Raw genomic sequence first — 144179 nt, 5'->3', positions numbered from 1 at the left:
TTCTACACGTGCCTGTCCAATTTTCCCAGCACCATTTATTGAAGAGACTCTTCTTTATCCATTGGATATTCTTTTCTGCTTTGTCAAAGATTAGTTGACCTTGGTGTGAGGGTCTATTTCTGGCTTCTCTATTCTGTTCCATTGATCCATGTGTCTGTTTTTGTGTCAGTATCATACTGTCTTGCTGTCTTGATCACAGCTTTATAATATAGCTTTAAGTCAGGCATTGTGATGCTACAGTTTTGGTTTTCTTTTCTAACATTCTTCTGGCTATTCAGAGCCTTCTCTGGTTCCATTCAGATTTTAGGATTATTTGCTTTGGGTCTGTGGAAAGCGTCCATGGTATTTTGATGGGGATTGCATTGAATGCGTAGGTTGCTCTGGTAGCATAGACATTTTAACAAAATTTGTTCTTCCAATCCATGGGCATAGAATGTTTTCCATCTCTTTGTGTCTTCCCAATTTCTTTCATAAGTGTTCTGTAGTTTTTAGAGTACAGATACTTTACCCATTTGATTAGGTTTATTCCTAGGTATCTTATGGTTTTTGGTGCAATTGTAAATGGGATCGATTCTTTACTTTCTCTTTCTTCACTCACATTGTGAGTGTATGGAAATGCAACTGATTTCTGTGCATTGATTTTATATCCTCCCACATTGCTGAATTGCTCTTTGAGTTCTAGCAATCTTGGGGTGGAGTTTTTTGGCTTTTCCACATAAATTATCATGTCATCTGTGAAGGGAGAGTTTGACTTCTTTGTTAATTTTGATGATTTTTATTTCTTTTTTGGGGTTGACTGTTAAGTTTATAATGTTGTTGGCTAGCTGGATCTATGACTGACATGAGCTTGAGGCCCTTGAGGCCCTTGAGCTTGAGGAAAACATAGGTTTTCCTATGTTGCATTTACTTTTTCAGGAAAGGTAAGGCTGACATGGCCATAGTCAGAGTAATTCTTGCACTCTTCACTCAGTGAATGACTTCACGGAGCAGTTAAAGCTGTTCAGTAGCTGGTTGTTTAAATGCATTGGTCTTTGTGGACAAGTAAATTCTGTACAATCAACATTCCAGAATGCATAAATTAATGACACTCCAATTTACACATTCTCTCTCTAATCTGTGCTTTGTGGTAGCTTATCTGATTACAATTGGGTCATGATTATAAGAACTTCATTCCACTTGCCCTCTAACATTCAGTATATCTACTGAGAATTCCAATATTATATAAATTCTACATATTTGTGTGTGAACTATTTTCACCCCCGGAGGGTTTTAATCTATTCTTTTCACTTGTATTAAAATTTCATAATGCTTTTTCTAGACAGGGTTCTTTTAATCAACTATATTAGGGATTGAGGGGGCCTTAACTCTTGAAATCCAAGTCATTTAATAGGAGGATATATCATTGAAAAAATACTTTTAGTATTTTTCTCACTTCCATATGTTTTCCAAATCATTTCTTCAGAAATTTTTTTTTGCATTGACTCAAACAAAAGCTCAAATTTTATTACCTTTTCCACTTTCCATACTCCCATCTTTCTGTGAAATTTTTTGTTTTTAATTTTAATTCCTATTATAGTTAACATATTAACTATATATATTAACATATAGTGTTATATTAGTTACAGGTATGCAACATAGTGATTCAACAGTTCTATAAAATACTCAGTGCTCATTGTGATAAGTGTACTCTCAATCCTCATTTGTTTCATATATACATATTTACATATACTCTGCCACCATCCTTTCTGATAACCATCAGTTTCTAATCTTTAGTTGAGAGTCTGTTTTTTAGTTTGTGTCTTCCTGTGGTATTTGTTTTTCTCTGACTGGCGCATTTGGTTTACCATTATACAATGTAGTCCCATTCATGTCTTTGCAGGAGGCAAGATTTCATTCTTTTTAATGATTGAGTAATATTCCATTGATTATATATACTACATCTTCTTTACCCATGAATAGACACTTTGGAAGCTTCTATACTTTGGCTTTTGGAAACAATGCTGTAATAACCATAGAGGTGCATGTATCCTCTTGAACTGGTGTTTTTGTCTCTATTGGGTAAATACTAAGTAGTATGATTACTGGATTGTATGGTTGTTCTACTTTTAACTTATTGAGAAATTTCAAAGCTATTTTTCATATTGACTGTTCCAGTGTGCTTTCCCACCAACAGTGCAAGAGGATTCATTTTCCTCCACATCCTCAGCAACACTCTTGTTCCTTGTGTTTTTAATTTTAGCCTTTCACAGGCATGAGATGATGTCTCATTGAGGTTTTGATATGCATTTCCCTGAAGATAAGTGGTGTTAAGTATCTTTTTTGTGTCTGTTGGATATCTGGATATCTTCTTTGGAGAAATGGCTGTTTAGGTCTTCTTCCCATTTTGTAATTAGATTATTTATTATTTATTTTTGTGGTTCTACTTTCATTAGTTCCTTATATATTTTAAATACTAGCTCTTTATTACATATGTTATGTGCAAATATCTTCTCCCATTCAGCAGGTTTTCTTTTAGTTTTGTTGAGAATTTTCTTTGCTGTGCATAAGATTTTTATTTTGAGGTGGTACCAATAGTTTCTCTTTTTCTTTTTTTTTTTTTTATGTTCTACTTCATGGTCTTTGGTATCCTATTTTAAATGTTCAAAAAGTAAGTTTTATTCCTCCAAAGCTCTAACAACTTGTTCTAATTTAATATCTCTTATTATGTTTTTGTCTCTCTGAGCAGGTTAATCAGAGTTCCCTCTTGAAAAAAAAGGCTTTTTGTCCTTGCACACGGTGTTTCTTTTTTAAAAATTATATTCATTTGTTTTGATTTCTATCTTCTATTTTGGAAGATTTCTTCAAAATCTGGTGACCCTTGAATTTTTGCTATTGGGAATCTCTCTGAACCAGAGCATATCTTAACTGGTAAGCATTGTAAAACTATGATCTCAACCACTCATTTATTTGAGAACCCCCAAAAGTCAGTATTCTGGTTATTCTCCTTGGAAAGATCTGACTGATAGACATAACAGGTTACTCCACCTTAAGCTTGTAGTGTTTCTTCTAGTATGATTTAACTTCTTTTTAAGCATTACCAATTGCTACCTTAATATTTTACATTTTTTAGCCTTAATAAGTCAACTACCTTTATGCTTTTGCTGTCCTGCTTCTAAAACTTTATTGCTGTTGTCTTCTTTTCCAAACTCCTAATCCTTGTGTATTTATGCATTAAGCATAGGAGTTCTCTCAGAGAGTTTTTAAACATATGTATAGAAGCATGTGGGGCTAGAGCTTTTCTCAATTCAGTGAAACTACACTATGTATACAGCATGCTTCATGTAACATCTTTCGTGAAGATATGTTTTTGTAAAGATATGTGTAGATGCATATGGGACTAGCCATTTGCTTAATTCATTGACACTACACTGTGAAAAAGAACAAAAAATAAATTCTATTTTCCCCTTACTTTTAAAGGAATATTTTCTTGAGTTTAGAATTCAATATTAATAGTTTTATTTTCTCAGGATTCCCAACTGAAACCTCCTCTTTATATGTTGATTATTTAGAAGTACATTTAACTTATATATGAATAGATATTTCTCTAAAATACTGAAATTTGTGTGCTATTAATTTCCAGTCTTATATAATTATTACAAGAGGACACCTTATTAGGGTTTCAGTTATTGTATATATATTTGGTTATTTTATGGACTAGGATGTGGTCTATTTAATAAATGTTTATGTGGTTTTGAAAAACATATTTTTCTAATGTCATAATTTATTGGGTGAAATATTCTGTTAGTTTTCTTTTTACTTTATTTTCAGTGCAATAGTATTCATTGTTTTGCACCACACCCAGTGCTCCATGCAATCCGTGCCCTCTCCAATACCCACCACTTGGTTTCCCCAACCTCCCAAACCCCCCTTCAAAACCCTCAGATTGTTTTTCATAGTCCATAGTCTCTCATGGTTCACTTCCACTTCCAGTTTCCCTCAGCTCTCTTCTCCTCTCTATCTCCCCTTGTCCTCCATGCTATTTGTTATGCTCCACAAATGAGTGAAACCATATGATACTTGACTCTCTGCTTGACTTATTCACTCAGCATAATCTCTTCCAGTCCTGTCCATGTTGCTACAAAAGTTGGGTATTCATCCTTTCTGATGGAGGCATAATACTCCATAGTGTATATGGACCACATCTTCCTTTCCCATTCGTCTGTTGAAGGGCATCTTGGTTCTTTCCACAGTTTGGCAACCGTGGCCATTGCTTCTATAAACATTGGGATACAGATGGCCCTTCTTCTCACTACATCTGTATCTTTGGGGTAAATACCCAGTAGTGCAATGGCAGGGTCATAGGGAAGCTCTATTTTTAATTTCTTGAGGAATCTCCACCCTGTTCTCCAAAGTGGCTGCACCAACTTGCATTCCCACCAACAGTGTAAGAGGGTTCCCCTTTCTCCACATCTCCTCCAACACATGTTGTTTCCTGTCTTGCTAATTTTGGCCATTCTAACTGGTATAAGGTGGTATCTCAATGTGGTTTTAATTTGAATCTCCCTGATGGCTAGTGATGATGAACATTTTCGCATGTGTCTGATAGCCATTTGTATGTCTTCATTGGAGAAGTGTCTGTTCATATCTTCTGCCCATTTTTTGATATGATTGTCTGTTTTGTGTGTGTTGAGTTTGAGGAGTTCTTTATAGATCCTGGATATCAACCTTTTGTCTGTATTGTCATTTGCAAATATCTTCTCCCATTCCATGGGTTGCCTCTTTGTTTTTTTGACTGTTTCCTTTGCTGTGCAGAAGATTTTGATTTTGATGAAGTCCCAAAGTTCATTTTGGCTTTTGTTTCCTTTGCCTTTGGAGACATATCTTGAAAGAAGTTGCTGTGGCTGATATCGAAGAGATTACTGCCTATATTCTCCTCTACAGTTCTGATGGATTTCTGTCCTACGTTGAGGTCTTTTATCCATTTTGAGTTTATCTTTGTGTAAGGTGTAAGAGAATGGTCAAGTTTCATTCTTCTACATATAGCTGTCCAGTTTTCCCAGCACCATTTATTGAAGTGCACTTCTGTTAGTTTTCTACCCTGCTTAATGCCAGCTTTGCCCTTTTAATTTCTATTTTTCATTTGGAATTGTTTTTTTACTTTTTGAGTCTGGAAGACAAGGTCAGTGACAATTTTCAGAGGCTACTGTCCAATTTTCAATTTGGAAACTAGGCCTATGTCTAAAATAAAATCATAATTAAAATTCCATATGTTGAGCTAATCCAATACTTATTCTTATCTTCATGCTTATTAATATTGACTGAGTATGAGACAGTGATCAAATTTATTTCAACAGCTTTATTCAGTGTAGTAAATAGGCTTGACAAATTGTGACCTACTCATAAAGAAAGAAATATTTTAAAATGGAAGGACATGGAACAAATAATTAAAAAAAACTCTTAAAACTCTTAAAAACTCTTAACTATATTTTGGGGGGACAAAAAGAGAGTAAGAAATAGTGAAATTAGAAGAGAAACAGAAAACATAAACACATAACTATCACTTCATCAGGCCACTCAACAGTGAAACAAGCAGTCATTCCTACAATTCTTCCTTCTCTGAATTTTCCTTTAAGTTTTCCAAAAATACTCAATTTATACTACTAGTTTGAAAAAGAATCTCCTATTTCTATAGCTTAACAAATAAACTTGATTCTCTATTTTCGTCTCCAGGAAACATATTTAGCTGAGTCCCTCTTTTACCTATTGTGCATGTGATAGGCATTTCAGTATTCCCCACACCCTCTCTGTTCCACTTTTGGAGATACAGGAAAATCTTAAGACTCTGCTCACTTGAAATTTTATATGGCCATCTGCCTTGCTGCAACTCAGGAGACATGAGGGAAGAAGTATGTGTAATTTCTGGGAGTAAACATATCTAGTTTTGTGCGATTGGGCCTACAGCCCTATCTTCTGTCATGGGATTGTATATGGAAACATCTTAAGAAAAAAGCATCTTAGAATATTAAGCCTACAAGCACAGTTCACTGCCCCAGAGAGTTATATGTTCCCACACTGGACTCTGAATGTGAATGAAATAAACCCATGTTGTTTGTTGAGGCACTGACAATCTGTTGTTGTTACCTTGATATTCTCTTAGCTTTAGTGATTATAAGGATTAGAAGAGTCTCTTCTGAATAGCATTAATTCTTGCCACACACTCTAAGACACATGTGTTTTTTTTTTTTTTTCTATATTTTGCCATTAGTGCCACTTCCAGACCTCCTACTTAACTAATTCTTGGTAATAAAATTTGACAACTGGGGCACCTGGGTGGCTCAGTGGGTTAAGCCACTGCCTTCAGCTCAGGTCATGATGTCAGAGTCCTGGAATCGAGCCCCACATCGGGCTCTCTGCTCAGCAGGGAGCCTGCTTCCTCCTCTCTCTCTGCCTGCCTCTTTGCCTGCTTGTGATCTCTCTGTCAAATAAATAAATAAAAATCTTTAAAAAAAATTTGACAACTATCCCAAAATTCTGCCATAAATCAAAGGAGAGTTATGTGTTACAGTGTCTTGTAGGTACATGTTATAAATGGTATTTCTAACAACACAACAGTCCAGAACATTTCAGAAAAAAGGAAAGAAACTTCCAGATCAAGATATAGTATTGAATTGCTAGAACCATCTTTAAAATATCACAGTTCCATTAGGAAAAATTCACTTGGATTAAGCAGAGTTGTGGCTGTTTAATTTTATAACAAGAAAACACAGAAAGCAGATGAAGCACATAGTTTTTTAATACTTATATTATTTTAAATTGTTCTTTAATTTATGGACATAAAAAGGTAGATTTGGCAAATATGTATCTTATTTGTAATAAAATGGAGGCTAAGTTAAGTTTGGATTTAATTTAGAGATATATGTGATCATGATATGAGTACATCTTTACTGTTTGAATAACACAGAGGCACTTCACTGTCATGGCATCATCTTCTAAAATTTTAAATAAAGGAAGAATATAGCATAGAATATGCAGGTAGCATTTCTTCTTTATACTCAAATTTTTATTATCATACTCAAATTAAAAAGGAAAGACTATACATGCATTAGGATCTAGGGAAACTGGAAAAATTTCCCTTTTTTCCAGGTTTACATGAAAAAAAACCCCCACAATACATGGTTCTTTTTTTATTTTTATTTTTAAACAGCTTTATTTTTTGAGAAAGAGAGAGAGAGAATAAGCAGGGGTGGAGGGAGAGAATCTTCAAGGAGACTCCCTGCTGAGGATGGACCCTGAAGTAGGGCTTAATCTCAGGATCCATGAGATCATGACTTGAGTCAAAACCAAGAGTGAGATATTTAACTGACTGAACCACCCAGGCTCCCCTACACAGTTCCTTTAAAAAACAAATAATTAAAACAAAAGTAACAGATAATATATAATTTGTTGGTTTTCTGAATCAAAACAGTCAAGTTCATGGTGCTTAAGTTGCTTAATAAATATTAACATATTTTCTTGAAAAGTCAACTCTGCAACAGTATTCCTCAATTGGAAAATATATACCTACAACCTATCAGGTGCCAAAAACTGCCATTGCATTTATACAGATATATTGCCTTAACAAAATGACATGTAAAATCATAGAAATAAAAGTTAAGTAATAAATTACTGCCTTTGAAACAAAACTCCACTTTTAAAATGATGATTCAAAGTTTCTCTCTTATGGACAATGTGTGAATGTCATGATTTTCAACTTCCTTTCTGGTTCAAAGATCAATTTCTACTTTTTTCTTATGGTGATCCTCTTCTCAGCAGTTGTAACAGTGCATCCTTTACATCTTTGTTCCTTAGGGAATAGATGAGAGGGTTTAACAGTGGTGTGACCACAGTGTAGAAGAAAGTAAAGAATTTGCTGTACTTTGAAGCAAAGTGGTTCTTAGGGTATGTATACGCTGGTGCCACTGTTCCATAAAACATGAAGACCACAATGATGTGGGAGGAGCAGGTGGCAATGGTTTTCTGCCTTCCATCCTTGGATTGGATTTTACCTAAAGCTTGAGCTATGTAACCATAAGAAGTCAGGATCAATCCCAGTGGCACGATGGTGAAAAGAACAGCAGATATTGTCATCTGCCACTCACTGGCAAATGTGTCTCCACACGTCAAGTGTATGAGTGCTGGAACCTCACACAGAAAGTCATCTAGGTGGTGGTGGGTGCAGAAGGGAAGCTGAAGTGTGACAGGAATTTGAGCCAGACAGCCAGGCTATGAGCACCAGCTTCCAACAGAACTGATGATGCATGATGATTGTATAGTGCAGGGGCTGGCAGATAGCAATATAGCGGTCAAAGGCCATCACCAACAACATGACACATTCTGTGGCACCAAGACAGAGCAACATACAGAGTTGGATGACACAACTTGTGTAGGTGATGATCTTTCCTGGCCCCCACAAGTTAGACAACATATGGGGTACAGTAGTTGTAAAGCAGAGATCCAAGAAGGAAAGATTGCTAAGAAAGAAATACATGGGGGTGTATAGATGAGGGTCCACACAAGAAAGCAAGATAATGGTTGAGTTGGAGAGGATGATCATGGTGTACAAGATGATCACAATCCAGAAAAGAACCATTTCTAGATGAGGCCATTCAGAGAAACTAAGAAGAATGAAGCCCATTGGGAAACTCCTGTTGGTCATCATTGGCGCTTTTGGCATTGGAATTTGAATATAATTTTAACAAAATTTCATTAGTTGATTTTTGAAAGCCATTCTGTCATTCTTTTAGAGAAAACAAGCATTATTAGTTTTCCAGGGGATCCTAGGACAGGAGACATATGTGTGTTTTCTCTTATGCTAGACAAGCAACATACAACTTCTCTTCTATAAGGCTGTTCTTTGTACACAAAAGAGGTGTTAATAAGATATTACCCTGGAGATTTATCTCTAGATCTGAAATCACAACATTCTCCATAGACACTCTGACACAATGGCTTTAGATTTTGTGCATGTTTCTTCTAGATTGTCTTTTCAGCTATACATGTAGTAGCTCTCTAAAATATTTGGGATGACGTGTTGAAAACAAAGTTTTATTTTTCAAATAGGTAGTGCCCCTGTGTATTGTGAAGTTCTTTGTATTGTTCAGTGATATTTAGAAAAACACAGGAGATGAAGATTATCCCAGAAACAAGATCTTTCTGTTATCAGTGTAGAATCTAAACAATGAGACCTTAACCTTTATTCTCTGAGTGTCTGAAGAACCACCTTACCATAAGAGAGATACCAGTTTTTAAGGGAAGAAAATTTATGTTGAATGCATGGTATTAACTAATGTTTTATCTTAAGCAATTCAAATTTCTTTAGGTAAATAAGTTAAAAATCTTCAGTCAATATTGTGATCTAAGAAATGGCTATAATAATTCTCACATCAGTAGATTAGGGTACAAATTATAGAAATGACAGTATATTACTGCCTTCTACTTTAAAGCACAAAATGCTAAACATGATTAAAGTAGTGAAAAGAAAGCATTACATATGCTATATAATTTTTGCCTCACAAGTCATTATTGTTCTATTCAGTCATCAATCAGACTAAATACATTTCAATCAGAAACAATTGAAATGTATTGTAAAATGAATTGTAAAAGAGAAATAAATTATATTAACAAAATTATGAAATGTATGATTATTTTAAATATTTACATCATGTGCAGAAGGCAAAGAGAGTACAGAGGTGTTATCTATGAAATACTAAGGTAGGATATTGATTTTGGGGACACTGTCTTGGATATTAATTTTCTGTCTCCCATAGTTCAGAGGATACAAAAATGTGAGATGCACAGAATATCAAAAAATGCTATCAAATGAAGGAAACTTATTAGTTATTAGATTGTGAAAATTAAATTTTGCAAGTAGCTAAACAATGCAGAAATATGGAGAACATTACAGGGTCCTGCTTTTATTCAGAAGCAACCTCATAGGTATATATTCAGTGCCATGCAGGCACTGTGCTATGATATGGAATATAATTTGAACAATAGAAATTGAATCTATGTTTATATAGATTATATAGAATATAGCTTTTATATAGATTTTTATATAGATTTATGTAGATTTATATATATAATATAGATATATATAATATGGATAATATCATATAGTATAGATATATATATAATATGGATAATATCATATAATATAAATTTATATATAGATTTATATATATTTTATATAGATATATATATAGATATATAGATTATCTGTAGATCTATATAAATCTATCTATATATAGTTTATATAGATTATATAGAATATATAGGCTCCAAAGCCTGTGGGCAAGAGAGATAGCAGTGAAGACATAAGCAAATAAATCAGGAGGATTTAATTATTTCAATGATAAATTCTAAAAAAATAATAGTGTGTTGCAATTGAGGATAACAACGGAGGATGTAAGAAGCAGAGGAGGATTATTTTACATGAGGGAAAAAGTAAAGCAAAAAGTCTGATGCCTGAGGAATATGCAAGTTCCAAGAAGTTCAGCTGTCTCTCTCTCTCTCTCTCTATATATATATACACACACACACACACAGACACACACACACACACACAGAGCTGTCTATATGGGATGTGGCTAGATATGTCAGCTAAATTCAGCTTTTCTATTCTATCATCATGAATTGAACTGATATAATATTTTTTTTCAGTGTAGGAGGACATTCTGATTTAACCACACAATGTCCATTCTGTTCTATTAGTGTTTTTTCTATAGTTTTCTTAGTGTTAAGAATTATTTTCATGGACTTACCTTCACCTGGCTCAGAATGCAATACTATATAAAACTCTGACATTTGGAGAAGAACATTCACATTGTTCATCTGACTTTTCTTTTGAAACTACATCATGGGTTCAGTTTTTCATTATGAAAAAAACAAATTCAAGTCAATGATATTATGTGCTTTTCTGTTATATTTAATTTGAATTATTTAAAAATATCATTTTCATTTCACAATTTATTATGAACACTACAGATAATTTAACACATATGGAACAAAAGAAGAATAGAGGCATATCCAATCCCAACATTGAATATGATATTTACAGGGCACCTGGGTGGCTCAGGGGGTTGAACCTCTGCCTTCAGCTAGGTCATGATCTCAGGGACCTGGGATTGAGCCCCACATCAGTCTCTCTGCTCAGCGGGGATCCAGCTTGCCCACCCCCCTCCGCCTGCCTCTCTGCCTACTTGTGATCTCTGTCTGTCAAATAAATAAATAAAATCTTTAAAAAATACATTTATGAATATGATATTTACTATGAAAGTTTCATCTATTCTTTACAATATATATTTCAATAAATAATGCACTCAGATAGATATATAAAATATATCAGATATATAATAAAATTATGCTATGTATAGTTTTATATTTCCCTAAATCTTAGTTGTATACATATTCTCATTTTTTAATAGTTAAAAATATAATTCTTATGAACATTATTTAAATATCCCTATTATTTTACCATACTAAAATAATTCCCATAGTAATTTTATGTTATTTTAAATACAATATTCCTTGAAAAAATTTTTTTTAATTTTATTTTTTATAAACATATATTTTTTCCCAGGGGTACAGGTCTGTGAATCACCAGGTTTACACACTTCACAGCACTCACCATAGGACATACCCTCCCCAGTGTCCATAATAACCCCACCCCCCCAACCCCCCTCCCCCCAGCAACCCTCAGTTTGTTTTGTGAGATTAAGAGTCACTTATGGTTTATCTCCCTCCCAATCCCATCTTGCTTCATTTACTCTTCTCCTACCACATTAACACCCCATGTTGCATCTCCTCTCCCTCATATCAGGGAGATCATATGATAGTTGTCTTTCTCTGATTGACTTATTTCGCTAAGCATGATACCCTCTAGTTCCATCCACGTCGTCGCAAATGGCAAGATTTCATTTCTTTTGATGGCTGCATAGTATTCCATTGCGTATACATACCACATCTTCTTTATCCATTCGTCTGTTGATGGACATCTAGGTTCTTTCCATAGTTTGGCTATTGTAGACATTGCTGCTATAAACATTCGGGTGCATGTGCCCCTTCTGATCACTACGTTTGTATCTTTAGGGTAAATACCCAGCAGTGCAATTGCTGGGTCATAGGGTAGTTCTATTTTCAACATTTTGAGGAACCTCCATGCTGTTTTCCAGAGTGGTTGCACCAGCTTGCATTCCCACCAACAGTGTAGGAGGGTTCCCCTTTCTCCGCATCCTCGCCATCATCTGTCATTTCCTGACTTGTTAATTTTAGCCATTCTGACTGGTGTGTGATGATATCTCATTGTGGTTTTGATTTGTATTTCCCTGATGCTGAGTGATATGGAGCACTTTTTCATGTGTCTGTTGGCCATCTGGATGTCTTCTTGGCAGAAATGCCTGTTCATGTCTTCTGCCCATTTCTTGATTGGATTATTTGTTCTTTGGGTGTTGAGTTTGCTAAGTTCTTTATAGATTTTGGACACTAGCCCTTTATCTGATATGTCATTTGCAAATATCTTCTCCCATTCTGTCACTTGTCTTTTGGTTTTGTTAACTGTTTCCTTTGCTGTGCAAAAGCTTTTGATCTTGATAAAATCCCAATAGTTCATTTTTGCCCTTGCTTCCCTTGCCTTTGGCGAAGGTCCTAGGAAGATGTTGCTGCGGCTGAGGTTGAAGAGGTTGCTGCCTGTGTTCTCCTCAAGGATTTTGATGGATTCCTTTCTCACATTGAGGTCCTTCATCCATTTTGAGTCTATTTTTGTGTGTGGTGTAAGGAAATGATCCAATTTCATTTTTCTGCATGTGGCTATCCAATTTTCCCAACACCATTTATTGAAGAGGCTGTCTTTTTTCCATTGGACATTCTTTCCTGCTTTGTCGAAGATTAGTTGACCATAGAGTTGAGGGTCTATTTCTGGGCTCTCTATTCTGTTCCATTGATCTATGTGTCTGTTTTTGTGCCAGTACCATGCTGTCCTGGTGATGACAGCTTTGTAGTAGAGCTTGAAGTCCGGAATTGTGATGCCACCAACCTTGGCTTTCTTTTTCAATATTCCTTTGGCTATTTGCGGTCTTTTCTGGTTCCATATAAATTTTAGGATTATTTGTTCCATTTCTTTGAGAAAAAATGGATGGTACTTTGATAGGAATTGCATTAAATGTGTAGATTGCTTTAGGAAGCATAGACATTTTTACAATATTTATTCTTCCAATCCAGGAGCATGGAACATTTTCCCATTTCTTTGTGTCTTCCTCAATTTTTTTCATGAGTACTTTATAGTTTTCTGTGTATAGATACTTAGTCTCTTTGGTTAGGTTTATTCCTAGGTATCTTATAGTTTTGGGTACAATTGTAAATGGGATTGACTCCTTAATTTCTCTTTCTTCTGTCTTGTTGTTGGTGTAGAGAAATGCAACTGACTTCTGTGCATTGATTTTATATCCTGACACTTTACTGAATTCCTGTACCAGTTCTAGCAGTTTTGGAGTGGAGTCTTTTGGGTTTTCCACATATAGTATCATATCATCTGCGAAGAGTGATAGTTTGACTTCTTCTTTGCCGATTTGGATGCTTTTAATTTCTTTTTGTTGTCTGATTGCTGAGGCTAGGACTTCTAGTACTATGTTGAATAGCAGTGGTGATAACAGACATCCCTGCCATGTTCCTGACCTTAGAGGAAATGCTTTCAGTTTTTCTCCATTGAGAATGATATTTGCGATGTGTTTTTCATAGATGGCGTTGATAATATTGAGGTATGTGCCCTCTATCCCTACACTTTGAGGAGTTTAGATCAGGAAGGGATGCTGTACTTTGTCAAATGCTTTTTCAGCATCTATGGAGAGTATCATATGGTTCTTGTTCTTTCTTTTATTAATGTGTTGTATCACATTGATTGATTTGTGGATGTTGAACCAAACTTGCAGCCCTGGAATAAATCCCACTTGGTCGTGGTGAATAATCCTTTTAATGTACTGTTGAATCCTACTGGCTAGTATTTTGGTGAGAATTTTAGCATCTGTGTTCATCAAGGATATTGGTCTGTAGTTCTCTTTTTTGATGGGATCCTTGTCTGGTTTGGGGATCAAGGTGATGCTGGCCTCATAAAATGAGTTGGGAAGTTTTCTTTCCATTTCTATTTTTTGGAACAATTTCAGGAGAATAGGAATTAGTTCTTCCTTAAATGTTTGGCAGAATTCCCCCGGGAAGCCATCTGGCCCTGGGCTTTTTTTTGTTTGGAGATTTTTGATGACTGTTTCAATCTCCTTACTGGTTACGGGTCTGTTCAGGCTTTCTATTTCTTCCTGGTTCAGTTGTGGTAGTTTATATGTCTCTAGGAATGCATCCATTTCTTCCAGATTGTCAAATTTGTTGGCGTAGAGTTGCTCATAATATGTTCTTATAATTGTCTGTATTTCTTTGGTGTTAGTTGTGATCTCTCCGCTTTCATTCATGATTTTATTTATTTGGGTCCTTTCTCTTTTATTTTTGATAAATCTGGCCAGGGGTTTATCAATCTTATTAATTCTTTCAAAGAACCAGCTCCTAGTTTCGTTGATTTGTTCTATTGTTTTTTTTTTGGTTTCTATTTCATTGATTTCTGCTCTGATCTTTATGGTTTCTCTTCTCCTGCTAGGTTTAGAGTTTCTTTCTTGTTCTTTCTGCAGGTCCTTTAGGTGGAGGGTTAGGTTGTGTACCTGAGACTTTTCTTGTTTCTTTAGGAAGGCTTGTACCGCTATATATTTTCCTCTCAGGACTGCCTTTGTTGTGTCCCACAGATTTTGAACTGTTGTGTTTTCATTATCATTTGTTTCCATGAATTTTTTCAATTCTTCTTTAATTTCCTGGTTGACCCATTCATTCTTTAGAAGGATGCTGTTTAGTCTCCATGTATTTGGGTTCTTTCCAAATTTCCTCTTGTGATTGAGTTCTAGCTTCAGAGCATTGTGGTCTGAAAATATGCAGGGAATGATCCCAATCTTTTGAAACCGGTTGAGACCTGATTTAGGACCGAGGATGTGATCTATTCTGGAGAATGTTCCATGTGCACTAGAGAAGAATGTGTATTCTGTTGCTTTGGGATGAAATGTTCTGAATATATCTGATGTCCATCTGGTCCAGTGTGTCATTTAAGGCCTTTATTTCCTTGTTGATCTTTTGCTTGGATGATCTGTCCATTTCAGTGAGGGGAGTGTTAAAGTCCCCTACTATTATTGTATTACTGTTGATGTGTTTCTTTGATTTTATGACTAATTGGTTTATAGAGTTGGCTGCTCCCACGTTAGGGGTATAGATATTTAAAATTGTTAGATCTTCTTGTTGGACAGATCCTTTGAGTATGATATAGTGTCCTTCCTCATCTCTTATTATAGTCTTTGGCTTAAAATCTACTTGATCTGATATAAGGATTGCCACTCCTTCTTTCTTCTGTTGTCCATTAGCATGGTAAATTCTTTTCCACCCCCTCACTTTAAATCTGGAGGTGTCTTCGGGTTTAAAATGAGTTTCTTGTAGGCAACATATACATGGGTTTTGTTTTTTTATCCATTCTGATACCCTGTGTCTTTTGATTGGGGCATTTAGCCCATTAACATTCAGGGTAACTATTGAGAGATATGAATTTAGTGCCATTGTATTGCCTGTAAGGTGACTGTTATTGTATATTGTTTCTGTTCCTTTCTGATCTACTACTTTTAGGTGCTATCTTTGCTTAGAGGACCCCTTTCAATATTTCCTGTAGAACTGTTTTGGTGTTTGCAAACTCTTTCAGTTTTTGTTTGTCCTGGAAGCTTTTAATCTCTCCTTCTATTTTCAATGATAGCCTAGCTGGATGTAGTATTCTTGGCTGCAGGTTTTTCTCGTTTAGTGCTCTGAATATATCATGCCAGTTCTTTCTGGCCTGCCAGGTCTCTGTGGATAAGTCTGCTGCCAATCTAATATTTTTACCATTGTATGTTACAGACTTCTTTTCCCGGGCTGATTTCAGGATTTTCTCTTTGTAGCTAAGACTTGTAAATTTTACTATTAGGTGACGGGGTGTGGACCTATTCTTATTGATTTTGAGGGGGGTTCTCTGAACCTGGATTTTGATGCTTGTTCCCTTTTCCATATTGGGGAAATTCTCTCCAATAATTCTCTCCAATATACTTTCTTCTCCCCTCTCTCTTTCTTCTTCTTCTGGAATCCCAATTATTCTAATGTTGTTTCGTCTTATGGTGTCACTTATCTCTCGAATTCTCCCCTCATGGTCCAGTAGCTGTTTGTCCCTCTTTTGCTCAGCTTCTTTATTCTCTGTCATTTGGTCTTCTATATCGCTAATTCTTTCTTCTGCCTCATTTATCCTAGCAGTGAGAGCCTCCATTTTTGATTGCACCTCATTAATAACTTTTTTGATTTCAACTTGATTAGATTTTAGTTCTTTTATTTCTCCAGAAAGGGCTTTTGTATCTCCCAAGAGGGTTTCTCTAATATATTCCATGCCTTTTTGGAGCCCGGCTAGAACCTTGAGAATCATCATTCTGAACTCTAGATCTGACATATTACCAATGTCTGTATTGATTAGGTCCCTAGCCTTTGGTACTGCCTCTTGTTCTTTTTTTTGTGGTGAATTTTTCCACCTTGTCATTTTGTCCAGATTAGAGTATATGAAGGAACAAGTAAAATACTAAAGGGGTGGCAACAACCCCAGGAAAATATGCTTTAGCCAAATCAGACGAGATCCCAAATCGTGAGGCGGGGGAAGGGGATATAAAGAGGATCAGAAAGAAAAAAAAAAAAAAGAAAAAAAGAAAAAAGGAAAAAGAAACAAATAAAAAAAGAAAACCAATAATGAAAAAATATAAAAAGAAAAAAATATATATATATTAGATAAACTAGTTAAAAAACGTTAAAAAAGAAAAGGGTAAAAATTAAAAAAATTTAGAAGAAGAGAAAAAAAATGAAAAAGAAAAAAATTTAAATTAACTGCAAGGCTAAAGAATCATGGGGAGAAAGCCATGAGTTCTGTGCTTTGCTTTCTCCTCCTTTGGAATTCTGCTACTCTCCTTGGTATTGAAACTGCACTCCTTGGTAGGTGAACTTGGTCCTGGCTGGGTTTCTTGTTGATCTTCTGGGGGAGGGGCCTGTTGTAGTGATTGTCAAGTGTCTTTGCCCCTGGCGGAGTTGCACCGCCCTTACCAGGGGCCGGGCTGAGTAATCTGTTCAGGTTTGCTTTCGGGAGCTTTTGTTCCCTGAGCGCTTTCTGTAGAGTCCAGAGGACGGGAATGAGGATGGTGGCCTCCCAGTCTCTGGCCTGGAGGAGCCGAGAGCCCGGGGCCCCACTCCTCAGTGTGCCCTCAGAGAACAGCGCCCAATTATTCCCGTCTGCCTGGCCTCCGGCCACGCTTCGAGCTGACCAAACCTGCGACCAGTTCAAGGTAAACCCGAGCTTAGAGCTTACTCCTTGGCTCTGTCTCTGTAGCCGGCTTCCCCTTTCTAATACCTGTAAGCTCTGCAACACTCAGACACCCCCGATCCTTCTGTGACCCTGCGGGACCTGAGGCCACGCTGACCCCGCATGGGCTTCACCCTGGTTTAGCCTCTGGAGTGATGTCCCTCAGCAGAACAGACTTTTAAAAGTCCTGATTTTGTGCTCCGTTGCTCCGCCGCTTGCCGGGAGCCGGCCCCTCCCCCCGCGGTCTATCTTCCCATCGCTTTGGATTCACTTCTCCGCCAGTCCTACCTTTCAGAAAGTGGTTGATTTTCTGTTTCTAGAATTGCTATTCTTCTTCTCTTCGATCTCCCGTTGGATTTGTAGGTGTTTGCAATCTTTAGATAAGCTATCTAGCTGATCTCCCGCTACCTGAAGTAGTCTCAGCCTGCTACTTCTCCGCCATCTTGACTCCTCCCCTTCCTTGAAATTTTTACTAACCTAAAACAATGCTAAGAAAAATATCTATGTAAAACAATCCCCAGGTTCTATATGATGAATTAGTTTTATTAAGAAAATACTATTTATTTCAGAATTATATATTGTAGCTACCTATGAAAGAGCTACCCTTACATGTCAGTCAGCATTTCTGGTCTTATAACTTTCATCACAACATCATCCATTTTTCTGGTCTATAATTCAGCAAGAAAATAATGTGGGGATCTAATCTCAATTTAATTTGCATTTGTATTACTATTTATTTCTTTCTGTAATTGTTTCTTTGTAAAAATGTTCCATTTTTCAAACTTGGAATGTTTATATTTTTTCTGCTAAATATATAAGAGATTTATATATTATTGATCTTTAGCTTTTGGTATGTCATATAACCAGATAAATTCCCTAATTAAAAAATATTTTAGTATGGTTTATGACTTTTTTTCTTCTAAAGTTCTTTTTTTTTCTTTTTGAAATTCTAATTTACTTTATGTGGCACTTTTTTCATTGTCTTTGTTCATATAAACCTTTATGTACACATTTGTCTATCTATTTTAGTTTTTCATTTTTTATATTTAACCTTCAATCAGTTTCATTTTGTAAATATAAAAACAGCAAAAATATTACTAATATGTTGTTAAATTTTCAGAGAATGTTACAGAAATATTATCTCCTCACTGAATCACAAAGATGATTTTGCTACCTATACTTTCTATAAACTTTGATGGTAGCAGAGTAATTGAGGATTCAGTGTTGAGTAAGAAGCACACATTTCATTTTCATGATTTTGGCCCAAAGTTACCCAAATGTTGATCAGAACACATATATTTCTCTCTTGTTCTCACTTCTTTCTATATTTCCTCTGTCTCTCCTGTTTTTATCAGATTGTAGCATTAAACATTTTCACTGTTGTCCCTAGTAGATTTAATTAATAAGTATGTTTATTTTAGATCTAAATAGGTTGTAGCTTCCTTCAGACTATCCCTGTTTCATATTAACACAAAAATTCTGAAGATGTGAAATCATTTAACTCTAAGGTTTGTTGTAACAATATTTAACAAATTAACCCAATACCTAACTTTTTATACCTTTTAATATAAGGGTTTTAAAAATACACTGCTGTGATATGAAAATGAGTTAGTTTGCAGTAAAATCTCTGCAACAAAACAGTCAAAAACCAGAATTAAATTTGTATTATGTAATTTTATCATAACTTTTATAATGAATTGACAACACAGGATCTTTGAGGCTATATAGAACACACTAAGAATTTGTGCAGTTTCAAATATAGCTTATTCAACTAAGTTACAGTGATGTAAGTTTCCTTTTTCTTTATTTTCTAACCATTCCACCTAAAAATGTAAGTAGTTTACCTGTGTAGGAAAACAGGTAAGAGGTTGAATGGGAAAAATATAAGCCTGTCCAGGAGCCATCTACTTAACTTCCATTCCCTGAGTTTATCTCAGACTTCCCCACTCCAAGTAACTCTCCAGTTAAGTATATAACATCGTGGAGTTATTAGGAGATGTCGAGAAAAGGTGTGACCAATTTTATTTCAATTGAAGGATAGAGTAAAAGGAATATAGATGGAATGGGGTTTCTTGGAGGTCCCATTCTTATAGATAATTAGCTTCTAGTCCAAAATGTTGCAAAAACCTAAAGAATGATGACAAAAATACTTCTTTACTTCCAACGAATGAACTGATCTGTCACTTTAACTGTTTTCAGTCACTTGTTGATTATATATATTGAAATTTTTTTAAAAATTTTTAAATTTATTTTTTTATTTTCAGCATAACAGTATTCCTTGTTTTTGCACCACACCCAGTGCTCCATGCTATACGTGCCCTCTCTCATACCCACCACCTGGTTCCCCCAATCTCCCACCCCCACCCCTTCAAAACCCTCAGATTGTTTTTCAGAGTCCATAGTCTCCCATGGTTCAACTCCCCTTCCAATTTCCCTCAACTCCCTTCTCTCTAAATCCCCTTGTCCTCCATGTTATTTGTAATGCTCCACAAATCAGTGAAACCATATGATAATTGACTCTCTCTGCTTGACTTATTTCACTCAGCATAATCTCTTCCAGTCCTGTCCATGTTGCTACAAAAGTTGGGTATTCATCCTTTCTGATGGAGGCATCATACTCCAGATATGGACCACATCTTCCTTATCCATTCATCTGTTGAAGGGCATCTTGGTGCTTTCCACAGTTTGGCAACTGTGGCCATTGCTGCTAGAAACATTGGGGTCCAGATGGCCCTTCTTTTCACTACATCTGTCTCTTTGGGGTAAATACCCAGTAGTGCAATTGCAGGGTCCTAGGGAAGCTCTATTTTTAATTTCTTGAGGAATCTCCACACTGTTCTCCAAAGTGGCTGCACCAACTTGCATTCCCACCAACAGTGTAAGAGGGTTCCCCTTTCTCCACATCTCCTCCAACACATGTTGTTTCCTGTCTTGCTAATTTTGGCCATTCTAACTGGTGTAAGGTGGTATCTCAATGTGGTTTTCATTTGAATCTCCCTGATGGCTAGTGATGGTGAACATTTTTTCATGTGTCTAATAGCCATTTGTATGTCTCATTGGAGAAGTATCTGTTCATATCATCTGCCCATTTTTTGATATGATTACCTGTTTTGTGTGTGTTGAGTTTGAGGAGTTCTTTATAGATCCTGGATATCAACCTTTTGTCTGTATTGTCATTTGCAAATATCTTCTCCCATTCCGGGGGTTGCCTCTTTGTTTTGTTGAATGTTTCCTTTGCTGTGCAGAAGCTTTTGATTTTGATGAAGTCCCAAAAGTTTATTTTGGCTTTTGTTTCCTTTGCCTTTGGAGACATATCTTGAAAGAAGTTGCTGTGGTTGATATCGAAGAGGTTAGTGCCCATGTTCTCCTCTATGATTCTGATGGATTCCTGTCTCATGTTGAGGTTCTTTTATCCATTTTGATTTTATCTTCGTGTATGATGTAAGAGAATGGTCGAGTTTCATTCTTCTGCATATAGCTGTCCAGTTTTCCCAGCACCATTTATTGAAGAGACTGTCTTTTTTCCACTGTATATTTTTTCCTGTTTTGTCGAAGATTATTTGCCCACAGAGTTGAGGGTCCATATCTGGGCTCTCTACTCTGTTCCACTGGTCTGTGTGTCTGTTTTTATGCCAGTGCCATGCTGTCTTGGTGATCACAGCTTTGTAGTAAAGCTTGAAATCAGGTAATGTGATGCCTCCAGTTTTATTTTTGTTTTTCAACATTTCCTTAGCGATTTCGGGTCTCTTCTGATTCCGTACAAATTTTTGGATTATTTGCTCCAGCTCTTTGAGAAATACCTGTGGAATTTTGATTGGAATGGCATTAAAAGTATAGATTGCTGTATAGACATTTTAACAATGTTTATTCTTCCGATCCAAGAGCATGGAATGGTGTTCCATTTTTTTTTGTCTTCTTCAATTTCTTTCATGCATGTTCTGTAGTTCCTCGAGTACAGATCCTTTACCACTTTGGTTAGGTTTATTCCCAGCTATCTTATGGTTCTTGGTGCTATAGTAAATGGAATCGATTCTCTAATTTCCGTATCTGTATTTTCATTGTTAGTGTATAAGAAAGCCACTGATTTCTGTACATTGACTTTGTATCCTGCCATGTTACTGAATTGCTGTATGAGTTCTAGTAGTTTGGGGGTGGAGTCTTTTGGGTTTTCCATATAAAGAATCATGTCATCTGCGAAGAGAGAGAGTTTGACTTCTTCCTTGCCAATTTGGATACCTTTTATTTCTCTTTGTTGTCTGACTGCTGTTGCTAGGACTTCTCATACTATGTTGAACAAGAGTGGTGAGACTGGGCATCTTTGTCTTGTTCCTGATCTCAACGGGAAGGCTGCAAGATTTTTTCCCATTGAGGATGATATTTGTTGTGAGTCTTTCATAGGTAGATTTTATGAAGTTCAGGAATGTTCCCTCTATCCCTATACTTTGAAGTGTTTTAATCAGGAACGGATGCTGGATTTTGTCAAATGCTTTTTCTGCATCAATTGAGAGGACCATGTGGTTCTTCTCTCTTTTCTTATTAATTTGTTCTATCACATTGATTGATTTGCGAATGTTGAACCATCCTTGTAGCCCAGGAATGAATCCCACCTGGTCATGGTGGATCATCTTTTTAATGTGCTGTTGGATCCTGTTTGCTAGGATCTTGTTGAGAATCTTAGCATCCATATTCATCAGTGATATTGGTCTGAAATTCTCCTTTTTGGTAGTATCTGTGCCTGGTTTGGGGATCAGGGTAATGCTGGCTTCATAAAAAGTGTCTGGAAGTTTTCCTTCTGCTTCAATTTTTTGAAACTGCTTCAGGAGAATAGGTGTTATTTCTTCTTTGAAAGTTTGGTAGAATTCCCCAGGGAATCCGTCAGGTCCTGTCCTCCTGTTTTTTTGGGAGGTTTTTGATCACTGTTTCAATCTCGTTACTAGATATCAGTCTATTTAGGTTGTCAATTTCTTCCTGGTTCAATTTTGGGAGTTTATAGTTTTCCAGGAATGCATCCATTTCATCTAGGTTGCTTAGCTTATTGGCATATAACTGTTGATAATAACTTCTGATGAATGTTTCTACTTCCTTGGTGTTAGTTGTGATCTCTTCCTTTTCATTCATAATTTTATGAATTTGGTCTTTCTCTCTTTTCTTTTGGATTAGTGTGGCCAATGGTTTATCGATCTTATTGATTCTTTCAAAAAACCAGCTTCTAGTTTCATTGATACGTTCTACTGTATCTCTGGTTTCTATCTCATTGATCTCTGCTCTAATCTTGATTATTTCCCTTCTTTTGTGTGGAGTTAGTTTGATTTGTTATGGATTCTCCAGTTCTTTAAGGTGTAGAGACAGCTGCTGTGTTCTGGATTTTTCAGTGATTTTGAGGGAGGCTTGGATGGCTATGTATTTCCCCCTTAGGACCGCCTTTGCTGTATCCCATAGGTTTTGGACCGAAGTGTCTTCATTTTCTTTGGTTTCCATGAATTGTTTCAGTTCTTCTTTGATCTCCTGGTTGATCCAAGCATTCTTAAGCAAGGTGGTCTTTAGCTTCCAGGTGTTTGAGTTCCTTCGGAACTTTTCCTTGTGATTGAGCTCCAGTTTCAAAGCATTGTGATCTGAGAATATGCAGGGAATAATCTCAGTCTTTTGGTATCAGTTGAGTCCTGATTTGTGACCCAGTATGTGGTCTATTCTTGAGGAGGTTCCATGTGCACTTGAGCAGAATGAGTATTCTGTTGTCTTAGGGTGGAATGTTCTGTATATATCTATGAGGTCCATCTGGTCCAGTGTGTCATTCAATGCTCTTGTTTCTTTATTGATTTTCTGCTTCGATGATCTGTCCATTTCTGAGAGAGGTGTGTTAACATCTCCTACTATTAATGTATTCATATCAATATGACTCTTTATCTTGATTAACAGTTTTCTTATGTAAATTGCTGCTCCTATATTGGGGGCATAGATCTTTACAATTGTTAGATCATCTCGGTGGATAGTCCCTTTTAGAATTATGTGGTGTCCTCTGTATCTCTGAGTACAGCCTTTAGTTTAAAATCTAATTTGTCTGACATGAGAATCACTACCCCGGCCTTCTTTTGAGGCCCACTGGCATGAAAGATGCTTCTCCATCCCTTCACTTTCAGTCTGGGCGTATCTTTGGGTTAAAAATGGGTCTCTTGTAGACAACATATGGATGGGTCCTGTCGTTTTATCCAATCTGCAATCCTGTGTCGTTTTATGGGCGCATAGGCCATTCACATTGAGAGTGATTATTGATAGATACGTTTTTATTGACATCGTGTTACCTTTTAAGTCTTTCTTTCTGTAGATTGCCTCTATATTTCTGTTCAATGCTATTCTTAGGATTTTTCCTCTTTTATAGAACCCCCTTTAATATTTCCTGCAGTGTTGGCTTGGTGGTTGCATAGTCTTTTAAGCCTTGCCGGTCTTGGAAACTCTTTATCTCTCCATCCATTTTGAATGTCAGTTTGCTGGATAAAGTATTCTTGGCTGCATGTTCTTCTCATTGAGTGCCCTGAATATATCTTGCCAGCCCTTTCTGGCTTGCCAGGTCTCTGTGGACAGGTCTGACGTTATTCTGATGGGCTCTCCTCTGTAAGTAAGGAGCCTCTTTGTCCTAGCAGCTTTCATGAGATTATACCTACAATTATGATTCCTCAATTTGACTATCAGGTGCCTTGATGTTTTTCTGTAATCTATAATCTTGGGTGGAGACCGTTCGGCCCCTAGTACATGAACGCTGGTTCCATTCGCGAGATTGGGAAAATTTTCTTGAAGAATTTGTTCCACTATATCTTCTAGACTTCTTTCTTTCTCCTCCCCTTCAGGGATTCCAATGATTCTGAGGTTGGAATGTCTCATGGCATCATTTATTTCCCTGATTCTGTTTTAGTGGCTTCTGAGCTGTTTGTCCCAGGCTTCCTCTTGATCCTTTCTCTCTATCTGTTTGTCCTCCAGATCACTAATTCTATCTTCTGTCTCAGTTTCCCTAGCTTTGAGAGAATTTAGATTAGATTGGAACTCATTGAGAGCTTTGTGAACCTTGGCCCTGGTAGCTTTTAGCTCTGCCCTAACATTGTGAACATCCTGTATGGTCGCTTTCAGCTCGGCCCTAATCAATTCCATTTGGTCATCCATGGCTTTCTCCAACCTAGCTATTGCCTGGATAATTGTTAGCCTGAATTCTCTTTCCGACATATTGTCTATGTTGATAGCCATTAGCTCTGTTGCAGAAGGTCCATCCTCTGTAATTTTCTTCTGTTGTGCATTCCTCCTCCTAGTCATTTTGGTGAGAGATGACTGAACAGATGTAGCTGGTTGTATCGACCGTGGTGCAGTCTAGGTGTACCCTGGAATGCTTCTGAGCAATCAGGATCCCCCACCCAAATGAGAGAAAAAAGAAAAGAAAAAGAAAAAAAAAAGAGAGAGAGAGAGATAGGAAAGAAAGGGAAGATGAAAGAGAAGGTTCAGCTCAAATGGGCCCCAAGGTAAGATTTATGAGGTATACAAACAAAAACAGACAAACAAAAAGACTGATAAAATATATAACAAGAGAAAAAAAGTATATATATGCAAATAAAGGAAGAACCTTGTCGAAAAGAACCCCAAGTGTAAGATTTATATACTCTCAGGACAAACACAAAAACACAGAAACACTGGTGGAAGAAAAAGATGGGAGACTGGTTATAAATTCTCAGTGTGGGCGAGGAAGGTTGTTTTGATTCTTCCTGGATGTATCTTGATATCTTTGTTAAAGGACTCAACTTTCCTAGGCTAAAGGGGGATTAAAAATTGGTTTACCTATAGGGGTAGCATTGATTGGGGAAAGGGGATTACCTTAAATTTTAACTCTATATGAATATTAGAAAATAAAAATAAAAAAGGGATCAACTAGACTAAACTAATCTAAAATTTAAGAAATTTCAAAAAATAGAAAAACAAAAGAAATACACAGGTGTATGTATCAAAAAGTTCAGGTTAGAATGTTATGGAATTTGATGTACTGGACAGCTCGCTGTGATGGTAAATAGGTTAAAAAATATGTATATAAAAAAATGAGCCAGAATAGTGGGAACAAATTAAAAAATAAAAGTTGTCCTATGAAGTAGTTTTGGTGGTTCTCTTGTAGTCTTTTTTTTTTTTTTTTTTCCTTTCCTGGTTGGTTTTCTGTGGGAGGGGCCTGCCACGAGGGTTTTCAGTCAATGATGTTCCCTGAGTTAAGTCCTCCAGTCCCCCTCAAGGGGGTGGGCTCTGAGGAAACCGGTTTTTTCAGGCTTTTGTTATCTGGAGGTTGTTATGTTTGTTCACCTTTTTTTCTTTTTTCTTTTTTTCCTCTCGCCTTTACCGCTTTTGATAGTTTTTCTGGTTTCGAGGAAAGCAAACTGCACCCTGACCTCCCTCTCAGAGAGAAGCCTCAGTCTGTTCTTCTGTGGGTGTTGCAGAGCCCATATAAATCCCCCCTTGGCTGCTGGCAGAACAGGTTCTGAGTCACGGTCCCTGGGGACAGAGGATCTTGGGCTTGTACCCAAAACCAAAGCAGTGGCAGCTGTTTGGGCAGCTCCAGACCACCAGAGAGGTTCAAAGCAGCGATCACACACTGAGATTTTCCCGGGGCCCTGGCTGGGAGTGCCTGGTCTTTCTGGATCTAAGAGCGCCTGGCTTGCGTGCACCTCTTTCAGGGGAGGCTGTTCTTGCGCGCATCTCAGGCTCTGAGACCGGGGCTCAGGTCCGAGAGCACCAGGCTGGGCCTTCGCGCACCTCTCTCAGGGGAGAGTTTGGGGCGTGTGTCTTAGGCTCTGAAACAATGGCGCATGTCTAAGAGCTCTGGATGGGCCTTTGTACCTCTCTCACGGGTGCATGAGGGGCGTGCGCATCTCAGGCTCTGTAGCAGGGCTAGTGTGTTCTGCTGTTCGGCGTGACTCCCATCCCCTCAGGTGGTCCAGAACCCATGTAATCTTGGGTGCGCTGGCGGCTCAGGAACAAAGACCTGTTTTCTCCACTGCACTCTCTGGCTCAGCGCCAGGGGAGGCTGTCCTGGGACCGGGGACTTAAGCCCCTGTCCCTAGCCTCCCTGATTCCCACAATCTCCCCCCCCAGCGATCCTTTGCTCTTTTGGAGTGCTTTCAACCAGTCTCCAAGGTAATGCTGGTCCCCAGACGGAGGGCACTCTCACTCATGTTAGGGGTATTACTTTCCAACTGGTCACCTCTGGTGGCTCCCTCCCCCTTTTGTTTATCTTCTGATATCAGTCCGCTGTTCCCACTCTGCTTTACCTGCCCACTGGCGTCTTCTGCCCCTGTAGAGATCCAGCAGAGTATAATTCTAATCTCAGGCTGATTTCATGGATGATCGGAGTTCTTTGGTTGGTAATCAGTTCACTTTAGGGTACAGGTCGAAAAGGCGCCTCCTCCTACTTCCCCGCCATCTTGTCCCTCCTGGATTTTTCAAATTTTTTGAGGGAGGTTTGGATGGCTATGTATTTTTCCCTTAGACTGCCTTTGCTGTATTCCATAGGTTTTGGACCAAAGTGTCTTCCTTCTCCTTGGTTTTCATGAATTGTTTAAGTTCTTCTTTGATGTCCTGGTTGATCCAAGCATTCTTAAGCAAGGTGGTCTTTAGCTTCCAGGTGTTTGAATTTATTTCATACTTTTCCTTGTAGTTGAGCTCCAGTTTCAAAGCATTTTGATCTGAGAATATGCTGGGAATCATCTCAGTCTTTTGGTATCAGTTGAGTCCTGATTTGTGACCCAGTATGTGGTCTATCCTGGAGAAGGTTCCATGTGCACTGAAGAATAAAGAGTATTCTGTTGTTTTAGGGTGGAATGTTCTGTATATATCTGTGAGGTCCATCTGGTCTAATATGTCATTCAATGCTCTTGTTTCTTTATTCATTTTCTGCTGGATGATCTGTCTATTACTGAGAGTGGCGCATTAAGATCTCCTACTATTAATGTATTCATATCAATATGACTCTTTATCTTAACAGTTTTCTTATGTAATTGGCTGCTCCCATATTGGGGTATAAATATGTACAATTGTTAGATCTTCTTTGTGGTTAGACCCTTTAAGCATTATGTAGTGTCTTTCTGTATCTCTGCCTACAGCTTTCAGTATAATATGTAATTTATCTAATATGAGAATCGCTACCCCAGCCTAGTTTTGAGGCCCTTTCACATGAAAGATGCTTCTCCATCCCTTCACTTTCAGTCTGGATGTATCCTGAGGTTCAAAATGGGTCTCTTGTAGCCAGCATATGGATGGGTCCTGTAGTTTTATCAAATCTGCAACCCTGTGTCGTTTTATTCCATTCACATTGAGAGTGCTTATTGAAAGATACATTTTTATTGATATCGTGTTACCTGTGAAGTTTTGGTTTCTATAGATTGTCTCCATATATTTCTCTTTAATGGTATTCTTAGGATTTTTTTTTTCTTTTATATAACCTCCCTTAATATTTCCTGCAGTGTCAGCTTGGTGGTCCCATACTCTTAAACCTTGCCGGTCTTGTAAACTCTATCTCTCCATCCATTTTGATTGCCATTCTTGATGGATAAAATATTCTTGGCTGCATGTTCTTCTCATTTAGTGCCCTGAATATGTCTTGCTAGCTGTTTCTGGCTTGCCAGGTTTCTGTGGACAGGACTGTTGTTATTCTGATGGTCTTTCCTCTGTACATAAGGGATATCTCCCCTCTAGGTGCTTTCAAGAGCTCCTGTCTACTATTATGATTCATCATTTTCACAATCATCTGTCTTGAGGTCTTTCTAGATTCTATGATCTTGGAGGCAGCGTTTTCTGCCTCTAGCATAAGAACGCTGGTTCCAATCACAGATTGGGAAAATTTCATGGAGAATTTCTTCAACTATATCCTCTAGTCTTCTTTCTCTCTCCTACCCCTCAGGAATTCTAATAATTCTCATTTGGAACATATCATGGCATCACTTATTTCCCTAATTCTGTTTTCATAGCTTCTAAGTTGCTTTTTCCAGGCTTCCTCCTGATCCTTTTTCTCTATCACGTTGTCATTCAGATCACTAATTCTATTCTGCCTCAGTTCCCCTTGCTTTTAGAGAATGTAGATTAGCTTGTAACTCATTGAGATCATGGTGAACATCATCCCTGGTGGCGTTCACATCTGCTGTAATCAATTCCATTTTGTCATCAATGGCTTTCTCCAATCTAGCTATTGCCTGGATAATTGTTAGCCTGAATTCCATTTCTGACATACTGTGTATGTCCATATCCAACAGCTCTGATGGAGAGGTCCCAGTCTCTGAATTTTTCTTCTGTTGGGCATTCCTCCTCCTAATCATTTTGGTGAGAGATGTCTGAACGGATGTGTAACTGATGTGTCAACTGTGATGCAGGCACAGTGCACCCTGGAATGCTTTTGAGCAATCAGGAGGCCCCACCAAAAAGAAAGAAAAAAGATAAAAAGGGAGAGAGACGGGGGAAAAAAAAGAAAGATAGAACAAAAGAGAAGGCCCAGCCCAAACGGGCCCCAAAGGTAAGTTTTATGAAATATACAAACAAAAACAGAGAAACTAAAAGGCCGACAAAAGTAGTTGAGAAGGGAAAAAATAAAAATAAAAAATAAATAAAAGAATCCCATCAAAATGAACCCGATGTATAAGATTTATATACTACCAGAATAAAAACGTATACACAGAAACACTGACAGAAGAAAATTATGGAAGGGTGGTTATAAGTTCTCAGTGTTTGTGAGCAAGGTTATTTTGATTCTTCCTGGATGTATCTTGATATCATTGTTAATGGACTCAACTTTCCTGAGATCAAGGGGGATTAAGACTGGTTTACCTATAGGGGTAGCATTGATTGGGAAAAGGGCATCATCTAGAAGCTTATCTCTATATGAATATTAAAAAAACAATTAAATTAAATTTAAAAAATTAAAAAATAGAAAAGCAAAAGGAAAACAGAGGTATACGTATCAAGAAAGGTCAGGTTAAAAGGTTATTATGGAATTTCATGTACTAAGCATCTCATTGTGATGGTAAATAGGTTAAAAATTATTAAAATAATGAAAAGAACCAGAATGGTGGGAATGAATTAAAAACAAAAGTTGTATCTATGAAGTAGTGGTGGTTTTCCTCTTGTCTTTTGTTTTTTTGGCTGGCTTTCTGGGGGAGGGGCCTGCCACGTGGTTTTTCAGGGATTCTTGCTAGAGTTGAGTCCTGGGCTCTGAGGAAACCGGTTTTTAAGGATTTTAGTCTCTGGATGTTTTTTGTTTTGTTGTTTGTTTATTTTTTCTCTCCGTGGCAGCTTTTTTCTGTTCTTAGGAGGTTTAGAGGAAAGCAAACTGCACCCAGACTTCTTTCTCAGAGAGAAGCCTCAGTCTTTTCCCCTCTGGGTGATCCAGAGCACATAAGTTCCCCCTCTGCTGCTGGCAGAGCACGTCCCCAGTCAAGGTCTCTGGGGTCACAGGAACTCTCGCTTGTACACAAAACCATGAGAAATATTAGCCTTGGCTGTCTGGGCAGCTCCAGTCCACCAGAGAGGTCCCAAGCAGAGAAAGCGCACTGAGATTTTCATGCTGGCCATGGCTGAGAGTGCTCAGACTCTCTGGGTCCTAGAGAGGACCAGCTAGCTGGCACCTGCATGGACCTCTCTCAGGGTAGACTGTGGGTCATGACTCAGACCCTGCTCACACAGCATGCATGCAGAGTGCAAAAAGCTGTCATTCTGCCAGCTGGAATTATGGAAGGGTGGTTATAAGAGACTTCCTCACCCTCATGGGCACTGCCATCCAGAGGATCTCAGGCAGGCCGGCAGCTCAGGGACCAAGACCTGGCTTCTCACTGCACTCTCTGGCTCCTTGCTGGTCGTGGCTGTCCTGGGTCCATGGGCTTATGTCCCTGTCCCTAACCGCTCAATTCCACCAATTTCCCCTTAAGATCTTTTGCTCATTTTGAGTACTTTCAATCAGACATCAAGTTAATGCTGGTCCCCAATCACAGGGCACTCTCGTGTTGGGGTGTTACTTTCCAATGGGTCACTTCTGGTGGCTCCCTCCCCTTTTGTTTATATTCTGATATCAGTCCAATGTTCCCACTCCTCTTTACCTGTCCACTGCCATCTTCTGCCCTGGTAGAGTTTGAGAAGTGTATAATTCTAATCTCAAGCTGATTTCATGGGTGATCGGAGTTCTTTGGTAGGTAATCAGCTCACTTTAGGGTACAGGTTGAAACAAGGCCTCCTCCTACTTCTCTGCCATCTTGTCTCCTAAGTAGAATTTTTTTTATTAATATATAATGTATTATTAGCCCCAGGGGTACAGGTCTGTGAATTGCCAGGTTTACACACTTCACAGCACTCACCATAGCACATACCCTCCCCAATGTCCATAACCCCACCACCCTCTCCCTATCCCCTTCCCTGGCAACCCTCAGTTTGTTTTGTGAGAGTAAGAGTCTCTTATGTTATGTCTCCCTCCAGATCCCATCTTGTTTCTTTTATTCTTTTCCTACCCCCTAACCCCCTCATGTTGCATCTCCACTTTCTCATATCAGGGAGATCATATGATAGTTGTCTTTCTTTGATTGACTTATTTCGCTAAGCATAATACCCTCTAGTTCTATCCACATCATTGCAAATGGCAAGATTTCATTTATTTTGATGGTTGCATAGTATTCCATTATATATATATATATATATATATATATATATATATATATATCTCACATCTTTTTTTAAAAGATTTTATTTATTTGACAGAGAGAGATCACAAGTGGGTGGAGACGCAAGCAGAGAGAGAGAGAGAGAGGAGGAAGCAGGCTCCCTGCAGAGCAGAGAGCCCGTTGTGGGACTCGATCCCAGGACCCTGAGATCATGACCTGAGCTGAAGGCAGAGGCTTAACCACTGAGCCACCCAGGCGCCCCCACCACATCTTCTTTATCCATTCATCTGTTGATGGACATTGCTGCTATAAACATTCGGGTGCATGTGCCCCTTCGGATCACTACATTTGTGTCTTTAGGGTAAATACCCAGTAGTGCAATTGCTGGGTCATAGGGTAGGTCTATTTTCAACTTTTTGAGGAACCTCCGTGCTGTTTTCCGGAGTGGTTGCACCAGCTTGCATTCCCACCAACTTTGACATGTGGGTTGTGTTTTCTCTTGCCATGCTTTTCTGGATATAAAGAAGTAATGCCTCTATAAACAAGAGGTTATTTATACAACTTCTTCTCATCTTGAGTATTATAAATGAAAGATTGTGTCCCTTAACATGTCCCACTCTGTTCCCACTAGGTTACTCCCATTAGTGTGTGTGTTTCTCATATTTGAAAATTCTAGAAGGCAAATTCATCTAGTCTTTTATGCTTTTTCTTTCTCATAAATTTAATATTCATTATTTCTGTTGCTATCAAGGTATTTAAAGGGTATACATTTCACAAGGTATCTTTATAGAGGTCTTAATTAATTTGTTTAGAAAGTTTTTCTGATTTTTTTTTCATATGTGTGCAGCGTTTTTGTCTTTAAACTTGTCTTTGGGGGGCACCTGGGTGGCTCAGTGGGTTAAAGCCTCTGCCTTCAGCTCGGCTCGTGATCCCAGAGTCCTGGGATCAAGCCCCAGATTGGGCTCTCTTCTCAGCAGGGAGCCTGCTTCCTTCTCTGACTGCCTCTCTGCCTACTTGTGATCTCTGTCTGTCAAATAAATAAATAAAATCTTTAAAAAAATAAAAAAAATAAACGTCTTTGGATGTAGAGACAGGTCTAAATTTTCTCTTCAGCTCTTGTAGACTGACAACGTGATTTTGATACAAAGAAGAATTTTAAATGATCCTGTTTTCCTTTTTGTCATTGTAAATTTAAATCATATGAAAGCCCACACAGATTCTGTATGAATTATGCTTTTTATTTTCATTGATATTTTTATGCTTCTTTTTGCCTTGTTGTGTCATAATAAAAAAAGAAAGTAAAAGACTGTAGATTAAATCAATTTTCCTATAGCTGCACAATTCTGTTCAAGTACTTGATTTGGCAAGTTAACAAATTTCACTCTCTTTGGACAGAAAGACAGAAAGAATGACACACTTTTCTTTCACTTTCACTCAATTTCTAAATCCTTTATGAGAAGGGGAATAAATAATATGTGAACTGATCAACTTAATAAAAACTTACTCATTTCACTTTTTTAATAATAAAGTCATAATTTACATTACAAATGTAATCAGTGTATCACAATTCTGAAGTAGGTTTATGTTTTTCATAATACAAATAAGCCAACAGAGTGAAATCTGTCCATTCTCTAGTTTAAACTAATGGGGAAAGTTACATATTATATATAATTTCTGAGTTTACTTTATATATATGTACATATATGAATATTATACATATATGCACACATATACATAATATGTATGTTATAGATCATGTCATATATATGCATATAATATGTTATAAACTTGGAAATATACATATATACACATGATATACAACATATATATTATGTGTGTATGTATGTACACACATTGTTTGAAAATACAGAAATAAAGTATATTTCATGTTTCATGGGAACATATATTATGATAATTTTTTTAAAGGTGAGGTGAATGATAATTCAAGAAAACTAGGGAGTGCCGGTAACATTTCAGTTGGGCTTTTATGTATAAGCAGAAGTTTACAAGATACACATAGACTCCAGAGTGAAACAATCTGTGCATGAAAATTGATTTGATACCATGGTTGAAGAAGAGCAAAGTAGATAGAACATAAGATCTTGGATTCATTCAAAAGATGTTTGGAAAGAATGAAAAACCACGGTGACTTGAGTATGTCAGCTTCTTACAGAATTCTGTGTCTGTTACTATTCCTTATGGCATTTTTAAAAAACAACCCAGTACTTAAGAACAAATAATCTGTGAGCTAAGAATAGCCCACTAGTGTTATACCTACAGTCATATATTTTCTGAAACAAGAACATTTCTCATTAGCAATGTTCTCAAGGCCCCTCTCACATCTTTGTTTCTCAAGGTATAGATAATGGGGTTTAAGAGTGGGGTGAGTATGGTGTAGAAAAGAGAGACAAATTTTCCCTGTTTTTTTGAGCTACTTTTGGCTGGATGAAGGTACATAAAGATGATGGTTCCATAGAAAATAATGACCACAATCAGGTGGGAAGAACAAGTCCCAAGGGCCTTCCAGCACCCTTTTGCTGATTTTATCCTCAGCACGGCTTTTGTTATAAAGCCATAGGAGACTAAGATGAGTGACACAGGTACAATTAGAAAAATTACACTAGCCACAAAGAGTTCTATTTCATTGAAAGTTGTGCTCACACAGGCCAGCTTAATGAGCACAGGAACCTCACAGAAAATGTGGTCCAGTTTGCGATGACCACAAAGGGGCAGTTGAACAGTAAGGGAGCATTGAATTAAGGAGGTGATGAGTCCACTGAGCCATGCTACACTGGCCAGGGATGCACAGAGCTGAGGATGCATTATAGTTGTGTACTGCAGAGGCCGGCAGACAGCAGCATATCGGTCATAAGCCATGACTGCTAGGAAAATACACTCAGAGGAGCCCAACCCCGTGGCCACATAGAGCTGGGCCACACATCCACCATAGCTCATGTTTTTTTCTTTCTTATTCATGGTAACCAGCAACTGTGGGGCAACACTGGTGGTAAAGCAAATGTCCACACAAGAGAGATTGCTGAGGAAAAAGTACATTGGGGTGTGGAGTTTGGGGGCTAAACAAGATACCAAAATGATGGCAGTGTTCCCCAGAATGTTCAAGACGTAGAAAAGCAAAATTATGACAAAAAGGATCCTTTCTAGTTGGGGCTCATCTGAAAACCCCAGAAGAAGAAATCCCTTTTCAGAACTGTTGTTGTTTTCCTCCTTTGTCCTGTAGAGTTCAATTTATAAAAGGATTAATATTCTAGGGAAAAACGATGATAAGGTGAACAATGGTAAACTGTGGTGTTTATCTAACATCCTTTTATAACATTCATATTGTAAAGACTGATAGTAATTTTCTCAATGTGTGTTATTTGATGGAAAATGCCTCCTCCTTCTGTTTCCTTGAGCACATATCCCTCTTTCAAATGGCTACAGCACTAATGAAAACACCATCACAATACTTTCTCTTGGAAACAGGCTTCATGCAATGAACAGCAAGCTGGAAAAAGCAGATGAATGAATTAATGATATAGAAGACAAAATGGAAAATAATGAAGCTGAACAAAAGAGTGACAGAGGAATTCTGCAACATGAGAATAGACTTAAGGAATTCAGTGACTCCCTAAAACATAGTAATACTCATATTATAGGAGTCCCAGAAGAAGAAGAAGAGAGAAAAAGGGCAGAGAATTTAAGTAAAGAAATGAGATGAAAACTTCCTTAATCTGGGGAAGGAAACAGACATCCAGATCCAAGAGGCATAGAGAATTCCCATCAAAATCAACAAAACCAGGCCAACACCAAGACATATTGCAATTAAATTTGCAAAATATTCTGCTAAAGAAAAAAAAATCTTATAAGCAACAAGAAAAAAGAAGTCCTAACTTACAAGGGAAGCTGGAGATTTCTCAACAGAAGTTTAGGAAGCCACAAGACAGTGGCATCAGATACTCAAAGTGCAGAATGGGAAAAATCTGCATCCAAGAGTATTCTATACAGCAAGGATATCATTCAGATAGAAGGAGAGATAGAGTTACCAAAACAATTGAGCCCTACATCAGGCTCCCTTCTCAGTGGATAGTCTGCTTCTTCTCCCCCTACTTGTGTTCTCTCTCATTCTCACTCACTCACTGTGTCAAATAAAAATTAAAATAAACAAATAAATAAATAATAAATAAGTGCGTTACCCAAACAAAAAACAAATGATGAGTATTAATTTTTGAAATATTTCAATGCTGTTTATAGTCACCTAGTATTTATTATTTTTGCTTATAATTTATTTTGAACACATTATGTTTTAGTACATAATATTTGAAAAATAAGATATATAAATTTTTTTTTAAATTTTATTTTTTATAAACATATAATATATTTTTATCCCCAGGGGTACAGGTCTGTGAATCGCCAGGTTTACACACTTCACAGCACTCACCATAGCACATACCCTCCCCAATGTCCATGACCCCAACCCCCCCTCTCCCAATCCCCCTCCCCCCAGCAACCCTCAGTTTGTTTTGTGAGATTAAGAGTCACTTATGGTTTGTCTCCCTCCCAATCCCATCTTGTTTCATTTACTCTTCTCCTACCCCCTTAACCCCCCATGTTGCATCTCCTCTCCCTCATATCAGGGAGATCATATGATAGTTGTCTTTCTCCGATTGACTTATTTTGCTAAGCATGATACCCTCTAGTTCCATCCACGTCGTCGCAAATGGCAAGATTTCATTTCTTTTGATGGCTGCATAGTATTCCATTGTGTATATATACCACATCTTCTTTATCCATTCGTCTGTTGATGGACATCTAGGTTCTTTCCATAGTTTGGCTATTGTAGACATTGCTGCTATTTAAAAAATTTATATATCTATAAACCCGAATGTTTATAGATATATAAATTTTTAAAATAACATTAATTTATACTATCTTGATCCAAATATCATTGTTAACTGCCAAGTACACTAGAAGAAACAACTTGTTTTAGCAATTGTTTTGTTAAATGTAATTGAAGTTGATTAGTATTTATTACCATAAATGATAACATTGTAAAAAAATACAATTACTTATACTTTATTTACTTTAAAGTTTTATTTATTTACTTTAAAGTTTTCCCCAATAGGACTAGTTGACAAAATGTATGACATTAAGCTTGCCAATCTTATGTATGTACTATAATCAATGTTTCTTCCTGACATGACTGAAAGCTATTCATGTCAACTTACCATGAACAAATTATATTTTATTATTTTTAGCTTCTAATGTAATTTTTGAAAATATTGCTTTAATATTTATTTTTAAGGAAGTTGTTTGTTATTTGCATTTATTATTTTTTCTATGTATTTGTATATTTTGTTAATTTTTAAGTGATATGTTTGAATATTAAAATTATTTATGCAGGAAAATAATTCACCTCCTGTTTTCTTTTTATGCAAATATTTTATTTTAAGATGTAATCAAATATCTTGATCAATATTCAGACTACTATCAAAGTTATATTGCCAAATATTATTCCATATCTATAATTGTGTGCATGCATAAAATTACATCATAATCCAAGTGAAAATCAATGAGAAAATTTAGTTAAAATGAAGACTTACACATTTAGCCAAAGCTGGTCAATGGACATTAGGGGCTTAACATTTGATGCATGGCATCATTAAGATCAAAGCTATAGACTTTCATGAAAAGAGGAGAAAATGGAACTCAAAATGAAACCTACTCTAAATCTGGTGCTCTCAATAACAAATAGCATGGAAGATGAGGGGAGATGGAGAGGAGAAGGGAGTTGAGGGAAATTGGAGGGGGAGGTGAACCATGAGAGACTATGGACTCTGAAAAACAATCTGAGGGTTTTGAAGGGGCGGGGGTTGGGAGTTTGGGGGAACCAGGTGGTGGGTATTGGAGAGGGCATGGATTGCATGGAGCACTGGGTGTGGTGCAAAAACAATGAATACTGTTATGCTGAAAAAAAATTAAAAAAAATAAATTAAAAAAAGAGTTTATTTGAAAAAAAGAAGAAATGTTTATTTGTATATATCTTTGTTAATCAAGATGAAATGATAAAATGTTAAACCTATATAGGTCCTCTTACTCAAATTATGCTTGATTCCTTGTGATTTGTAATACTACTGAAATTATATATATGTTCTATTTATCTATTCATAAATATATAACTTATAAAGTATATGTTATAAACTTATTATATATACTTTACACATAAAGTATATATAATAAGTATATATATGCTTATAAGTATATATAAGTATAAAATATGTATACTTTATATTTATGAATATATGTACAATGTGTCATACATATAAATTATATTTTATATATTTATGAATATATAAATATAACACATGTAATTTAAACATTATATATGTATTATATATTATATATTTTGAATACAAATATATATAAAATATATAATAAAGAGACGTTTGTGTATAACATATAAAGTTCATAGGATACTGTCTTATTACAGCAATATAGAAATTTATCTGAGTTCAGAACTGTGTAACATAATTTTCCTTCTTAAGGTAAGGCACAAATAGTAAAAAATCCCCCTGTGTTTGAGTAGCTATCAAAAAAAAAGTTTTTATTTGAGATAGAATAATTTAGAGGAAAAAGGGAAAAAAATCTTTGATCTTACAGGCATTTTGTTCATGGCTTATCATATTAGCTATTAGTTTTGCTAATAAAATGAGGGATATCCATACTAACTAATCATATACTCAGAAAATGTTTTCTTTTAATTATATACATATACACATATGTGTGGGTGTATACGTATGTATTTTTTCAATGTTTCCTTGTCATATGCACTACCTCTCTCTCCCAGTCACCATCATTTTCTACTATTTGGAACTCTGCAGAAGTACCCTAATGAAAATCTTTTGTACCCTTTTTAAAAAAGTATTACTCTATGCTGGCTGACTGAACATAATAAAGAAAAGTATTTCTTTTTAAATTATTTTTTAAAGACTTTATTTATTTATTTGACAGAGAGAGAGATCACAAGTAGGCAGGGAGGCAGGCAGAGAGAGAGAGGAAGGGAAGCAGGCTCCCCGCGGAGCAGAGAGCCCGATGTGGGGCTCGATCCCAGGACGCTGGGATCATGACCTGAGCTGAAGGCAGAGGCTTTAACCCGCTGAGCCACCCAGGTGCCCCTCTTTTTAAATTCTTATTTCATTTATTTTATTTATTGATTTGCAGAAAGACAGAGAACACACAAGCAGTGTGAACATCAGGCAAAGGGAGAGGGAGAAGCAGCTTTCCTGCTAAAAAGAGAGTGTGATACAGGGCTCAATCCTAGGACCCTGAGATCATGACCTGAGTTGAAGGCAGATGCGTAACTTATTGAGACACCAAGGTGTCCCCAAATCTCAATCAGCAGCTTCTTCACAGAGGCAAACAGTAAAACTTTTCTAATATAAGTAAGGAAGTTATGGGTGCTAGCACACAACTTTAATTAATTTTATAATCTTATTCTATTTTAATTTTTAAATATATACCAAACATTCAGGACAAGGAGTAACAAAAGAAAGTACAAATGACATCTTCATTATAATCAGGAGACAAAGAAAACCAACCAAATGCAAATGTCATGTAATAGAGAAAAAAAGGTACTGTGATTCATAAAAATTTGTGCTGAAAACCAAAAATGGGAACAGAAGGTCCTGAAAAGAAGAAGAGCAACATTCAAGGTCACTGATAGAAGCAGCACTCCAAAAATATCAGAAAATATTTTTCCTTATAAGAAGAGTTTTTTTTTCCATTAATGTGAATACCTGTGCAGAAGTCTGATAGGCAAAATGCAAAGAGAAATCAGAAGATACATCAAAAGAAAGGCTTGGAGAGAGCCTGGGAAGGAGATGGTGGAGCTAAGAGGAAGGATTGTCAAAACTGAGTAGATCACCATACCAGTCATGGCCAGGGATAATAAAGTAATAAGAAGTGAGACATGACTTTTATTCAACATAATACTGGCAGTCTTAGGCACAGCAATCAAACAAGAAAAAAATTAAAGGTATCCACATTAGTAAGGAAAAAGTTAAACTGTCACTATTTGCAGATGATATGATATTATATATAGAAAAATCCAAAAAAAAAAAAAAAGCTACTGGAAATGACAAATGAATTCAGTGAATTTGCAGGAAACAAAATTAATACCCAGAAAATGATAGTGGTTCTACACACCAATATCAAAGTAGCAGAAAGAGAAATTAAGAAAAGAACTCAATTTATAACAGCACCAAAAATAATAGAATACCTAAAACAAATAACCAAGACAGTGAAAGACCTGTACTCTGAAAACTATAAAGCACTGGTAAAAGAAATCAAATATGACATAAGTAAATGGAAAGAAATTCCATGCTCATAGACTGGAAGAATTAATATTGTTAAAATGTCCATATTGCCTAAAGGACATTATAAGTTCACAGCAATCCCTATCAAAATACCAACATTTTTCAGAAACTAGAACAAATAAAACTAAACTTTGTATGGAAACAAAAAGACCACGAATAGTCAAAACAATCTTTTTTTAAAAATATTTTATTCATTCGACAGAGAGAGAGATCACAAGTAGGCAGAGAGGCAGGCAGAGAGAGAGGGGGGGAAGCAGGATCCCCGCTGAGCAGAGAGCCCAATGTGGGGCTCAATCCCAGGACCTTGAGATCATGACCTGAGCCGAAGGCAGCAGCTTAATTCACTGAGCCACCCAGGCACCCATAGTCAAAACAATCTTGAGGAAGAAAAACAAAGCTGGAGATATCTTAAGTTCACAAGTCAGTTTATACTACAAAAGTATAGTAATCAATACAGTATGGTGCTGCATAAAGAATGGACACATACATCAATGGCACAGAATAAAGAGCCCAGAGGTAAACCTGCAATTATATAGTTAGTTATTCTATGACCAAAGGAGACAAGAATATACAATCAGAAAAAGACTCTTCAATAAACGGTCTGGGAAAACTGGAAAGCTATATGCAAAATAATGAAACTGGACCACTTTCTACTACCATACAAAAATAACCTCAAAATAGATTAAATATGTGAGATCTGAATAGATTAAATGTGAGACCTAAAATCATAAAAATCCTAGAAGAAGAAATAGGCAGTAATTTCCTTGAAATTGGTCACAACATTTTTCTAGATAAGTCTCCTGAGGCAAGGTAAGCAGAAGCAAAAATGAACTAGTGAGACTACATCAAAATGAAAAGCTTTTTTTAAATTAAATTTTATTTTTTTCCCAGTGTTCCAAGATTCATTGTTTATGCACCACACCCAGTGCTCCATGGAATATGTGTCCACCATAATACCCACCACAGGTTCACCCAGCTCCCATAATGAAAAGCTTTTGCACAGCAACGGAAACTAACAAAACAAAACAAAAAAGCAACCTATTGAATAGAAGATATTTGCAAATGGTATATCTCATAGGGAATTAATATCCAAATTATGTAAAGAACTTATACAACTCAACACCACAAAACAATCTGATTAAAAAATGGGCAGAGAACCTGAATAGATATTTTTCTGAAGAAGACATACAGATGACCAATAGACATATACAAAGATGCTCCACATTATTAATCATCCCGAAATGAAAATCAAAACCACAGTTAGCTATCACCTCAAACCAGTCAAAATGGCTAGTGTTAAACAGAGAACAAACAACAAGTGTTGTTTGTTGTAAAAGGAATCCTTGTACACCACTGATAGTAATGCAAATGGGTGTAGCCAGTATGGAAAACAGTGTGCTTAACGCAACATTATTTCAAATAGCCAAGATACAGAAGCAAACTAAGTGTCCATCAATAGAGACATGGGTACGGATGATATGGCACACACACACACACAGACACACACACACACGGGAATACTATGCAGCCATAAAAAGAAGAAATCATGTCATTTGCATCAGCACAAATAAACCTGGAGGGCATTATGGTAAATGAAATAACTCAAACTGAGAAAGACTAATACCATACAATTTCACTCATATGTGGGTGTACTCTAAAATAAATTAATAAACAATAAATTATTAAACAAACAAACAAAAAACTCAGAATCAGACCTTAATACAGAGAAGAAAGAAACATAGTTACCAGAAGGCAAGGACATAAGGAATTGGCAAAGTGAGTGAAGAAGAATGGGAGATAAACGGTCTTCCAGTTGTGAAATGAGTAAGACATGGATAAAAGGGACAGCATAAGGAATATAGTCAATGATATTGTAATAACATTGTAAAATGACAGTAGTTATATTTGTGGTCAGTATGGTATAATGTATAAATCTGTGGAATCACTATATTTTACACATGAAACCAATGTAATTTAGTGTGTAAACTACACTTAAATTTAAGAACAAGAAATTAGAAAGACATAAGACATCGAGAAAATTATGGGAGTGAATATGACAAAGCAGTAGAACTTGAGAAATGTGATTCCCCCATGACAGCAACTTCATGGAATCTAACTGGTAATAATGGTAAAAACAAATTAAATCTTTAAATAATAACATATGAAAATGCATTTTCTTACCAAAAATACTATAGAGAAAAGGAAACAACAACAAAAAATAATTAGCAAACTTTTTAGGAGAGCAAATAGATTGATCTGAAATTTGTTGTCACAAGCCAGATTTAAATCCTAATACAATACCGAAACTTTATTTACAATTAGAAAAACATTTCTTAATAAAGTAGTTTTGACAGTGAGAAAACATCATGAGGCTGAAATACAAGAGTCAGAGATTTGATGACTTGTCAAGAAGAGGTCATTGCCAGAGAACAGAGAAATGTAAAATGGGAATTAGCTTGAGTCAGGAAAGAATTTGAAAAAAATAATGAAGATTAAACTGAATGGTTGCTTCATGGTTAATATTTGGCAGTAAAAAAAAATCTAGGGTTAATAAATCAAGTAGTGAAAGATGAAGCATATTTAAAGATAGAGAGTAACAAACACTAGGAAATATGAGCTAGGATTGGATAATAAAAAAAGAGAAAAGATATTTGAAAGGTATTTTATCTTGTTTATATTAGGGAACCAGTACACATCGCATAAAGAGAAATAAAACAAAGGGCATGTTACTCTTTATAAAGTATAATTTATACCTTATGAATGTGTTGTTAAAAGAAAACTGAACGAATATATAAAATTGGTTATATAGACATAGACCCCATAGTAAAAAAAAGTCTTTAAAATAAAGCAATAAAATGATATAGATTAGTAAAAAATGCAAGATAATACAATATAAATTTATTAGATATATCAATAAGTATCATTGGGTTTAACATACTTAGTAAAGGGAAAATATTACTATTCTCTCTCTCTGGCAGTCTCTTTCACCAGATAAATTGTGGCCTCTTTTTTTTTTTTTTTCAATTCATTTAGGTCTCTTCTCCATTATTTGATTATTAGAGAAGTCTTATTTTATAAGTTAATGTTAAATTGTCATATGCTCCTTACCCTGTTTTATTTTTATTCACGTTAATCATTTCTCATATTTTTATCATGACTTTATTATCTCTTCTCCATAATAGGATGTAAATATAAGAATTGTGACATTTTACCTATTTTTATCACTTGTATTTCCCCAATTTTTGACACAATGCCCACACCAGTGTAGAAGTTCAAAAATAATTTTTTAAAGGGATATACAAAATCATTTAGAAGTGACATCAGCAAGGTGATGGAATAGTTGACATCAGAGTTTAGTCTCCCTTACAGAAATATGAATTAGCAACTATCCACAGACAACAACACATCCATAAAAAACTCAAAACCCAGGAGTGAGACTGAAACAGCCCCCTAAAGCATGCAAACCAAAACCATCTACACTAGATAGAAGAGTAGAAGTTTAACTTTGTGCCATTCCTCCCCAGTAAACACTACTGTTTGGCCTATGATTTCTATAGTCAAGAAAAGAGATTTCAAGGCAGACATTAAACTTCCTTGGAATTCTGGAGCATTTGTCAGCAGCCCCATTTCTTTCTCATGTCATGGAGAATGCTGAGGAAATTGGAAGGGTTAGATCACCTAGGATCTCCCTTGCACAAAAAAAAAAAAAAAAAAGTGTAAAAAAGCCTCACAAGCTGGTGCATATGCATTTGTGATAAAACCATCTCCTTGCCGGCAACCTTACCTGACCAAAAAACCCAGCCAGCAGCTACAACCATTGTATATGGGATATATACAATCCCATATATGGCCAATGAGCACAATCAGCAGTTCTGTCTGACTAAGGTCCTTAATCAGTGGTCCTGTCCATTTGTGGCTCCAAGCCTTGTGACCCTCTTTGACTACAGAGGAGAGAGGACAACACTATTTATTCCAGTCTGTAGTACCACCCAAATGTGGGACATAGCCTGAAACCTCATTTTACCTGGGACCACCAATCACAGCCAGTGGACCTACCTGATCATTTAGTCCATCTGTAGCTATGTTCAAATGTAGACTTTCTGAAAACATAGCCCAGCCAGTGACATCACCTATTAAGGGAGTAAAACCTGGGATATTGCCTGACCAGGGATGATTACAGAGTCCAGGCTGTGGCTCAGTATGATCACAGAATTTAGCCAGTCACACTGCTTCTTCACAGAGCTCAGCCTGAGATCCCAAGAACTTACAGAATGTAGCCAGTGGCATTGCCTGGGCAAGAATCACAGCATACATCCCTGTGTGTCCAGGGAGCCCAGTCAGTGGTCCCGCCTGAGTGTAAAGCCCAGCCAACTACTATGCTGTACTATAGAGTCTAACTGGAAAGCCCACCTGACTAGCCAGTGATCTCTCCCATTCAGAGGGCCTAGCCATAAACCCTGGTAGTGGAAGTGCCAGATCACAGAGCCCAGCCAGCTGATCTGCTGAACCATAATTTAGATAGAGATCTTAGCTAATCTCAAGGTTCACTGTCTTCACCAAACCAGAGACTTCAGTAGAATGCCCCTCTTCCCCATGTATACTAGAAGTTAGCCTGACTGGAACACCAGTTTGAGATGACTGGTAAAGATCATTTTCTGTCAAAATGAACATGTGAATCATGTAACAAATGGCCACTTTCTCAAATGTGCAGACACCAACATAAAGATGCAAGGATCTTGAAGACAATGGGGAACACGACACTACTAATGGAAACCAACACAGCTTCAATAACACATCCTAAAGAAAGATCTATGAACTGATTGACAAAGAATTCATAATAATTCTTTTAAATAAGTTCAGTACATTAAAGAAAACCCAGATAAAGGACTAAATTAAATTAGGAAAATAGTAATAAATGAACAAAATGAGATGTTTAACAAAGAAAAAGAGACCATAAACAAAAACAAAAAGAAATATATAACTAGGGAAGAGACAAGATGGCGGGGAAGTAGGAGGAGGCGCCTTTCAACCTGTACCCTAAAGTGAGCTGATTACCTACTAAAGAATTCCCATCACCCATGAAAACAGCCTGAGACCACAATTATACACGTCTGGATCTCTACAGGGGCAGAAGACGCCAGTGGGCAGGTAAAGCGGAGTGGGAACTTCGGACAGATATCAGAAGTGGGGGAGGGAGCCACCAGAGGCAACCAGTTGGAAAGTAATACCCCAATCTGAGGGCGCACTGCGTCTGGGGACAAGCATTAACTTGGAGTCTGGTTGAAAGCACTCAAAGAGAGCAAAGGATTGCGGGGGGGGGGGAATTGCGGGAATCAGGGCGGCTAGGGACAGGGGCTTAAGTCCCCACACCCAGGACAGCCTCCCCTGGCGCTGAGCCAGAGAGAGTGTGGCGGAGAAACCAGGTCTTGGTCCTGAGCCTCCCAGCGTGCCCCAGATCGCATGGGGTCTGGCTTCTGTGAGGGGCTGGGAGCCTCGCCAGAAGGCAGAGTCTCCAGAGCCAGAAGGCAGAGGCTCCAGAGCCAGAGGGCAGGTGATACAGAGCCTGAGACATGACATCCCCGCCCCGTCCCGCGCTCTTGGACCCGCGCCATTCCACCAGAGCCTGAGATGCACACGCACCCCACATAATCCCCTGAGAGAGGTGCGCACAAGCCGAGCGCTCTTAGACCCAGAAAGACCAGGCACTCCCAGCCCGGGCCAGCAGGAAAATCTCAGCATGCGATCACTGCTTGGAACTTCTGTGGCAGTCTGGAGCTGCCCAGACAGGCGCCACTGCTGTGGTTTTGGGTACAAACAGAAAATCCTGCATCCCCAGGGACCGCGACTCGGAACCTGCTCTGCCAGCAGCCAAGGGGGAATTTATTTGGGCTCTGCAGCCAGACTGAGGCTTCTCTCTCAGAGGGAGGTCAGAGTGCAGTTCGCTCTCCTCTAAACCAACAGAAATCATCAAAAGCAGTCAAGGCAAGGAAAAAAAAAAGTGAACAAACGTAAAAACCTCCAAAGAACAAAAGCCTGAAAAAACCAGTTTCCTCAGAGCCCACCCCCTTGAGGGGGGCAGGAGGACTTAACTCAGGGAACATCATTGACTGAAAACCCACGTGGCAGGCCCCTCCCCCAGAAAACCAACCAGGAAAGAAAAAAAAAATAAAAGACAAGAAAACAACCACCACTACTTCATAGGCCAACTTTTATTTTTAACTCATTCCCACTATTCTGGCTCATTTTTTTTTATATAGATAATTTTTTAACCTATTTACCATCACAGTGAGATGTCCAGTACATCAAACTCCATAATAACCTTCTAACCTGAACTTTTTGATTCATACACCTGTGTTTTTCTTTTGCATTTCTATTTATTTATTTATTTTTTTAATTTTAGTTTAGTTTAGTCTAGTTTATTCCTTTTTTATTTTTATTTTCTAATACTCATATAGAGTTAAACTTCAAGGTAATCCCCTTTCCCCAATCAATGCTACCCCTATAGGTAAACCAATTTTTAACCCCCCTTTATCTTAGGAAAGTTGAGTCCTTTAACAGAGATATCAAGATACATCCAGGAAGAATCAAAACAACCTTCCTCGCCCACACTGAGAATTTATAACCACTCTCCCATCTTTTTCTTCCACCAGTGTTTCTGTGTTTTTGTGTTTGTCCAGAGAGTATATAAATCTTACACTTGGGGTTCTTTTTGATGAGGTTCTTCCTTTATTTGCTTATAAATAAATAAATATAAATATATATATATATATTTTTTTTTTTCCCTCTCTTGTCATATACTTTTATCAGTCTTTTTGTTTGTCTGTTTTTGTTTGTATACTTCCTAAATCTTACCTTGGGGCCCATTTGGGCTGAACCTTCTCTTTTATCTTCCCTTTTTTTCCTGTCTTTCTCTCTCTCTCTCTTTTTTTCTTTTTCTTTTCTCTTTTCTCTCGTTTGGGTGGGGGATCCTGATTGCTCAGAAGCGTTCCAGGGTGCACCTTGACTGCACCACGGTTGATACATCCAGCTACATCCATTCAGTCAACTCTCACCAAAATGACTAGGAGGAGGAATGCCCAACAGAAGAAAAATACAGAGGATGGGACTTCTGCAACAGAGCTAATGGCTATCAACATAGACAATATGTCGGAAAGAGAATTCTGGCTAACAATTATCCAAGGAATAGCTAGGTTGGAGAAAGCCATAGATGACCAAACGGAATTGATTAGGGCCGAACTGAAAGCGACCAGGGAAAATGTTCACAATGTTAGGGCTGAGCTGAAAGCTCTCAATGAGTTCCAATCTAATCTAAATTCTCTCAAAGCTAGGGTAACTGAAACAGAAGATAGAATTAGTGATCTGGAGGACAAACAGATAGAGAGAAAGGATCAAGAGGAAGCCTGGAACAAACAGCTTAGAAACCACGAAAACTGAATCAGGGAAATAAATGATGCCATGAAACATTCCAACGTCAGAATCATTGGAATCCCTGAAGGGGAGGAGAAATAAAGAAGTCTAGAAGATATAGTGGAACAAGTTCTTCATGAAAATTTTCCCAATCTCATGAATGGAACCAGCGTTCATGTACTAGAGGCCAAACGGTCTCCACCCAAGATTATAGATTACAGAAAAACATCAAGGTAACTGATAGTCAAATTGAGGAATCATAATTGTAGGTATAATCTCTTGAAAGCTGCTAGGACAAAGAGGAGCCTTACTTACAGAGAAAAGCCCATCAGAATAAAGTCAGACCTGTCAACAGAAACCTGGCAAGCCAGAAAGGGCTGGCAAGATATATTCAGGGCACTCAATGAGAAGAACATGCAGCCAAGAATACTTTATCCAGCAAACTGACATTCAAAATGGATGGAGAGATAAAGAGTTTCCAAGACCGGCAAGGCTTAAAAGACAATGCAGCCACCAAGCCAACACTGCAGGAAATATTAAGGGGGGGATCTATAAAAGAGGAAAAATCCTAAGAATAGCATTGAACAGAAATATAGAGACAATCTACAGGAAGAAAGACTTCAAAGGTAACACGATGTCAATAAAAACGTATCTATCAATAATCACTCTCAATGTGAATTGCCTATGCACCCATAAAACGGCACAGGGTTGCAGATTGGATAAAATGACAGGACCCATCCATATGTTGTCTACAAGAGACCCATTTTGAACCTAAAGATACACCCAGACTGAAAGTGAAGGGATGGAGAAGCATCTTTCATGCCAATGGGCCTCAAAAGAAGGCTGGGGTAGCGATTCTCATATCAGATAAATTAGATTTTAAACTAAAGACTGTAGTCAGAGGTACAGAAGGACACTACATCATTCTTAAAGGGACTATCCACCAAGATGATCTAACAATTGTAAATATCTATGCCCCCAATATGGGAGCAGCCAATTACATAAGAAAACTGTTAATCAAGATAAAGAGTCATATTGATATGAATATATTAATAGTAGGAGATCTTAACATGCCTCTCTCAGTAATAGGCAGATCATCGAAGCAGAAAATCAATAAAGAAACAAGAGCATTGAATGACACATTGAACCAGATGGACCTCATAGATATATACAGAACATTCCACCCTAAAACAATAGAATACTCATTCTTCTCAAGTGCACGTTGAACCTTCTCAAGAATAGACCACATACTGGGTCACAAATTTAGGACTCAACCGATACCAAAAGGCTGAGATTATTCCCTGCACATTCTCAGATCACAATGCTTTGAAACTGGAGCTCAATCACAAGGAAAAGTTTGGAAGGAACTCAGACACCTGGAAGCTAAAGACCACCTTGCTTAAGAATGCTTGGATCAACCAGGAGAGCAAAGAAGAACTGAAACAATTCATGGAAACCAATGAGAATGAAGACACTTTGGTCCAAAACCTATGGGATACAGCAAAGGCAGTCCTAAGGGGAAAATACATAGCCATCCAAGCCTCCCTCAAAAATATTGAAAAATCCAGAATACACCAGCTGTCTCTACACCTTAAAGAACTGGAGAATCAACAACAAATCAAACCAACTCCACACATAAGAAGGGAAATAATCAAGATTAGAGCTGAGATCAATGAGGTAGAAACCAGAGATACTGTAGAATGTATCAATGAAAGTAGCAGCTGGTTTTTTGAAAGAATTAATAAGATCGATAAACTATTGGCCACACTAATCCAAAAGAAGAGAGAGAAAGTCCAAATTCATAAAATTATGAATGAAAAGGGAGAGATCACAACTAACACCAAGGAAGTAGAAACAATCATGAGAAGTTATTATCAACAGTTATATTCTAATAAGCTAAGCAACCTAGATGAAATGGATGCATTCCTGGAAAACTATAAACTCCCAGAATTGAACCAGGTATAAATTGACAACCTGAAAAGAACAATATCTAGTAACGAGATTGAAGCAGTGATCAAAAACCTCCCAAAAAACAAGAGCCCAGGACCTGATGGATTCCCTGGGGAATTCTACCAAACTTTCAAATAAGAAATAACACCTATTCTCCTGTAGCTGTTTCAAAAATTTAAGCAGAAGGGAAACTTCCAGACTCTTTTATGAAGCCAGCATTACCCTGAACCCCAAAACAGGCAAAGACCCTACCAAAAAGGAGAACTTCAGACCAATATTCCTGATGAATATGGATGCTAAGATTCTCAACAAGATCCTAGCAAACAGGATCCAACAACACATTAAAAAGATTATCCACCATGACGAGGTGGGATTCATCCGTGGGCAACAAGGATGGTTCAACATTCGCAAATCAATCATGTGATAGAACAAATTAATAGGAGAAGAGAGAAGAACCACATGGTCTTCTCAATTGATGCAGAAAAAGCATTTGACAAAATCCAGCATCAGTTCCTGATTAAAATGCTTCAAAGTATAGGGATAGAGGGAACATTCCTGAACTTCATCAAATCTATCTATGAGAGACCCTTAGCAAATATCATCCTCAAAGGGAAAAAGCTCACAGCCTTCCCATTGAGATCAGGAACACGACAAGGATGCCCACTCTCACCACTCTTCTTCAACTTAGTATTAGAATTCCTAGCAACAGCAATCAGACAACAAAGAGAAATAAAAGGTATCCAAATTGGCAATGAAGAAGTCAAACTCTCTCTCTTCACAGATGACATGATTCTTTATATGGAAAACCTAAAAGACTCCACCCCCAAACTACTAGAACTCATACAGCAATTCAGCAACATGGCAGGATACAAAGTCAACGCACAGAAATCAGTGGCTTTCTTATACACTAACAATGAAAATACAGAAAGGGAAATTAGAGAATTGATTTCATTTACTATAGCACCAAGAAACATAAGATACCTGAGAATAAACTTTACCAAAGAGGTAAAGGAACTGTACTTGAGGAACTACAGAACACTCATGAAAGAAATTGAAGAAGACACAAAAAGATGGAAGACCATGCCATGCTCATGGATTGGAAGAATAAACATTGTTCAAATGTCTATACTGCCTAGAGCAATCTATACTTTTAATGTCATTCCGATCAAAATTCCACCGGTATTTTTTAAAGAGCTGCAGCAAATAATCCTAAAATTTTAATGGAATCAGAAGAGACCCCGAATCACTAAGGAAATGTTGAAAAAAAAAATTGGGGGCGTCACGTTACCTGATTTCAAGCTTTACTACAAAGCTGTGATCACCAAGACAGCATGGTACTGGCATAAAAATGGAAACATAGACCTGTGGAACAGAGTAGAGGGCCCAGATATCGACCTTCAACTCTATGGTCAAATAACCCTCGATAAAACAGGAAGAAATATCGAGTGGAAAAAAGACAGTCTCTTCAATAAATGGTGCTGGGAAAACTGGACAGCTATATGTAGAAGAATGAAACTCGACCATTCTCTTACACCGTACACAAAGAGAAACTCAAAATTGATAAAAGACCTCAACATGGGACAGGAATCCATCAGAATCCTAGAGGAGAACATAGGCAGTAACCTCTTCGATTTCAGCGACAGCAACTTCTTTCAAGATATGTCTCCAAAAAAAAAAAAAAGGAAACAAAAGCGAAAATGAACTTTTCGGACTTCATCAAGATCAAAAGCTTCTGCACAGCAAAGGAAACAGTCAACAAAACAAAGAGGCAACCCCCGGAATGGGAGAAGATATTTGCAAATGACAGTACAGATAAAAGGTTGATACCCAGGATCTATAAAGAACTCCTCAAACTCAACACACACAAAACAGATAATCATATCATAAAATGGGCAGAAGACAGGAACAGAAACTTCTCCAATGATGACATACAAATGGCTATCAGACACCTGAGAAAATGTTCATCATCACTAGCCATCAGGGAGATTCAAATGAAAACCACATTGAGATACCACCTTACACCACTTAGAATGGCCAAAATTAGCAAGACAGGAAACAACATGTGTTGGAGAGGATGTGGAGAAAGGGGAACTCTCTTTCACTGTTGGTGGGAATGCAAGTTGGTGCAGCCACTTTGGAAAACAGTGTGGAGATTCCTCAAGAAATTGAAAATAGAGCTTCCCTAGGACCCTGCCATTGCACTACTGGGTATTTACCCCAAAGATACAGATGTAGTGAGAAGAAGGGCCATCTGTATCCCAATGTTTATAGCAGCAATGGACATGGTCTCCAAACTGTGTATAGAACCAACATGCCCTTCAACAGACGAATGGATAAGGAAGATGTGGTCCATATACACTATGGAGTATTATGCCTCCATCAGAAAGGATGAATACCCAACTTTTGTGGCAACATGGATGGGACTGGAAGAGATTATGCTGAGTGAAATAAGTCAAGCAGAGAGAGTCAATTATCATATGGTTTCACTTATTTGTGGAGCATAGCAAATAACATGGAGGACAAGGGGAGATGGAGAGGAGAAGGGAGTTGAGGGAAATTGGAATGAGAGGTGAACCATGAGAGATTATGGACTCTGAAAGACAATCTGAGGGTTTTGAACAGTGGGGGTTGTGAGGTTGGGGACCCAGGTGGTGGGTATTAGAGAGGGCATGGATTGCATGGAGCACTGGGTGTTGTGCAAAAATAATGAATACTGTTACGCTGAAAAGAAATAAAAAATTTAAAAAAATATTGGCAAAGTTGATAATCATTTAGAAAAGCAGAATAAAAAAGACAGAAGACAATCATATTAAGATAGTACTGGAAATGCTAGCTAGAGGAACCAGGCAAGAAAAAGGAATAAAAGGAATGGAAAGAGGAAAGGAAGAAGTAAAATTGTCTCTGTTTGCAGATGGCATGGCCTTATATATTAAAAAATCCTAAAAACTCCAGGAGAAACAAAACAACGAACAAACAACCAATGAAATCATTGGAACTAAAAAATGAATATAGTAAAGTTTCAAAATACAAATCAATATACGAAAACATTTTTCTATAAAACTAATAATGAAAAATCACAAAAAGAAATTTTAAAATCCCATTTATAATTGCATTGAAAAGAATACAATCTCTAGGAATATACTTAAATAGGAGGTGAAATGTTTGTACACAAGAAAACCTGAGAAATTGGTTAAAGAAATGAAAGATGACAGAAATAGATGGAACTGTATTCCATGTTCCTTTTGCTTATTTGTTTTATTTCTTATTTGCAAATATGAGTGAAATCACATGGTATCTGTCTGTCTCTGACTGATTTATTGCACTTAAAACACAAAGAGGCAAACCAAGAAACAGACTCTTAACTCTGGAGAACAAATTGATGGTTAACAGAGGGAAGGTGCATTGGGGGATTTAAATTGGTGATGGAAATTAAAGAGTGCTCTTGTGATGAGCACCAAGTTTTGTAAGGAAGTGTTGAATAACTATATTGCATACCTGAAACAGATATTACACTCTATGTTAACTAACTCAAATTTAAGTAAAAATTTAAAAAAGAAGATATTCCATTCTTATGAATTGGATGAATTAATACTGCTAGTATATCCACACTCCACAAAACAATCAACATATCCAAGGCAATCTGTGTTAAGATTCCAATGGTATTGTTTGACAATAAGAACTAAATTTTAAGATTTGTATGCAGCCTTGTTAATTTTTTGTCATTCTAACTAGTGTAAGGTGGCATCTCAAAGTGGTTTTGATTTGAATTTCCCTGATGGCTAATGATCATGAATAGCTTTTTTAAAAATTCATTTTCACTGTACCAGAATTCATTGTTTATGCACCACACCCAGTGCTCCATGCAACACGTGCCTTCCATAATACCCACCATCAGGCTCACTCAACTTCCTACCCCTCCCGCACCTTCAAAACTCTCAAATTGTGTGAAATCTTTTTCATGTGTCTATTAGCCATTAGTATGTCTTCTTTTGAGAAGTGTCTGCTCATGTCTTCTGCATATTTTTTGACTTATTTGTTTTTTAGGTGTTAAGTTTGAGAAGTTCTTTATAGATCTTGGATATTAATTCTTTGACTGTAGTTTCATTTGCAAATATCTTTTCCTATTCCATTCTGTGGGTTGCCTCTTAGTTTTGTTGGCTGTTTCCTTTGCTGTGCAGAAGATTTTTATCTTGATGAAGTCCCCAAAGTTCATTTTTGCTTTTGTTTCCTTTGTTGTGGCTGATGTTGGAGAGGTTACTTCCTATGTTCTCCTCTAATATTTTGATGGATTCCTGTCACACATTGAGGTCTTTCACCAGTTAGAAAGGCAAAAATAAACAAGGCAATAAACAACAAATGTTGAAGAGGATGTGGAGAAAGGGGAGCCCTTTTACACTATTGGTGTGAATGCAAATTAGTGCAGCCACTTTAGAAAACAGTGTGGAGATTCCTCAAAAAAAAAAAAAATTAAAAATAGAGCTCTCCTATGACCCAGCAATTGTGCTATTGGGTATTTACTCCAAAGATATAGATGAAGTGACAAAAAGGACCATATGTACCCCTATGTTCTTAACAGTAATGTCCAAAATAGCCAAACTATGGAAAGAGCTGAGATGCCCTTCAGCAAATGAATGGATAAAGATGTGGTCTGTATATACAAAGGAATATTACTCAGCTATCAGAAAGGATGAATAGACAAATCATGAGATACTGTGGGCTCTGAGAAACAAACAGGGTTTAGGAGGGGAGAGGGGTGGGGGTTGGGTGAGCCTGGTGGTGGGTATTATGGAGGGCACATACAGCATGGAGCAATGGATATGGTGCATAAACAAAGAATTTTGGAACACTGAAAAAATAAAATTAAATTAAAAAAAAGAATGAATTCCCAACTTTTATGTCAACATGTATGGGACTGGAGGAGATTATGCTGAGTGAAATAAGTCAAGCAGAGAAAGACAATTATCATATGGTTTCACTTACTTGTGGAACATAAGGAATAGCATGGAGGACATTAGGAGAAGGAAGGGAAAAAGGAAGGGGCGAATCAAGGGGAGATGAAAGAGAAGAGATGGTGGACTCTGAGAAACAAACTGAGGGATTTAGAGGGAAGGATAGTGGGGTATGTGTTGACCCAGTGATGGGTATGAAGGAGGGCACGGATTGTATGGAGCACTGGGTGTTATATATAAACAACAAATCTTGGAACACTACATCAGAAACTAATAATGTACTGTATGGTGACTAAAATAACATAAGTAAATAAATAAACAAATAAATAAATATAAAACGAAGAAGAGATTTGTATGCAGCCACAGTGTCACTGGAAAGGCAAAAATCTTGACATAGAACAAAGCTAGAAGCATTCTGTCTTTTAATCAATCTATATTACAAATATATAATTTGTTTAAAATAGTATCATCCTGGAATAAAAACAGATGCATAAATAAGTTGGACATAGTTAAGAGCCCAGAAATAAACCCATGTATATGTCTCAAGTAATGTTTGACACAAAACTCAAGGATACACAATTTGGAAAGAAGAGTCTTTTATGAGTGGTGTTAGGAAAACGACATCCACATGCAAAAAAAATGAAATTGAAAGTTTATCTCAGAGTTCCAGTTCAAGATGGAAATGTAGGAAGACTCTGAACTCATTTCTGCCAGAGAATACAACAAATTACACCTATCAATGGAAAAATTTCTTCTGAAGAAGAACTGAGGGCTGACTGAACAGCTATTGAAAAGTAGAAGATAGAACAGTAAGAGAATAGGAGGAGATATGGACACATGATAACAAAGGAAAATTCCACTTCCAAAGCCAGAACAGCAGTGTGGAGGGATAGTAAAGAGAGACCAAGAACAGATCTTGTCCTTAGGCACAGAAAATACCCATGTATTAATAAACAACTACTCTATAAAACAGACAGTAGTAGAACACTGTCAAGTGGTGGAAAAGCTGCAAGATAGCTCTCCAGTTCAGAGGGACTAAAGACAACACTATATATATATATATATATATATATATATATATATATATATATATATATATATATATTTAAATTTAATTTTATCTTTTCAGTGTTCCAAGATTCCTTGTTTATGCATCACACCCATTGTTCCATGCAATATGTGCCCTCCTTAACACCTCCCACCAGGCTTACCTAACCCCCTACTCTCACCCCCTACAAAATCCTCAGTTTGTTTCCCAGAGTCCACATCTCTCATAGTTCATCTCTCCCTCCAATTTCCCCCAATTCACTTTTCCTTTCCTTCTCCTAATGTCCTCCATGTTATTCCTTATGTTCCACAAGTTAGTGAAGCCATATGATAACAGGCTCTTTTTGCTTGACTTATTTCACTCATCATAATCTCCTCCAGTCCCGTCCATGTTAATACTAAAGTTGGATATTCATCCTTGCTGAAGGAGGCATAATATTCCATTGCACAGAATTTACTTGTTTTCTTATACACTAACAATGAAAAAATAGAAAGGGAAATTAGAGAATAAATTCCATTTACTATAGCACCAAGAACCATAAGATACTCATGAAAGAAATTGAAGAAGACACAAAAAGATGGAAGAGCATTCGATGCTCTTGGATCGGAAGAATAAACATTGTTAAAATGTCTGTACTTCCTAGAGCAATCTATACTTTCAATGTCATTCCGATCAAAATTCCACTGGCATTTTTCAAAGTGCTGGAACAAAGAATCATAAAATTTGTATGGAACCAGAAAAGACCCAGAGTTGCTAAAGAAATGTTGAAAAAGAAAAACAAAGCTGGAGGCCTCATGTTGCCTGATTTCAAACTTTATTACAAGGCTTTGATCACCAAGACAGCATGGTACTGGCACAAAAACAGACACATAGACAAGTGAAACAGAGTAGAGAGCCCAGATATGGACCCACAACTCTATGATCAAACAATCTTCAACAAAGCAGGAAAAATTATCCAGTGGAAATCAGACAGTTTCTTCAATATGTGGTGCTGGGAAAATTGGACAGTTTTGTATAGAAGAATGAAACTCGACCATTCTCTTACACCATACATAAAGATGAACTCGAAATGGATAAAAGACCTCAACCTGAGGCAAGAATCTATCAAAATCCTAGATAAGAACATAGGCAGTAACCTCTTCAACATCAGCCACAGAAACTTCTTTCAAGACATATTTCCAAAGGCAAAGGAAACAAAAGTGAAAATGAATTTTAGGGACTTCATGAAATAAAAAGCTTTTGCACAGCAAAGGAAACAGAGGGACCAAAGAGGGAACCCACAAAATGGGAGAAGATATTCACAAATGACACTACAGACAAGGGGCTGATATCCAAGATCTATAAAGAACGTCTCAAACTAAACAGCCAAATAATAGATAATCACATTTAAAAAATGGGCAGAAGATATAAACAGACACTTCTCCAAACATGAAAAAATGTTCATCATCATTAGCCATCAGGGAGATTCAAATCAAAACCAAATTGAGATACCACCTTACCCCAGTTAGAATAGCCAAAATTTACAAGACAAGAAACAAGTGTTGGAGAGGATGTGGAGAAAGAGGAACACTCTTACACAATTTACATTCTTTTTTTTTTTAATTTAATTTAATTTATTTCAGTGTTCCAAAATTCATTGTTTTTGCATCACACCTAGTGCTCCATGAAATGCATGCCCTCCTTGATAGCCATCAGCAGCAGCGCCCAACCCCCCACCTCCTCCCCTCCAAAACCCTCAGATTGTTTCTCAGAGTCTACAGTCTCTCATGGTTCATCTCCCCCTCCGATTTCCCCCAACTCACTTCTCCTCTCCATCTCCCAATGTCCTCTGTGTTATTCCTTATGCTCCACAAGTAAGTGAAACCATATGATAATCTACTCTCTCTGATTGACTTATTTCACTCAGCATAATCTCTTCCAGTCCTGTCCATGTTGATACAAAAGTTGGGTATTCATTCTTTCTGATAGAGGCATAATACTACATTGTATATATGGACCATAACTACTTTATCCATTCGTCCTTTGAAGGGAATCTTGGTTCTTTCCACAGTTTGGTGACCCTGGCCACTGCTGCTATGAACATTGGGGTATAGATGACTCTTCTTTTCACTACATCTGTATCTTTGGGGTAAATATCCAGTAATGCAATTGCTGGGTGATAGGGTAACTCTATTTTTAATTTCTTAAGGAATCTCCACACTGTTTTCCAAAGTGGCTGCAGCAACTTGCATTCCCACCAACAGTGTAAGGGAGGGTCCCCTTTCTCCACATGCTCTCCAACACTTGTTCTTTCCTGTCTTGTTAATTTTGGCCATTCTAACTGGTATAAGGTCATATCTCAATGTGGTTTTGATTTGAATCTCCCTGATGGTTAATGGTGATGAACATTTCTTCATGTTTACATTTTTATCTCACCTTAAAAGCCTAGACTACAGCACAGTCCAGAAACCGTAATGGGCAGCTCAGCTAATCTCAGTTTGTTTGTGACTTTAGGAAGTCCCTTGTCCACAAGCCCACACGAGTCGTAGATATACTGGGGCACAGGATAATAAAAAAGAACAGAACAAAACAAAACAAAACAAAGAAAAAAAAATGGTTTAAAAGAGCTGAGTAGGGACTCCTGGGTAAGTCAGTCAGGTAAGCATCTGCCTTCATCTCAGGTCATGATCCCCGGATCCTGGGATTGAGTCTGGCATGGGGTTTCTTGCTCAGCTGGGATCCTGCTTCTTCCTTTGCCTGTAGCTCCTATTGCTTGTGCATGCTCTCTCTCTCTCTCTCAAATAAATAAGTAAAATTAAAAAAATAAAAAAGATTGAGGAACTGTGAGAACACTCTCTCCTCCTTCACCTTAAAATCCGAGACTGGAGCAAAGTCCAGATCATGGTAGACTTGCAAGCCTACATTAACCACTGTACAGTACTGGGGCACAGAAAACAAGCTACAATTTTGCATTTTTAATTACTTTTATGTTTTATTTTAGTTACTTTTTAAAATTTATGTTTTATTGTTTTGCTTTGTTTTTTTTTCTTTTTGTTTTGTTCTTTTTTTGAGTTCTCTTTTTTCTTCTCTTTATTCTTTTACTATTTAAATTTTTTATTATTTTCCTTTATTTTATCACTTTAAAAAATTTACAATTTTTCTTTTTTATCTCTGTGAAAAGCCATGGTTTAAGAGAATAAGCAACATATATAGCCACAGGTCCAGCCAGCCAGAAAAATTCACCAAGCACACATAGTCTGCATAAGGGACAACATACACAAGACCACACCTTCAACTTCAGAAGTGGCTGTTTCTCCTAATCTATAGGAAAAACAAAACAAAACAAGGCAAAGCAAAGCAAATCACAGAAAGTCAAGTAAAATGGGAGACACAGAAACATGTTCCAAAATAAAGAATAGGAGGAAAAAAACTCAGAAAAATAATTAAATGAAATGGAGATAAGCAATATGCCTGGTGAAAACTTTAAAGTAATAATCATAAAATTACTCATAAGGCTGGAGAAAATAATGGAATAATTCAGTAAGAAATTTAATAAAGAGATAGAAGATATTAAAAAGAATCAGAACTGAATAATGAAATAAGTTAAAAAATACACTAGCAGGAAACAACAGGTTAAAGGATGCAGAACACATCAGTAACTTGAATGACAGGGTAGGGGAAAGCACACAAGCTGAACAGGTAAAAGAGAAAATAATTTAACAAAATGAGGATAGATTAAGAAATTATTTGGACAGCATCAAGTGAACTAACATTCATATTATAGGGGTCCCAGAAGAAGAGGAAGAGGTATGGAAAACTTATTTGAAGAAATAATAACCAAAAACTTCCCTAACATAAGAAGGAAAATAGACTTCCAAGTCTAAGAATCACAGAGAGTTTTAAACACAAAAAACCCAAGGAGGTTCCCACCATGGCATATAATAATTAAAACATCAAATGTTAGAGTATCTTAAAGCAGCAAGAAGGAAACAAAAGTGCCTGCAAGGGGAAACCTCCAAGACTATCAGCTGATTTTTCAAAAGAAACTTTGCAAATTGCTGAAAAGAAAAATGCCTACAACCAAGTATACTGTACCCAGCAATGTTTATTATTATTATTATTATTATTATTATTATTATCATATCAGTTAACCACTGACTGGTACATCATTAATTTTTGGTGTAGCTCAATCAGTTATGTGTCTGACTCTTGATTTCAGCTCACGTCATGGTCTCAGAGTGGTGAAATGGAGCCCTGTGTTGGGCTTCACATGCAGTGGGGAGTCTGCTGGAGATTCTCTTTCCCCCTACTCTTCCCCTACTTGTTGTCTCTCTTTTTCTCCCTCTCTCAAATAAATAAATAAGTCTTTAAAAATATAGAAAATAAAAGAAAATTGTAGGCCAATATTGTTGATAAAAACAGGTTCAAAATTTTCAAACAAGTTATTAGCAAGCCTATTACAACAATAAAGAGAAGATACATTAGAAGAATCATATACCATGATTAGGTGGGATTTATTCAGAAATAAGAGATGGTTGAACTGCATATAAATCAATGTGATAAATAACATCAACAGGATAAAGGGTAAAAATCAGATGATCATGTCAATAGTTGCAGAAAAAGCACTTGACAAATTTCAACAATGATTTATGATAAAAATCTCAAGGAAATGAGTTCAGAGGAAATATGTCTCAACATAATAAAGGTTACCTGTGTCAAGACTACAGCTAGCATTATATATAGAAGTTAAAAATGAGAACTTTCCTCTAAAATCAGGAAGAGGACAACAATGCTCTCCCTCATGATATTTATTTAAGATTAGAATTCCAAACCAAAGGAACTAGCCAAGAAGAAGTAAAAATTGTCTAAATTTATAAGGAAGAAGGAAAGCAGTCACTATTAAATTTATAAGGAAGAAGGAAAGCAGTCACTATTAGCATACAGAATAAGATTATATATAAAAAATCCTAAAGACTGCACTAAATATCTTATAGAACTAATAAATAAATTCATAAAGTTGCAGGATATAAAATCAATACCAAAATAAGCTCACAGAAAGAGAAATTAAGAAAAATTTCATTTGTAATTGCATCAAAAGGAAAAAAATACCAAGGAACATGTTTAAACAAGCAGTTGAAACACCTGTACACTGAAAAGTATAAGACATTTATGAAAGAAATAGAAGACACAAATAAATAGAAACATATACCATGTTCATGGGCTGGAAGAATTAATGTTGTTAAAATCTTCATACTGCCTAAAACAAATAATTCAGTCCTTACTAAAATTCTATGGCAAATTACATAGAACCAAAAAAAATCCTAAAATTTGTATGGAATAACAAAAAACCCTGAATAGTCAAAGAAATCTTGAGAAAGAAGAGTGAAACTGAAGTCATCATGCTCGCAGACCTCAAACTATTTAACAATTACAATAATCAAATGATTATAGTATTGGCATAAAAACAGAAATATCCTAGTGCACCAGCAACCATCAGTTTGTTTCCTGAGATTAAGAGTCTCTTATGGTTTGCCTCTGTCTCTGGTTTCTCCTTGTTACATTTTTTCTTCTCTTCCCCTATGATCATTTGCCTTGTTTCTCAAATTCCACATATCATTGAGATCATATGATAATTGTCTTTCTCTGATGGACCTCAATTTTGCTTAGCATAATAAACTCTACTTCAATCCATGTAATGAAAATGGCAAGATTTAATTTTTTAAAAATTTTTAATTCTTTTCAGGGTAACAGTATTCATTGTTTTTGCACAGCACCCAGTGTGCCATGCAATCCATGCCCTCTCTAATACCCACCACCTGGTTCCCCCAACCTCCCACCCCCCGCCCCTTCAAAATGCTCAGATTGGTTTTCAGAGTCCATAGTCTCTCATGGTTCACCTCCCATTCCAATTTCCCTCAACTCCCTTCTCCTCTCCATCTCCCCTTGTCCTCCATGCTATTTGTTATGCTCCACAAATCAGTGAAACCATACGATAATTGACTGTCTCTGCTTGACTTATTTCACTCAGCAGAATCTCTTCCAGTCCTGTCCATGTTGCTACAAAAGTTGGGTATTCATCCTTTCTGATGGAGGCATAATACTCCATAGTGTATATGGACCACATCTTCCTTATCCATTCGTCCGTTGAAGGGCATCTTGGTTCTTTCCACAGTTTGGTGACCATGGCCATTGCTGCTATGAACATTGGGGTACAATTGGCCCTTCTTTTCACTACATCTGTATCTTTGGGGTAAATACACAGAAGTGCAATTGCAGGTTCATAGGGAAGCTCTATTTTTAATTTCTTCAGGAATCTCCACACTGTTTTCCAAAGTGGCTGCACCAACTTGCATTCCCACCAACAGTGAAAGAGGGTTCCCCTTTCTCCACATCCTCTCCAACACATGTTGTTTCCTGTCTTGCTAATTTTGGCCATTCTAAGTGGTGTAAGGTGGTATCTCAATGTGGTTTTAATTTGAATCTCCCTGATGGCTAGTGATGATGAACCTTTTTTCATGTGTCTGATAGCCATTTGTATGTCTTCATTGGAGAAGTGTCTGTTCATATCTTCTGCCCATTTTTTTGATATGATTGTCTGTTTTGTGTGTGTTGAGTTTGAGGAGATCTTTATAGATCCTAGATATCAACCTTTTGTTTGTACTGTCATTTGCAAATATCTTCTCCCATTCCGGGGGTTGCCTCTTTGTTTTGTTGACTGTTTCCTTTGCTGTGCAGAAGCTTTTGATCTTGATGAAGTCCCAAAATTTCATTTTCGCTTTTATTTCCTTTGCCTTTGGAGACATATCCTGAAAGAAGTTGCTGTCGCTGATATCGAAGAGATTACTGCCTATGTTCTCATATAGGATTCTAATGGATTCCTGTTTCACGTTGAGGTCTTTTATCCATTTTGTGTTTATCTTTGAGTACGGTGTAAGAGAATGGTCGAGATTCATTCTTCTACATATAGCTGTCCAGTTTTCACAGCACCATTTAGGGAAGAGACTGTCTTTTTTCCACTGGATATTTTTTCCTCTTTTGTCAAAGATTATTTGACCATAGAGTTGAGGGTCCATATCTGGGCTCTCAACTCTGTTCCTTTTGTCTATGTGTCCGTTTTTATGCCAGTACAATGCTGTCTTGGTGGTCACAGCTTTGTAGTAAAGTTGAAATCAGGTAACGTGATGACCCAGTTTGATTTTTGTTTTTCAACATTTCCTTAACAATTCGGGGTGTCTTCTGATTCCATACAAATTTTAGGATTATTTGCTGCAGCTCTTTGAAAAATACCACGGTATTTTGATCAGAATGGGATTAAAAGTATAGATTGCTCTAGGCAGTATAGACATTTGAACAATGTTTATTCTTCCAATCCATGAGCATGGCATGGTCTTCCATCTTTTTGTGTCTTCTTCAATTTCTTTCATGAATGTTCTGTAGTTCCTCGAGTACAATTCCTTTACCTCTTTGGTTAGGTTTATTCCCAGGTATCTTGTGGTTCGTGGTGCTATAGTAAATGGAATCGATTCTCTAATTTCCCTTTCTGTATTTTAATTGTTAGTGTATAAGAAAGCCACTGATTTCTGTACATTGACTTTCTATCCTGCCACGTTGCTGAAATGCTGTATGAGTTCTAGTAATTTGGGGGTGGAGTCTTTTGGGTTTTCCATATAAAGAATCATGTCATCTGCGAAGAGAGAGAGTTTGACTTCTTCATTGCCAATTTGGATACCTTTTATTTCTCTTTGTTGTCTGATTGCTGTTGCTAGGACTTCTAATACTATGTTGAACAAGAGTGGTGAGAGTGGACATCCTTGTCGTGTTCCTGATCTCAACGGGAAGGCTGCAAGCTTTTTCCCATTGAGGATGATATTTGCTAAGGGTCTTTCATAGATTGATTTGATGAAGTTCAGGACAATATTCCCTCTATCCCTATATTTTGAAGCGTTTTAATCAGGAACGGATGCTGGATTTTGTCAAATGCTTTTTCTGCATCAATTGAGAGGACCATGTGGTTCTTTTCTCTTCTCTTATTGATTTGTTCTATCGAATTGATTGATTTGCGAATGTTGAACTATCCTTGTAGCCAGGGATGAATCTCACCTGGTCATGGTGGATCATCTTTTTAATGTGCTGTTGGATCCTGTTTGCTAGGATCTTGTTGAGAATCTTAGTATCCATATTCATCAGTGATCTTGGTCTGAAATTGTCCTTTTTGTTAGGGTCCTTGCCTGGTTTGGGGATTAGGGTAATGCTTGCTTCATAAAAAGAGTCTGAAAGTTTTCCTTCTGCTTCAATTTTTTGAAACAGTTTCAGGAGAATAGGTGTTATTTCTTTTTTGAAAGTTTGGTAGAATTCCCCAGGGAATCCATCAGGTCCTGGGCTATTGTTTTTTGGGAGGTTTTTGACCAGTGCTTCAATTTTGTTACTAGATATCGGTATATTCAGGTTGTCGATTTCTTGCTGGTTCAATTTTGGGAGTTTATAGTTTTCCAGGAATACATCCATTTCATCTAGGTTGCTTAGCTTATTGGCATATAACTGTTGATCATAACTTCTGATGATTATTTCTACTTCCTTGGTGTTAGTTTTGATCTCTCCCTTTTCATTCATAATTTTATGAATTTGGGCTTTCTCTCTTTTCTTTTGTATTGGTGTGGCCAGTGATTTATTGATCTTATTGTTTCTTTCAAAAAACCAGCTTCTAGTTTCATTGATACATTCTTCTGTATCTCTGGTATCTACCTCATTGATCTTTGGTCTAATCATAATGATATCCCTTCTTATGTGTGGAGTTTGTTTGATTTATGGTTGATTCTCGATTTCTTTAAATTGTACAGACAGCTGCTGTGCTCTGTATTTTTCCATTTTTTTGAGGGAGGCTTGGATGGCTATGTATTTCCCCCTTAGGACCGCCTTTGCTGTATCCCATAGGTTTTGGACTGAAGTGTCTTCATTCTCTTTGGTTTCCATGAATTGTTTCAGTTCTTCTTTGATCCCTGGTTGATCCAGGCATTCTTAAGCAAGGTGGTCTTTAGCTTCCAGGTGTTTGAGTTCCTTCGGAACTTTTCCTTGTGATTTAGCTCCAGTTTCAAAGCAATGTGATCTGAGAATATGCAGGAAATAATGTCAGTCTTTTGTTATCGGTTGAGTCCTGATTTGTGACCATGTACTGGGTGTATTCTGGATACAGGTTCCACGTGCGCTTGAGAAGAATGAGTGTTCTGTTGTTTTAGGGTGGAATGTTCTGTATATATCTATGAGGTCCATCTGGTCCAATGTGTCATTCAATGCTCTTGTTTCTTTATTGATTTTCTGCTTCGATGATCTGTCTATTCCTGAGAGAGGTGTGTTAAGATTTCCTAATATTAACGTATTCATATCAATATGACTCTTTATCTTGATTAACAGTTTGCTTATGTAATTGGCTGCTCCCATATTGGGGGCATAGATATTTACAATTGTTAAATCATCCTGGTGGGTAGCCCCTTTAAGAATGATGTAGTGTCCTTCTATATCTCTGGCTATAGTCTTTAGCTTAAAATCTAAGTTGTCTGATAGGAGAATCGATACCCCGACCTTCTTTTGAGGCCCATTGGCATGAAAGATGATTCTCCATCTCTTCACTTTCAGTCTGGGTGTATCTTTAGGTTCAAAATGGGTCTCTTGCAGACAACATATGGATGGGTCCTGTCGTTTTATCCAATCTGCAACCCTGTGCCGTTTTATGGGCACATATAGGCCATTCACATTGAGAGTGATTATTGATAGATACGTTTTCATTTACTTTGTGTTACCTTTGAAGTCTTTTTTTCTGTAGATTGTCTCTATATTTTTGTTCAATGCTATTCTTAAGATTTTTCCTCTTTTATAGTACCCCCCTTAATATTTCCTACAGTGTCAGCCTGGTGGTTGCATTGTCTTTTAAGACTTGCCTGTCTTGGAAATTCTCTATCTCTCCATCTATTTTGAATGTCAGTCTTGCTGGATAAAGTATTCTTGGCTGCATGTTCTTCTCATTTAATGCCCTGAATATATCTTGCCAGCCCTTTCTGGCTTGCCAGGTCTCTGTGGACAGGTCTGACGTTATTCTGATGGGCTTTCCTCTGTAAGTAAGGATCTTCCTTGTCCTAGTGGCTTTCAAGAGATTATATCTACAATTATAATTCCTCAGTTTGACTATCCAGTGCCTTGATGTTTTTCTGGAATCTATAATCTTGGGTGGAGACCTTTCAGCCCCTAGTACATGAACGCTGGTTCCATTCACGAGATTGGGACAATTTTCGTGAAGAACTTGTTCCACTATATCTTCTAGACTGCTTTCTTTCTCCTCCCATTCAGGGATTCCAATAATTCTGACATTGGAACGTTTCATGGCATCATTTACTTCCCTGATTCTGTTTTCATGGCTTCTAAAGCTTTTTGTTCCAGGCTTCCTCCTGATCATTTCTCTCTATTTGTTTGTCCTCCAGATCACTAATTCTATCTTCTGTCTCAGTTACCCTAGCTTTGAGAGAATTTAGTTTAGATTGGAACTCATTGAGAGCTTTGTGAACCTCTTCCCTGGTAGCTTTCAGCTCAGCCCTAACATTGTGAACATGTTCCCTGGTCTCTTTCCGTTCAGCCCTAATCAATTCCGTTTGCTCATCTATGGCTTTCTCCAACCTAGCTATTGCCTGGATAATTGTTAGCCTGAATTCTCTTTCCGACATATTGTCTATGTTGATAGCCGTTAGCTCTGTTGTAGAAGGCTCATCCTCTGTAATTTTCTTCTGTTGGGCATTCCTCCTCCTAGTCATTTTGGTGAGAGATGGCTGAATGGATATAGCTGGTTGTATCGACCGTGGTGCAGTCAAGGTGCACCCTGGAACATTTCTGGGCAATCAGGATTCCCCCACCCAAACGAGAGAAAAAAGAAAAGAAAAAGAAAAAAAGAGAGAGAGAGAGAAAGACAGGAAAAAAAGGGAAGATGAAAGAGAAGGTTCAGTCCAAATGGGCCCCAAGGTAAGATTAGGACGTATACAAACAAAAACAGACAAACAAAAAGACTGATAAAAGTATATGACAAGAGAGGAAAAAATTATATATATATATATGCAAATAAAGGAAGAACCTCGTCAAAAAGAACCCCAAGTACAAGAATTATATATTATCAGGAGAAACAGAAAAATACAGAAACACTGGCAGAAGAAAAAGATGGGCGAGTGGTAATAAATTCTCAGTGTGGGCGAGGAAGGTTGTTTTGATCCTTCCTGGATGTATCTTGATATTTTTCTTAAAGGACTCATCTTTCCTAAGATAAAGGGGGGTTAAAAATTGGTTTACCTATAGGGTAGCATTGACTGGGGAAAAGGGATTACTTTGAAGTTTAACTCTATATGAATATTAGAAAGTAAAAATAGAAAAGGAATAAACTAGAGTAAACTAAACTAAAATTTAAAAGAAAATTAAAAAAATAGAAATGCAAAAGAAAAACACAGGTGTATGCATCAAAAAGTTCAGGTTAGAAGGTTATTATGGAGTTTGATGTTCTGGACATCTCACTGTGATGGTAAATAGGTTAAAAAATTACATATATATATATTTATATATATATAATATATATATTGTTTGACTGGATAGTCAAACATTTATATATATATATGTATATATACATATATATATATATAAATATATATATAAAATGAACCAGAATAGTGAGAACGAGTTAAAAATAAGTTGTCCTATGAAGTAGTGGTGGTTGTTCTCTTGTCTTTTTTTTTTTTTTTTCTTTCCTGTTGGTTTTCTGGGGGAGGGGCCTGCCACGTGGGTCTTCAGTCAATGATGTTCCCTGAGTCAAGTCCTCCCGCCCCCCTCAAGGGGGTGGGCTCTGAGGAAACTGTTTTTTTCAGGCTTTTGTTCTCTGGAGGTTTTTATGTTTGTTCACTTTTTATTTCCTTGCCTTGACCGCTTTTGATGATTTTTGTAGGTTTAGAAGAAAGCAAACTGCACCCTGACCTCCCTCTGAGAGAGAAGCCTCAGTCTGGCTGTAGAGCCCAAATAAATTCCCCCTTGGCTGCTGGCAGAGCAGGTTCTGAGTCGCGGTCCCTGGGGATGCAGGATCTTCTGTTCGTACACAAAACCTTGGCAGTGGTGGCTGTCTGGGCAGCTCCAGACTTCCAGAGAGGTTCCAAGCAGCATTCCCACGCTGAGATTTTCCCACTGGCCTGGGCTGGGAGTGCCTGGTCTTTCTGGGTCTAAGAGCACGGGGCTTGTGCACACCTCTCTCAGGAGAGTGCGTGGGGTGCGGGCGCGCATCGCTTCTCAGGCTCTGGTGGAATTGCACGGGTCTAAGAGTACGGGTTGGGGGGGCGCGTCTCAGACTTTGTAGCACCTGTCCTCTGGCTCTGGAGCCTCTGCCTTCTGGCGAGGCTCCCAGCCCCTCACAGGAGCCGGACCCCACACCCTCTCAGGCCCGCTGACGGCTCAGGACCATGACCTGGTTTCTCCGCTGCACTCTCTGTGGCTCAGCTCCAGGGGTTGCTGTCCTGGGTCCTGGGACTTAAGCCCCTGTCTCTAGCCACCCCATTTCCCGCAATTCCCCCGCCCCCCCGCGATCCTTTGCTTTCTTTGAGTGCTTTCTACCAGACTCCAAGTTAATGCTGGTCCCCAGACGCAGGGCGCTCTCGGATTGGGGTATTACTTTCCAATAGGTCACCTCTTGGTGGCTCCCTCCCCCTTTTGTTTATCTTCCGATATCAGTCCAATGTTCCCACTCCGCTTTACCTGCCCACTGGCATCCTCTGCTCCTGTAGAGATCCAGACATGTATAATTCTGATCTCAGCCTGATTTCGTGGGTGATGGGAGTTTTTTGGAAGGTAATCAGCTCACTTTAGGGTACAGGTTGAAAGGGCGCCTCCTCCTACTTCCCTGCCATCTTGTCCAACAATTTTTTTTTAATGTTAACTTTATATCCTGTGAATTTCCTGGATTCATGTATCGGTTCTACTAAGTTTTTGGTGGAGTGTTTTGGGTTTTCTACATAGAGTATCATGTCTTCTCTCATAAGCTAAAGTTTGACTTCTTCCATACCAATTTGGATGCCTTTGTTGTTACTGCTGTTGTTGTTATCTGATTGCTGAGATGAGGACTTCCAGTATTACATTGAATAACATGGTGAGAGTGGAAATCCCTGTCATGGTCCTGACCTTAAGGGAAAAGTTTGAGTTTTTCCCCACTGAGGATGATATGAACTGTGGATTATCATATATGACATTCACAATATTGTGGTATTTTTCTTGTATCCCTATTTTCTTAAAGGTTTTTATTCAAGAATGGCTGCTGTATTTTGTCAAAAGCTTTTACTGCATCTGTTGAGAGTTTCATATGGTTCTTTTCCTTTCTTTTACTCATGTAGTGTATCATGTTGATTTGCAGGTATTGAACCACTACAGCAGTCCAGGAATAAACCCCACTTGATCATCGTGAATAATTATTTTAATGTGCTGTTGAATTCCATTTGCTAGCATTTTAAATTGAGATTTTTTACATCTATGTTCATCAGTGACATTGGTTTGTAATTCTCCTTTTTGTCTGGTTTGCGGAAAAAAGGTGATGTTGGCCTCATGGAATGAGTTTGGAAGTTTTCCTTCAATTTCTATTTTTTGGGAATGGTTTCAGAAGAAGAATGTTTGGTGGAATCCCCCTGGGAATTCATTCTACCCTGAATTCTAGTTTGTTGAGAGATTTTTGATTACTGATTCAATTTATTTGCTGATTATGGAACTGTTCAAATATTCTCTTTCATCCTGTTTCAGTTTTGGTAGTTTATATGTTTCGAGGAATCTATCATTTCTCTCAGATTTTCCAAATGTTGGCATATAGTTACTTATAATAGTTTTGTTTTTAATGATTGTATGCATTTCTGTGTTTTTGGTTTTGATATCTCCTCTTTCACTCAGGATTTTAATCATGTCTGGTAGGGGACTATCAATGTCATTAATTCTTTCAAAGCACCAGATCCTAGGTCCATTGATTTTTATTTTTCATTTCTGTATCATTAATTTCTGCTCTAATATTTATTATTTCCCTTCTTCTTGTGGCTTTAGGTTTGATTTGCTCTTCTTTTCCCAACTCCTTAAAATGTAAGGTTACGTTGTACATTTAAGACTTTTCTTGATTTTGAGGAAAGCCTGTATTGCTATCTACTTCCCTCTTATGGCTGCCTTTGCTGAATCCCAAAGGTTTTGGATTGTCGCGTTTTTGTTGTCATTTGTTTCCATGTTTTTTTTTTTTTTCCTTCTTTCTTTCTTAGGTAAGGTGTTCTTTAATCTCCATTGTATTTGTGGTCCTTCCAACTTTTTTTTCTGTGATTGACTTCAAGTTTCATAGCATTGTGGTGTGAAAATATGCTTGGTATGATCTCAATCTTTTTGTTCTTTTTGAGGCCTGATTTGTGACATAAAACATGTCTATTCAGGAGTATATACAATGTGCACTCAAAAAACTGTGTATTTTACTGCTTTAGGATGAAATCCTCTGAATAAATCTATTCATTTTATCTGGTGCAATGTGTCATTCAAAGTCATTGTTTCCTTGTTGATTTTCTGCTTAAATGGTCTGTTAATTGCTGTAAGTGGGTGTTAAAGTCCTCTATTTTTATTGCATTATTATCAATTAGTTGTTTTATGTTTGTTATTAATTGTTTTATATATATTTGGGTGCTCCCAAGTTTGGGACATAAATATTTACAATTATTAGATCTTCTTGATGGATAGACCCCTTAATTGTGATATGGTGCCCCTTTTCATCTCCTATTATTTGATTTAAAATATAGTTTGTTTGATATAACTATGGCTACTTCAGCTTTCTTTTGATGTCCATTAACACAGTAATCTCTTCTCCACCCCCTCACTCTTAATAGGGAGGTGTTTTGGGGTGTAAAATGAGTCTCTGTAGCCTCTATCAATGTGTATTGTATTTTTTAAATCCTTTCTGATACCCTTTGTCTTATTTATTAAAGCATTGGTCCATGTATATTCAGAGTATTTAGTCATAGATATGAATATAGTGCCATTGCTTTAAGTGTAAAGTTACTGTTCCTATAGATTTTCTCTCTTCTTTCCTCATCTTTGTTGTTTTTGGTCTGTCTTTCTTGTTCAAAGGATCCCCTTTAGCATGTCTTGTGGAGCTGCTTTAGTGTTCATGAACTCCTTTAGTTTTTGCTTGTCTTGGAAACTCTTTATCTCTACTTCTATTCTCAATGACAGCCTTGCTAAATAATATATTCTTGGCTGCATATTTCCGCCATTTAGCACATTGACTTTATCATGTCACTTTCTTCTGGCCTGTCAAGTTTCTGTGGACAGTTATCCTGCTAAACTTATTGTGTACTCTTGTAGGTTAAGGCCCATTGTCGCTATCTGCTTTCAGAATTCTCTATCTTTGTATTTTGCAAGTGTCACTAGGTTCTATCATGGTGTTGAGCTGTTTTTGTTGATTTTGAAGGGAAATCTCTGTGCCTCTTGAACTTGAATGCCTGTTCATTTCCCAGATTAGGAAAGTTCTGTTATTATATGTTTAAATAGAACTTCTGCTCCTTTTCTTCTGCCTTTCCTCTTCTGGGGTTCCTATGATATAGATATTGTTGATCTTTATTAAATGGATGTGTTCCCTAAGTATACCTTTGTGATCTATTTTTATTCTCTTTTCAGCTTTACTGTTTTCCATAATTTTATATTCTACATTACTTATTCATTCCTCTGCTCATTCCAGCCTCATTGTGATTATATCAGGTAGGTCTAAGATATCCAATATAGCATTAATTTCAGCCTAATTTTTAGGTATCTTATTTCTGCAATAAGGGTTTTATTCTGGTGTCTTCCATGCTTCTTCAAGCCTGTCTGGTGTTCTTATGATTGTTGTTCTAAATTCTTTCCTTTTGAAGAATTTTTATTTATTTTTAAATTTCTTTTCAGTGTTACAAATTCATTGTTTATGCACCACACACAGTGCTCCATGCAATACATGCCGTCCATAATACCCACCACCAGCCTCACCCAAACTCTCACCCCCGCCCCTCCTAAACCCTTAGATTGTTTTTCAGAGTCTATAGTCTCTCATGGTTCATCTCCCCCTCCAATTTCCCCCAATTACATTCTCCTCTCCATCTCCCAATGTCCTTCCCATTATTTCTTATGCTCCTCCAATAAGCCAAATCATATGATAATTGACTCTCTCTGTTTAACTTATTTCACTCAGCATAATCCTTCCACTCTGGTCCATGTTGATACAAAAGTTGGACATTCATTCTTTCTGATGAAGGCATAATACTCCATAGTATATGAGGACCACATCTTCCTTATCCATTTGTCCATTGAAGGGCATCTTGGTTCTTTCCACAGTTCGGTGACTGTGGCCATTGCTGCTATGAACATTGGGGTACAGATGGCCCTTCTTTTCACTACAGCTGTATTTTTATGGTAAATACCCAGTAGTGCAATTGCAGGGTCATAGGGAAGCTCTATTTTTAATTTCTTAAGGAATCTCCACACTGCTTTCCAAAGTAGCTGTACGAACTTGCATTCCCACCAACAGTGTAATAGGGTTCCCCTTTCTCCATATCTTCTCCAACACAGGTTGTTTACTGTCTTGTTAATTTTGGCCATTCTAACTGATGTAAGGAGGTATCCAATGTAGTTTTGAATTGAATCTCCCTAATGGCTAGTGATGATGAACATTTTTTCATGTGTCTCTTTTCCATTTGTATGTCTTCATGGGAGAAATGCCTGTTCATGTCTTCTGCCCATTTTATGACATGATTACCTGTTTTGTGTGTGTTGAGTTTGAGGAGTTCCTTACAGATCCTGGATATCAGCCCTTTGTGTTTATTGTCATTTGTGAGTAAGTTCTCCCATTCCATGGGTTGCCTCTTTGTTTTGTTGACTGTTTCCTTTCCTGTGCAGAAGTTGTTGATCTTGATGAAGTCCCCAAAATTCATTTTCATCTTTGTTTCCTTTGCCTTTGGAGACATATCTTGAAAGAAGTGCTGTGGCCGATGTTGAAAGGTTACTGCCTATGTTCTCTAGGATTCTGATGGATTCTTGTCTCACGTTGAGATCTTTTATCCATTTCAAGTTTATCATTTTGTATGGTGTAAGAGAATAGTCGAGTTTCATTCCTTTACACATAGCTGTGCAATTGTCCCAGAACATTTTATTGAAAAGACTGTCTTTTTTCCATTGGATATTTTTTCCTACTTTGTCAAAATTTTTTGAACATAGAGTTGTGGGTCCATATCTGGGCTCTCTACTCTGTTCCATGGGTCTATGTGTCTGTTTTTATGCCAGTATCATGCTGTCTTGGTAATCACAGCTTTGCAGTAAAGCTTGAAATCAGGCAAACTGATGCCCCTAGTTTTGTGTTTCTATTTCAACATTTCCTTAGAAATTCGGGGTCTGTTCTGGTTCTATACAAATTTTAGGATTTTTTGCTCCAGATCTATGAAAAATACCAGTGGAATTTTGATTAGAAAGGCATTGAAAGTATAGATTGCTCTAGGCAGTATAGACATTTGAACAATGTTTATTCTTCCAATCCAAGAGCATGGAATGGTCTTCCATCATTTTGGGTCTTCTTCAATTTCTTTCATGAGTCCTCTGTAGTTCATCCAGTACACATCCTTTACCTCTTTGGTTAGGTTTATTCCCAGGTAGCTTATGGTTCTTGGTGCTATAGTAAATGGAATTGATTCTCTAATTTCCCTTTCTGTATTTTCATTGTTAGTGTATAAGAAAGCCACTGATTTCTGTACGTTGACTTTGTATCCTGTCACGTTACTGAATTGCTGTATGAGTTCTAGTAGTTTGGGGGTGGAGTCTTTTAGGTTTTCCATATAAAGTATCATGTCATCTGTGAAGAGAGAGAGTTTGACTTCTTCATTGCCAGTTTGGATACCTTTCATTTCTCTTCATTGTCTGATTCCTGTTGCTAGGACTGCTAATGCTGCGTTGAACAAGAGTGGTGAGAGTGGGCATCCTTGTGTTCCTGATCTCAACAGGAAGGCTGTGAGCTTTTTCCCATTGAGGGTGATATTTGCTGTGGGTCTTTCATAGATAGATTTTATGAAGTTCAGGAATGTTCACTCTATCCCTATATTTGAAGCATTTTAATCAGGAATGGATGCTGGATTTTGTCAAATGCTTTTTCTGCATCAGTTGAGAGGACCATGTGGTTCTTCTCTCTTTTCTTATTAATTTGTTCTATCACATTGATTTATTTGTGAATGTTGAACCACCCTTGCAACCCAGGGTTGAGTCCCACCTGGTCATGGTGGATAATCTTTTAATATGCTGTTGGATCCTGTTTGCTAGGATCTTGTTGAGAATCTTAGCATCCATATTCATCAGGGATATTGGTTTGAAATTCTCCCTTTTGGTAGGGTTTTTGCCTGGGTTGGGGATAAGGGTAATGCTGGCTTCATAGAAAGAGTCTGGAAGTTTTCCTTCTGCTTCAATTTTTTGAAACAGTTTCAGGAGAATAGGTGTTATTTCTTCTTTGAAAGTTTGGTAGAATTCCCCAGGGAATCCATCAGGTCCTGGGCTCTTGTTTTTTGGGAGGTTTTTGATCACTGATTCAATCTTGTTACTAGATACCAGTCTATTCAGGTTGTCAATGTCTTCCTGGTTCAATTTTGGGAGTTTATAGTTTTCCAGGAAAGCATCCATTTCATCTAGGTTGCTTAGCTTATTGGCATATAACTGTTGATAATAATTTCTGATGATTCTTTCTGCTTCCTTGGTATTAGTTGTGATCTCTCACTTTTTATTCATAATATTATTAATTTTTGCCTTTACACTCTTCTTTTGGATTAGTTTGGCCAGTAGTTTTTTGATCTTATTGTTTTTTTCAAAAATCCAGCTTCTAGTTTCATTGATGCATTCTACTGTATCTCTAGTTTCTAACTCATTAACCTCTGCTCTAAGCTTGATTAGTTTCCTTCTTGTGTGTGGAGTTGGCTTAATTTGTTGTTGATTCTCAAGTTCTTTAAGATGTAGAGACAGCTGGTGTATTCTGGATTTTTCATTTTTTTTTTGAGGGAGGCTTGGATGGCTGTTTCCCCCCTAGGACTGCCTTGGCAGTATCCAAAAGCTTTTGGACCAAAGTGTCTTCATTCTCATTGGCATCCATGAATTCTTGTAGTTCTTTGTTGATTCTCTGGTTGATCCAAGCATTCTTAAGCAAGGTGGTCTTTAGCTTCCAGGTGTTTGAATTCCTTCCAAGCTTTTCCTTGTGGTTGAGCACCCGTTTCAAAGCATTGTGATCTGAGAATATGCGGGAATAATCTCAATCTTTTGCTATCAGTTGAGTCCTGATTTGTGAGCCCATATGTGTTCTATAATTGAGAAGGTTCCATGTACATTGAAGAAGAATGAGTATTCTGTTGTTTTAGAGTGGAATATTCTGTATGTATCTATGAGGTCCATCTGGTCCTATGCATTATTCTTGTTTCTTTATTGATTTTTTGCTTCAATGATCTATTATTGAGAGTGGCATGTTAAGATCTCCTACTATTAATGTACTCATATCAATATGACTCTTTATCATTATTCACAGTTTTCTATGTAATTGGCTGCTCCCATATTGGGGTTATAGATATTTACAATTGTTAGATCTTCTTGGTGGATAGTCCCTTTAAGAATGATGTAGTGTCCTTCTGTATCTTTGACTACAGTCTTTAGTTTAAAATCTAATTTATCTGATATGAGAATTGCTACCCTGGCCTTCATTCGAGGCCCATTGGCATGACAGATGGTTCTCCATCCCTTCACTTTTATTCTGGATCTATCCTTAGGTTCAAAATGTGTCTCTCTCTCTCTCTTTTTTTTTAAATAAATTTTATATTTTTTTAAACATATAATATATTTTTATCCCCAGGGGTACAGGTCTGTGAATCGCCAGGTTCACACATTTTACAGCACTCACCATAGCACATACCCTCCTCAATGTCCATGACCCCACCCCCTTTCTCCCAACCCCCCTTCCCCCAGCAACCCTCAGTTTGTTTTGTGAGATTAAGAGTCACTTATGGTTTGTCTCCCTCCCAATCCCAACTTGTTTCATTTACTCTTCTCCTACCCCCTTAACCCCCCATGTTGCATCTCCTCTCCCTCATATCAGGGAGATCATATGATAATTGTCTTTCTCCGATTGACTTACTTCGCTAAGCATGATACCCTCTAGTTCCATCCACGTCATCGCAAATGGCAAGATTTCATTTCTTTTGATGGCTGCATAGTATTCCATTGTGTATATATACCACCTCTTCTTTATCCATTCGTCTGTTGATGGACATCTAGGTTCTTTCCATAGTTTGGCTATTGTAGACATTGCTGCTATAAACATTCGGGTGCACGTGCCCCTTCGGATCACTACTTTTGTATCTTTAGGGTAAATACCCAGCAGTGCAATTGCTGGTCATAGGGTAGTTCTATTTTCAACATTTTGAGGAACCTCCATGCTGTTTTCCAGAGTGGTTGCACCAGCTTGCATTCCCACCAACAGTGTAGGAGGGTTCCCCTTTCTCCGCATCCTCGCCATCATCTGTCATTTCCTGACTTGTTAATTTTAGCCATTCTGACTGGTGTGAGATGATATCTCATTGTGGTTTTGATTTGTATTTCCCTGATGCCGAGTGATATGGGGCACTTTTTCATGTGTCTGTTGGCCATCTGGATGTCTTCTTTGCAGAAATGTCTATTCATGTCCTCTGCCCATTTCTTGATTGGATTATTTATTCTTTGGATGTTGAGTTTGCTAAGTTCTTTATAGATTTTGGACACTAGCCCTTTATCTGATATGTCATTTGCAAATATTCTCCCATTCTGTCAGTTGTCTTTTGGTTTTGTTTACTGTTATCTTTGCTGTGCAAAAGCTTTTGATCTTGATAAAATCCCAATAGTTCATTTTTGCCCTTGCTTCCCTTGCTTTTGGCAATGTTCCTAGGAAGATGTTGCTGCGGCTGAGGTCGAAGAGGTTGCTGCCTGTGTTCTCCTCAAGGATTTTGATGGATTCCTTTCTCACATTCATCCATTTTGAGTCTATTTTCGTGTGTGGAGTAAGGAAATGATCCAATTTCATTTTTCTGCATGTGGCTGTCCAATTTTTCCAACACCATTTATTAAAGAGCCTGTCTTTTTTCCATTGGACATTCTTTCCTGCTTTGTCGAAGATTAGTTGACCATAGAGTTGAGGGTCTATTTCTGGGCTCTCTATTCTGTTCCATTGATCTATGTGTCTGTTTTTGTGCCAGTACCATGCTGTCTTGATGATGACAGCTTTGTAATAGAGCTTGAAGTCCGGGATTGTGATGCCACCAACTTTGGCTTTCTTTTTCAATATTCCTTTGGCTATTCGAGGTCTTTTCTGGTTCCATATAAATTTTAGGATTATTTGTTCCATTTCTTTGGAAAAAATGGATGGTACTTTGATAGGAATTACATTAAATGTGTAGATTGCTTTAGGTAGCATAGACATTTTCACAATATTTATTCTTCCAATCCAGGAGCATGGAACATTTTTCCATTTCTTTGTGTCTTCCTCAATTTCTTTCATGAGTACTTTATAGTTTTCTGAGTATAGATTCTTAACCTCTTTGGTTAGGTTTATTCCTAGGTATCTTATAGTTTTGGGTGCAATTGTAAATGGGATTGATTCCTTAATTTCTCTTTCTTCTGTCTTGTTGTTGGTGTAGAGAAATGCAACTGATTTTTGTGCATTGATTTTATACCCTGACACTTTACTGAATTCCTGTACCAGTTCAAGCAGTTTTGGAGTGGTCTTTTGGGTTTTCCACATATAGTATCATATCATCTGCGAAGAGTGATAGTTTGACTTCTTCTTTGCCGATTTGGATGCCTTTAATTTCCTTTTGTTGACTGATTGCTGAGGCTAGGACTTCTAGTACTATGTTGAATAGCAATGGTGATAAGGGACATCCCTGCCGTGTTCCTGACCTTAGCAGAAAAGCTTTCAGTTTTTCTCCATTGAGAATGATATTAGCGGTGGGTTTTTCATAGATGGCTTTGACGATATTGAGGTATGTGCCCTCTATCCCTACACTTTGAAGAGTTTTGATCAGGAAGGGATGCTGTACTTTGTCAAATGCTTTTTCAGCATCTATTGAGAGTATCATATGGTTCCTGTTCTTTCTTTTATTAATGTGTTGTATCACATTGATTGATTTGCGGATGTTGAACCAGCCTTGCAGCCCTGGAATAAATCCCACTTGGTCGTGGTGAATAATCGTTTTAATGTACTGTTGAATCCTATTGGCTAGTATTTTGGTGAGAATTTTAGCATCTGTGTTCATCAAAGATATTGGTCTGTAGTTCTCTTTTTTGATGGGATCCTTGTCCGGTTTTGGGATCAAGGTGATGCTGGCCTCATAAAAAGAGTTTGGAAGTTTTCCTTCCATTTCTATTTTTTGGAACAATTTCAGGAGAATAAGAGTTAGTTCTTCTTTAAATGTTTGGTAGAATTCCCCCGGGAAGCAGTCTGGCCCTGGTCTTTTGTTTGTTGGAGATTTTGGATGACTGTTTCAATCTCCTTACTGGTTATGGGTCTGTTCAGGCTTTCTATTTCTTTCTGATTCAGTTGTGGTAGTTTATATGTCTCTAGGAATGCATCCATTTCTTCCAGATTGTCAAATTTGTTGGCGTAGAGTTCCTCATAGTATGTTCTTATAATTGTCTGTATTTCTTTGGTGTTCGTTGTGATCTCTCCTCTTTCATTCACGATTTTATTTATTTGGGTCTTTTCTCTTTTCTTTTTGATAAGTCTGGCCAGGGGTTTGTCAATCTTATTAATTCTTTCAAAGAACCAGCTCCTAGTTTCATTGATTTGTTCTATTGTTTTTTTTTGGTTTCTATTTCATTGATTTCTGCTCTGATCTTTATGATTTCTCTTCTGCTGGGTTTAGGGTTTCTTTCTTGTTCTTTCTCCAGCTCCTTTACGTGTAGGGTTAGGTTGTGTACCTGAGACCTTTCTCGTTTCTTTAGGAAGCCTTGTACCACTATATATTTTCCTCTCAGGACTGCCTTTGTTGTGTCCCACAGATTTTGAACCATTGTGTTTTCATTATCATTTGTTTCCATGAATTTTTTCAATTCTTCTTTAATTTCCTGGATGACCCATTCATTCTTTAGAAGGATGCTGTTTAGTCTCCATGTATTTGGGTTCTTTCCAAATTTCCTCTTGTGATTGAGTTCTAGCTTCAGAGCATTGTGGTATGAAAATATGCAAGGAATGATCCCGATCTTTTTATACAGGTTGAGACCTGATATAGGACCGAGGATGTGATCTATTCTGGAGAATGTTCCATGTGCACTAGAGAAGAATGTGTATTCTGTTGCTTTGGGATGAAATGTTCTGAATATATCTGTGATTTCCATCTGTTCCAATGTGTCATTTAAGGCCTTTATTTCCTTGTTGATCTTTTGCCTGGATGAACTGTCCATTTCAGCGAGGGGAGTGTTATAGTTCCCTACTATTATTGTAGTATTGTTGATGTGTTTCTTTGATTTTGTGATTAATTGGTTTATATAGTTGGCTGCTCCCATGTTAGGGGCATAGATATTTAAAATTGTTAGATCTTCTTGTTGGACAGATCCTTTGAGTATGATATAGTGTCCTTCCTCATCTCTTATTATAGTCTTTGGCTTAAAATCTAATTGATCTGATATAAGGATTGCTACTCCTTCTTTCTTCTGATGTCCATTAGCATGGTAAATTCTTTTCCACCCCCTCAGTTTAAATCTGGAGGTGTCTTCGGGTTTAAAATGGGTTTCTTGTAGGCAACATATAGATGGGTTTTGTTTTTTTTATCCATTCTGATACCCTGTGTCTTTTGATTGGGGCATTTAGCCCATTAACATTCAGGGTAACTATTGAGAGATATGAATTTAGTGCCATTGTATTGCCTGTAAGGTGACTGTTATTGTATATTGTCTCTGTTCCTTTCTGATCTACTACTTTTAGGGTCTCTCTTTGCTTAGAGGACCCCTTTCAATATTTCCTGTAGAGCTGGTTTGGTGTTTGCAAATTCTATCAGTTTTTGTTTGTCCTGGAAGATTTAATCTCTCCTTCTATTTTCAATGAAAGCCTAGCTGGATGTAGTATTCTTGGCTGCAGGTTTTTCTCGTTTAGTGCTCTGAATATATCATGCCAGCTCTTTCTGGCTTGCCAGGTCTCTGTGGATAAGTCTGCTGCCAATAATGTTTTTACCATTGTATGTTACAGACTTCTTTTCTCGGGCTGCTTTCAGGATTTTCTCTTCGTCACTAAGACTTGTAAATTTTACTATTAGGTGGCGGGGTGTGGACCTATTCTTATTGATTTTGAGGGGGGTTCTCTGAACCTCCTGGATTTTGATGCTTGTTCCCTTTTCCATATTGGGGAAATTCTCTCCAATAATTCTCTCCAATATACCTTCTGCTCCCCTCTCTCTTTCTTCTTCTTCTGGAATCCCAATTAATCTAATGTTGTTTCATCTTATGGTGTCACTTATCTCTCGAATTCTCCCCTCGTTGTCCAGTAGCTGTTTGTCCCTCTTTTGCTCAGCTTCTTTATTCTCTGTCATTTGGTCTTCTATATCGCTAATTCTCTCTTTTGCCTCATTTATCCTAGCAGTGAGAGCCTCCATTTTTGATTGCACCTCATTAATAGCTTTTTTGATTTCAACTTGATTAGATTTTAGTTCTTTTATTTCTCCAGAAAGGACTTTTATATCTCCCGAGAGGGCTTCTCTAATATCTTCCATGCCTTTTTCGAGCCCAGCTAGAATCTTGAGAATCGTCATTCTGATCTCTAGATATGACATATAACCAATGTCTGTATAGATTAGGTCCCTAGCCTTTGGTACTGCCTCTTGTTCTTTTTTTTGTGGTGAATTTTTCACCATGTCATTTTGTCCAGATAAGAGTATATGAAGGAGCAAGTCAAATACTAAAAGGGTGGCAACAACCTCAGGAAAATATGCTTTAACCAAATCAGAAGAGTTCCCAAATCATGAGGTGGGAGAAAGGGATAAAAAGAGGTTCAGAAAGAAAAAAAAAATTAAACAATTAAAAGAAGAAAACGAATAAAGAAAAAATATAAAAAGTAAAAATATATACATATATTAGATAAACTAGTTAAAGAACGTTAAAAAAGAAAGGGTAAAAGTTTAAAAAAATTTAGCAGAAGAAGAGAAAAAAAAATTGAAAAAGATAAAAAATTAAATTAACTGCAATTCTAAAGAATCATGGGGAGAAAGCCATGAGTTCCGTGCTTTGCTTTCTCCTCTTCTGGAATTCCGCTGCTCTCCTTGGTATTGAAACTGCACTCCTTGGTAGGTGAACTTGGTCCTGGCTGGATTTCTTGTTGATCTGGGGGAGGGGCCTGTTGTAGTGATTCTCAAGTGTCTTTGCCCCAGGTGGAGTTGCACCACCCTTACCAGGGGGCCGGGCTGATTAATCTGCTGGGTTTGCTTTCGGGAGCTTTTGTTCCCTGAGTGCTTTCCGTAGAGTTCTGGAGGATGGGAATGAAGATGGCAGCCTCTCAGTCTCCGGCCTGGAGAAGCAGAGAGCCCGGGGCCCCACTCCTCAGTGCGCCCTCAGAGAACAGCACCCAATTACTCCCGTCACCCTGGCTTCTGGCTGCGCTCCGAGCTCACCAAGCCTGCGACCGGTTCAAGGTAACCAGAGTTTAGAGCTCACTCCTCGGCTCTGTCTCTGTAGCCGGCTTCCCTGTTCTAATACCTGTAAGCTCTGCGACACTCAGACACCCCCGATCCTTCTGTAACCCTGCAGGACCTGAGGCCACGCTGACCCCGCGTGGGCTTCACCCTGGTTAAGCCTCTGGAGTGATATCCCTCAGCGGAACAGACTTTTAAGAGTCCTGATTTTGTGCTCCGTTGCTCTGCCACTTGCCGGGAGCCGGCCCCTCCCCCCTCGCGGTCTATCTTCCCGTCGCTTTGGATTGACTTTTCCGCCAGTCCTACCTTTCAGAAAGTGGTTGATTTTCTGTTTCCAGAATTGCTGTTCTTCTTATCTTTGATCTCTCATTGGATTTGTAGGTGTTTGCAATCTTTAGATAAGCTATCTAGCTGATCTCCCGATACCTGAAGTAGTCTCAGCCTGCTACTTCTCTGCCATCTTGATTCCTCCCCCAAAATGTGTCTCTTGTAGGCAACATATGGATGGGTCCTTGTTGTTTTATCCAATCTGCAACCCTGTGTCATTTTATGGGCACATTTAGGCCATTCACTTTGAGAATGATTATTGAGAGATACGTTTTTATTGACCTCATTTTACTTGTGAAGTCTTTGTTTCTATAAATTATCTCCATATATTTCTGTTCAGTGATCTTCTTGGTTTTTTTTTCCTCTTTTATAAAACTCCCCTTAATATTTCTTGTCGTGCCGTCTAGGTGGTCACATACTCTTAAACCTTGACAGTCTTGGGAGTTCTTTATCTGTACATCCATTTTGGATGTCAGTCTTGCTGGATAAAGTATTCTTGGCTGCATGTTCTTCTCATTTAGTGCCCTTAATACATCTTGTCAGCCTTTTCTGGCCTGCCAGGTTTTTGTGGACAGGTCTGACATTATTCTGATGGGTTTCCTCTGAATGTAAGGAATCTATTCCCCCTAACTTCTTTCAGGAGATCTTGTCTAAAATTAAGATTCAGCATTTTTACAATGAGATGTCTTGAGTTCATTCTAGATTCTATGATGTTGGGAGCAGACCTTCCTGCCTCTAGGACAGGAACTCTGGTTCCATTATCCAGATTTAGAAAATTTTCATGGAGAATTTGTTCAACTATATCCTCTAGTCTCCTTCTTTCTCCTTCCCTCAGGGACCCCAATAATTCTGAGGTTGGAACATTTCATGGCATCATTTATTCCCCTAATTCTGTTTTCATGACTTCTAAGCTGTTTGTTCCAGGCCTCCGCCTGATCCTTTTTCTCTATCAATTTGTCCTCTAGATCACTAATTCTATTTCCTTCCTCAGCAACCCTAGCTGTTAGAGAACTTCGATTAGATTGGGACTCATTGTTAGCATTTTTAACTTCTTCCATGGTGGCTTTCACTTCTGCCCTAATCAATTCCATTTTGTCATTAAAGGCTTTCTCCAAACCAGCCATTGCCTGGATAATTGTTAGCCTGAATTCCCCTTCTGACATATTGTTTATGTCCGTATCCAATAGCTCTGATGGAGACGGCAGAGCCTCTGAATTTTTCCTCTGTTGGGCATTCTTTCTCCTAGGAATTTTGGTGAAATATGGCTGAGGGGATGTGTAGCTGAATGTATCAATCATGGTGGAGGCAAGGTGCACTCTGGAACACTTTTGAACAATCGGGAGTCCCCACCCAAAAGGAAGAAATAAGCAAAAAGAGAGAGAGAGAGACAAAAAAATAATGAAAAAAATAACCAAGAAGACCCTGCCCGAATGGGCCCCAAAGGTACGATTTATAAAGTATACAAGCAAAAACAGACAGACGAAAAGACCAAAAAAAGTATATGACTATAAAAGAAAAAAAAAAAAAGAAAAAGAAAGAAAACAGCCAAAATGAATACAAAAACAAATACACAGAAACACTGACAGAAGAAAAAGATGGGAAGGTGGTTATAAATTTTCAGTGTGAGCAAGGAAGATTATTTTGATTCTTCCTGGATGTATCTTGGTATCTTTTTAAAGGGCTCAACTTTCCTGAGATAAAGGGGGATTAAAACTGGCTTATATATAGGGGTACCATTGATTTGGGAAAGGGGATTATCATGAAGCTTATCTCTATATGAATATTAAAAAAATAGAAAACCAAAGTAAAACACAGGTATATGTATCAAAAAAGTTATAGTTAAAAAGTTATTATGGAATTTGTTTTACTGAATATGTCATGGTGATGGTAAATAAGTTAAAAAATTATTAAAAAGTTGAAAAGAGGAGACAAGATGGCAGGGAAGTAGGAGGAGGCACTGTTACAACCTGTACCCTAAAGTGAGTTGATTACCTACTAAAAAACTCCGATCACCCATGAAATCAGCCTGAGATCAGAATTATACACATCTGGATCTCTAAGGAGGCAGAAGATGCCAGTGGGCAGGTAAAGTGGAGTGGGAACATCGGACTGTTATTGGAAGATAAACAAAAGTGGGAGAATGCCACCAGAGGCGACCCACTGGAAAGTAATACCCCAATTCGAGAGTGTCCTGCATCTGGGGACCAGCATTAACTTGGAGTCTGGTTGAAAGCACTCGAAAAGAGCAAAGGATCCTGGGGGAAATTGTGGGAATCGGGGTGGCTAAGGACAGGGTCTTAAGTGCCCGGACCCAGGACAGCCAACCCTGGTGCTGAGCCAGAGAGAGTGCAGTGGCAGAGAAACCAGGTCTTGGTCCCTGAGCTGCCAGTGCGCCTGAGAATGCATGGGGTCTGTCTCCTGTGAGGGGCTGGGACCCTCGCCAGCCAGCAGAGCCCAAGACACATGTGCCCCACACCCTCCCCTGAGAGAGATGCGCAAAGGTGCCAGCCCAGTGCTCTTAGACCCGATCCATACTATCAGAGCCTGAGACACGCACACCCCACACCCTCCTCTGAGAGAGGTGCTCGAAGGTGCCAGCTCGGTGCTCTCGGACCCGGAAAGATCAGGCACTACCAGCCCAGGCCAGCGAGAAAATCTCAGTGTGCGATCACTGCTTGGAACCTCTCTGGCAGTCTGGAGCTGCCCAGACATCCGCCACTGTCATGGTTTTGGATACAAGCAGGAGTTCCTGTGTCCCCAGGGACCGCGACTTGGAACCTGCTCTGCAAGTGGTCGAGGGGGACCTTAATGTGCTCTGGAGACCCAGAAGGGAACAGACTGAAGCTTCTCTCTGAGAGGGAGGTCTGGGTGCAGTTTGCTTTCCTCTAAATCTCCAAAAGCCATCAAAAGCTGTCAAGGTGAGAGAAAAGAAACAAACATAAAAACCTCCAGAGAACAAAAGCCTGAAAAACCGGTTTCCTCAGAGCCCACCCCCTTGAGGGGGGCGGGAGGACTTAACTCAGGGAACATTGTCTAAAAACCCATGCAGCAGGCCCTTCCCCCAGAAAACGAACCAGAAAAAAAAAAAAGGAAAATAAAAAGACGACAAGAGAACAACTACCACTAGTTCATAGATACAACTTTTGTTTTGATTCATTCCCACTATTCTGGATATATATACATATACATATATATATATATATATATATATACGGATATATATATATATATATATATATAATGTTTTAACCTACTTACCATCACACTGAGATGTCCAGTATATCACATTCCATAATAACCTTTTAACCTGAACTTTTTGATACATATAACCGTGTTTTTCTTTTGCTTTTCTATTTTTTAATTTTATAAAAAAATTTAGTTTAATTTAGTTTAGTTTAATTTTCTTATTTTCATTTTTTAATATTCATATAGAGTTAAACTTCAAGGTAATCCCCTTTCCCCAACCAATGTTACCCCTATAGGTAAACCAATTTTTAATCCCCCTTTATCTTAGGAAAGTTGAGTCCTTTAACAAAGATATCAAAATACATCCAGGAAGAATCAAAACAAACTTCCTCGCCCACACTGAGAATTTATAACCACTCTCCCATCTTTTTCTTCCACCAGTGTTTCTGTGTATTTGTGTTTGTACTGAGAGTATAACAATATTATACTTGGGGTTCTTTTTGATGAGGTTCTTCTTTTTTCTTTCTTTTTTTTTTTTGCGTATATATATATTTTTTTTCCCCTTTTCATATACTTTTTTTTATTATTTTTTTATTTTCACCATAACAGTATTCCTTGTTTTTGCACCACACCCAGTGCTCCATGGAATCCGTGCCCTCTCCAATACCCACCACCTGGTTCCCCCAACCTCCCACCCCCCGCCCCTTCAAAATCTTCAGATTGGTTTTCAGAGTCCATAGTCTCTCATGGTTCACCTCCTCTTCCAATTTCCCTCAACTCCCTTCTCTCTAACTCCCCTTGCCCTCCATGCTATTTGTTATGCTCCACAAATATGTGAAACCATATGATAATTGACTGCCTCCTCTTGACTTATTTCACTCAGCACATGTCTTAGGGGCACGTGTGTCTTAGGCTCTGTAGCAGGGCTCAGAGATCTGCCATCTGGTGTGGCTCCCAGGCCCTCACAGTATCCAGACCCCATACAATCTTGGGCGCGCTGGCGGCTCAGGGACCAAGACCTGGTTTCTCTGCCATACTCTCTCTGGCTCAGGGCCAGGGATGACTGTTTCGGGTCTGGGGACTTAAGCCCCTGTCCCTAGCCACCCCGATTCCCACAATTTCCCCCTGGGATCCTTTGCTCTTTTGGAATGCTTTCAACCAGTCTCCAAGTTAATGCTGCTCCCCAGATGCAGGACACTCTCCTATTAGGGGTATTACTTCCAATTGGTTGCCTCTGGTGGCTCCCTCCCCCTTTTATCTTCTGATAACAGTCCGACGTTCCCACTCCACTTTACCCGCCCACTGGTGTCTTCTGTCCCTGTAGAGATCCAGACGTGTGCAATTCTGATCTCAGGCATATTTCATGGGTGATCGGAGTTCTTTGGTAGGTAATCAGCTCACTTTAGAGTACAGGTTGAAAAGGCACCTCCTCTTACTTTCTCTCCATCTTGTGTCCTCTTGTCATATACTTTTATCAGTCTTTTTGTTTGTCTGTTTTTGTTTGTATACTTCATAAATCTTACCTTGGGGCCCATTTGGTCTGAGCCTTCTCTTTTACCTTCCCCTTTTTTCCTGTCTCTCTCTCTCTTTCTCTCTCTCTTTTTTCTTTTTCTTTTCTTTTTTCTCTCATTTGGGTGGGGAATCTTGATTGCTCAGAAGAATTCCAGGGTGCACCTTGACTGCTCCACGGTCGATACATCCAGCTATATCCATTCAGTCATCTCTCACCAAAATGACTATGAGGAGGAATGCCCAACAGCAGAAAAATACAGAGGATGGGCCTTTTGCAACAGAGCTAATGACTATCAACATAGACAATATGTCAGAAAGAGAATTCAGACTAACAATTATCCAGGCAATAGCTAGGTTGGAGAAAGCCATGGATGACCAAATGGAATTGATTAAGGCAGAACTGAAAGCGACCAGAGATGATGTTCACAAAGTCAGGGCAGAGTTGAAAGCCACAAGAGATGAGGTTCACAATGCTCTCAATGAATTCCAATCTAATCTAAATTCTCTCAAAGCTAGGGTAACTGAGACAGAAGATAGAATTAGTGATCTGGAGGACAAACAGATAGAGAGAAAGGATCAGGAGGAAGCCTGGAACAAACAGCTTAGAAGCCACGAAAACAGAATCAGGGAACTAAATGATGCCGTGAAACATTCCAACGTCAGAATTATTGGAATTCCTGAAGGGGAGGAGAAAGAAGTCTAGAAGATATAGTGGAACAAGTTCTTCTGGAAAATTTTCCCAATCTCTTGAATGGAAACAGTGTTCATGTACTATAGGAAGAACGGTTTCCCCCCAAGATTATAGATTCTTGAAAGTCCTCGAGACACCTAATAGTAAGAATGAAGAATTATAATTGTAGGCAGACCCTCTTGAAAGCTGCTAGGACAAAGAGGCTCCTTACTTACAGAGGAAAGCCCATCAGAATAACGTCAGACCTGTCCACAGAGACCTGGCAAGCCAGAAAGGGCTGGCAAGATATATTCAGGGCACTAAATGAGAAGAACATGGAGCCAAGAATACGTTATCCAGTAAGGCTGACATTCAAAATGGATGGAGTTATAAAGAGTTTCAAAGACTGGAAAGGCTTAAAAGAATATGCAACCACCAAGCCAACACTGCAGGAAATATTAAAGGGGGTTCTATAAAAGAGAAAAAAGCCTAAGAGTAGCATTGAACAGAAATATAGAGACAATCTACAGAAAAAAAAGTCTTCAAAGTTAACATGATGTCAATAAAAACGTATCTATCAATAATCACTCTCAACGCGAATGGCCTAAATGCACCCATAAAACAAAATGGGGTTGCAGATTGGATAAAATGACAGGACCCATCCATATGTTGTCTACAAGAGACCCACTTTGAACCTAAAGATACACCCAGACTGAAAGTGAAGGGATGGAGAAGCATCTTTCATGCCAATGGGCCTCAAAAGAAGGCCGGGGTAGCGATTCTCATATCAGATAAATTAGATTTTAAACTAAATACTGTAGTCAGAGATACAGAAGGACACTACATCATTCTTAAAGGGATTATCCACCAAGTAGATCTAACAATTACAAATATCTACGGCCCAATATGGGAGCAGCCAATTACATAAGAAAACTATTAATGAAGATAAAGAGTCATATTGATATGAATACATTAATAGTTGGAGATCTTAACGTGCCTCTCTCAGTAATAGACAGATCAATGAAGCAGAAAATCAATAAAGAAACAAGAGCATTGAATAACACATTGGACCAGATAGACCTCATAGATATATACAGAACATTCCACCCTAAAACAACAGGATACTCATTCTTAAGTGCACATGGAACCTTCTCCAGAATAGACTAAATACTGGGTCACAAATCAGGACTCAACTGATACCAAAAGACTGGGATTATTCCCTGCATATTCTCAGATCACAATGCTTTGAAACTGGAACTCAATCACAAGGAAAAGTTTGCAAGGAACTCAAACACCTGGAAGCTAAAAACCACCTTGCTTACGAAAGTTTAGATCAACCAGGGGATCAAAGTAGAACTAACAAATTCATGTAAACCAATGAGAATGAGGAAACTTTGGTCCGAAAGCTATGGGATACAGCAAAGGCAGTCCTAAGGAGAAATACACAGCCATCCAAGCCTCCATCAAAATAATTGAATAATCCAGAACACACCAGCTGTCTCTACACCTTAAAGAACTGGAGAATCAACAACAAATCAAACCAACTCCACACAGAAGAAGGGAAATAATCAAGATTAGAGCAGAGATCAAGGAGGTAGAAACAAGACATACAGTAGAACGTATCAATGAAACTAGAAGCTGGTATTTTTAAAGAATCAATAAGATCAATAAACCATTGGCCACACTAATCCAAAAGAAAAGAGAGAAAGCTCAAATTAATAAAACTATGAATGAAAGGGGAGAGGTCACAACTAACACCAAGGAAGAAGAAACAATCTTCAGAAGTTATGATCAACAGTTATATGCCAATAAGCTAAGCAACCTAGATGAAATGGATGTATTCCTGGAAAACAATAAACTTCCAAAATTGAACCAGCAAGAATTTGACAACCTGAATAGACCGATATCTAGTAACAAAATTGAAGCAGTGATCAAAAACCTCCCAAAAAACAAGAGCCCAGGACCTGATGGATTCCCTGGGGAATTCTACCAAACTTTCAAAGAAGAAATAACACCTATTCTCCTGAAGCTGTTTCAAAAAATTGAAGCAGAAGGAAAATTTCCAGACTCTTTCTGTGAAGCCAGCATTACCTTAATCCCCAAACCAGGGAAAGACCCTACCAAAAAGGAGAATTTCAGACCAAGATCACTGATGAATATGGATGCTAAGATTCTCAACAAGATCCTAGCAAACAGGATCCAACAGCACATTAAAAAGATGATCCACCATGACCAGGTGGGATTCATTCCTGGGCTACAAGGATGGTTCAACATTCACAAATCAATCAACGTGATAGAACAAATCAATAAGAGAAGAGAGAAGAACCACATGGTCCTCTCAATTGATGCAGAAAAAGCATTTGACAAAATCCAGCATCCATTCCTGATTAAAACGCTTCAAAGTATAGGGATAGAGGGAACAATCCTGAACTTCATCAAATCCATCTATGAAAGACCCTTAGCAAATATCATCCTCAATGGGAAGAAGCTTGCAGCCTTCCTGTTGAGATCAGAAACACGACAAGGATGCCCACTCTCACCACTCTTGTTCAACATAGTATTAGAATTCCTAGCAACAGCAATCAGACAACAAAGAGAAATAAAAGGTATCCAAATTGGCAATGAAGAAGTCAAACTCTCTCTCTTCACAGATGACATGATTCTTTATATGGAAAACCCAAAAGACCCCACCCCCGAACTAGTAGAACTCATACAACAATTCAGCAACGTGGCAGGAGACGAAGTCAATGTACAGGAATGAGTGGCTTTCTAATACACTAACAATGAAAATACAGAAAGGGAAATGTGATAATTGATTCCATCTACTATAGCACCAAGAACCATAAGATACCTGGCAATCAACCTAACCAAAGAGGTAAAGGATCTGTACTTGAGGAACTACAGAACACTCATGAAAGTAATTGAAGAAGACACAAAAAGATGGAAGACCATGCCATGCTCTTGGATTGGAAGAATAAACATTGTTCAAATGTCTATACTGCCTAGAGCAATCTAAACTTTTAATGCCATTCCGATCAAAATTCCACCGGTATGTTTCAAAGAGCTGGAGCAAATAATCCAAAAATTTGTATGGAATCAGAAGAGACCCCAAATCGCTCAGGAAATGTTGAAAAACAAATATAAAACTGGCAGCATCACGTTACCTGATTTCAAGCTTTACTACAAAGCTGTTATCACCAAAAGAGCTTGGTACTGACATACAAACAGACACATAGACCAGTGGAACAGAGTACAGAGCCCAGATATGGACCCTCAACTCTATAGTCAAATAATCTTTGGCAAAACAGGAAAAAATATACAGTGGAAAAAAGACAGTCTCTTCAATAAATGGTGCTGGGAAAATTGGACAGCTATATGTAGAAGAATGAAACTCGAACATTCTCTTACACCGTTCACAAAGATAAACTCGAAATGGGTAAAAGACCTCAACGCGAGACAGGAATCCATCAGAATCCTAGAAGAGAACATAGTCAGTAACCTCTTCGATATCAGCGACAGCAACTTCTTTCAAGATATATCTCCAAAGGCATAGGAAACAAAAGCGAAAATGAACTTTTGGGACATCATCAAGATCCAAAGCTCCTGCATAGCAAAGGAATCAGTCAAGAAAACAAAGGCAACCCACGGAATGGGAGAAGATATTTGCAAATGACAGTACAGACAAAATCTTGATACCCAGGATCTATAAAGATCTTCTCAAACTCAATACACAAAACTGATAATCATATCAAAAAATGGGCAGAATATATGAAGAGACACTTCTCCAATGAAGACATACAAATGGCTACCAGACACATGAAAAAAATCTTCATCATCACTAGCCATCAGGTTGTTTCAAAAGAAAACCACATTGAGATACCAGCTTACACCAGTTAGAAGGACCAAAATTAGCAAGACAGGAAACAACGTGTGTTGGCGAGGATGTGGAGAAAGGGGAACCCTCTTACATTGTTGGAGGGAATGCAAGTTGTTGCAGCCACTTTGGAGAACAGTGTGGAGTTTCCTCAAGAAATTAAAAATAGAGCTTCCCTATGACCCTGCAATTGCACTACTGGGTATTTACCCGTAACATACAGATGTTGTGAAAAGAAGGGCCATCTGTACCCCAATGTTTATAGCAGTAATGGCCATGGTCGCCAAACTGTGGAAAGAACCAAGATGCCCTTCAACGGACGAATGGATAAAGGAAGATGTGGTCCATATACACTATGGAGTATTATGCCTCCTTCAGAAAGGATGAATACCCAGCTTTAGTAGCTACATGGATGGGAGTAGAAGAGATTATGCTGAGTGAAATAAGTCAATCTGAGAGAGTCAAAGAATCATATGGTTTCACTTCTTTGTGGAGCATAACAAATAACATGGAGGACATAGGGAGATGGAGAGGAGAATGGAGTTGAGAGAAATTGATGGGGAGGTGAAACATCAGAGACTATGGATACTTAAAAAATACCTCAGGGTTTTGAAGGGGCGGTGGGTGGGAGGTTAGCGGAACCAGGTGGTTGGAATTGGGGAGGGCATGTATTGCATGGAGCACTGGGTGTGGTGCAAAAAACAATGAATACCTTTATGCTGAAAAGAAATTAAAACAAAAATTTTAGGGTTTGTAGCTTGACTCACCCTGATAGTCTTCGTCTTTTTAGAATGTATTACACTTAAGAAATATAAAATAAGTTATTTTAAAAAAGTTGAAAAGAACGAGAATAGTTAGAACGAATTAAAAATAAGAGTTGTATCTATGTAGTAGTGGTGATTGTCCTCCTGTTTATTTGTTTTAGCTGGCTTTCTGGGGGAGGGTCTTGCCATGTGGTTCTTCAGGCAGTCTTGCTAGAGTTGAGTCTTCTTGCCTCCTATCAAGGGGCTGTGCTCTGAGGAAACTGGCTTTTCAGGCTTTTTTTCTCTAGGGGTTTTTGTTTTGTTTTGTTTTGTTTTTCTTTTTTCTCCTCTCGGTGGCTTTTGGCAGTTCTTCCGAGGTTTAGAGGAAAGCAAACTGCACCCAGACCTCCTTCTTGGGTTTCACCTCTGCGTGCTCCAGAGCAAGTAAACTCCCCCTCTGCTGCTGACAGAGCATGTCCCCAGTCACAGTCTCAGGGGTCGCTAGAGCTCCCCCTTATACCCAAAACCATGAGAAGTACTAGTCCAGGGAAGGTTTCCAGTGGCTGCCACTGCCACAGGTGTCTGGGAACGTCCAGACCACGGGAGAGGTCACAACTAGAGAGAGCACACTGAGATTTTCATGCTGGCCCGGGCTGAGAGTGTTCAGACTGTCCTGGTCCTAGAGAGCACCGGTAGCACCTGTAAGGACCTCTTTCAGGGGAGGGTGTGGAGTGAGACTCAGACTCTGGTCGTGCAGCACATGTGCACAGTTTAAAAGGCTGTGGTTCTAGAGAGCACTGGGTGGCATCCACACCAGACTCTTTAATGAACACAGGCAGCTCAGGGACCAATGCCTCACTTTTTTGCCGCACTCTCTCTGGCTTAGCACCAGCGATGGCCATGTTAGGTCCATGGGCTTAAGCCCCTGTCCCTAACAGTCCAATTCCACCAATTTCTCCTTAAGATCTTTTGCTCTTTTTTGAGTGCTTTCAGGCAGACTCCAAGTTAATGCTGGTCCCCAATCACAGGGCACTCTCATATTAGGGTATTAGTTTCCAATGGGTCACTTCTGGTGGCTCCCTCCCCCTTTCTTTATCTTCTGATATTATTCCAATGTTTCCACTCTGCTTTACCTGTTCACTGGCATCTTCTGCCCCCGTAGAGATCCAGAAGTGTATAATTCTAATATCAGGCTGATTTCATGGGTGATCAGAGTTCTTTGGTAGATAACCATCTCACTTCAGGGATCAGATTGAAATGGTGCCTCCTACTTCTCTGCCATCTTGTCTCCTAGTCCATTTTTTGGTTTTCTATTCTATTCCATTATCTATGTATCTGTTTTTGTGCCAGTACCATACTGTCTTGATGACTACAGTTTTGACATGTAGCTTGAAGTTCAGAATTGTGATGCCTGTAGATTTTTTTCTTTTTCAAGATTGGTTGGTTATTAAGGGACTTTTGTCTCCATACAAATTTTAGGATTATTTTTTGTACCTCTGTGAGAAAGGCTGCTGGTATTTTGATAGGGATTGCACTAAATGTGTAGTTTGCTTTGGCTATTACAGGCATTTTCAAAATATTTGTTCTTCCAATGCATGAGCACAGAATGTCTATTTCTTTGATTTATCCTCAAATTTCTACATCAGCACTTTATAGTTTTAAAAGTAGAGGTCTTGCAGCACTTTGGTCATTCTTATTCCTAGGCACTAGGCATCTTATTGTTATTGGTGCAATTATAAGTGGAATTGACTCCTTAATTTTGCTTTTTGATGCTTCATTGTTGGTGTCTAGAAATGCAATAGATTTCTGTGTATTTATTTTGTGTCCTATAAGTTTGATGAATTTGTTAATGCCTACCATTTTTTTTTTTTTTTTGGTGGAGTCTATTGGGTTTTCTCTATATGAAGTGCAATGTCATTGCAACAGTGAAAGGTTTTTATATTCCTTGCAAATTTGGATGCCTTTTATTTACTTTTGTTGTCTGATTGTTGAGGCTGGGACTTCCAGTACTATGTTAAATAACAATGGGGAGAGAGGACATTGTTGTGTTATTCTTGACTGTAGAGGAATAGCTTTCATGTGTTCCCCATTGTGGATGATATTAGCTTTGCATTTTCGGCATATGGCCTTCATTATGTTGAGGTAGGTTCCCTCTTTCCCTGTTTTGTTGAGTGTTTTTATTATGAAGGGATGTGGTGCTTTGTCAATTTTTTTTCTTCATCTTGAATTGATTAGATTATTTGCTTTTTTGGTGTTGAGTTTTATAATATATTTATTTATTTTGGATGTTAATTCTTATCAGATCTATCATTTGCAGCTGCATCTGATAAGGGTTAGTATCAAAAGCAAATAAATATATTATAAAACTCAGCACCCAAAAACAAATAATCCAATTTTAAAATGGATTTTAGTGAAGACATGAACAGACACTTCCCAAGGAAGACATCCACATGTACTACAGACATATGAAAACATGCTCTACTTCACTCACTATCAGGGAAATACAAATCAAAGCTATACAGAGATATCACCTCAGCCTTGTTAGAATGGCTAAAATCAGCAACAGGGGGAACATTCTTGCAAAGTTGGTGGGAATGCAAACTGGTGCAGCCATTGTGGAAAATAGAATGCAGGTTCTGCAGAAATTTTAAAAATAGAACTATCATACAATACAGGAATTACATTAATAAGTATTAACCCAAAGAGAATAAAAATACAAATTCAAAAGGATACATACATCCCAATGTTTATAACAACATTATCAGCAATAACCAAATTATTGAAAGACCCAAATGTTCATTGACTGTTGAATGGATAAAGAGGAGGTGGTATATATAGAAACAAAATATTGTTCAGACATAAAAATAATGAAATTTTGCCATTTTTAAAGACAGGAATGGAGCTACAGTGTATGATGTTAAATGAAATAGGTCAGTCAGAGAAAGAGAAATACCGTATGATCTTACTATGTGGAATTTTAGAAACAAAACAAATGAGCAGAGTGACAAAAGAAGAGAGAGAGGCAAACCAAGAAAATGACCCTTAGCTGTAGAAAACAAACTGATGGTTAAGAGGGAATGGGTGGGAGGATGAGTTAAATAGGTAATGGGGATTAAGGAGAGCACTTGTTATGAGGGCCAGGTGTCATATGGAAGAGCTGAATCACTATTTTATACACCTGAAATTAATATTATACTTAATGTTAACTTACTGAAATTTAAATAAAAACTTAAAAAAAAAAACCAAAGTAGGGTTGAAATAAAGACTTTAGAAAAGTAGAAGTAGCAGTTTAAAGGGAAAAAAAAAAAAGTCAAAGGAGTCAGTATGAATCATCTGCAGGCTGAAATCCTGGAGGACACAGAAGGCTCCATTGCATATGTGTGGGCCTTACAAAAGTCATTGTTTGGAGAAAGGATTTTATGGGCAATGATGGAATGAGAAAATGATCAACATAGTTCCATAACATGTATATAGAGAAAGGTTTAGAAGAATTGTTTTGTATTATTAAAATATAACTTATGTACAGTGTTATACTAATTTTAGGTGTATAATATATTGATTCAAGTTTCTTTTTGACGGTTTGCTCTTCTATATTTTTTATATTAACACATCAACATTTAAATTATAAAACATTTACCCTAAACTGCAACACTAAACAAACTCTGATTACAATGGAGTAACAGAGAAAGTGTGCAATCAGCGATCTAATGAAGAGTGATTGAGACAAAGATATAAAGGAAATCCCTTCAATTTATTTCCAACTACAGTAAAGAATACTGGTACTGTCCTTGACACATAAATTAGTCTATGAGTTGCAGATGCAACTGTTTTATCTTTCAGATAACAAAAAGATAAAAGATACACATCAATACCTCACAGAGTATTTTTGAAAATTAAATGAGGATAGATACACATTTTTCAAAGAAAACTTTTTATAACGTTAAAAAGCCTGAGGCCACATATAAACTGACATCTATTTCAAATAAGATTTTATTGGCAATGGTGAAATTTGAGATTACTGTTAATATTGGTTAAGATTTCTAGTTAATAATTAGAAAATATTTTAGGAAGACATTAGGGGAGAACCAGAACAGTGCAACATAGATACCTATTATCTTTTTGTTGTTGGTGGTAGGGCCCTTAATTACATTCTTCTTCAAAGTCCCAGAAGGAATTAATCAACAGCAAACCTCATCAACTCCCATAATGAGCATAGTAAAACCAAGATGATGTCATTGTCCTGTTTATCTTTATACTGTTAACCATGGCCACACTCCATTACTCAGATGGATAAGAGCTCCAGCATCATCTGATGCTGAGTTCAATCATATAGAAAAAACTGCAGGAGCAAAAAGGTAATTATTGTTTTTGACTTGTTCTCCTTCTGAAACATGCTATTAATTCTTGGCCATATTTCCTCAGTTTTTCCCTATCATCTATTTTTATGAGAAAAAGCAAATGTGATTTTTAAAAATTCAAGTATCATTAACATACAGCATTATATTAGTTTCAGTTGTATATTATAATGATTCAACAATTCTATACATTTCTTAGTGCCCATAAAGATAAGCATACTCTTAATTGTCTTTTTTGATTAAATCTTTCTTGTAGCAGTAATATTAAGAAATGGCTTTTTGATTTAAATTTATGTATGGACAAAGATATGCATGCCTCCCACATTATTTAATGATATGCTTGTTTTACTGAGGTTGGAATTTTATAGAAGAAATGAGACTGATTTTACTTTGAGTGGGCATTACTTCTGATTGTTAGAAAACTGAAACTTCTCAATTACTGACACATTAAATGTTAAATTTTAAAAGTCCTTACTAACAAAAAAAGAAATATTGGCTTTTCTCTCCAGGAAGAAATTAGGAATGATTATGATATTTCAGGAATAAATTCAGTCAATTATATTTATGTTTCTTAGATGAAACTGACAGTGAGTGATAATACCTACATTATAGACTGTGGAGGGAAGATAGTATTCTAGGGAGCTACAGCAGCATTATAGGCTCTGGGTTCTATCACCTGATTTGATATTGAGACACAAACCCTCCTTCAGGTGAATATGTGATGCTAAGCAGTTACCCTGATATATTTTTTTAAGGTTTTGTTTATTTGAGAGAGAGAGAGCATGTGAGCGTGTGCATAAGTGGAGGGAGGGGCAGAAGGAGAGGGAGAGGCAGATTCCTGTCTGAGCAGAGAATCTGATATGGGACTTGATCCCAGGACCCTGGGACCATGGGACCACTTAACAAACTGAGCCACCCAGGCATCCTCCCCCACTTTTTAAATAATTTCCTCTTTTAGTTTTATGTGAAAATATTTACCCTGGGAGTTTGAATTATTTAATTTATAAAAGGAGAAAATAAGATGGTTAAGTACTTCATTGACTCTTGGAGAAGTTAAAATATAGAATGATATAGAACAAGAAAACAATTTCTGGGATGTTAGTTTTAAGTAAAAATTTGATATTCTACCAACATTATTTAAAACAAAATGAGATAACACAACACAACAAGGGGGAAATTTTCAACAAGTTTGAAAATTTTTATTTTTTTATGTCCAATACGTGTCCAAACACACAACCCTATGATTAAGAGTAACATGCTCTACTACTGAGCCATCTAAGTGTTCTTACCACCACTATTAATCCCCCAATTTAAATATGTACTGCTTTGTTTATATTAAACACAAACAACTGGATAGAGAAAATAAGAAAGAACAGGGTGGCTAGTTACCTTGCATGGTATAGACAGCATTCCATTGTCTGTCTGGTGTGCCAGGGAGGCTGTTCAGTGTGGCTTGATCACAGTGACTTGCATTTACCAAAGAGCAACAGAGATTTGTTTCATTTGACCCCAAACATTGACTGAGACAATAGGTATATTTTGCTTTTATTGGGCTGTTTTAAAATTTTCCCCAGAGGTCAGCTTTTATCTCTTGGTGGGGCTGGAAAATGATAATAAGAGTGTATTTTTTGATACAATGTGTACCAGATTTTTTGGATATTTATATTAAGGTGTCAAATTAATTTTCAATGTTGTCTATTGTTTTAGTACCCTGGAACTTAGGACTGTTAATAAGTTGAATATTGTAATGAATCTTTGTAATCATTACATAATTATGCAATGTTTTGAAAGTCTGAATTTATTCCTGAAATATCATAATCATTCCTAAATTCTTCCTAGAGAGAAAAGCTAATATTTCTTTTTTTGTTGGTAAGGACTTTTAAAATTTAACATTTAATGCGTCAGTAATTGAGAAGTTGCAAAAGTTTGATCTCTAGAAGAGAAAATGTAAAACAAGTTATTAGTGATTCTTTTTTAGAAAGGGCAGAAATACTTTACTTCTATTGTTCTCTCTTATTTATTTTGAGCTATTTTAAAATTCTACTTATATCTCAAATCACACACACACACTTTTTGCCTGAATAGATGGATCGTGACCTCCTTCAGTGTAATCAATTGAATATTTCTTTTGTCTTCATCATTTAACACAGATGTAGATTTCAGTAGCCAGAGTTTTGGGGGAATTGTTTTGTAGTCAAACTCAGCATTGCTCAGTTTTGCTCACTGCATCTCAGTTTCCTTCAAAAATTGGTTATTATAGACAATAAAGTAGATTCTGTTTGTAAAAACAACTAAAGTCTTGTAAATGGCAATGTTCTTATAATTGCTAATTCTTCTTCTTGAGATTTAGAACAAATGGTAGGAGATTTAAATAGATGGAGTTGGAGAAGAATGCACTAGATAGAACTAAGGTAGGATTTTCCATAAAGATCTGCTTAACCAGAGTAAAAATAATAAATATATCTCATACATTTATTTATATTTATAAATGCATATATATATATATGTATAAAGTCTGGGACTACAGAAATTATCAAATTTCAATTCTTATGTGTATGAATAGATACTAAAACTGGCAAACTGAAGTAATTCATCTTATATCATAAAACACAAATGCCATCTCTTACAAGGGTTTTGCATAATAATCACCATAGATATTAACTCTCTGAAAATATATGTGTTTATTCATCTGTTACTGGTAATGTTCTAGGCACTTTCATTATTTTATAACAATTAATTCTGAACATACCTAAGATCTAACATTATTATCTTGTTTTTAATATAAAATGAACAGAGGGATTGTGGGCAGAGGATAATCTGGATATGCAGTCACAGTCCAACCTCGAAGTTTGGGCTCCTAAATTGATGTCCTTAGGATATCTAAGGTGTTGGTCATTGGTGAGGACCCTGCTCTGCAGCTGGGGATGCATGGATCACTCTGCACAACCACAGAGCTTCACAGTCTGGCCTGATTGTACAGACAATGGGGGTACACATTTCAGTATAAATATTCCCCAAGTTATGTTTCAGCTACTTTCTAAATCTTCCTTGTATGGAATGTTTATCAATATATAGATCTATAGACATGGATATATATATATATATATGGATCCAGTTGAATCTTTAAACTGGAAAGGTTGATTCAGTTTTGACCTCCATATAAAAGTTTATAAATAGATTTTATTGTCTTCTTTTCAATGATTCATTTTTTTGTGTGTTTTTATATGGCAGTGATTCTGAAAATTTCCATACTCATTGATAAACAACACTGTCTATCATCAGGAAATCTCATGACCTTGAACTGTGGCAACCTTACTGTAATGTACCAATATTTAAAAGATTTTTTAAAGTTTAATGTACTTGACACATAATCTTACAGTAATTTCAGGTATGCAACATAGATATTCAACAAATTACATGTTCGCTATGCCTACCATAAGTGTAGCTTCCATCTGTCACTATACAACATTATTACAATATCATTGGCTATATTCCTTAAGCTGTATCTTTTATTCCTGTGACTTATTCTGTTACTGGAAGGCTGTATCTCCTATTCCCTGTAACTCTTTCTGCCCATCACCCCATAGCTCCCCCTCTGGAAACCATCAGTCTGTTCTCTATATTTCTACGTCTCATACTGGTTTGTTTGTTTATTTATTCATTTGTGTTTTTAGATTCCACCTATGAGTGAAATTAAGTAATATTTGTCTTTCTCAGTCTGACTTATTTCACTTTCCACAATACCCTGTTGCGTCTGTTGTAAAAAAGGGCAGAATCTCATTCACTATTATAGTGGCAAATATGCACACACACACACACACACACACACACACAAACACACACATATAAACACATCATTTCTTTATCCATTTGTGTACTCAAGGAAACAGGTTATTTCCATATCTTAGCTATTGTAAATAATGCTACAGTAAACATATGGGTGAATATAAAAATAAACAATGGGATATTACTCAGCCATAAAATGTTTTGAAATCTTGCCATTTACAATGACATGGATGGAGCAAGAGAGTATTATGCTAAGCAAAATAAGTGAGATTAAGAGAAATACCATATAATTTCGCTCATATGTGGAATTTAAGAAACAAAACAAATGAACAAAGGGGAAAAAAATAGAGAGAGAGGCAAACCAAGAAACAGATTCTTAAATATAGAGAACAAACTGATGGTTACCAGAATGGGGGTAGGTGTGGGGATGGGTTAAATAGGTGGTGGGGATTACAAGTACATTTGTGATGAGCACCAGGTATGGTATGAAAATGTTGAATCACTATATTCTACACCCAAAACTAATATTACAGTGTATGTTAACTAACTGGAATTAAAAAAAAATAATAAAGGTCATATGAAGACTTGAAAAAAAAATAAACATAAGGGTGTAGATAGTGGTTTTGCTTTCTTTGAAGAAATACATATCTACTGGTGGAATTATTAAGGTACTGATATTTTTGATGAAAAGTGTCAATTCTTAGATTTCTAGTAAATTTGTTCAATTACAAGTAATTTATAATCCTAAAATGTACAAGTCCTTGGAATTTCCCTTTATTGGCACACTGGGTTGCCATATGTAAACATACAAACACACATACACATACACACACACACAAGCTCACCAAACATTTATTTCAGGTGCTAATATCTGAGGAGTGATCTAATAACTCCATAGTTCTCCTTGATGGACCAGGTAGAATCCAATGGAGAACACCACTTGGGTAACCAACCATACTGGATGATCAGATTTTGACCTAGTGGGATTCTTCAGTCGATTCAAGTACCCAGCTCTTCTTTGTTTGGTCATTTTTATAGTTTTCCTGATGGCCTTGTCTGGAAAACCATCCTGATCTTTTTGATACACTGTGATACTCACCTTCATAACCCCATGTACTTTTTTATTGCCCAGTTATTCTCATTGATGTGATGTACATTTCTGTTACTCTGCCCAAGATGCTCATGGACCAGGGCATGGGTGTGAAACAGATCTCAGTCCCTGAATGTGGGATGCAGATGTTTCTCTATCTGACACTAGGAGGTTCAGAATTTTTCCTTCTAGCTGCCATGGCCTATGACTGCTATGTGGCCATCTGCCATCCACTCCATTATCCTATCCTCATGAACCATAGGGTGTGTATACTCTTGGTTTCTTCTTCCTGGTTTATAGGATCTGTGGATGGATTTGTGTTGACACCCATCACCATGACCTTCCTCTTCCGTACATCCTGGGAAATCCATCATTTCTTCTGTGAGGTCCCTGCTGTAATGAAGCTTTCCTGCTCAGACACTTCCCTCTATGAGACCCTCATGTACCTGTGCTGTGTTTTCATGCTCCTCATCCCTCTGACAATCATTTCAAGCTCCTATTCTTTCATCCTCTTCACCATCCACAGGATGAACTCAGCAGAGGGATGGAAGAAGGCCTTTACCACTTGTTCTTCCCACATGATGGTGGTCATCCTCTTCTATGGTGCTTCCATGTATACCTACATGCTTCCCACCTCCTATCACACCCCTGAGAAGGACGTGATTGTATCTGTCTTTTATACCATACTCACTCTTGTTCTAAATCCTTTAATTTATAGTCTTAGGAATAAGGATGGAACAAGGGCTCTAAAAAATGTTGAATGTGGATCAATCTTTTAGGGAATTATAAAGTAGGAACTATTTGTAATATTTTTTTTCTTCACTCTACAAATTAAAACTTTAGGATCCTATGCTGATGTTTTTCCTTAGACTCTCACACCACGATGTGTCTTCACCACTTTTTTTTCTTTTTGGGGGAATTGTTAACCTGTACTGGAAAGCTCTTCATTTTATACTTAAGCATTCAAAACAATTGTATAATTGTATTGCATCCATGTTACATTTTTTCTGACTTTCCACTGTAATTCTGTGGAAGAATATTCATATTCTTAAGAAATACATAATAAAATATTTAGAAACAAAATCATAAGGTGTGCAATTGATGAGAAAGAGTTGGAGAGAGTGGTGATAAAGGAAATGGGGTATAAAGATTTAGGAGAATCTAGGCAAAAGATATTTGAGTGTTAATTGTGCTATTATTATTGTTACTATTTTTCTAGAAATTTGAATTACTTAAGAATAAAAGATAAAGTATCATAATTTTGTCTATTTTAAAATTTATCCTTGCTGCATGGTGTCAGTGTAAGTGACAAATCTTGGAAATCATGCACATATTAACATGGATGATCATTACTGTAACAATTCAGTTGTTGGCCTTTGTTTAATTAGGGCAGTTTTGTTCTTTAGGTTTTAAACTGGAAGACACCTAGAGGCTGTTACCTCTCTGAAATATTAGGACATTGTGGTAGAAAGTACTGTGGAAAAGTTACTGACCCCCAAGAAGGAGGGCTTAGGGAAGCTTTCCAGCATAGTGATATCAGAGCTGAGATTTGAAGTATGTCACTTATTGTACAAAGAAACAGAGAAAGACCATCAAACATCCAATCCTTCATTTGTTCAAAAAACATGTCTTACACTATATTATAATAAAAAATAACCAATAGCTAACTGAATTTAACATGTAAACAATTGTCTAATGTCCCTAAGGAATTTGATCTTTATGTGTAGTTTGTGCAAATAGTTGTAATAAAATACACGAATTGTTTTGAGGTTCATGTGGGAAGGGTACAGCTTATTTTAAAAGAAGATTTCATTTATTTACTTGACAGAGATATAGAGGTAGCCAGAGTTGGGGGAATGGCAGAGGAAAAAGGAGAAATAGGTTTCCCACTGAGCAGGGAGCCCAATGCAGGTCTCTATCCCAGGACCTGGGGATAATGACCTGAGCCAAAGGCAGATGCTTAACCAACTGAGCCACACAGATGCCCCAAGGGTACATTGTAAGAGCACATCAATCCTACCTATGGGATGTGAGTTCAAACAGAGAGGCTGAAAGAAGACCCTAGAACTCAGTGTTGAATGGTGACTAGATGCTAACTTCATATGAGTAGAGGAGGCTGGGACCAAGGCTCTTGCTCAAGAACAAGGACATGATGCCACAGATAAGGAACACTATGAACCAAAATTCAGGTTTCAGGTTCTCTCCTGAACAAACAGGAGAGAAATGTTCCAATGGCACCTCCTCCCTGGTTCACTCTATAACCTCATTTCTTGCCCCTTTTTAATGCAGATATTTACAAATAATAATAAAATTACCAGACTTGGATTTTAGAAAAGTTAAATAAGTGGGAATCAATTGGAGATGAATAACATTGGAGGTATGGAGAACAGGTGAGTGAGGAAGAAGAGCTGAATAATGTTGATCTGAGGGGAATGGATCATTCCAAGTGGAACTAGGGGATTTTAGGGTTTAAGTAGGCCTTGTTGAATTTTTCTATAAAACCACAAACTCAGTTGCATGTTTACCAGTTAGCTGTGACAACTTGTGAATATTCAGAAGGTTTCAAAAGGAGACATTTACTCCCCCATTTTATTCTTGACATACTCAATTCCTTCATGAGTATAAGTAAGGTTCTTACAGTTTTTTAGTAAACAGTGCTCGAAAATTTGTTTAGAATTTTTTGTTTCAGTAAAAAGGAATGAATAAAATATGTACACTATTTAACTTTAAAGATAATTGAGAAGTGTATATATCACCCTTCAATTTCTTGGACCATAATGACACACAATTTGATGGTTTCATTTAAAGCACTGTAGATATGGGAAACAAAATGGGACAAAACAAAATAAAGCACTCTATAAAATGAATTTTTTACTGTATTTCAAGCAAAAAATAGATAAAACTATATTAGAATGATGTATTTTTTTAAATAAAATATTTAAAGGATGTGTGGGTGGCTCAGTCAGTTAAGCATCTGCCTTAGTCTCAGGTCATGATCCCAGGGTATTGGGATCAAGCCCCACATCAGGATCCCTACTTAGTAGAGAGCCTGCTTCTCCTTCTTCCTCTGCTGGCTCTTCTGCTTGTGTTCTCTCTCTCTCTGTCAAATAAATAAAAATTTTAAAAAATATTTAAAATACAATTTTCCATAGCCTGTCCTAAAGGGGATTTATAAGAACTGTGCAGTTGGGAAATTCTTAATCAAATTATATATATATTACATTATACTCAGAACTACTAGACATTAAAGACAGTTGCTACTCCAGTTTTTTGTATCTAGAATAAAATCAACAAATAAGGATTTTCTGGCACTCAAGTGCATTTTCTTGCAGTCTTGTATAAGTAGCTGTACAGTGAAGTAGTTTAATTTATGCAAATTTCAGAATGTGTTTGTGTTTCTGCTTGTACTCATGACCCCACTTGCATTTGGCTGAAAAATTATTTTTATCCCATAAAAACCAGCCCTCTGTGTTCCTACACCCTCCAAAGGTCATTAAGGACTATGATCGGAATTATTACAAATTTAGTCAAAAATTAATATGAGTTAAGTGGTGAAGCTTGCATATTTTTTAACAAATAATTCACTTTAATTGTTTAATATGTTTATTTATTTTACTTTATATGCCAGTCATTGTTACAATGTTGTTCCATTTATTAACTTATTCAAACCTATTAAACATTTTAAGGAAGATATGATTTTTTTGTTCTTTGTTCTTGGTGTTGATACATTTATTTTACTGTGGTAGGAACACCTATCATTAGATCAACCTTCTCAACAAATTTTTATGTGTGCAAAATAGTACTGTTGACTAAAGGGCAGGTATTATCTCCATTTCAGAGAAGGAAACTGAAACACCAACAGATTAAATAATTTGTTTGAGCCACTAGGTAGTAATGTTCAAATGGGTATTTGCTAAAAAGTATGAACTCTGCATTGTTTGGAATGACTGTGTCTTTTCATGTGAAAAATGATTTATTCATGTTAATGTTAGTTCTGTCATTTTTGCTCTAGACAGGAAACTTGGTGACACAAAGTTTTAAAGAAAATTAGTTTCTTGCACTACAATTTACTAATGCTCTATATCTTCAGAGCAAAGACAGAAGATGCCACACATTGTTTCCAAATGATTTCCAGAGAATTAGTAGTTATACTTCAATTACAGTGTAATTCTGTCATGCTATAAATATAAATGTTATAAAGTTGCACTGGAAAAGATAAAAATATTTGAGATATCTATCTATCTATATATTTGATATTATTGATATCAAATCTTAACCACTGAAGATTGTTTTCCATAGTATTCCATAGTATTAGAAGAATTGATAATTCTTTTTTTAAATTTTTTTTCAGCATAACAGTATTCATTATTTTTGCACCACACCCAGTGCTCCATGCAATCCATGCCCTCTCCAATACCCACCCCCTGGTTCCCCCAACTTCCTACGCCCCACCACTTCAAACCTCTCAGACCATCCCTCAGAGGTCTCTCATGGTTCACCTCCCCTTCCAATTTCCCCCAACTCCCTTCTCCTCTCTAACTCCCCATGTCCTCCATGCTATTTGTTATGCTCCACAAATCAGTGAAACCATATGATACTTGACTCTCTCTGCTTGACTTATTTCACTCAGCATAATCTCTTCTAGTCCCGTCCATGTTGCTACAAAAGTTGGGTATTCATCCTTTCTGATGGAGGCATCATACTCCGTAGTGTATATGGACCACATCTTCCTTATCCATGTGTACGTTGAAGGGCATCTTGGTTCTTTCCACAGTTTGGCGACCGTGGCCATTGCTGCTATAAACATTGGAGTACAGATGGCCCTTCTTTTCACTACATCTGTCTCTTTGGGGTAAATACCCAATAGTGCAATTGCAGGGTCATAGGGAAGCTCTATTTTTAATTTCTTGAGGAATCTCCACACTGTTCTCCAAAGAGGCTGCACCAACTTGCATTCCGACCAACAGTGTAAGAGGGTTCCCCTTTCTCCACATCCTCTCCAATACATGTTGTTTCCTGTCTTGCTAATTTTGGCCATTCTGACTGGTGTAAGGTGATATCTCAATGTGGTTTTAATTTGAATCTCCCTGATGGCTAGTGATGATGAACATTTTTTCGTGTGCCTGGTAGCCATTTGTATGTCTTCATTGGAGAAGTATCTGTTCATATCTTCTGCCCATTTTTTTTTTTATTTTTTTTAAAGATTTTATTTATTTATTTGACAGAGAGAGACCACAAGCAGGCAGAGAGGCAGGCAGAGAGAGAGGAGGAAGCAGGCTCCCCGCAGAGCAGAGAGCCCGATGTGGGGCTCGATCCCAGGACCCCGGGACCATGACCTGAGCCGAAGGCAGAGGCTTTAACCCACTGAGCCACCCAGGCGCCCCCTTCTGCCCATTTTTTGATATGATTGTCTGTTTTGTGTGTGTTGAGTTTGAGGAGTTCTTTATAGATCCTGGATATCAACCTTTTGTCTGTACTGTCATTTGCAAATAGAATTGATTATTCTTTACAGAAGTCAGTTCCAAAGAAGTTCCAGTTATGTGGTATAGCAATTCATTGCTAGATTAAAGGCTCTAACTTTGAGTTACAGAAACAGGCCTACAACATATGTGTATGTTAGAGCTGATGTTAAATACCAGCAATATCTTAAGCAAACCTCTGAATTACACAGCTAACAATTTATTTCACTGGATAAACATTAAAGAAAAACAACCTTTAGATTCTGTGCTGAAGGTGTCTGGATAAATGTAGTTCTATAGACTAAAACCAAGTGATGTAAAAATCAGGAACACTTATGAAATCATAACTACTTCATTTATGAATGGTAAATTATACTCTGTATGCAAGACAGCTGTAAAATGAGTAATTAACTCACATGCATGTGAATGTATATATATATGTGTATAGGTATGTATTTATACAAATGTATGTATGTTACCACGTATATACATACTTATCTTATTTTTTTCCATTTTGTGAGTTTTACTGTGTTCTAGACACTGGGCTAAATACTTCATAGTTTTTTTTTTTTTTCTTCCTTCTTCCAACTGATTTTTAAAAAGTTGAGTGTAGTGGAAATACAATGAGACATTAATTTCTGCATTATAACATGTAATTTGACAAGTTTATATGTTATGGTGTCCTTATACATAAGTTTCACCATACAACACTATTAGAATATCTTTGACTGTATTCTTTAAGCTGTGTCCTTTATTCCTGTGACTTGTTCATTCCATAACTGGAAGTCTCTATCTTTCACTCCCTTTCACCTTTTATGTGATCACTCCACTCCTCTTCCCTCTGGTAACAATGACTTTGCTCTCTGTATTTGTAGGTCTAATTCAGCTTTTAATTTATTAATTTGTGTTTTTAAATTTCACATATGACTGAAATCATGTGGTGGTTATCTTTCTCAGTCAGATATATTTCACTTAGTTTAAGGTCCTTCTGACTCATCATGTAATTACAAATGAGAAGATGTCTTTATTTAAGGGGGAAAAAAAAGATGTCCTTATGTTTTTGAGGCTGAATATTATTCCATTGTATAATACATTCCATATTTTGTCACATTGTTTATCTATTCCTTGTTTGTTTGTCATTAATTTATTTCTATATGTTGGCTACTGTGAATAATATGACAATATACATGAATGTGTTTAGGTACCTGGGGGGCCCAGTCAGTTAAATGAATGACTCTTGCTTTTGTTCTAGGTCCTGATCTCATAGTTCATGAGATTGAGCCCCATGTTGGGCTCCACACTCAGCAGGAGTCTTCTGGATATTCTCTCCCTTTGCCCCTGCTCATAAATAAATCTTAAAAAAAAAAAAAAAAAGAAGAAAGTGTAAATCTTATTGAGATCCAGATTTCAATTCATGTGAATATACACCCTGAAGTGGGTTACTGAATCAAATGATAATTATATTTTCAAAAATTTTAAAAACTTATATATTGTTTTCCAAAATGCCTGCATCCAACCAAAAATATAGAAATATTACCTTCTCTCCACATTTTAACCAGAACTTACTCTTTTTGTTTTTGTTAATAATAGTCATTCTAACAGGTGGAAGGTGATATCTATTGCATTTTCCTGATGATTAGTGACATTGGTTACCTTTTATATATCTGTGACCATTTGTATGTCTCCTTTGGAGAAGTATCTACTCAGTTCCTTTGCCTATTTTTTATCTGCTTTTTTTTTTTATTTTGCTATTGAGTTTTATGAGTTCCTTAAATATTTTAGAGCTTAACCTTTTATGTAAAATGAGGTTGCAGATATCTTCTCCCCTTCCCCCTTTGCCTTTTTATTATGTTAATTGTTGACTTTCCTCTGCAGAAGGCTTTTAGTTTGATATCACATCATCTATTTTAGCGTTTGCCACTTGTGCTTTTTGCATTATATCAAGAAATCTTTTCCCAGTACAATGACCAGACTCTGCTAACCTAAGTTTTTCCGTACAAGATTTATGGGTTTAGAACTTGTGGAGAGGAGAAGGGAGTTGAGGGAAATTGGAGGGGGAGATGAATCATGAGAGACTATGGACTCTGAAAAACAATATGAGGGTTTTGAAGGGGCGAGGGGTGGGAGGTTGGGTGAGCCTGGTAGTGGGTATTATGGAGGGCAGATATTGCATGGAGCACTGGGTGTGGTGCATAAACAATGAATTCTGTTATACTGAAAAGAAATAAATTAAAATAAATAAATAAATAAAAGAACTTGTATTTGTGTCTGTTTTTTAGATATAATAGTCATAGGACAATATATTACTTTCAGGTATAGAATATAATCACTCAATATTCATATATATTAAAAAATAATCATCACAGTATATTAGTTAACATTCATTGCCATAAAACTATGAAATTTTTTCTCATGATGAGAATTTGTAAGATCAACTCTCTCAGCAAATTTCAAGTATGGAATACTGTATGATTAAATATAGTCACTATGCTGTACATTACAGCTAAATGCCTTATTTATTTTATAGTTTAAAGCTTGTGGTTTTAGGCCATCTTCACCTATTTCATCTTCCTTGCCATCCACCTCTGGTAATAATTAATCTTCTCTCTATAGTCTGAGGCTTTTTAAAAAATTCCACATATAAGTAAGATCATATGATAATTGTCTTTCTTTGTCTGACTCATTACACTTAGCATAAGATCATTAAGATCTATCCATGTTGAAGACAAGATGGCGGGGAAGTAGGAGGAGGCGCTGTTTCAACCTGTACCCTAAAGTGAGCTGATTACCTATTAAAGAACTCCGATCACCCATGAAATCAGCCTGAGATCAGAATTATACATGTCTGGATCTCTACGGGGGCAGAAGATGCCAGTGGGCAGGTAAAGCAGAGTGGGAACGTCGGACTGATATCAGAAGATAAACAAAATAGGGAGGGAGCTACCAGAGGTGACTGATTGGAAAGTAATACCCCAATACGAGAGTGCCCTGTGCCTGGGGACCAACATTAACTTAGAGTCTGGTTGAAAGCACTCAAAAAGAGCAAAGGATAGTGGGGGGAAATTGTGGGAATCAGGACAGTTAGGGACAGGGGCTTAAATCCCCAGGCCCAGGACAGCAACCCCTGGCACTGAGCCAGAAAGAGTGCAGTGGAGAAACCAGGTCTTGGTCCATGAGCCACCAGTGCACCTGATAATGCATGGGTTCTGGCTCCCATGAGGGGCTGGGACCCACGCCAGCTGGCAGAACGCCGCGTGTGCCCCACACACTCCCGTGAGAGGTGCACTAAGGCGCCAGCCCAGCGCTCGTATACACGGAGACACCAGGCACTCCCAGCCTGGGCCAGTGGGAAAATCTCAGCATGCAATCTCTGCTTGGAGCCTCTCTGGCGGTCTGGAGGCTATGGTAGCGATTCTCCTTTCAGATAAATTGGATTTTAAACTAAAGACTGTAGTCAGAGATACAGAAGGACACTACATAGTTCTTAAAGTGACTATCCACCAAGTAGATCTAACAATTGTAAATATCTATGCCCCCAATATGGGAGCAGCGAATTATATAAGAAAGCTGTTAATCAAGATAAAGAGTCATATTGATATGAATACATTAATAGTAGGAGATCATAACATGCCTCTCTCAGTAATAGACAGATCATCGAAGCAGAAAATCAATAAAGAAACAAGAGCATTGAATGACACATTGGACCAGATGGACCTCATAGATATATACTGAACATTCCACCCTAAAACAACAGAATACTCATTCTTCTCAAGTGCACGTGGAACCTTCTCCAGAATAGACCACATACTGGGTCAAAAATCTGGACCAACTGATACCAAAGACTGGGATTATTCCCTGCACATTCTCAGATCACAATGCTTTGAAACTGGAGCTCAACCACAAGGAAAAGTTCCGAAGGAACTCAAACACCTGGAAGCTAAAGACAACCTTGCTTAAGAATGCTTGGATCAACCAGGAAATCAAAGAAGACCTTCAGCAATTCATGGAAACCAACGAGAATGAAGACACTTTGGTCCAAAACCTATGGGATACAGCAAAGGCAGTCCTAAGGGGGAAATACATAGCCATCCAAGCCTCCCTCCAAAAAATGGAAAAATCCAGAACACACCAGCTGTCTCTACACCTTAAAGAACTGGAGAATCAACAACAAATCAAACCAACTCCACAAATAAGAAGGGAAATAATCAAGATTAGAGCTGAGATCAATGAGGTAGAAACCAGAGATACTGTAGAATGTATCAATGAAAGTAGCAGCTGGTTTTTTGAAAGAATTAATAAGATCGATAAACTATTGGTCACACTAATCCAAAAGAAGAGAGAGAAAGCCCAAATTCATAAAATTATGAATGAAAAGGGAGAGATCACAACTAACACCAAGGAAGTAGAAACAATCATGAGAAGTTAATATCAACAGTTATATGCTAATAAGCTAAGCAACCTAGATGAAATGGATGCATTCCTGGAAAACTATAAACTCCCAGAATTGAACCAGGTATAAATTGACAACCTGAATAGATCGATATCTAGTAACAAGATTGAAGCAGTGATCAAAAACCTCACAAGAAACCAGAGCCAAGGACCTGACGGATTCCCTGGGGAATTCTACCAAACTTTCAAAGAAGAAATAACACCTATTCTCCTGAAGCTGTTTCAAAAACTAAAGCAGAAAGAAACCTTCCAGACTTTTTATGAAGGCAGCAGTATCCTGCTCCCCAAAACAGGCAAAGAACTCACCAAAAAGGACAATTTCAGAACAATATCCCTGATGAATATGGATGCGAAGATTCTCAAAAAGATCGTAGCAAACAGGATTCAACAGCACATGAAAAAGATTATCCACCATGACCAGGTGGGACTCATCCCTAGGTTATAAGGATTTTCAACGCTTACAAAGAATATCAATGTGATAGAATAAATCAATAATAGAAGAGGGAAGAACCACATGGTGCTCTCAATTGATGCAGAAAAAGCATTTGACAAAATCCAGCATCCATTCCTGATTAAAACGCTTCAAAGTATAGGGATAGAGGGAACATTCCTGAACTTCATCAAATCTATCTATGAAACACCCACAGCAAATAGCATCCTCAATGGGAAAAAGCTCACACCCTTCCTGCTGAGATCAGGAACATGACAAGGATGTCCACTCTCACCACTCTTGTTCAACATAGTATTAGAAGTCCTAGCAACAGCAATCAGACAACAAAGAGAAATAAAAGGTATCCAAATTGGCAATGAAGAAGTCAAACTCTCTCTCTTCACAGATGACATGATACTTTTTATGGAAAACCTAAAAGACTCCACCCCCAAACTATTAGAACTCATACAGCAATTCAGCAACGTGGGAGGATACAAAGTCACTATACAGAAATCAGTGGCTTTCTTATACACTAACAATGAAAATACAGAAAGGGAAATGAAAGAATCGATTCCATTTACTATTGCACCAAGAACCATAAGATACCTGGGAATAAATGTAACCAAAGAGGTAAAGGATCTGTACTTGTGGAAGTACAGAATGCTTATGAAAGAAATTGAAGACACAAAATGATGGAAGACCATTCCATGCTCTTGGATCAGAAGAATAAACATTGTTAAAATGTCTATACTGCCTAGAGCAATCTATATTTTTAATGCCATTCTGATCAAAATTCCACCGGTATTTTTCAAAGAGCTGGGGCAAATAATCCAAAAATTTGTATGGAATCAGAAGAGACCCCGAATTGCTAAGGAAATGTTGAAAAACAAAAATAAAACTGGTGGCATCACGTTACCTGATTTCAAGCTTTCCTACAAAGCTGTGATCACCAAGACAGCATGGTACTGGCATAAAAACAGACACATACCAGTGGAACAGATTAGAGAGTCCAGATATGGACCATCAACTCTATGGTCAAATAATCTTTGAGAAAACATGTAAAAATATACAGTCGAAAAAAGACAGTCTCTTCAATAAATGGTGCTGGGAATTTGGACATCTATATGTAGAAGGATGAAACTCAATCATTCTCTTACACCATACACAAAGATAAACTCAAAATGGATAAAAGACCTCAACGTGAAACAGGAATCCATCAGAATCCTAGAGGAGAACATAGGCAATAACCTCTTTGATATCAGCCACAGCAACTTCTTTCAAGATATGTCTCCAAAGGCAAAGGAAATAAAAGCGAAAATGAAATTTTGGGACGTCCTCAAGATCAATAGCTTTGGCACAGCAAAGGAAGCAGTGAACAAAACAAAGAGGCAACCCACGGAATGGGAGAAGATATTTGCAAATGACAGTAAAGACAAAAGGTTGATATCCAGGATCTATAAAGAACTCCTCAAACTCAACACACACAAAACAGGTAATCATATCAAAAAATGGGGAGAAGATATGAACAGACACTTCTCCAATGAAGACATACAAATGGCTTTCAGACACATGAAAAAATGTTCATTATCACTCGCCATCACAGAGATTCAAATTAAAACCACATTGAGATACCACCTTACACCAGTTAGAATGGCCAAAATTAGCAAGACAGGAAACAACATGTGTTGGAGAGGATGTGGAGAAAGGGGAAACCTCTTATACTGTTGGTGGGAATGCAAGTTGGTGCTGCCACTTTGGAAAACAGTGTGGAGATTCCTCAAGAAATTAAAAATAGAGCTTCCCTAGGACCCTGCCATTGAACTACTGGGTATTTACCCCAAAGATACAAATGTAGTGAAAAGAAGGGCCATCTGTACCCCAATGTTTATAGCAGCAATGGCCACGGTCGCCAAACTGTTGAAAGAACCAAGATGCCCTTCAAAGGACAAATGGATAAGGAAGATGTGGTCCATATACACTATGGAGTATTATGCCTCCATCAGAAAGGATGAATACCCAACTTTTGTAGCAACATGGACGGGACTGGAAGAGATTCTGCTGAGTAAAATAAGTCAAGCAGAGAGGGCTAATTATCATATGGTTTCACTTATTTGTGGAGTATAACAAATTACATGGAGGACAAGGGGAGATGGAGAGGCGAAGTGAGTTGAGGGAAATTGGAAGGGGAGGTGAACCATGCGAGACTATGGACACTGAAAAACTGCTGAGGGCTTTGACAGAGCGGGGGTTGGGAGGTTGGGGGAACCAGGTGGTGGGTATTAGAGAGGGCACATATTGCATGAATCACTGGGTGTGGTTCAAAAACAATGAATACTGTTTCGATGAAAACAAATTAAAAAAAGAAAAAAGATTATCCACCATGACTGGGTGGGATTTTTCCATGGGATTCAAGTGTGGTTCAACATTCACAAATCAAGGTGATAGAACAAATCTGTAAGAGAAGAGAGAAGAACCACATGGTCCTCTCCACTGATGCAGAAAAATTATTTAGAACCAAGAACCATAAGATACCTGGGAATAAACCTATCCAAAGAGGTAAAGAATCTGTACTTGAGGAACTACAGAAGTCATGAAAGAAATTGAAGAAGACACAAAAGGATTGAAGAGCATTCCATGCTCATGGATCAGAAGAATAAACGTTGTTAAAATGTCTATATTGTCCAGAGCCATCTATACTTTCAATGCCATCCCAATCAAAATTTCACCGGCATTTTTCAAAGAGCTGGAGCAAACAATCCTAAAATTTGTATGGAACCAGAAGAGATCCTGAATTGCTAAGGATATGTTGAAAAAGAAAAACAAAACTGGGGGCATCAAGTTGCCTGATTTCAAGCTTTACTACAAAGCTGTGATCACCAAGACACCATGGTACTGCCACAAAAACAGACACATAGACCAGTGGAACAGAGTATAAAACTGGCCTTTTTCAAGTAAGCTCTAAAATTAATCAGAAAGAAAGCAGTTTAAAGCACGTATTCAGGTTTTGACAAAATGATGCAGGATATAGTGAAGATACGAATAAAACAAACTGAATCTCTTCCTCTGACTTTGAGTTACTCTAGCATATCCACATCTGTGTGTCTCAGATCAGAAGCAAACATGCTTTCAGCACCTTTTCACACTAAGATTCTAATCCGTGGCTGGCACTTGGGTATTGCTGGATGAAGGCTTTCTGGTTTTGACCTGATGATTCATCTAAAGCATATGAAAAATTTATGAAAAGTGTATGATGTAGACATTTAGTTTAATGATATATTTTGGAACACTAGATTTTAAATCCTGTTTGGGTTATTGATCATGTCTAAACTCTGTTATGTAAATTCCAGAAAAACTTCTGAGATCAAAGGGGAAAGACCCAGCTCTTTCTCTTATAGTATAGGTTTGTTCTCTGCAGACCTTAGTATTAATGTTTTGGGTTTATGAAAGTCTCTTTTTCTTTTCTTTTTTTTTTTTTTCATAAAGTAACCTGTATGATGATGTGCAATGCTAAATATATTTTAATTGTTATACTTATAGGTAAATGGAAATTTTTGTATACAATATTTCAAGCTTAAAAATTCACAGAAATACTTATTTGAAAATATAGCAAAATAATTCTTGTTAATTATTTAAAAATAAATTGACCTTTAAAAAATTAAAAAAAAAAAGATCTATCCATGTTGTCACAAATGATAATTTCTCTTTTTATGTCTGAATAATACTCCATTGTATGCATGTATATTTATATTTAAAAAATAATTTATTGATCTAGGGACATGTAGATTGTTTCCATATCTGGCTATTATAAATAATACAGTGATAAAGATAGGAATGTATATATCTTTTTAATTTGGTGTTTCTGTTTTCTTCAGATAAATATCCAGAAGTGGACTTGCTGAATCATATGTTAGTTCCACTTTGACATTTTTAAATTTTCCCTAGTATTTTCCACAGTAGTTGCCCAAATTTAATTTTTACCAGCAGTGCACAAGGGTTCCATTTTCTACGCATCCTCACCAATACTTTCTAATTCTTATGCTTTTATTATACATTCTAATAGGTGTGAGGTGATATTTTGGAGTAGTGTTTTTTTATATTTCTATAATGATCTGTGATTTTGAACATCTTTTCACGTACCTGTTGGACATCCATATGTCTTTGACAAAGTGTCTATTCAGATCTTTTGACCATTTTAAAAATAAGGTTTTTATTTATTTATTTGACAGAGAGAGATCACAAGTAGGCAGAGAGGCAGGCAGAGAGAGAGGAAGGAAGCAGGCTCCCTGCTGAGCAGAGAGCCCGATGCAGGGCTCGATCCCAGGACCCCGGTATCATGACCTGAGCTGAAGGCAGAGGCTTAACCCACTGAGCCACCCAGGCGCCCCAGATCTTTTGACCATTTTTAAATCAAATTGCATGGGTTTTGTTGTATTGTGTGGTAGTGAAGGATGGTGATGGTGGTTATGAAGTTATACAAGTCCTTTATATATTTTTGATAAGAAAACCTTATTAGAAATATAATTTGCAAATATTTTCTCTCATAGTTGGTTTGCCCTTTCATTTTATGGATGTTTTCTTTTGTTGTGAAGAAGGGGTCCTATATATTCAATTTTGCATTTGTTACCATTGTTTTGGTGTCAAATAAAAAATAACTATCACCAATTCTAATAACAAGGAAGCTGCTGCCTATTTTTTTTTTTCTTTCTGGAAACTGTATGACTTCAAGTCTTAAAATATTTAATCCATGCTGAATTAATTTTTGTATGTAGTGCTGCAAAATAGTAGTCTAGCTTCATTTTTTTTTTTTTTTTTTTGCATGTGACTGTCTAGATTTCCTAACACCATTAATTGAAAAGATTGTTCTTTCCCCATGGTATATTCATATTCACGGCTCCTTTTTCATAAATTAATTTACCATGTGAGCATGGATATTTCTGGGCTCTCTATTTGTGGGTTGGTTTTTTTTTATCTTTTTTTAGAAACAGAGAAAGAAGAGCAAGGAGCAGAAGGAGAGGGAGAGAGAGAGAATCTTAAGCAGATACTATGCTCAGTGTGTAGCCTGATACAGGACTTGATCTCACAATCCTGAGATCATAATCTGAGCCAAAATCAAGAGTCAGACACTTAATTGACTGAGCTCTCCAGGAGCCACTCTATTCTTTCTACTGAATGACTTTTCTGTTTTTATGCTAATGCATACTGTTTTGATAACTATAACTGCAATATAGTTTGAAATCAGGGAAGATGATGTCTCCAGATTTATCCTTCTTCCTCACGATTGTTTTGGCTCTTCAGGGTATTGTGTGGTTCCATACAGAATTTAGGATTCTTTGTTTTATTCCACAGAACTTTTATAGGAGTTGCATTTATTATATAGATTGTTTTAGGTATTACAGGTTTTAACAATATTTGTTTTTCCAATCCATGAACATGATATGTTTTTCCATTTGTGTGTTTCTCCTTCAATTTCTTTCATCAATGTCTGAGGGATTTTGGTGAACAGGCATTTCAGTTATTTGTATAAAGTTGTTCTTTGGTCTTTCATTCTTTTTGAAGTAATTATAAGTGGAATTTTTAAAATTCCTCTTTCTGTTTGTCATTGTATATAGAATTGAAAGATATTGTTTGTATTGATTTTGTATCCTGCAACTTTATGGGGTTATTTATTAAGTCTAACAGGTTGGGTTTTTTCTTTTTCTTTTTTCTTTCTCTCTCTCTCTCTTTTTTTTTTTTTTTTTTTGGTTCAGTCTTAAAGCTTTTGTGTGTGTCATATCATACTGTCTCCAATTAGAGGCAGTTGGACAACTTTTGTTTCTTCTTCTTGCCTAATTACTCTGGCTCAGACTTACAATACTATGTTGAATAAACTGATGAAAGTGAGCATCCTTGTCTTGTTCCTGATCTTAGAGGAAAGCTTTCAACTTTCTAGCTACAAGTGTGATGCTAACAATGGGCTTGACATACCTAGTCTTTGTTATTTTCAGATAAATTTCATCTATACCCAGTTTGTTAAGAATTTTTTTTTTTTTAATAAATGGATGTTGTATTTTGTCACATGGTTTCTCTACAACTATTAAGGTGATCATATGATTTTTATCTTTCATTTTGTAAATGTGGTTTATTATTGCTATCCAGAGGATTAACCATCTTTTAATCTCTGGAATAAATTGCATTTGACCATGATATATCCTATACATTTTGGTATGTTGTATTTCCATTTCACTTGTCACACAGTTTTATTTTCTTTTTTGATTTTTCTTTAATACATTGTTTTTTTCAGTAAGATATTGTTTCATCTCCACATACTTGTGTATTTTTCAGTTTTCTTTTTGTAATTGATTTCTAGTTTCATATCATGTGGTCATAAAGGATGCTTGATATGATTTCAATCTTTTTTAAATTTTTAAGACTTGTTTGGGGCTAAAAATATGGTCTATCTGGAAAATACTCCATGTGCATTTGAGAAAAATATGTATGTTGCTTTTGGATGAAATGTTTTGTGTATATATTAAGTCTATCTTATCTAATATGTCATTTAAGACTAATGTTTCCTAATTAATTTTCTGTGTGAATGATATAAACACTAATGGAAGTGGAAGTATTATAGCTTTTATTTCTCCAGAAAGGGATTCTCTAGTATCTTTCATGTTTTTTTTTTTTTTTTTTTTTTGTTGTTGTTGTTTTTTTGAGCCCAGCTAGCACCTTCATAATCATCATTCTGGACTCTAGTTCTGACATCTTACTAATGTCTGTATTGATTAGATCTCTAGCCATTGGTACTACCTCTTGTTTTTTGTTTTCTGTATTTTGAGGTGAGCTTTTCCTGCCTTGTCATTTTATCCAGATAAGAAAAGATGAATGATGAATGAGAGAAGAAAATACTAAAAGGGGAGCAAAGACACTAGATAAATATACACTAACAAAATCATATGAGACCCGAAATTGGGGGGAGAAGAAAAGAGAAGGAAAAAAAAATCTATCTATATATTTATTGTGACATATATATCTTATATATGACTGTATATAATGTATCATGCTTCTTGAATTCAAATTATATTACAAAATTGTAGTCATCAAAACAGGATGGTACAAGCATGAAAATATTGGAAATAATATAGACTAGACCACTAAAAAAGAATAGAGATCCTATAAATAAATCCAGGTACATATAATCAACTAATTTTGATAATTTATATAAAATGTATATATAAATATGATTATATATAATTATATTATATAAATATTATATAAATAAATTACACAAACATATATAATATATGTATATGTATATGTATAAATTAAATATATATATATATATATGAGCTACACACTTGATTTTGGGTGTATTTTTGTCTGTTAGAAGAAATTGCCCCCCAAAATTTTAACGAAAGAAAAACATATATATATACAAAAATAAGGGCAAGCATGACCAAGGGAAGGAATATGACTGTAAAGATGAAAGTTTAAAAAAGAAAGCAGTGTGGGGATTACTTATGAAATTAAAAATATAGCTACTCTATGACCCTGAAACTGCAGTACTTGGTATTTACCCCAAAGATACAGATGTAGTGAAAAGAAAGGCCATATCTATCCTAATGTTCATAGCAGCGCTGGCCACAGTCACAAAACTGTGGAAAGAGCCAAGATGCAGGCACCTGGGTGGCTCAGTTGGTTAATCCACTGCCTTCAGGTCAGGTCATGAACTCAGAGTCCTGGGACAGAGTCCCACATCAGGGTCCCAGCTCCACAGGAAGTCTGCTTCTCCCTTGACTTTTCCCTCTCATGCTCTTTCTCACTCTCTGAAATGAATAATATATTCTCTAAAATGAATAAATATATTTTTTTAATGAGCCAAGATGCCCTTCAACAGATGAATGGATAAAGAAGATATGGTCCATATATACAATGGTACATTATGCCTCCATCAGAAAGGATGAATACCCAACTTTTGTAACAACATGGACGGGACTGGAGGAGATTACACTGAGTGAAGTAAGTCAAGCAGAGAGAGTCAATTATCATATGCTTTCGCTTAGCTGTGGAGCATAAGGAATAACACAGAGAATGTTGGGAAGAGAGGAGAAGTGAGTTGGGGGAAATCATATGGGGAGATGAACCATGAAAGACTGGACTCTGGGAAACAAACTGAGGGTTTGAAGGGGGTGGGGTGCCGGGTGAACCTGGTGGTGGGTATTAAGGAGGGCACATATTGCATGGAGCACTGGGTGTAGTGCATAAACAATGAATCTTCGAGCACTGAAAAAATAAAATAAAATTTAAATAAAATTAAAAATGATGCTAAAAAAGAAATCTATAAAATAAGAAGTTGGTTGAAAAAAAATGAAAGGAGAGAATGTGATCAGGCTGGAGATTAGAACAAAGCCATATGTGAGGAGGAGACAAGATGGTGGAGAACTAGGAGGAGGCGCCGTTTCAACCTGTACCCTAAAGTGAGCTGATTACCTATCCAAGAACTCTGATCACCCATGAAATCAGCCTGAGATTAGAATTACACATGTCTGGATCTCCACAGGGGCAGAAGATGCCAGTGAACAGGTAAAGCAGATTGGGAATGTGGGACTGATATTAGAAGATAAACAATAGGGTGAGGGAGCCACCAGGAGTGACCCATTGGAGTGTAATACCTCAGTATGAGAGTGCCCTGTGACTGGGGACTAGCATTAACTTGGAGTCTGGTTGAAAGCACTCAAAAATAGCAAAGGATTGTGGGGGGAAATTGTAGGAATCAGGGCGGTTAGGGACAGGGGCTTAAGTCTCCAGACCCAGGACAGCCACCCCTGGCACTGAGCCAGAGGGTGCGGCGAAGAAACAAGGTTTTGGTCCCTGAACTGTGAGCGCAACTGAGAGCACGTAGGGTGTGGCTCCCATGAGGGGCTGGGAGTCCCGGCAGCTGGCAGAACCACAGCCTTTATGCACTACCCACATGCGCACTGCACCACATTACCAGAGTCTGAGTCGTGCCCCACATCCTCCCCCGAGAGAGGTGGGTGCAGGCGTCAGCCAGGCACTCTCAGACCCAGAAAGTCTGAGCTCCCAGCCTGGGCCAGCGAGAAAATCTCAGTGTGCTATCACTGCTTGGAAACTCTCTGGTGGTCTGGAGCTGCCCAGACAGCCGCCACTGTTGGGGTTTTGGGTACAAGCAGGAGTTCCTGCATCCCCAGGGACCGCAACAGGAACGTGCTCTGCAAGGGCCAAGGGGGAGTTTATGTGCTCTGGAACACCCAGAGGGGAATAGACTGAGGCATCTCTCTGAGAGGCAGATCTGGGGAAGTTTGCTTTTCTCTAAACCACTAAAAACCATCAAAAGATGTCAAGGTGAGAGAAAACAAATGAACAAACAAACAAATAAACCTCCAGAGAACAAAAGCCTGAAAAGCAACGGGGCAGGCCTCTCCCCAGAAAGCCAACCAGGAAAAAAAAAAAAAAAAAGACAAGAGGAAAACCACCACTACGTCATAGATACAAATTTTATTTTTAATTTGATCCCACTATTCTGGTTCTTTTTTTAACATAGATAATTTTCCAACCTATTTACCATCACAGTGAGATGGACAGTACATCAAATTCCATAACAACCTTTTAACCTGAACTTTTTGATACATATAACCGTGTTTTTCTTTTGCTTTTCTGTTTTTTAATTTCTTTAAATTTTAGTTAAGTTTTGTTTAGTTTATTCTTTTTTTATTTTTATTTTTAATATTCATATGGAATTAAACTTCAAGGTAGCCCCCTTTACCCAACCAGTGCTATGCTTATAGGTAAACCAATTTTTAATCCCCCTTTATCTAAGGAAAGTTAAGTCCCTTAACAAAGATATCAAGATACATCCAGGAAGAATCAATATAACCTTCCTCCCTCACACTGAGAATTGGTAAACACTCTCCCATCTTTTTTTTCCACAAGTGTTTCTGTGTATTTGTGTTTGTCCTGGTAGTATATAAATGTTATACATGGGGTTCTTTTTGACGAGGTTCCTTTTTTGTTTTGTATATATATATATATATTTTTTTCTCTTGTAATGTACATTTTTTACTTCTTATGATGTTCTTTCTTTTTTCTTTTTAATTTTTTATTTCTTTTCACCGTAAAAGTATTCATTGTTTTTGCACAGCACCCAGTGCTCCATGCAAACTCTGCCTGCTCTAATACCCACCACCTGGTTCCCCCGACCTCCCACCCCCTTCCCCTACAAAACCCTCAGATTGTTTTTCAGAGTCTATATTCTCTCATGGTTCACCTCCCCCTCCAATTTCCCTCAACTCCCTTCTCCTCTCCATCTCCCCTTGTCCTCCATGCTATTTGTTATGCTCCACAAATCAGTGAAACCATATGATAATTGAATCTCTCTGCTTGACTTATTTCACTCAGCAGAATCTCTTCCAGTCCCGTCCATGTTGCTACAAAAGTTGGGTATTCATCCTTTCTGATGGAGGCATAATACTCCATAGTGTATATGGACCACATCTTCCTTATCCATTCATCCGTTGAAGGGCATCTTGGTTCTTTCCACAGTTTGGCGACCGTGGCCATTGCTGCTATAAACATTGGGGTACAGATGGTCCTTCTTTTCACTACATTTATATCTTTGGGGTAAATACCCAGTAGTGCAATGGCAGGGTCCTAGGGAAGCTCTATTTTTAATTTCTTGAGGAATCTCCACACTGTTCTCCAAAGTGGCTGCAACAACTTGCATTCCCACCAACAGTGTAAGAGGGTTCCCCTTTCTCCACATCCTCTCCAATACATGTTGTTTCCTGTCTTGCTAATTTTGGCCATTCTAACTGGTGTAAGGTGGTATCTCAACGTTTTTTTTATTTGAATCTCAATGATGGCTAATGATGATGGACATTTTTTCATGTGTCTGATAGCCATTTGTATGTCTTCATTGGAGAAGTGTCTGTTCATATCTCCTGCCGAATTTTTTTATATGATTGTCTGTTTTGTGTGTGTTGAGTTTGATGAGTTCTTTATAGATCCTGGATATCAACCTTTTATCTGTACTGTCATTTGCATATATCTTCTCCCATTCCGTGTGTTGCTCTTTGTTTTCTTGACTGTTCCCTTTGCTGTGCATAAGCTTTTGATCTTGATGAAGTCCCAAAAGTTCATCTTTGCTTTTGTTTCCTTTGCCCTTGGAGACATATCTTGAAAGAAGTTGCTGTGGCTGATATCGGAGAGGTTACTGCCTATGTTGTCCTCTAGGATTCTGACGAATTCCTGTCTCACATGGAGGTCTTTTATCCATTTTGAGTTTATCTTTGTGTATGGTGTAAGAGAATGTTTGAGTTTCATTCTTCTACATATAGCTGTCCAGTTTTCCCAGCACCATTTATTGAAGAGATTGTCTTTTTTCCACTGTATATTTTTTCCTGTTTTGTCGAAGATTATTTGACCATAGAGATGAGGGTCCATATCTGGGCTCTCTACTCTGTTCCACTGGCTATGTGTGTGTTTTTATGCCAGTAACATGCTGTCTTGGTGATCACAGCTTGGAAGTAAAGCTTGAAATCATGTAATGTGATGCCCCCAGTTTTATTTTTTGTTTCAATATTTCCTTAGCGATTCAGGGTCTCTTCTGATTCCATGCAAATTTTAGGATTCTTTGCTCCAGCTCTTTCAAAAATACCTTTGGTATTTTGATCAAAATGGCATTAAAAGTATACATTTCTCTAGACAGTATAGACATCTTAACAATGTTTATTCTTCTGATCCAAGAGCATGGCATGGTCTTCCATCATTTTGTGTCTTCTTCAGTTTCTTTCATGAGTGTTCTGTAGTTCCTCGAGTACAGATTCTTTACCTCTTTGATTAGGTTTATTCCCAGGTATCTTATGGTTCTTGGTGCTGTAGTAAATGGAATCAATTCTCTAATTCCCTTTCTGTATTTTCATTGTTAGTGTATAAGAAAGCCACTGATTTCTGTATAGTGACTTTGTATCCTCCCACGTTGCTGAATTGCTGTATGAGTTTTAGTAGTTTGGGTGTGGAGTCATTGGGGTTTTCCATATAAAGAATCATGTCATCTGCCGAGAGAGAGTTTGGCTTCTTCATTGCCAATTTGGATACCTTTTATTTCTCTTTGTTGTCTGATTGCTGTTGCTAGGACTTCTAATACTATGTTGAACAAGAGTGGTGAGAGTGGGCATCCTTGTCGTGTTTCTGATCTCAACAGGAAGGCTGTGAGCTTTTTCCCATTGAGGATGATATTTGCTGTGGTGTTTCATAGATTTGATGAAGTTCAGGAATGTTCCCTCTATCCCTATAATTTGAAGCGTTTTAATCAGGAATGGATACTGGATTTTGTCAAATGCTTTTTCTGCATCAATTGAGAGGACCATGTGGTTCTTCTCTCTTCTCTTATTGATTTGTTCTATCACATTGATTTGCGAATGCTGAACCATCCTTGTAACCCAGGGTTGAATCACACCTGGTCATGGTGGATAATCTTTTTAATGTGCTGTTGGATCCTGTTTGTTAGGATCTTGTTGAGCATCTTAGCATCCATATTCATCAGTGATCTTGGTCTGAAATTGTCCTTTCTGGCAGTGTCTTTGCCTGGTTTGGGGATCAGGGTAATGTTGGCTTCATAGAAAGAGTCTGTAAATTTTCCTTTTGCTTCAATTTTTTGAAACAGCTTCAGGAGAATAGGTGTTATTTCTTCTTTGAAAGTTTGGTAGAATTCCCCAGGGAATCCATCAGGTCCTGGGCTCTTGTTTTTTGGGAGGTTTTTGATCACTGCTTCAATCTCGTTAATAGATATCGGTCTATTCAGATTGTCAATTTCTTGCTGGTTTAATTTTGGGAGTTTATAGTTTTCCTGGAATGCATCCATTTCATCTAGGTTGCTTAGCTTATTGGCATTTAACTGTTGATAATAAATTCTGATGATTGTTTGTACTTCCTTGGTGTTAGTTGTGATCTCTCCCTTTTCATTCATAATTTTATGAATTTGGGCTTTCTCTCTTTTCTTTTGGATTAGCGTGGCCAATGGTTTATTGATCTTATTGATTCTTTCAAAAAACCAGCTTCTAGTTTCATTGATACTTTCTACTGTATCTCTGGTTTCTACCTCATTGATCTCTGCTCTAATCTTGATTATTTCCCTTCTTCTGTGTGGAGTTGGTTTGATTTGTTGTTGATTCTCCAGTTCTTTAAGGTGTAGAGACAGCTGGTGAATTCTGGATTTTTCAATTTTTTTTTGATGGCGGCTTGGATGGCTATGTATTTCCCCCTTAGGACCGCCTTTACTCTATCCCATAGGTTTTGGACAGAAGTGTCTTCATTCTCATTGGTTTTCATGAATTGCTTAAGTTCTTCTTTGATCTCCTGGTTGATCCAGGCATTCTTAAGCAGGGTGGTCTTTAGCTTCCAGGTGTTTGGGTTCCTTCTGAACTTTTCCTTGTGATTGAGCTCCAGTTTCAAAGCATTGTGATCTGAGAATGTGCAGGGAATAGTCTCATTCTTCTGGTATCGGTTGAGTACTGATTTGTGTCCCAGTATGTGGTCTATTCTTGTTAAGGTTCCATGTGCACTTGAGAAGAATGAGGTTTCTGTTGTTTTAGGGTAGAATGTTCAGTATATATCTATGAGCTCCATCTGGTCCAATGTGTCATTCAATGCTCTTGTTTTTTTTTTTTTTTTTTCTGCTTCTATGATCTGTCTATTTCTGAGAGAGGCATGTTAAGATCTCCTACTATTAATGTATTCATTGCAATATGACTCTTTATCTTGATCAACATTTTTCTTATGTAATTGGATGCTCCCGTATTGGGGGCATAGATATTTACAATTGATAGATCATCTTGGTAGATAGTCCCTTTAAGAATGATGTAGTGCCCTTCTGTATCTCTGACTACAGTCTTTAGTTTAAAATATAATTTGTCTGATATGAGAATCGCTACCCTGGCCTTGTTCTGAGGCCCATTGGCATGAAAGATGCTTCTCCATCCGTTCACTTTCAGTCTGGGTGTATCTCTAGGTTCAAAATGGGTCTCTTGTAGACAACATATGAATGGGTCCTGTCGTCTTATCCAATCTGCAACCCTGTGTCGTTTTATGGGTGCATTTAGGCATTCACATTGAGAGTGATTATTGATAGACACGTTTTTATTGACATCGTGTTACCTTTGAAGTCTTTCTTCCTGTATATTGTCTCTATATTTCTGTTCAATGCTATTCTTAGGATTTTCCTCCTTTATAGAACACCCCTTAATATTTCCTGCAGTGTTGGCTTGGTGGTTGCATAGTCTTTTAAGCCTTGCTGGTCTTGGAAACTCTTCATCTCTCCATCCATTTTGAATGTCAGTCTTGCTGGATAAAGTGTTCTTGGTTGCATGTTCTTCTCATTTAGTGCCCTGAATATATCTTGCCAGCCCTTTCTGGCTTGCCAGGTTTCTGTGGACAGGCCTGACGTTATTCTGATGGGCTTTTCTCTGTAAGTAAGGAGCCTCTTTGTCCTAGCAGCTTTCAAGAGATTATATCTACAATCGTGATTCCTCATTTTGAGTATCAGGTGCCTTGATGTTTTTTTGGAATCTATAATCTTGGGTGGAGACCGTTCAGTCTCTAGTACATGAACGCTGGTTCCATTTGTGAGATTGGGAAAATTTTCATGAAGAACTTGTTCCACTATATCTTCTAGACTTCTTTATTTCTCCTCCCCTTCAGGGATTCCAATAATTCTGACGTTGGAACATTTCATGGCATCATTTATTTCCCTGATTCTGTTTTCGTGGTTTCTAAGCTGTTTGTTCCAGGCTTCCTCCTGGTCATTTCTCTGTATCTTATTCTCCTCCAGATCACTAATTCTATCTTCTGTCTCAGTTACCCTAGCTTTGAGAGAATTTAGATTAGATTGGAACTCATTGAGAGCATTGTGAACCTCAGCCCTGGTGGCTTTCACATCAACATCATCCCAGGTCCCTTTCAGTTCTGCCCTAAAAAATTTTGTTTGGTCATCCATGGCTTTCTCCAACCTAGCTATTACCTGGATAATTTTTAGCCTGAATTCTCTTTCCGACATATTGTCTATGTTGATAGCTGTTAGCTCTGTTGCAGAAGGCCCATCCTCTGTATTTTTCTTCTCTTGGGAATTCCTCCTCCTAGTCATTTTGGTGAGAGATGACTGAACGGATGTAGCTGGATATATGACTGTGGTGCAGTCAGGGTGCACCCTGGAATGCTTCTGAGCAATCAGGATTCCCCACCCAATTGAGAGAAAAAAGAAAAGAAAAAGAAAAAAAAGAAAGATAGAGATAAATACTGGAATAAAAGGCAAGATAAAAGAGAAGGTTCAGCCAAAATGGGCCCCAAGGTAAGATTTATGAAGCATACAAACTAAAACAGACAAAAAAAAAAAAGACTGATAAAAGTTTATGACAAGAGAAAAAAAAATATATATATAAGCAAATAAAGGAAGGACCTCGTCAAAAAGAACCCCAAGAGTAAGATTTATATACTATCAGGACAAACACAAAAACACAGAAACACTGGTGGAAGAAAAAGATGGGAGAATGGTTATAAATTCTCAGTGTGGGCGAGGAAAGTTGTTTTGATTCTTTCTGGATGTATCTTGATGTCTTTGTTAAAGGACTCAACTTTCCTAAGATAAAGGGGGGTTAAAAATTGGTTTACCTATGGGGTAGCATTGATTGGGGAAAGGGGATTACCTTGAATTTAACTCTATATGAATATTAGAAAATAAAATTAAAAAAGGAATAAACCAGACTAAACTAAACTAAAATTTAAAAAAAAATTAAAAATAGAAATGCAAAAGAAAAACACCGGTGTATGTATCAAAAAGTTCAGGTTATAAGGTTATTATGGAATTTGATGTACTGGACATCTCACTGTGATGGTAAATAGGTTAAATAATTATCTATATATATTAAAAAAATGAACCAGAATAGTGGGAATGAGTTTAAAATAAAAGTTGTCCTATGAAGTAGTTGTGGTTGTTCTCTTGTCATCTTTTTTTATTTTTTTTTTTCCTTTCCTGGTTGGTTTTCTGGGGGAGGGGTCTGCCACATGGGTTTTCAGTCAATGATGTTCCCTGAGTTATGTCCTCCCGCCCCCCTCAACAGGGTGAGCTCTGAGGAAACCAGTTTTTTCAGGCTTTTGTTCTCTGGAGGTTTTTATGTTTGTTCACTTTTTTTTTTCTTACTTGCCTTGACCGCTTTTGATGGTTTTTGTAGGTTTAGAGGAAAGCAAACTGCACCTTGACTTCCCTTTCAGAGAGAAGCCTCAGTCTGGCTGCAGAGCCCAAATAAATTCCCCCTTGGCCACTGGCAGAGCAGGTTCCAATTCGTGGTCCCTGGGGATGCAGGATCTTCTGCTTGTACCCAAAACCATGGCAGCGGCAGCTGTCTGGGCAGCTCCAGACTGCCAGAGAGGTTCCAAGCACTGATCCCTCACTGAGATTTTCCTGCTGGCCTGGGCTGGGAGTGCCTGGTTGTTCTGGTTCTAAGAGCGTGCTTGCATGCACCTCTCTCAGGGGAGGGTGAGGGTCGCGCACACATCTCAGGCTCTGGTGGAATGGCGCAGGCCCAAGAGCGCCAGGCTGGGCCTTCAAGCACCTCTCTCAGGGGAGGGGGAGGGTAAGGGGCGGGCACCCATCTCAGCCTCTGGTGGAATGGCGTGGGTCTAAGAGCACCATGGTGGGCCTTCGTGTACCTCTCTCAGGGGATGGTGAGGGGCGCGCGTGTCTCAGGCTCTGTAGCACAACTCAGTGTTCTGCCTTCTGGGGAGGCTCCCAGCCCCTCACAGGAGCTGGACCCCATGTGTTCTCGGGCGCACTGGTGGCTCCAGGACCAAGACCTGGTTTCTCTGCCGCACTCTCTCTGGGTCAGCACCAGGGGAGGCTGTCCTGGGTCCTGGGACTTAATTCCCTGTCCCTAGCCACCCCAATACCCACAATTTACCCCCTGCAATCCTTTCTTCTCTTTGAGTGCTTTCAACCAGACTCCAAGTTAATGCTGGTCCCCAGATGCTGGGCACTCTTGTATTGGGGTATTACCTTCCAATCAGTTGCCCCTGGTGGCTCCCTCCCCCTTTTGTGTATCTTCCGATATCAGTCCGATGTTCCCACTCTGCTTTACCTGCCCACTGGCGTCTTCTGCTCCTGTAGAGATCCAGACGTGTATAATTCTGATCTCAGGCTGATTTCGTGGGTGATCGGTGTTCTTTGGTAGGTAATCAGCTCAGTTTAGAGTACAGGTTGAAAGGGCGCCTCCTCCTACTTCCTTGCCATCTTGTCTCTCTCTCTTTTTCTTTTCATTCTTTCTCTTATGCTTCTTCTCTGTTTTTCTTTTTACATTTTTCTTATTTCAATTAGATGTTTGATATATCAACTTGTATTTCATAGTAGCTTTTTAACTTGTACTTTTTCACACCTTCTTTTATATAGATATTTGCTTCATTGTAGTCCCTTTTCCGCTTTTCACACACACACACACACACACATATATATATATATATATATATATATATATATATTTTAATATATATGTATATATGAGAGTTTTACTTTCTCTGTGATTTTGGGAAGTAGTAGTTAGTGTCCTCTAACAGACAGAACAAAATACAGGCAAAAAACAAGTGGAAAAACCCTACTTCGTCCATACTGAGAGATTATAGACCCCTTCCCCTCACCCCCCTTTTTTTCTCACCCCTTTTAAATTCTTTTTAATTTTTTCCAATTTTTTTTTATTTTATAAATTTTATACTTGTGTTTCATTTTGGCTTTGTTTTTTGGTGGTGGTTTCCAAATACTCAAGATTTTCCTAAGTTGCATCTTGCTTGAGTCATGGTTGATATTTTGAACTCTGTATTCCCTCAGCCATCCCTCAACAGAATGACTAAGAGGAGGAACTCCCAACAAAGAAAAGAAAGCAATGTCCTCTGCCACAGACCTAATGGATATGGATATAAGCAAGATGTCAGAGATGGACTTCCAGGCAGCAATTATGAACTCAATCTAGGCTTGAAAAAGGAATTAGGACAAATCTTAGAGCCTAGGAAGCTATCTTGACTGCAACTAGGGGGAGGAGATTTCTTAAGTATGGAGGGAGGAACAATAGAATTCTGTCAGACCTGTCCACAGAGCCCTGGCAATTCTGAAAGGGATGGCAAGACATATTCAGGGTAGTAAATTAGAAGAACATGCAGCCAAGAATACTTTATCCAGGAAGGCTGTCATTCAGAAAAGACAGAGACACAAAAAGCTTCCAGGACTGGCAGAAACTGAAAGAAAATATGACCACCAAGCTAGCCCTGCAAGAAGTATTAAAGGGGATTCTATAAAAGAAGACTCTGAGAGTAATACAGATCAGAAATTTACAGAGACAATCTATAGAAAAAAGGGACTTTACAACCAATGTGATGGCAGTAAATCTTTTAATATCTTTCAATAGCTACCCTCAATGTGAACAGCCTAAAGACTACCAGGAAACAGCATAGGGATGCAGATTGGATAAAATGACATGACCCATCTTTATGCTGCCTACAAAAGACTCTTTTTAAATTTTTTTAAAAGATTTTATTTATTTATTTGACAGAGAGAGCTCACAAGTAGGCAGAGGCAGGCAGAGAGAGAGAGAGGAGGAAGCGGTCTCTCCACCAAGCAGAGAGCCCATAACGGAACTCGATCCCAGGACCCTGAGATCATGATCCAAGCCGAAGGCAGAAGCTTAACCCACTGAGCCACCCGGGCACCACAGAGACTCATTTTATACTTAAAGATACATCCAGACTGAAAGCGAGAGAATGGAGAATAGTTTTGCATGCCAACAGACCCCAAAAGGGAGCTTGTATAGCAATTCTCATATCAGACAAATTAGACTTTAAGCCAAAGACTGTAAAAACATGGAAAAACATTCTATGATCATGGATCAGAAGAATAAACACTGTTAAAATGTCTGTACTGCCCAGAGCAATCTTTACTTGCTATGACATCTCAATCAAAATTCTACCACCCTTTTTCAAAGTGCTAGAACAAACAATCCCAAAATATGTATGGAACCAGAAGATACCCCAAATTGCTAAGGAAATGTTGTAAAGGAAAAACAAAACTGGGGGCCTCACTTTGCCTGATTTCAAGCTTTACTACAAAGCTGTGATCACCAAGACAGCATGGTATTGGCACAAAAACAGACACATAGACCAATGGAACAGAGTAGAAAGTCCAGATATGTACCCACAGCTCTATGATCAACTAATCTTTGACAAAGCAGGGAAAAAATATCCAGTGGAAATCAGTCTCTTCAATAAATAGTGCTGGTTAAAGTGGATAGCTATGTATAGAAAAAATGAAACTCTACCATTCTTTTACACCAACACAAAGATAAACTGGAAATGGATAAAAGACCTTGACATGAGGCAGGAATCTATCAAAATCCTAGAGGAGTACATAAGCAGTAACATCTTTGACTTAGGCCACAGCAACTCCTTTCAAGACATGTCTCCAAAGGCAAAGGAAACAAAAGTTAAAATGAACTTTTGGGACTTCATCAAGATCAAAAGAAACAGTCAACAAAACAAAGAGGCAACCCATGGAATGAGAGAAGATATTTACAAACGACACTACAGAAAAAGGGCTGATATCCAAATCCATAAAGCACTCTTAAAACCCAATACCAAGGGGCGCCTGGGTGGCTCAGTGGGTTAAAGCCTCTGCCTTCGGCTCAGGTCATGATCCCAGAGGCCTGGGATCAAGCCCCGCATTGGGCTCTCTGCTCCGCAGGGAGCCTGCTTCCTCCTCTCTCTCTGCCTGCCTCTCTGCCTACTTGTGATCTCTGTCAAATAAATAAATAAAATGTAAAAACAAAAAAACAAAAAAACCAATACCAAAACAAAACAAAAGAAAAAAAAAACAGATAACCACATCAAAAATGGGCAGAAAGCATGAACAGACACTTCTCCAAAGAAGACATACAGATGGAAGCAGAAACTTGAAAAAATGTTCATCATTACTAGCCATCAGGGAAATTCAAATCAAAATCACACTGAGATACCACCTTACACCAGTTAGAATGGCCAAAATTAGCAAGACAGTAAATAACAAGTGGATGTGGAGAAAGGGGAACCCTCTTCCACTGTTGGTGGGAATGCAAGTTGGTGCAGCCTCTTTGGAGGACAGTGTGGAGAATCCTTAAGAAATTAAAAATAGAGCTACCCCATGACCCTGCAATTGCACTACTGGGTATTTACCCCAAAGATACAGATGTAGTGAAAAGAAGGGCCATCTGTACCCCAAGGTTCATAGCAGCAATAACCACAATTTCCAAATTGGAAAGAACCAAGATACCCTTCAACAGACAAATGGATAAAGATATGGATCATATGTACAATGGAATATTATGCCTCCATCAGAAAGGATGAATACTCAACTTTTGTATCAACATGGAGAGAATAGAGGACTAAGTCAAGCAGAGATGGTGAATTATCATAAGGTTTCACTTACTTGTGGAATATCATGGAGGACATTAGGAAAAAGGAAGGAAATATGAATTGGGGGAACTTGGAGGGGGGTTTGACCCATAAGAGCCTATGAACTCTGAGAAACAAACAGAGTTTTGGAAGGGAGGGGGGTGAGGGACTGGTGATCCTGGTAGTGGGTGTTAATGAGGGTGCATATTGCATGGAATACTGGGTGTGGTGCATAAACAATGAATCTTGGACACCAAAAATATCAAATTAAATAAATAAAAAAAAGGACCGTTGTAAGAGAGGTAAAGGGGCACTATGTCATACTGAAAGTGTCTGTTTAACGAGAAAATCTAACTATTGTAAATATCTATGCCCCCAACATGCAAGCTGCCAACTGCATAAACCAACTACTAGCAAAATAATCATTTTGATAATAATGCATTAATAGGCGATCTCAACACTCCACTTTCAGTAACAGACAGATCACCTAAGCAAAAGAGCAGCAAAGAAACAAGAGCTTTGAAGGACACATTGGATCAGATGGACTTGACAGACATATATAGAACATTCCATCCAAAGACAATAGAATACACATTCTTCTCAGGTGCACATGGAACAATCTACAGACTAGACCACATACTGGGTCACAAATCAGGTCTCAACTGATACCAGATAATTGAAATTATTTCCTCCATATTTTCATACCACAATGTTTTGAAAATGGAACTCAATCAGAAGAAAATTTGGAAGGAATTCAAACACCTGGAAATTACAGAGTATTCTGGTAAAGAATGAGAGGGTCAACCCAGAAATTAAAGAGGAACTTAAACAATTCATGGAAAACCATGAGATTGAAAACACATCAGTCCAAAGCCTATTGAATACTGCAAAGGCATTCCTAAGGGGAAATACATAGCCATCCAAACCTCTCTCAAAAATTCAGAAAAATCCCAAAACACAAGATAACCTTACACCTAAAGGACCTGTAGAAAGAACAGCAAATAGAGCCTAATCCAATCAGAAGAAGAGAAATAATAAAGATTAGGTTAGAAATCAATGATCTAGAAACCATAAAAACAATAAGACAGATCAACAAAAACAGAAGCCAGTCCTTTGAAAGAATTTAAAAAAGATTGACAAATCTGTTGGCCAGACTTAACAAAAAGAAAAGGGCAAGGACTTAAATCAATAAAATTATGAATAAAAGGGAAGAGATCATGATTAATACCAAAGAAATAACAACAACTCTTAGAAGTTATTACCAGCAACTGTATACCAACACATTAAGAAATCTGGAAAAAAATGGATGTCTTCCTAGAAACTGATAAACTTCAAAGATTGAAACAGGAAGAAATAGACAATCTTAACAGATGAATAATCACCAAGGAAATTGAAACAGTCATCAAAAACCTCCCAAACACCAAGAGTTTTGGGCCACATGGCTTCCCAGTGGAATTCTACCAAACATTTAAAGAAGAAATCATATCTATTTTATTGAAGAGATTAAAAAATAAGAAAAGCCAATGGAAAAAAGAGTCTCTTCAACAAATGGTAGTGGGAAAATTGGACAGACACATGCAGAAAAATAAAATTGGACCATTTCCTTACACAACACATGAAAATAGACTCAAAATGGATGAAGGACCTCAATGTGAGAAAGGAATCCATCAAAATCCTTGAGGAGAACACAGGAAGCAACCTCTTCGACCTTAGCTGCAGCAACTTCTTCCTAGGAACATCGCCAGAGGCAAGGGAAGCAAGGGCAAAAATGAACTACTAGAACTTCATCAAGATCAAAAGCTTTTGCACAGCAAAGGAAACAGTTAACAAAACCAAAAGACAACTGACAGAATGGGAGAAGATCTTTGCAAATGACATATCAGATAAAGGGCTAGTATCCAAAATCTATAAAGAGTTTATCAAACTCAACACCCAAAGAACAAATAATCCAGTCAAGAAATGGGCAGAGGACATGAACAGACATTTCTGCAAAGAAGACATCCAGATGGCCAACAGACACATGAAAAAGTGCTCCACATCACTCGGCACCAGGGAAATACAAATCAAAACCACACTGAGATACTACCTCACACCAGTCAGAATGACTAAAATTAACAAGTCAGGAAATGACATGCTGGAGAGGATGTGGAGAAAGGGGAACCCTCCTACACTGTTGGTGGGAATGCAAGCTGGTGCAACCACTCTGGAAAACAGCATGGAGTTTCCTGAAAGTGTTGAAAATAGAGCTACCTTATGACCCAGCAATTGCACGACTGGGTATTTACCCTAATGATACAAACATAGTGATCTGAAGGGGCACGTGCACCCGAATGTTATAGAGCAATGTCCACAATAGCCAAACTATGGAAAGATCCTAGATGTCCATCCACAGGTGAATAGATAAAGAAGAAGTGGTATATATATATATATATATATATATATATATATATATATATATATATGTGCAGCCATCAAAAGAAATGAAATCTTGCCATTTGCAATGATGTGGATGGAACTAGAGGGTATTATGCTTAGCAAAATAAGTCAATCAGAGAAAGACAACTATCATATGATCTCCCTGATATGAGGAAGTAGAGATGCAACGTGGGAGGTTTGGGGGGGGTAGGAAAAGAATAATGAAACAACATGGGATCGGGAGGGAGACAAAACGTAAGGGACTCTTAATGTCACAAAACAAACTGAGGGTGGCTGGGGGAGGGGGGTAGGGAGAGGGTGGTGGTGTTATGGACAATGGAGAGGGTATGTGATATGGTGAGTTCTGTGAAGTGTGTAAGCCTGGCGATTCACAGACCTGTACCCCTAGGGCTAATAATACATTATATGTTTATTAAAAAAAATTTAAAAACGTCTATAGTACACATTTAGTGAAATCTACACATTTACTGCAATCTACATATTTAGTGTAATCTATACATTTAGTGCAATAGCGGTCAATATAAGAACACCATTTTTTCACAGAACTATAAGAAACAATCTTAAAATTTGTATGGAGATAAAAATTCCTGAATAGCCAAAACAATCTTGAAAAGAAGATGAGCATTAAAGAGGACATGTGTGATATGATGAGAACTGGGTGATATAGTCAACTAATGAATTATTGAACATTACATTAAAATAGCAATGTACTATACCTTGGTTGATTGAATTTAAATTAAAAAAAAAACACTTCTATCTCAAGGAGGAAAAAAAAAAGATAAATCTGGAGACATCACAATTCTAGGTATCAAACTGTATTTCAAAGCTGTATTCATCAACACAGTCTGGAACTGGCACAAAAAGAGAAACATAGATGGATAGAGCAGAATAGAAAACCCAGAAATGAACCCTCATCTCTATGGCCTACTAATTTTCAACAAAGCAGTAAAGAATATTCAATGGGAAAAAGACAGAATCTTCAACAAACAGTGTAGGGAAAACTGGACAATAACACACAAAAGAACGAAACTGGACCAGTATCTTATACCACATACAAAATCAAATTCAAAATGGATAGAAAACCTCAATGTGACATGAAAGTATAAAACTTCTAGAAGGGAATACAAGCAGTAACCTGTTTGAGCTCAGCCATAATGAAGTCTTCAAACTGCTGGAAGAAACATTCCTAAAATTTGTATGGAACCATAAAAGACCCTGAATTGCCAAGAAAGTGTTGAAAAAGAAAAACAAAGCTGGAGCATCACATTGCCCAATTTCAAGCTATATCACAGAGCTATGATCACCAAGACAGCATGGTACTGGCACAAAAACAAACAGATCAGTGAAACAGAATTGAGAGTCCAGATATGGACCTTAAACTCTATGGTCAAATAGCCTTTAGCAAGGCAGAAAAAAATATCCAATGGAAAAAATACAATCTCTTCAATACGTGATGCTGGGGAAATTGGGCAGCTATATAAAAAAGAATGAAACTCAACCATTCCCTTACACCATACACAAAGGTAAACTCAAAATGGATGAAAAATTTCAATGTGAGACAGGAATCCATCTAAATCCTAGTAGTGAACATAGGCAATAACCTCTTTGACATCATCCACAGCAACTTCTTTCAAGACATGTCTCCAAAGGTAAGGGAAACAAAACTTAAAATGAACTTTTGGGATGGAAATGGTCAACAAAACAAAGAGGCAACCCACAGAATGCAAATGAACTACAGACAAAGTGCTGATATCCAAAATCTTTAAAGAACTTCTCAAACTCAACACCCAAAAAACAAATAAGTCAAAAAATGAGCAGACAACATGAGCAGAAACTTCTCCAAAGAAGACATGCAAATGGATAATAGACACACGAAAAATTGTTCATCATCAATAGTCATCAGGGAAATTCAAATCAAAACCACATTGAAATACACCTTACACCAGTGTGAATGGTAGAAATCGATAAGGCAAGAAACAACAAATGTTGGAGAAGTTGTAGAGAAAGGGGAACCCTCTTACACTGTTAGTGGGAATTTAAGTTATGCAGCCACTTTGGAAAACTCTGTGGAGGGTTCTCCAAAAATTAAAAATAAAATTACCCTATGAACCAGCAATTGCCCTACTGGGTATTTACCCCAAAGATACAGATGTAGTGAAAAAAATGGCCATATGCACTCCAATGTTCATTGTAGCAATGTCCACAATAGCCAAAATGTGGAAAAAGGCAATATGCCCTTCAACAGAGGAATGTATAAAGAAGATGTGGTCAATATACACAATGGTATATTACTCAGACATCAGAAAGGATAAATACCCAACTTTTGTGTCAACTTGGTTGGGACTGGAAGAGATTATGCAAAGTGAAATAAGTTAAGCAGAAAAAGTCAATTATCATATGGTTTCACTTATTTGTGGAACATAAGGAATAGCATCGAGAACATTAGAAGGAAGGCAAAAATGAAGGGGGAGAAATCGGAGTGGGAGATGAACCACAAGAGACTATGGACTCCAGGAAACAAACTGAAGGTTTTAGAAGAGAGGGAGGTAGGGGATGGGGTAGCTGCATGATGGGTATTAAAGAGGGCATGGATTGCATGGAGCACTGGGTGTTATATACAAATAATGAATCATGGAACACTACATCAAAAGCTAACAATGTAGTGTATGGTGACTAACATAACATAATAATAATAATTAAAAAACAACACTCAAATTCTAACTCAGTATGTCTCCCAAGTCAAGGGAAACAAAAACAGAAATAAACTCTTGAGATTTCCTTAAAGGAAAAAGTTTCTCCACAATGAAGGAAAAAGTCAACAAAACTAAAAGGCAACCTGTGGAATGGGAGAAGATATTTCCAAATCGTATATCTGATAAGAGTTAGTATCCCAAATAAATAAAGATATTATAAAGCTCAACAACCAAAAACCAAATAATCCAATTTTAAAATAGGCAGAAGATATCAACAGACATTTGCCCAAAGAAAAAATCCACACAGGGACACCTGGGTGGCTCAGTGGGTTAAGCCTCTGCCTTTGGCTCAGGTCATGATCTCAGGGTCCTGGGATCGAGTCCCGCATCGGGCTCTCTGCTCAGCAGGGAGCCTGCTTCCCCTTCTCTCTATCTGCCTGCCTCTCTGCCTACTTGTGATTTCTGTCAAATAAATAAATAAAATCTTAAAAAAAAAAAGAAAAAATCCACACATACCACAGACATATCAAAAGATGCTCAACTTCACTCATCATCAGGGAAATACAAATTAAAACTATAAAGAGATATCACTTCACACCTGTTAGAAGAACTGAAATCAACAACACAGGAAAAAACAGACATTGGTGAGGATGTGGAGAAAGGGAAACTTTTCTACACTGCTTTTGGGAATACAAACTGGTGTATCTACTTTGGAAAACAACATGGAGACTGCGAAAATTTAAAATTAAAACTGCCTTATGATCCAGGAATTGCACTATTAAGTGTTAACACAAAGAGTACAAAAATGATATGAAAGGATACTCACACCCTGATATTTATAACAACATTACAAACAATAGCTAAATTATGGAAAGAGCCAAGTGTGCATTGACTGATGAATAGATACAGAAGAGGTGGTGTGCCTGTGCACGCGCACACACACACACACATACACACATCACACACACACACAAATGGAACATTTCTCAGCCATAAAAAGGAATGAAATCTTACCATTTTCAATAACAGGACCGGAGCTAGAGAGTATGATGCTAAGTGAAATAAGTCAGTGAGAGAAAGACAAACACACATGATTTTATTCATATGTGGCATTTAAGAAACAAAACAAATGAGTAGACTGACAAATATATATAGAGAAAGCACGAAACTGACTCTTAACAGTAGAGAAAAAATTGACAGTTACCCAAAGGAGGGAGGTAAGAGGCCTCGGTTAAAGGGTGATATGGATTAAGAGCGCTCTTGTGATGAGGACCAGGTGTTGTATGGAAGAGCTGAATCACTATTTTGTACACTGAAACTAACACTACACTTTGTTAACTAACTGAAATGTAAATAAAAACTTAAAAAATACTTACTAGAAGTTAAATAATTTGAGAGAAATAAAAATAGCAGTTTAGAGAAAAAAGGCCAGTGGGGTCTTCTGCCAGCTAAAACCCTAGAGGACGCAGTAGGCTCCAGTACACAAGTATGGGCCTCACAAACAAAAGTCATTGTCTGAAGAAAGGATGTCATGGACAAAAATTCAATGAGAAAATAATCAACTTAGTTCCAGAACACATATATAGAAAAAAGTTCAGAATAATTGCTCTTATCTTGTTCCCTGCTTTATCCCAACTACCTGGTACATATGCAACAAATATTTATAGTTTAAAGCAAAAATTTAGAAGCAACCCATGGAATGGGAGAAGGTATTTGCAAATAAGATTACAAATAAAGGGCTGATATCCAAGATCTATAAAGAACTTCTCAAACCCAACACCCGAAAAACAAATAATCTATTCAAAAAAATGGGCAGAAGACATGAATGGACACTTCTCCAAAGAAGAAATGCAAATAGCTAAAAACACATGAAAACACATTCAACATCACTAGCCATCAGGTAAATTCAAATCAGGACCACAATGAGATATAACCTTACATCAGTTAGAATGGCCAAATTAACAAGACAGTAAACAATGTGTGTTGGAGAGGATGTGGAGGAAGGGGAACCCTCTTACACTGTTGGTGGGAATGCAAGTTGGTGCAGCCACTTTGTAAAACAGTATGGAGATTCCTTAAGAAATTAAAAATAGAGCTTCCTTATGACCCTGCAATTGTACTACTGGGTATTTACCCCAAAGATACAGGTGTAGTGAAAAGCAGGGCTATCTGTACCCCAATGTTCATAGCATCAACGACCACAATTGCCAAACTGTGGAAAGAGCCAAGATGCCCTTCAATGGATGAATAGATAAGGAAGATATGGTCCAAATATACAATGGAATTATACACCTCCATCAGAAAGGATGAATACCCAACTTTTGTATCAACATGGATGGGACTGAAGGAGATTATGCTGAGAGAAATAAGTCAAGCAGAGAGAGTCAATTATCATTATGGTTTCACTTACTTGTGGAGCATAAGGAATAACATGGAGAACATGGAGGAGGAAAGGAAACGTGAATTGGGGAAAATTGGAGGGGGAGCCGAACTATGAGACTCTGTGGATTCTGAGAAACTAACAGGGTTTTGGAAGGGAAGGTTATAGGGGGTGTAGGTTAAGCCTGGAGGTGGATATTAAGGGCGGCACATGCCGCATGAAGCCCTGGGTGTGGTGTATAAACAATGAATCTTGGAAAACTGAAAAAATGAAATTAAAAAATAAAATCCATTCTGCTGATCAAAAAAAGAAAAATTAACAAAACAAGAAACAACAAATGTCAGAGAGCATGTGGAGAAAGGGGAACCCTCTTACACTGTTGGTTGGAATGCAAGTTGGTACAGCCACTCTAAGCAAGAAGATGGAGATTCTTCAAGACATTAAAAATAGAGCTACCCTGTGAACCAGCAATTGCACTACTAGGTATTTACCCCAAAGATAAAGTGAAAAGAAGGGGCACATGCACCTTCTAGTGAAAAGAAGGGACACATGTACCCTGATGTTCATAGCAGCAATGTCCACAATAGCCAAACTGTGGAAGGAGCCAAGATATCCTTCAACTGATGAATAGATAAAGAAGATGAGGCACATATCTATATTGGAATATTACTCAGTCAGCAAAAAGGATGAATGCCTGTCATTTGCATTGACATAGATGGAACTGTAGAGTGTTATGCTATGTGAAATAAATTCAGTAGAGAAGGACAATTATCATATTGTTTCACTCATATGTGGAACATAAGGAATAGCATGTAGGACCATAAGGGAAGGAGGGAAAACCGAAGGGGAAGAAATCATAAAGGGAGACCAACCATGAGAGACTATGAACTCCAGGAAACGAACTGAAAGTTACAGAAGGGAGAGGTGTAGGAGGATGGGGTAGCTAGGTCATGGATATTAAGGAGGGCCTGTGTTGTAATGAACAGTGGGGTTTTTTTGTTTGTTTGTTTGTTTTTTAAAGATTTTATTTATTTATTTGACAGAGATTACAAGTAGGCAGAGAGGCAGGTGGGGGTGTGCGGCAGAAGCAGGCTTTCTGCTGAGCAGAGAGCCCCATGTGAGACTCGATCCCAGGACTCTGGGATCATGACCTGAGCCAAAGGCAGCAGCTTAACTGACTGAGCCACCCAAGTGCCCTGAACGTGGGTTTTATATGCAAATAATGAATCACTGAACACTACATCAAAAACTAATGATTTACTATATGGTGGCTAACTGAACATAACAAAAAAAAGCAAAAAATAAATTTTAATGCATAATATTTGTCTGAGAGATTACATTATGGTTGATTTTAAAATTTTTAAAATACTAGTTTGTATTATTGTAATATAACTAACATACAATGTTATATTAATTTCAGATATGCAATATATAGATTAAATTTTCTTTTTAATTGTTCGTGTTTTTATATTTTTCTTTTTTTAAGATTTTTTTTTAATTTGATAGAGCAAGAGAGGGAATACAAGCAAGGTAAGTGGGAGAGGGAGAATCAGGCTCCCTGCTCAGCAGGGAGCCCAACATGGGGTTTGATATCAGGACCCTGGGATCATGACCTGAGCCAAAGGCAGACACTTAAAGACTGAGCCACCCAGGCGCCCTTTATTTTTTTATTATTAGCATATCAACATTGATATTATTAAGGAGGTCACATATTGCATGGCACAGGGTGTGGTTCATAAACAGTGAATTTTGGAACACTAAAAAAAATAAAAAAAAGAAATTATAAAACAATTACCCAAAAATGCAACATTAAAGCAATACTGATTACAATGCAATGACAGAAAAAAGAGTAAAATCAATAATCTAATAAAGGTGATGAGAAATTGAAGTAAAGTGACCCCTTTGATATTATTTTCAACTATAGTACTAATTAGTGGTGCTGTCCGTGATATATCAATTGGTCTATGAGTTGCAGATACAACTCTCCTATTTTTCAGATAAGAGAAAGTGAAAAGAATTATATCATTACCTCACACAACATTTTTGAAAAATTAAATGAGAATAGATAAACAAATATGTAAAAAAAAAATTCTATAGTGTAAAAATGCTAAGTCCACATATAATCTGGTATCTATTTCACAGATAAGATTTTATTGGTAATAGTGAAATATGAGATTAATATTAATATTTCTAAGATTGCCAGTTTATTAATAAGGAAAGATTGGGATGCTTGGGTGGCTCAGTTGTTTAAGTGTCTGTCTTCAGCTCAGGTCATGATCCCAGAGTCCTGGGATCAAGTCCTTCATTGGGATCCTTGATCATTGGGGAGCCCCTGCTTGTGCACTTCCTCTCTGTCTGACAAATAAATAAAATAACATATTTAAAAAATAATAAGAAAAGATTTTAAAAAGACATGAGGAGAGAACCAGAACAGCACAACAGGGAAACATATTGCCTTTGTTGTTGTTGTTGTTGTTGTTGCTGGGTCCCTTAATTGTACTCTTCTTCAAAGTCCCAGAAGGAATTTATCAATACAAACCTCATCAACTCCCATAATAGGTATGGACAAACCAGGATGATGTCACTCTCCTGTTTATCTTTGTGTACAAAGTTATTTATTTAACCATGGCCACACACTATTACCCAGATGGGTAAGGGCTGCACCATCTTCAGATGCTGAGGTCAATCATATAGAAAGAACTGCAGGAGCAAATGTGTAATTAATGTTTTTGACTTGTTCTCCTTCTGATACATGCTATTAGTCCTCCACCATGTTTACTCAGTTATTCCCTATCTTTCTATGAAGAAAAGCAAATGTGTTTTTTAAAAATTCAAGCATAATTAACATACAGTGTTACAATAGGTTAAGTTGTATGATATAATGGTTCAATAATTCTAGACATTTCTCTGTGATAATCAAGATAAGTGTACTCTTAATTGCTCTTTTTTTATTGAATCAGGTAGCAATAACTTTCTGCCACATATGAGGAAATAGCTTTTTGGCTTCCATTTATGTATGAACGAAAGAAAATGCATGCCTGCCATATTTTGAATGATACATTTGTTTTATCAAGGCTGAAATTTTACAGAAGTAAACGAAACTGATTTTACTTTGAGTGGGCATTATTTCTGGTAGAGAACTGAAACAGATGTCTCAAATATATATATTTCTTATATGAAAATGACAGTGGTGGTTGTGCTCAAATTGTAGACTGTGAAGGGAGGATAGGGTTCTATAAAACTATGGCAGCGATAGGCTCTGTGTTCTATCACCTGATTGAGATTGAGACAGAAATTCTCCCTCAGGTAAATTGTGTGATACTATGCAGTTACCCTGATAATTTTTTAAAAGAATTTTCTCTTATATTAATCTTATGTTAAAATGTCTATATTGGGAATTTGAATTATTTTATTTGTAAAAGGTATAAATATTATTAAGTACTTCCTTGACTCATGGGGAAGGTAAAATACAGAATGATATAGAACAATTTCTGGGTTTTTGTCAGCTTCAAGTAAATATTTGATATTCTTTTTTTAAGATTTTATTTGACAGATTTTATTTATTTGACAGAGAGAGATCACATGTAGTTAGAGAGGCAGGCTGGCGGGGGGGGGGGGTGAGAAGCAGGCTCCCCGCTGAGCAGAGAGCCAGATGTGGGGTTTGATCCCAGTATCCTGGGATCATGACCTGAGCCAAAGTCAGAGGCTTTAACCCACTGAGCCACCCAGGTGCCCCAAGATTTGATATTCTATCACCACGATTGAAAAACAAACAGGATGCCTTGGTGGCTCACTTGGTTAAGTTTCTGCCTTCAGCTCAGGTCATGATCTCAGGGTCCTGGGATTGAGTCCCACATTGGCTCCTTGCTCGGTGGGGAGTCTGCTTCTCCCTTTCCCTCTCCCCAACCCTGCTTGTGCTATCTCTCTCTCTGACAAATAAGTAAATCTTGAAAAAAATAAAAAAACAATAAAAACAAAAAACAAGGTGATAGGATAAAAATTAAAAATATGTATTTAAATTTATTTTAAATTTAAATTAAAATGTATATATTTATATATGTTAGTAAACTCTATACTCAACATGTGGTTCAAACACACAATCACAAAATTAAGGGTCACATGACTTTCACTGAGCCATCCAGGTGCCCAACCCCCACTATTAATAATTCCCCAATTTAAATATGCACTATTTTATTTATACTAAACACAAACAATTGAATAGAGAAAATAAGGATGAATAGAGTGGCCTGTTATCTTGTGTGGTACAGACACTATTCCATTGTCTGTCTGGTGTGCCAGGAAGACTGTTCAGTGTGGCTGGACCACAGTGACTCCCACTAACCAAAGTACAACAGAGATTTGCTTCATTTGATTTCAAAAATTGACTCAGAAATCAGGTCAGTTTCATTTTTACTGGGCTGTTTTAAAATATTGCGTGGAGATCAGCTTTCATCTGCCTAGTGGGAGTGGAAAATAAGAATAAGTTTGTATTTTTTAATGCAACATGTAGCAGTTTTTTTGAGTATTTATATTAGGCATCAGATATATTTTCAGTGCTTTCTACTGCTTTGGAACCCAAAGCTTGGGACTGCTAATAAGCTGAATATTGTAATTAGTCTTTGTAATCATTAGAGGAGTATATAATGTTTTGAAAGTCAGAATTTATTACTGAAATACCCTGTATCATAACCATTCCTAAACTATTCCTAGGGAGAAGAGCCAATATTTGTTTATTCTTTATTTTTGTTGGTAAGGAATTTTAAAATTTAACATTTAACATGTCCATAGTTGGGAAGTTGTGAAGGTTTGATCTCTTGAAGAGAAAATGTAAAAGAGATTATTACTGATTTTTTTTTTCAGAATAGACAGATATATTTTATTTCCATTGTTTTTTCTTATTTATTTTGAGCCATTTTAAAATTCTACTGTAAATACACACACACACACACACACACAGTGACTTCCTTCAGTGTAACCAACTTACATTTTTCTTTTGTTTTCAGCATTTAACACAGGTATATGTTTTGAGGTTTTGAGTAGCCAGATTTGGTATTGGATACGGAGTTGTATTATAGTCAGAGACAAACTCAACATTATTCATTTTTGCTCTCTACATCTCAGTTTTGATGAAAAACTGGTTACTCTAGACAATAAAGTAGATTACGCTTGTAAAAGCAACTACAGCTTGTCTTTTAAATGACAAAGATCTTGTAAATGTGAATTCTTCTTCCTGAGCCTTAGAACAAATAGTAGGACATATAAGTAGATAAAGCTGGAGAAGCGCATACTAGATAGTACTAAGATTTTCCATAAAGATCTGCTTAACTGGGGTGCCTGGGTGGCCTCAGTGGGTTAAAACCTCTGCCTTTGGCTCAGGTCATGATCCCAGAGTCCTGGGATCAAGCCCCACATCCGGCTCTCTGCTCAGCAGGGAGCCTGCTTCCTCCTCTCTCTCTCTGCCTGCCTCTAGGCCTGCTTGTGATCTCTGTCGGTCAAATAAATAAATAAAAATCTTAAAAAAAAAAGATCTGCTTAACCAGAGTAAAAATAATAAATATATCATATATAAATATAAATAGAAATAATAGAAATAGAAATAGAAACATATATTAGTCTGGGACTACAGAAATTGAGAAATCCAAATTTCATATAGATACTAAAACTGGCTAACTGAAATAATTCATCTTATATCATAAAACACAAATCATAACTGCCATCTCTTACCTAGATTTTGCATGATAATCACCATAGATATAGATATTAACTCTTTAAATTAACAATATATGTGCTTATTCATCTGTACCTTGCAATGTTCTAAGCACTTTCATTATG

General features: G+C 37.5%; 2 protein-coding genes across 2 annotated transcripts; one reads left to right on the top strand and one right to left on the bottom strand.

The window, feature by feature from the left end:
• Nucleotides 1–33378: 33378 nt before the first annotated feature.
• Nucleotides 33379–91299, bottom strand: LOC116861473 (olfactory receptor 2G6). Its single transcript, XM_032848094.1, has 2 exons — nucleotides 91220–91299; nucleotides 33379–34330 (listed from the first exon to the last, which is right to left on the bottom strand). The coding sequence occupies exons 1-2, from the start codon at nucleotides 91297–91299 to the stop codon at nucleotides 33379–33381; spliced, it is 1032 nt and encodes a 343-aa protein (XP_032703985.1).
• A 1647-nt stretch (nucleotides 91300–92946) lies between these two features.
• LOC116861472 (olfactory receptor 2T5-like) lies at nucleotides 92947–100834 on the top strand. Its single transcript, XM_032848093.1, is given in 5 exon segments — nucleotides 92947–92966; nucleotides 95111–95179; nucleotides 99960–100027; nucleotides 100030–100098; nucleotides 100101–100834. Coding segments are annotated over 5 exon segments (960 nt in total).
• The last annotated feature ends 43345 nt before the right edge of the window (nucleotides 100835–144179 follow it).

The sequence above is a fragment of the Lontra canadensis genome, unplaced genomic scaffold (assembly GCF_010015895.1).
Source record: "Lontra canadensis isolate GAN:19392208 unplaced genomic scaffold, GSC_riverotter_1.0 scaffold199, whole genome shotgun sequence".
Lineage (NCBI taxonomy): Eukaryota > Metazoa > Chordata > Mammalia > Carnivora > Mustelidae > Lontra > Lontra canadensis.
The sequence above is the reverse complement of the archived record's forward strand: the minus strand, read 5'-3'. Positions and strand labels throughout refer to the sequence as shown.

Bases quoted from the DNA above. Each gene is read 5' to 3' on its own strand.
- LOC116861473 (XM_032848094.1), bottom strand. From the start codon at position 91,299: ATGCTCTGTCAGCAGCAGAGGGGGAGTTTACTTGCTCTGGAGCACGCA. The intron at 34,331-91,219 runs GTTTGCTTTCCT...TGAACTCTACAG, and splicing joins AAGAAGGAGGTCTGGGTGCA to GACAAAGGAGGAAAACAACA.